Source organism: Chanos chanos, chromosome 5 (assembly GCF_902362185.1).
Source record: "Chanos chanos chromosome 5, fChaCha1.1, whole genome shotgun sequence".
Classification (NCBI taxonomy): Eukaryota; Metazoa; Chordata; class Actinopteri; order Gonorynchiformes; family Chanidae; genus Chanos; species Chanos chanos.
Window position 1 is genome coordinate 13,191,600 of NC_044499.1, and position 143,760 is coordinate 13,335,359.

At 39.8% G+C, this 143,760-nt stretch overlaps 9 protein-coding genes across 12 annotated transcripts in view; 8 read left to right on the plus strand and 1 right to left on the minus strand.

Annotated features, from left to right (window-relative positions):
- The first annotated feature begins 3,928 nt into the window (after positions 1-3,928).
- On the plus strand, positions 3,929-13,714 carry rorcb (RAR-related orphan receptor C b). Its single transcript, XM_030773888.1, has 10 exons — positions 3,929-3,942; positions 9,733-9,818; positions 10,141-10,282; positions 10,814-11,278; positions 11,409-11,530; positions 11,689-11,821; positions 12,548-12,655; positions 13,083-13,193; positions 13,309-13,421; positions 13,553-13,714. The coding sequence occupies exons 1-10, from the start codon at positions 3,936-3,938 to the stop codon at positions 13,712-13,714; spliced, it is 1,449 nt and encodes a 482-aa protein (XP_030629748.1). The 5' UTR covers positions 3,929-3,935.
- A 4,455-nt stretch (positions 13,715-18,169) lies between these two features.
- sh3gl1a (SH3-domain GRB2-like 1a) lies at positions 18,170-27,452 on the plus strand. The gene is made up of 10 exons (XM_030774201.1): positions 18,170-18,214; positions 21,676-21,744; positions 22,167-22,239; positions 22,680-22,814; positions 23,532-23,665; positions 23,973-24,135; positions 24,739-24,838; positions 25,167-25,309; positions 25,536-25,577; positions 27,262-27,452. Exons 1-10 carry the CDS (start codon positions 18,170-18,172, stop codon positions 27,450-27,452), a joined length of 1,095 nt encoding a protein of 364 aa, XP_030630061.1.
- A 3,118-nt stretch (positions 27,453-30,570) lies between these two features.
- stap2a (signal transducing adaptor family member 2a) lies at positions 30,571-36,832 on the plus strand. Its single transcript, XM_030775908.1, has 11 exons — positions 30,571-30,669; positions 32,228-32,299; positions 32,831-32,950; positions 33,253-33,309; positions 34,129-34,280; positions 34,791-34,922; positions 35,261-35,330; positions 35,681-35,783; positions 35,946-36,041; positions 36,257-36,385; positions 36,777-36,832. The coding sequence occupies exons 1-11, from the start codon at positions 30,571-30,573 to the stop codon at positions 36,830-36,832; spliced, it is 1,086 nt and encodes a 361-aa protein (XP_030631768.1).
- A 4,398-nt stretch (positions 36,833-41,230) lies between these two features.
- On the plus strand, positions 41,231-48,131 carry sema4e (semaphorin 4e). Its single transcript, XM_030774665.1, has 14 exons — positions 41,231-41,336; positions 41,724-41,869; positions 42,009-42,071; positions 42,310-42,408; positions 42,563-42,662; positions 42,923-43,033; positions 43,402-43,547; positions 45,103-45,275; positions 45,604-45,760; positions 46,050-46,272; positions 46,459-46,574; positions 46,868-47,037; positions 47,261-47,313; positions 47,512-48,131. The coding sequence occupies exons 1-14, from the start codon at positions 41,231-41,233 to the stop codon at positions 48,129-48,131; spliced, it is 2,283 nt and encodes a 760-aa protein (XP_030630525.1).
- Positions 48,132-49,584: 1,453 nt separating this feature from the next.
- Positions 49,585-55,508, minus strand: cactin. 2 transcript variants are annotated; one of them, XM_030775192.1, is made up of 10 exons: positions 55,397-55,508; positions 54,365-54,933; positions 54,058-54,153; positions 53,451-53,596; positions 53,062-53,224; positions 52,698-52,812; positions 52,258-52,450; positions 51,673-51,798; positions 51,015-51,382; positions 49,585-50,566 (listed from the first exon to the last, which is right to left on the minus strand). In XM_030775192.1, the coding sequence occupies exons 1-10, from the start codon at positions 55,500-55,502 to the stop codon at positions 50,076-50,078; spliced, it is 2,373 nt and encodes a 790-aa protein (XP_030631052.1). In that variant the 5' UTR covers positions 55,503-55,508; the 3' UTR covers positions 49,585-50,075. The 2 variants fall into 2 exon arrangements, with proteins under 2 accessions (XP_030631052.1, XP_030631051.1); XM_030775191.1 differs by having other exon boundaries at positions 51,015-51,385; positions 54,365-55,004; positions 55,210-55,508.
- Positions 55,509-56,813: 1,305 nt separating this feature from the next.
- Positions 56,814-63,490, plus strand: cdc34b (cell division cycle 34 homolog (S. cerevisiae) b). The gene is made up of 5 exons (XM_030773947.1): positions 56,814-57,510; positions 59,412-59,498; positions 60,287-60,384; positions 61,709-61,843; positions 62,318-63,490. Exons 1-5 carry the CDS (start codon positions 57,328-57,330, stop codon positions 62,529-62,531), a joined length of 717 nt encoding a protein of 238 aa, XP_030629807.1. The 5' UTR covers positions 56,814-57,327; the 3' UTR covers positions 62,532-63,490.
- A 12,320-nt stretch (positions 63,491-75,810) lies between these two features.
- LOC115813284 (C2 calcium-dependent domain-containing protein 4C) lies at positions 75,811-77,076 on the plus strand. Its single transcript, XM_030775912.1, has one exon. It carries the CDS (start codon positions 75,811-75,813, stop codon positions 77,074-77,076), a length of 1,266 nt encoding a protein of 421 aa, XP_030631772.1.
- Positions 77,077-111,446: 34,370 nt separating this feature from the next.
- gna11b (guanine nucleotide binding protein (G protein), alpha 11b (Gq class)) lies at positions 111,447-135,051 on the plus strand. Of its 2 annotated transcripts, none has more exons than XM_030773501.1 (7): positions 111,447-112,033; positions 127,136-127,320; positions 128,490-128,644; positions 130,433-130,561; positions 133,921-134,050; positions 134,385-134,538; positions 134,798-135,051. In XM_030773501.1, the coding sequence occupies exons 1-7, from the start codon at positions 111,898-111,900 to the stop codon at positions 134,986-134,988; spliced, it is 1,080 nt and encodes a 359-aa protein (XP_030629361.1). In that variant the 5' UTR covers positions 111,447-111,897; the 3' UTR covers positions 134,989-135,051. The 2 variants fall into 2 exon arrangements, with proteins under 2 accessions (XP_030629361.1, XP_030629362.1); XM_030773502.1 differs by lacking the exon at positions 130,433-130,561 and adding an exon at positions 131,142-131,270.
- A 6,338-nt stretch (positions 135,052-141,389) lies between these two features.
- Positions 141,390-143,760, plus strand: part of chico — an 11,648-nt gene continuing 9,277 nt past the window's right edge. For both annotated transcript variants that reach the window (XM_030775376.1, XM_030775377.1), the window contains exon 1: positions 141,390-142,163. In XM_030775376.1, the coding sequence (XP_030631236.1) occupies positions 142,137-142,163 (27 nt within the window). In that variant the 5' untranslated portion in view covers positions 141,390-142,136. The remainder of the gene's footprint in view (positions 142,164-143,760) is intronic.

Genomic DNA, 143,760 nt, shown 5'->3' on the forward strand with positions numbered 1-143,760 from the left:
GCCCTTCTTTCTTTGTGTCTTCTGTCTTTGTGTTTGTTTGTCTGTCTGTCTGTCTGTCTGTCTGTCTGATTGCCTGCTTGTCTACCCCCCCCCCCCCCCCCCCCCCCCCCCCCCCCCAACACCACCTCTTTCTTTCGCTTCTCTCTGCCTCCGACACTCTGTTACTGTGACCACATGTCTGTGTTTGTACAAATAAATCAGATTAATGAAAGCGTTGTTGATTGTGTCACTGAATAGCACTTCAGACAAAAGCTTGTTAAGTGCTATTGCAATAGCTCTCCGGTTGGAGTGGCCATACTCATGAGGGGCTTAAGTTTCTCTTAACCATGATATCAATGCCCGTATATAGGTCAGCCTCACATGGCATAGCACGCTGACTCACCACAGATAAACAAACGCCCCCTGTTTCCATGGTAATCCCACCTCTGCACGGCCTGTTCTTTGCATGTCTCACATGGATTTTGGCATTTGGTTTCCCTCACTGATGGAACATTTTTGCCGTAAATTTGCCACACAAATCACAAAGAAATTGCTTATGACTCCCCCCCCCCCCCCCCCCCCACAAAAGTATTTTGCTGTTGTCAGAGAGTGTATTCAGCATGTATAGAAATGGGTCAAATCTCCCCTCTTCCTATGGGTGTTACCACCTTCACTCTGTGTTTCTGTTAAGCAATCATTTTTTATGCAATAGTATTGTTCTCTGAACCAAGACAGAGAGGGAATGTATGCTTGCTGCATTGTTGAGTGTCACACTGACCTATAGTATAGGTCTATTCAACCGAGTCTGTGTTAAACGTTCTCTGTCAGGGTTCGCCTCACTTTATGAAGCCCCTGAGATATTCATGTAAAAATATTGATGATGATATCTGAACGTAGTGTCTGTCAGATGGGGTAGGTGTTGTCTGTGGACAGGATGAAGGAGTAGTCTTTGTGCTCTGTTGACCCACTGACCCAGTGATGTTGCCTATAGAGTCAGGCCAAATTGCAACCCGTGGCCAGCCAAGGATTAAAGTGCTTTTGAATGCAGAGAAAGGCAAAGGATTAAAGCAGTGGGAAAGAAGTGACAGAGGGATTATGGTCCCATGTGGGACTTGAATTCATACGTAATCCCTGCAGAGGACTGAATCTCATTCACTCTTAGATGCGAAATTGATGGAGATGATTTCGTTAATCTAAAAATAAGCCATAATTTAGTTATTCCCTTGATACCTTGCACACTTATGATGGCTGAGAATCATAGACTGTGGTTAAGAGTTCAAATTTTCAGTTAAGAAGTATATATATATAGAGAGAGAGAGAGAGATGCTCAAACTACTCAGATATTTTTAGATTCTATTCTGTGCCTTCATTTTTTAAAATATTTTTTTCAGTCAATACTCTTGTCATTTTAACACACTTCTCATTTATCTATCTGTGCAGTATCCAGGAAAAAACACTTACATCTCACTCTGTGTTTGCGTTCTCTTGCACACCCCTCCCCCCTTTAATGCATGGTCTATCTCCCGCCATTTCAGGAGCTATGGAGTTACATAAGGGTTTAAGGTCAAAGTGTCACAGTGGTTGCTATTAGTTACTGAGTATTTAGAGAAGGGGTACAGAAAAGGGAAGGAAAAGCAGAGACCATGAGAGACTAGAAATTGACTGTAACAGTTCTGGACTATAAAACCACTCTTGATCAAATGCAGAAGAGTGTGGATAAGACTGATGTAGAAATATAATATGCACCAATGAAGATGGCTTCTGTTAGTCCTTGTATGCTGATGAAGATCCCAGAGTAGTGATAACATAGTGCAAAGGCACTATTTGCCAGTTCAGATACGTTCAGTTTGCAGTTCTCTGATAATTGAATCAGTGAAGGAAAGGCTGTATCTGAGAGGGGAAAGGAGGGGGTAGCAGAAGTGTGCAGAGGCACCAAATGGGGAAGAGGATTACAGCTGTACTTGAGGTGTAAAAGTAAACACACTAAATGCAAAAAGGAATCAACACAAATAGAAAAAGGTGATTTATACATATATGAGGGATCGGACTGTTTTAGAACAGCTATACAGTAATGGGGAGAAAACATAAAATTAAGTAGAGGGATTAGGGAACACAACAGACCTAGAGAGAGAAAAAAGATACAGACAGAAAGAGACGGAGAGAGTTATAGGGACTGAAAAAAAGGGAGGGGGGAGGGGGGAGCAAGAGCACGCAGTGTGCTTCCATGTTGCTCCACTAACCTACTTACTGTAATCTCCCTTCTCCTTGTTTCATAACACTGCCTGCCAGAGAATTGCATCACCAAGCTGCATCTTCGTCATCCCAGTCATTGTGCTTTAGATAATGCATATTAATCATACACACAGCTCTCTATGAGCATGTCATAAAAATAATCACTGCTCCTGCAGAGAGACGAGAGAGAGAGAGAGAGAGAGGGAGAGAGAAAGCGAAACAGAGACAGAGACAGAGACAGAGAGAGGGAAACAATGAAAATCTGTCAGAAAAAGATTAATTTAAAGAGGCCTGTGCTGCACCAGTAAGCCTTAGTGCAGATCTCTAAATAAGTGCAGTAAATTCAGAATATTTTGTGCTGCTGCCTTGTTTCAGATTAGCGTGTCTCATCTCTCATACTTTTTGCTCTAAACTCTGAGAGTGAACACTTATAACAAAAAGAAGAAGTAAAATCTTGGCATATGGGTCAAATTTAACTATTTGTGATTTCTTTGTTAATTTAGTAGAGTAATATTGATACTAATATTGATATTAATTAGTAGATTAATAATACCTATGGTTTTATTGATCATATTCTGAAATACAGAAAGCATGTCAACACACGACTTTGGCAGGCTGGCCTTGTCATCCGGGTCGGACTAGCTTCACATTCCATTTTAAAGACCAATAGTGACGGGGGAGGCTTTGCTCCTCCTTTGAGAACAAATGAAAAGTCAGTATTAACCAGATTACACAACATTAGGGAATACCTAGGACTTACTAAAAATAGTTTATATCTATTTTTAAGCATTTAAGTGCAAAACAACTACCACCAATAAGGACATGGTAAATGTGTGCAGTTGAAGCGTTACAGGAAAAGAAAATGTTGGTTTAAAAAAAGCAGGATCTAAAAGTCCAAGTTAGGCACAATTGCTTAAGTAATTTTATAATTAGATTAAAAAGAGTTAATCCTATATGTAAACAGTGTTTTATAATTAATAACAGGGTCGAAAGTGTAGATTAATAACGGAAGTAACGCCTCACCATTGTTGAAAAGGATGCGAGGAAACGTTATTTACTTCCCAAAGAACTTGATATAGAGAGATTTTTGATCTTCATATTGAACTACTCGAAGGAAACGGATAATATTGCCGATGTACACATACAAAAATAATACATGAATTTAAGGAGAGGAAATGTGGCACAAGTGAGCGGCCAATGCTTTTCATCAAAAGTGGTTTTCCACGGGGAGTGGAATTTAAAAGACTTTTGCGCACAGAGTTATACCGTCAAAGCATCACTAAAGCTTTCGTTCCACCTTAAGAGAAAAGAGGGATGCGCGTCCCCGTGAGTACTTCGTGAAGGGCCAACACAGTGAGATCATGTGAGAGTCCACGCGTCTGAAAGTAGGTTAGCAGGGTAGACTGAGAGGTAGGCATAGCTAGTGGGAGAGTCCACGACAGGGAGGTGGAGAACTCAGACCGAGTAGTTACAGTATCGTTGCTGCGTGGCCTGCCGTCACGCACAGAAGAAATAGTTTGTCGAAAGTAAGATTTATTTTCAAGAAGTCTGCGGGAGAAATATCAGAAACTGTTTGGATATTTAATAAATATTTTTTTCGATAATGCTCCCAGTTGGAGCTGAAAGCTTATTTTTTGCTAGCTTTGATACGCTAGCTACTTAACAAGCCAACTTGGCATTTTTTTCACCTTGAGGACTTCTAAAACCCAAAGACGACAATCAAAATGAGAGGTAAGCGTCAGTGTTGAAATATTAACATCTTATTTGGTAAATAAATTCTCTTATTCGTGAATGTTTTTTCCCTTTGGAAATGTGCATACCTGTTTTTAATTATTTTAGTTTAACTAGCTTAATTTCGTCAACGGTTATCTCTAACAATTTGTATGAAATATAAAATAACACGGGTTTCTACATTAGCATCTAGACTTTTCTAAAGCTTGATTGTTACCGTAGCAGTCCAGTTATTCGAAGTGCGTAACACGCTAAATCCTTGCTGCCTTCCATTCTGAAGGGTTTAACGGTTGCTGTCCTGGAGCATTCCAGTCTTTCTCTTGCAATGAATTTCGACTCATGCCTCGCTGCGCACAGATCTACTCTACTGTTCAGCGAAGGGAAACGTTACATTGATACATTAACACTCTCAAGTGTAATCATTTGAAAGCTCAAAGTGGTTCAATACACATGACACATTTTAACAGACTGGTATTTCAGTAGAGACGCACATATATAAATTTATTCAGCTCGGTTCCGCAACGTGTGTCTGGATGGGTCCTTGGAGATTCAACACATCATCTCGGAGTGTTTGGTTACGTAATAGCGAGGGCTTGGTTAATGAATGTATTGATACTAATAATTTGGAAATAATAATTGAACCACAATTAAACACGAAGTTTTCTTTTGAAACGTTTAGCTGCAGCTGTATGTTTGTCGTGATTTTAACTGTATATGACTCAGGTTTTTATTTCATAAATGTTTTCAAAATTTGTTTTGGAGAGTCAGTATCGTATTTATTAGCAGACCTAATGTTTGTGAGGCGGCGGAAGGGTGTTAAGTAGATTTGATGCGCCTGTTTTTGGTGGATGCTGTTGTGTCGTGTGTTGGGCATATCAATTAATAGTGGGGCTCTAGATCTCGTGTGTTGTGCGTGTTGTTGTTTTCGTCAACCAGCATGGCTGGCTGTGTGAGAAGGCAGGGAGCTGGTTGTTCTACTGACCTAGTTATGTCACCGAACATTACACAGCATTGGAAAAGGGAGGATGGATGGGAGGGACCGCACAAAATGGGCGGGCTTAAAGAGATGCATGCAAATTCGTAGGGTTTACTTGCGCAGTGAAGTGCTTGCTCCTAAGACACATAGAAAGCTGTCTGACCAGAAGCTAAACTTGAACTTGAGCGTATTCTAACAACCTTCAGATACTAAACATGACGCGACATCCATTGACGCAGTATTCTTTTTATATAAGCGATATTAGTACACATTCAGTTATGCAAACTGTGACACTTCATGTTACATGATTTTCTTTTTCATCGACAAAATTAAATGAAGAATAAATTGCAGCGTGTCACTGTTTTCATTAGCACGAAAAAAAAAGTAGAAAGCCCTCTCACTATGCGGAGAGGAAGCGGCCTTGCTTACCTGATACATACATACATACATACATACATGTATACATAAACAAATAAATCCATCCACTGTAACTGAGTCATATATGTCGATAAGAGAATGTGTCATTTGAACATTCATCTTTTAGGTTGGCGCTAAGAAGAATTTACTTCTTTCTACATATGAAAACTGTAACAAAGATAGGCCTGGTCACTGGGTGTAATACAAAGATTTTCTTTTCCATACTTAGTGTTATCCCTTGGTAAACTTGGCAGGCAGGGAACCTATTAGTTACACGATCCTCTGTCATTCTGACGTTGCATGTTTGGGCATGCCACTGTGGGTTATGGAATAAACAAAGCAAATCATGATAGTCATGAAACATGATTCATCTGTCAGATAAACCGATTAACTCACTGTTGACCACACCTGTTATCATAATGTTCAGGTGACATCCATGACACAGTTTTTATTCTATATTACAGTATAAAAATGTGAAACAGTATGAAAGTCGCTTTGTTATTATTTGTGGTGGAAACTCCGAGACAGTCCGCGCAGTGTATAGAGAACTTAACTTGGGACTGTTCATTCTGAATGGAAAGGTACCAAACTGGGACTGAAGGCTGAGAGTGAATGAGTCTTTCTGTGTGTTTGGTTTTATATGGACCTTCATCCTCTTCATCCTATAGTGCAACAACGTAATTCTTCCTTATCTATGGGAAAGTCAGTCTCCTCCAAGAAAAGGGAATGTTTACTCAGCAGGGCTGAACGCACACTTCAGACAAGTTTTGATTGGAATATTCACTGTAAAAAGTAAAAAAAAAAAAACAGCAACACTTTATTGTATTTATTAATCAATGTAGTTAAGACCAAATGAAGTCAAGTATAGTTAAGACCAAGCAAGTGTATGGAAAAAGTTGCTCTTAAATTGCAACAAACCGATTATAGTTTGTTTCTTCATGATCATACAGATTATATACAGTTTGGTGACAGAAAATGACTAGACTTTGTTATTTTATCATACTGTATATGTTGGACTCGGTTTGTCCTCTCTAATACTTAATGGCTTGTAATTTCAACCAGTTACCCATCAGCTGTGACAAGAGAATTACCATCTGCATCCAAAGAATTACCAGGCAATGACATGTCATTAGCATACCATGAAATCACTGTTTTTTCCCTCTCTGATTGATGACCAGAATAGATATATTCCTTGACATCACATATAGCCCACACAGACAGGGTATAGTCTTCAGACTGCTGGAAATCTGTACTGTTGAGTGAACTGCCTCTCTCTCTCTCTCTTCCTCTCTCTCCCTCTCCCTCTCTCTCTTTCTCCCCCCCCCCCCCCCTCTCTCTCACTCTCTATCTCTGTCAAGGAGAACTCTATTATTCCTGCCAAGAGTCTTTAAATTGGATTCAGGGACACTGAGTAGCTCTTATGGGGGGGGCAGTCTAATAAATATGTATATAAACATATAAACTTGTCACGTGAAGTACACTTCACATTTTTGACCTTCGAGCTTTAGAGATGTCACGAGAATGCGTGGCAGATCAGTACAAGGGTGGGGCAAATGATAGTCTTGAAGAAGTACTCACAGGCACATTGACTTACTGACACACTGACTGTGAGATAACTGTTGTTTCTACATAACACTGTGCGTGGAACTATGGCTTACACGCTGCTACTATATGCTCTCTGAACTGTAACAAGAGAACAAGACTGTGGTTGCTCATATTAACCATTTACAGTAACCGGGAAAAAAAACACCACTTTATCTAACTATTTTTTGTTTTTGTTACAGAAAATTACCAATATTATTAGAAAACAGCAACAACAACAAAAAAACATGATCTTGTTATCTTACTTTTTGCCGTATACATGAGTCAGTAACTTTTGTGAAAGTAAGTATTGGTTAGGGTTATCAGTTGACTTTGCTCATGTGTAACTTGGCCCACATGCTGTAATCTTAGGGCTGACCCCTCAAGCCTGTCATGAAGGCAAACAAGTCCAAACATACCTCTGTACTAGACCGTGACACACTGGAGATACGGCTGAATTGTTCAGTGACAAATACAGAGAGAGGATTACATATGACAGTTCTTTTCAAGATATCACTTTTATGATAATTCTGAACGTTCATTTACTTGCACGTTTGACCTTTTCCTTAAAAAAAAGTCCTGAAAAGCCGAAACACGCTGAATAAAAGAGTCTTTGTTGTGTACGAGGTGAAAAGTGTGCAACACCAGTCACAGAGAAGCTTTGAGGGGAAAGAAGCAGTGACAGAGACAAGATAAAGAATAAAAGACAATGTTTCAGTAAACTAACTGCTATAAACTCCCCGCAGAAGACACTCCTCACCTTTTTTAACGCCCATCACAAAAATTCACAGCACAGCCAGTATGATTCAAAATGATCTTGTGATTATATAATCTTAAAATGGCGTCTGATTTAACTTTTAAAATTCAGAATATGTTATTCTTAAGTACAGGTGGTAGATCCTTTTCTTGGCAGTATGCTTGTCAAAGGTAATAATGAATGGTCTCGTATGATAAAGTAATTACTAATTAACCATATGTCCTGTATTTTCATTTAAACGGAAGTGTAATTGCTGTACTTCTTCATATACGTGTTCTTTCATTCACTTTTGCGCACGGCAGATTATATTTTCAAAAGAAAGTAGGAGCTCCACAAGTCAAACAAAACATACCTTAAGACATGGGCCTGTAGGGCTCAGGTTGTATTGCTAAATAAATGTTTCAGTAAAAAGGCAAAATGGACATGTTTAAGTATGTCCTCCTTTATGTAATTCTGCTCGGCAGGTCTGCCAAGGGATGAAATGAAAACCCTCGGTGTAAAAATAATTTTATGACCAGGTCAATGACAGAATGTATCACCCAGTGCGCTTGCGAGACAGTGGGCTCTAAATAAGTCTACGTGATGCCATGTATCCGTTGACCGCAGTAGATCTAAATATAATTCTTGAAATGTGAATAGAATCAGATACTTTTTGCATTTAAGAAATAGGAAGTTGTTTATTTTATAGATTTTCTTGATAAGGATTGCATTTATTTAACGACAAAACTTTGTTTAAAGGTGTTAAAAGTACTGAGTTATGGTTCAAAGTATATGGTTAAAATGATTTCAGACAATACAGTCCACTGTTATTCTCCTGTATAGTGCCACCTTAACACACAAAAGAAGGCCAAGCCTATTCAAATTATGCATGCTAGGTTGCCTCCCACACACCTCCCTCTTTTCAATGGGAAAGTGTGTCAGTAGGACAGCGAGTCCGCATGGGCTGACAGCCGAGTCACAGTGAGTGACATCTCATTCAGCAAGTCTTCGACACGGCTTTTCAGACTTCAGCCAATGGGCTCGCAGAGACAGGGCATGGGCGGAACTGCAGCAGTACTAGTTTGACCGCTGCTGAATGACTGTGTTTGTGGAATGCTCTCAGACAGGAGTTATATAACAGAAAACAGAGAGAAGGGAGGGGGGGCTCCGATAGGTTGACAGATTTTTCCATTGCATGCCTCAGTATGTCTTCGTCATTGCTTTCAGCTGATAGAGATGCCAGAAAAGGGAATACAAAATGGAGGACAAAAGAATCATTTCAGTTTGCTTGCCATTGCAAGTTATTAAATAAGTACAATTTTTCCATTCCAGTCTCTTGTCAACGCACCACGTAGCTGAAAGGGACATCCAGTATTTTATATTTACCAGTATCAAATAACTGCTGTTCATTTAACTATTCCAAGTCACTTTGATAAATGATTTAATTTTGAAGTCATTTTTTAATGAAGATGCTTTTATAATCTATAAGTATTATATGATCTTTGCCTTTCTCAATCACCGTTTCCATTTTTGGATGGTGTTATGGTTTGTTAAGATAGACTTTTAGTCACACCCTTTTTAAAGAGTAAGGAACACTCTTGTGTGTGTTATCTAAGAGTCTTTTTAAAGTTCCACTGAAGAGGCCTCAAGAGGGTTGAGATATACGACGCTTCACTATCAGCCCTCTGATTCGCTCACTATTTCAGTCAGTTGCCTCCTCAGGAAGGGCTAGATTCACACTTAAGGTTCCTTTTTTTATATACACAGAGTGATTGGTATTTTTGCAATATGTTCTTTAGAAGTCTTATAATAAGCCTTTATGCTCAAAGTTGAGGCTTTTACTTCAACCTTTTTTCATAACGTTGTTATGTTCAGGCTGTTTTTTGTGTGTCAGAGCATTTAACTACAGCAGAATTTTTAAGTGAACAGTGTTCCTCATTAGTTTATAATACATTAAATGTCCAATAAATAAGAATTGTTCCACTCTGTAGTTTAGTGAATATTTGTTTGGGGGGCAGACTGTATCCTGAATTGTCTTGAAAAGGATAAATATATAACTTATATTCATTTTTTTTTACAGCCCAAATTGAGGTGATACCGTGTAAGATTTGTGGAGACAAGTCTTCAGGAATCCACTATGGAGTGATAACATGTGAAGGGTGTAAGGTAAATATTACGCTTAAACTCAACCATTACAATTTCTCACAATTTTTTATTTGTTTAATTCATATTTTTTTTTATGTAATAGACTGGGTTCCTGTTTTGGTCCTGTGTTTATGTAGCTGTTCTCACTGGCTTATTATTAACATGCAGCTCTGCATTTTACGCCTCTCTCTTTTCTGCCAGCTTTCACATTGTAACTCTTTGCAGTGGCCTATAACATGATCTGGAGTCAATATAGTTGTCTCATTCACATTGTCCAGGGCCTGATCTGATTTGGTGTATCCCAGGTCACTTCTTAAAGGCTCGTTGTCTTTTTTCCTCTCAGGGTTTCTTCCGACGCAGTCAGCAGAATAACGCAATGTACTCCTGCTCGCGGCAGAGGAATTGTCTGATCGATCGCACCAATAGGAACCGCTGCCAACACTGTCGGCTGCAGAAATGTCTGGCACTTGGCATGAGTCGCGACGGTCAGTCTAATGATACACACGTCAGTCAGCTGCCAAAGGCCTGGCATAAAACAGGGTTTGCTTTAGTTGCACAATGAGGTGGAGTCTGTACAAAAAACCTGGTAGTCGTTCTTTATCTTAATCATTTTTTGGTATTGTTATCACCTGCAGTAATGCACTTTACAGGTTTGTGTTTTAAGTATTTTGTACAAGTACTTCGCTTCTCAAAGGTACTGAAGGCTGCTCTGTGAGATGCAACACTAAACAGATATAGACTGAACATGCAGTACCAAATCTTTTTGCCTGTTGATGGGAAACTAGCCTTGTCATTCACTTGCACATCAAATGTACATGCAAAAGAACGAGATCTATTATAAGCTAACATTATGTGATTACACCTCTGTGTTTATCCCAAAAGCAGAGCTCAAAAAGCATTGAGTGTAATCAACCCTCTACTATTATAGTAAATTAAGTCATACTTGGTCTCTTTTTCATGCATATTCCATATCAGCTGAAGCATTTACTCATGCACTTATTCCTTGCACGTTGTAGCGGTGAAGTTTGGCCGTATGTCCAAGAAGCAGAGGGACAGTCTGTATGCTGAGGTACAGAAGCATCAGAAATCTCAGGAGTGCCTAGGTGCCCTGGGTGGCAGCATTGCTCGAGAGGAGGCGGGCGAAGACGGTGGTCACAGTCGGTCCTACAGCAGCGGCTCCAGCGCCACCCTCAGTGACCTGGACGACATTGCCACGTTGCCTGACGGCCTGCTCTTTGACCTGCCGCTCACCCCAGAGGAGGCCAGCGAATACTGCAGCCTGGAGCTGCTGGGGGGCGGGCCAGGAGGCGGGGGCAGTGCCAGCAGCAGCTCGTCCAATCAAAGCTCACCACAGCCCAGTGCCTTGGATGTGGCAGATGGAGGGCGTGTCAAACACGAGTACCAGCTGCTGCCAGAGCTCAGTCTGCTCACACACACACTTCTGGGTTCAATGCCAGATGACTGCTCCCTGCTGGATATTGGTGAGTTGGACCTTTAACTACCAGATGTGGGTGTTGGAAGGTGTGCAAGCATGTCTGGAGATGTGTTGTGAATGATATTTGTCTTCAAATTATGTTGTCTAATATAATGTTTGTGCTTGTATTTGTTTAGAGCGGATCACGCAGAATGTGGTGAAGTCACATTTGGAGACGTGTCAGTACAGTGCAGAGGAGCTGAAGAGACTCACCTGGAATCTGTACACACCTGAAGAGACTCGCAGTTTTCAATGCAAGGTTAGTGTTCACCTTATGTCCAGTCACACTCATAGCATTCCAGTCAGCGCTACGTCATTGTTTCATTGTGTTTTCAGCATCTGTCAGCATGATGAATAAAGGGTACAGAAAGGTGATTAATCTATAGTTGTATTGACTGTGTGAATGTGTGTGTTCAGTCAGCAGAGTGGATGTGGCAGCAGTGTGCCCTTCACATCACTAATGCTATCCAGTACGTGGTGGAGTTTGCCAAGCGCATCACAGGCTTCATGGACCTGTGCCAGAACGACCAGATCATCCTCCTGAAAGCAGGTCAGTGTAGCCCTCCTATCCCCCCGCCCCTGTCGAACGGGGACTGGGCCTTCCTCACACACAGGTCACTGCGTCTTTTTGTTGTATTGGGGCTATTCAGACATTAAATCTGTTTATGGAGGAAAAGAGGGGAAAAGGAGCCCCGGAGCTCAAAACGGACTTGCTAATTTTATATGTAGGAAAACACACATGCACAGACACACGCATGCAGGTGTAGTGCTTTGATATGGACTCCTAGGACATACACATGTAAACACATACTGGGAACAGTCCCCTTTACCACTGTTTCTGTTGAAGCGTAAAAAAATTTGGTGTGTGCTAACAGTTCTCTCCTCTTGTCTTTTTGTCTCCAACTTCCTGTCTTTGTGTTCTCTCTGTGCTCAATGCTTAATGGACCCCACTCACCTATTCGACCTGGGTCTACAACAAACGGCCATTCATATCAAATATTAACCCGCCTTTCATAATAATTCATTTGAACAAATACTAATGCCATCTTTTGGACAAAAAAAAAAACACAACCTTTTTTTTTTTGGTCACTTTGTCTTTATTTGACGGTCTATTCTGATGGTATTCAAATGTATGACATTTCTTGTCCTATATTTGGAGAGAAATTATAAATTTTTGCTTGTGTGTGGGTTTTTTTTTTTTTGTACGGTGGAACATCTTGCCTCTCTCCACCCCCCACCCCCCCTCCCTTTGCTGCTCTTTCTCTTTGGTTTCCAGGATGCCTAGAGGTCCTCTTGATCCGCATGTGCCGCGCTTACAACTCTACTAACAACACCATATTCTTTGATGGCAAGTTTGCTACTGCTCAGCTCTTCAAAGCTCTAGGTGAGCATCTCTCTCTTACTCTTTCTCTCTCTCTGTCTCTTTTTTTTCTTTCATTTAAGGAGTGGAATATAAGAACTGATGAATATAAGTGCAAAGTGACAGTCTTGTTTAAGATCTTAATGGTGTAGCTGATTATATTCAAGGAGAAATTTCACCACAAAATGAACAATTCAATTGTCTAAAACGTTTCTGTTGAAATTATAGATTTGTTTGAAGTAATACATCTGCAGCAACTCCTTTAGAAAATTTTTTTTGAGAGTTGAACTGTTACAGTTAGTGTTGTTGAATTATGTGAATGGTCACCTTAACCAGGCCTGGGACCATTTAGCATGCTACTGAGGCCAGTTTTTTCTTATTTACAAGTAAAGCACTAGTCTGACGTCGTGATGGCCCTGTGACATTTTGTTGTGCTGTTCTGTGTGTGCAGGCTGTGATGACCTCGTGAACGCAGTGTTTGAATTGGCCAAGGGCCTGAGTCGGCTGCAACTGACCGAGGAGGAGATGGCCTTGTTCAGCACTGCCATCCTCCTGTCTCCAGGTAACACATGCCACACCCACACACACGTACACATGCACCCACACACATGCACGCACACACACACACGTACATATCTAAATATTCTTGACGCTCACTTTCTCTCTCTCGTATCCAGACCGACCGTGGCTGACGGACAGCCAGCAGGTACAGAAGCTCCAGGAGAAGGTTTACCTCGCGTTGCAACACAGTCTGCACATGAGTGGAGCGTCCACAGAGAAACTAGACAAGGTGAGCTCACAGAATCACTCTCAACATACACACGGAATTTCACAGGAGTATAGTCTCTGGAATTAAAAAGAATAAAATACATTCATTGTTCTTTACAAATGTTGTATATTGTTTCCCTTTCTTTCACTTAGATGGTGTCCAAACTACCACAGATGAAGTCTATTTGTCATCTCCACATCGACAAACTGGAGTTTTTCCGCCTGGTTCACCCAGAGACAGCGTACAGTTTCCCTCCTCTCTACAGGGAAGTGTTCGGTAGTGAAATCGCCTTCCCTGATTCAACAGACAGTTAGAGAGGGATGGAGCGAGAGAGAGGGTGAGAGAGGGGGGGGGGGGCGAATGAGAGAGAGAGGATGAGATTAAGAAGAAATAAAGGAGCGATGGAAATAGGCGAGAGGTGTAGGAATAGAGTTTAGGAACAACCTACAAATAACCAGCAGTCCAGTGACAATCCCACACTCAACACAGTCTCTGTCCTCTATGCCTGCCCTAGCACCATACACTGTTATATAGGGTCCAACACAACTGTTATTCTTAACTCTCCTACATTGGCATTGAGTTCAAATCTTTCAGAAGGTGCTCAGCAGCTCTTCTCTCACATCGCCAGTCTTTTTCCACCCGTGATTCTGAGTCTAAGCCGGCACAGCATTGAAAACGAGGCGCTAGCTGTCGAGGGTTGGACGTCTTTTTCTCCGCCAACCTCCCCTCACTACTGCTCTCCCTCAGACAAGTCATGAATGTATCCCGCAAGACAGTAGCACTTACTTTTTTGTGTGAGACCGAATGTACAACACTGCACTTTTGGTCCTGCGTCCTACTGTGCTTTACAGATTTTAACATCGTTCATATTTGACAATCCACCTTTTATGATTGGTGCCCAGAACTTTACCATTACGAAGGGACCAAGACCACCTATCAATGTTATATTTCTGTCAACATCCTAAAAGGCACCAGTCCTGATGCCGCTTCAATGTGCAATACAATTTAGTACTGTCTGTGTTTTTTTTTTGTTTTCGTTTTTTTCCCAAGAATTGCAACCCTAGTATATAGCAAACACAAAACATGGATAGATCAATTTTTCAAGCACTTACCGTTCAAAACATGTACACATTTCTTCAGGCACTTACTCAGACAGTGTTTGGTGCTGCTCGTGTTTTTCTTTTTTTGTTTTTTTTTTTGGTTTTGTTTTTTTTTTCTTGCAATGAGAAACCTCAGTCCCATGTGCCCTTTCCCTTGTACATGCCACTTAACAGAAAGTTAAAAAGAAATTTGTCTCATTAATTTATACTTACATATATAGATGATTATTTTAAATGCGAATGTATATAAAAGGGTATTATATGTAGAGAGAGGCAGAGAGAGAAGGCTAGAAAGAAAGACAGGCAAAGAAAGAGAGAGAGAGAGGGAGATCAGGGTTTGATGAGAATCCACCAGCTGTCTCCAAAAATTTCTACAGTATGTTCCTTGAAGCACCAAGAGATGAAGAGGAAGGCTGGGACGTGATGGCTGGTAATGGAAGGTCTCTTATGGTCCGCAGAAGCCGACGGGACTTCCCTGCTTTCCCATTTATCAGTCCTAGAACATTCTCCAGCTTTTAGGATCTCCTCTCAAAATGCTGCAGATCTGAGGAGGTTGTGTTTGGATCTCGTAGTCTTTTGACAAGAACGCACTTCAAACAGATAATATTTGTGGTCAAAGGAGGACATGTCTGAACATAACTTGATGCGAGAATTAAAGGGTCAGTATCCGGGCAGTACTGCTCCTGCTTTTTTGCAGGTACTCCTGATAAACTAACCTGATGTCATGGGACCGTATTCAAAGACATTATCTTGAATATGCTTTGGAATGACCGTCAAGTTTTCGACATGGTTTGGAGCGTTGTAAGGGAGAGATGGAAAGAACAAGAAGAACATGTGATTAGCAGTGAGCAAAATCCGACTTACAGAACATGTCACTCACTCATTGTCTTGGTCAGGCTGCCACCATTGAAAAAATGGGGCAGGTTTTCATTGTATTATTTTGTAAATTGTGGCTCCTGTCTCCTCATTTCTGTACCCACTTTCTTTCCTACTGTCCCTCTTTTGTCCTTGGTCGTAATCGTTGGTACAACTTGACAGAGTACTCAGCTACCCCCCTGAGTTTGGGCTTACTGAGCTCCTTATTACAGTCTGGCGATGGGAAGAAAAAACAAAAGAATATAGATTTATTCATTGTGATATCTCAAACTAACTGAAGATTTAATGATTAAATTCATATGCTTTAATTGGCTTCATGTCATTACTTTGACATCTGTTCTCTGAAATCTGACATTTTCTTCAAAATGTAGTTGTTTTCCGAAGGGACAATTTGAAATGTTCGGTATCTCTGATGAGCACCAATGAAATGACACAGAGCTTAAGCTCTGTTGTCCGTTTGTGAATAGTGTGAATACAATCAGCAGCACTTAATTCAGACAATCCCAACTAAGACCTTGGATGCATGCTGTATTGTAAGCATGTTGACTTGTCTAACAATGTTGTCCTTTAGAGTAAATCCCATACTGTGCATTTTTTCTTTAGCAACATGGTTTCTTTCTCTTTCTTTTTTTAATTTGAGGTTTCTTTTTTGTTTTTTTTAGTAAAATCTTGTTTTCCTTTACATATTGTAAAAAAAAAAAAAAAAAGGCAAGTATCTTTAACAAACCACTCAGGGAGATAGCTGGTCTCTGTCTCACCAGTATCCTCACTTTGCCGACTGTACAAACACCTTGCACCGAATAGGAGACCCGTATCCTTGATCACTGTGTCCTGTAGCTCTATATTTTTGTGAATGTCAATCACAAAGTGTCAAAGACCTTTCCTCTTTCTTCTAATGTTGTATTTCAGGATATTTGAGCCTAAATTGTATAAGACATAGGATATTAAACTGAAGTTAAATGAAAGAAATATTAAAGATGGATTTTATTCTTTGAAATGAATGTTGGTTTGTTGTGCTTTTATTTGCTGGTCCCTACCCAATCTGTACCATGATAGATAGATTTAAGTAATATTTTTGAAATTCCCTCTTTTCCCACTTCCCCCCAAACAGGTGGTTTTCATTTAGGAAAATGTATAACCACAGTGTGTGCATCATCCTAATTACCACATGTGCTTCTTCATAGGCTGATTTTGGAATTTCTTCCTTGTTAATGTGTTTGAGCCAATCAGAAATGTAAGGTAGGGTGGGTATAAATAGCCATATTTGGTCGAGCGGTGTTATTATTTCTTGTAGTAGTCAATAACATCACAAGAACAGCTCAGTTTATAGAAATGACAATCCGTCATCACGTTAAGAAATGAAGGTCAGTCAATCTGGAACATTTCAAGGAACTCTGGAAGTTTCTTCAAGAGCAGTCAGAAAAACCATGAAGCACTATGATGAAACCAGGTCTCATGAAGACCACCACAGCAAAGGCAGACCAAGAGTTGGTCTGCCCAGGGTAAGTTTATTAGTGTCACCATCCTTAGAAATCACCAACTAACTACAGTTCAGATTATAGCCCAAATGAATGCTTCATAAAGCATAGACATCACCTGTTCAGAGGAACCTGTGTGAATCAGGCCTTCATGGTAGCATTGCAGCAAAGAAACAACCACTGAAGAAGACAGTGCAAAACTTGTTTGGGCCAAGAAACGCAGGCAGTGGAGATTAGACCAGTGAAAATCTGTCCTTTAGTCTGATGAGTCCAAATTTGGGATTTTTGATTCCAACCACTGTATTTCTGTTAGACACAGAGAAGGTGAATGGATGGTATCTGCATGTCGGATTCTCACTGTCAAGCATGCGGGAGGGGCTGTGGTGATGTGGGGGTGCTTTGCCAGTGATACTGTTGGCGATTTATTTAGAATTGAAAGCACACTTAAGCAACGTAGCTACCACAGCATTCTGCAGCAACCCATCATCCTGGTTTGGGCCATCATTAATTTTTCAACAGGGCAATGATACAGAAAACACCTACAAGCTGTGTAAAAGCTATGTGACCCAAGGGTGGGAGTGATGGAGTGCTGCAGCAAATGACCTGGTCTCCACGGTCACCCAACCTAAACCCAGCAGATATGGTTGAATGAGCTGGACCAGAAAGTGAAGGAAAAGAAGCCAACAAGTGCCCAGCACATGTGGGAACTCCCCCAAGACTCTTGGAAAAGCATCTCAGGTGACCACCTCGTGAACCTCGTTGAGAGAATGCTAAGAACGCACAAATCTGTCATCAGGGAAAAGAGTGGCTACTTTGAAGAGTCTAAAACATAAGGATCTCTTTTTGGGTCGCTGCATAATTCCATATATGTTATTTCATAGTTCCAATGTCTTCACTGTTTTAAAATTTAGAAATAAATAAATTAAAAATAATTAAATTAAGTAAAAATACTTCGGTAAATAAATAAAATAAAATAATATGAACATGTGTTCACTATTACTGACATGACACTTACATAGACATTCACTGCAAGATGCTGTACATGTGATTGTAATGAAGTTTTCATAGAATGTATTGCCATTACTACTTCTATACCACTGCCACTAAAAGGACGGACGAGCCAATTAACTCAATAACATGACCCGGAAACGTCTCAGTGTTGTCATTGTGCTGGCACGCATTTTCTCAGTGACAGGTGAGTTTGAGCTGAGTATGTATGGTTGGGTTGAGAAACACAGACTTACTACGAGCGACCAAGTTTTAACACAACTCCTGGAGACAGTGATTGGTAAAGGAATCACACTTCAACGCCATCATGTCTGTCGCTGGTTTGAAGAAACAGTTTTACAAAGCAAGTCAGGTAAGTTAATTAACCTTCCCTTTCTATCACGCTAATATTTTTCGGGTTAGAGGATAAATGGGGTTGAAATGTTGTGGTGTTACATTCTTTCAAACCATTTACTTGTATTGACTTTCGCACCTGAACTTCATACGTTAACTTCATACATGAATTTCGTTGTCTTTCCACGTGTCGCTAGACGTTAAAAATTAAATGATAATTCTAGTTGGATAAATGTCAGTCAACCCTTATCTTGCCTTTGTTGTGTTTGACATCATAAAGCCGGTAGCTGAACTTCCATGCGGGTTTACACCACAGAGCGACAAATCCACGACCGTACACAATATTAAAATGTCCATGATATATAGTTTACTGTTATAATAGGGAAGGGTAATTGGGAAGATTTTGTTTGCGTACAGTATTCCCACATTTAAAGCTGAAATGGTCTCAGAATTTTATTACTTTTTTGTGTTTTTACAAATGACACGAATCAGGTAAATTACCTTAAACCGAAAACCGTAACTTCCTTCTTTCTGTCATGTGGGAGAGCGAGAGTAAAAAGGGTAGTGTCTAAATATCAGTCCAGATGATCTAGATCTAATCCTGTATCCAGAACCACTATAGTCTGTATGTAAACACATACCCATCTATCAGTGTCACACAGTGGTAAAAGCACTTAGGTTTACAGTTCATAGATGGTTTTGGAACGGAGCTCTTCAGATGGTTAGTATGGATATTTGCATTAAGGAAGTAGCCCTGAACCTGGGGAATTTATTTACAGTTAAAAAAAAAAAAAAAATGAAAAAGGCAGAGGTTTCAGTTGTACCTGGCCCTAGGTGCCAACCTCTGTCCATTGGCTCAGCCTGCAACTTCTTTTATTCTGCTTATTATGTCATTAATGAGTCATTCAGCTCGTGCCTGTGCCTGTGCGTGTGCATGAGTGTGTGTGACGTGTTTGCAAACTATGGATGTTTGGCTGGTTCTCACAGACAACATTTGACCATAAAGAGCCATTTAGTGGAAGAACAGAAACGCTCCAAGTACTGTTCTGAAAACATGAGTTACTGAGATGAGTCTTGTACATTCGTCAACAAAAGCCAAGTGATCCTGAAAAACCTGAAATGCCTCTGTTGCTACATATTTTGCCACTTTCAGATTTATTGTACAACTGGTGGTGGTGGTGGTGGTGGTGGTGGGGGGGGGGGGGGGGGGGGGGGGGGGGGGGTTGTAATGCTTGAGCTCATACATATAGCAACTAGCTGTTAGCAGGTCAAAAATAGGGCCGAAAATAATTTAGCGGAGAGAATGAGGGCAAAATCAATGTTTGGAATTCTACCTTTGTTTTTGTGGACTCATTATGGAAAAATACTCAGACATACCTGTTCAGCAGGCTACCTATTTACAAAGCTCCTTTGGGTGTGGAGCATTCTGCGTGTCTTGGAAATTGTGTAACAATGGAGAAGTGCAGTAGTCAGACAGGATTGACTGTATCCACCCATCAGCCAAACGGACAAACCCGGTCAACAACCCAATCTTTTTCTCACTTACTCACAATCTTGCTCTTTCTCTCTCTCTCTCTCTCTCTCATTTATTTTTTGATTTTGACCTTTGTTCAAAAACAGATTGTTGGTCATACTGTCATTAAATCATTCAGTTGAGTGTGTCTGTTTGCTAACTGCATTCTTTCCAATTTGCATCGTGTACAGTGCCCAGTCATGCTGACATTTATTGGTAATAAACCCACCCACAATCAGCTGCTTCGCTAACACTAGCACGGAGATCAGTGTGTTTATATCAGAAATGGATACCATAAATGGTTTATATACTAAATGGATACCAGAAATGGTTTATATACTAAAATGGATACCATTCCTGCAACACCTTTTCACTAATTCAGGGCACTAATTCATCTTTTTATCAGTTAGACCAGCGTGTATGATGATAATTCCATTGCTTACTTGTATTATGTTTTATCTAAGCTAACTTGTTCCCTTCCAGAGTTAACATTTTCTACACAGTGGTTAAAAGTCAAAAATAAAACATTTATAATGAATCATTTATGTCCAGATTTTTAGATGCATATTCTATATGCTAAATTATACTGCATATTTTGTCTTCAGTATTGCATATTTTGTCTTTCTTCAAGGTACACAGCAATATTTATCTAAAAAAATTTAACAGACGCACAATATTTCTTTTTATAAGTGAGGTATATTTTTAATATTCCAGCAAAGTGATCTGTTTGTTCACCGTGACCTCTGGTCTGGCAGTCAGCTCTACTGAACTAGCTTGTTAGGAGATTGTAGTGATACAATAGAACTTATGTTTTCAGTGGACCTGCACTCTGCCTTACATGGGTACTGTATTGTCACTCATTATTCATTGTTTTGTGTTGATAAATTTTTCAACGACAGTTGAAATCTCAGAGGGAGGATGATACCTATGGACCATACAGTTCTAACAGTAGCATATGCACTGATTTGTCTGGATTACCCTTTAGCTGTAAAATAGGTGACAAGCAGACAGCTTCCTGTGCACATTGAAAGCATACAGAGCTTTGTCTGTGTGAATAAGAGCAAGACATTCGAGTGTGTGTGTGTGTGTGTGTGTGTGTGTGTGTGTGTGTGTGTGTGTGTGTAAACCGCTGGAACTACTTCTGCCCTAACATTAGAGCTCAAGAAATTTAAAGAAGGCCCTTCACAGCTCTCTCTCTCCCCTTTTTTCTAGTAAGATCTGGTGCATTTTTTTTTAAATGTCACTTTTTTAAACCCTTAAGGAAGTGCCTGTTTTCATTTGATAGAGGCCTGGTGCATGCGTTTACACATGACTTCTTCTTCTGTGCTTTGAAGAAACATAGTCTATTTATATAAGCATTAGAAGAGCACAAACCTGAACTCTTTACAAAGAGAGAGACTCAAGACCACAGGAAATGACTAGAGTAGAAGATCAGCACTTTGCCATCTTATCACCATAACAGATGGGTTGTTTCTGTTACTGTGTAATGCTGAGAGAAGTTCAGCTGGACTCAGTGATAAGAATATTGGGGTGAGGATTGAGTGTGGTACTAACTAATGCTGTACATTGAGTTTTGCATATGAACTTTTCCCCTAGCACTTAATACACACACACACACACACACACACACATACTCACACACACACACACATTCATTTAATGAGGGACACAGCTGTGTGAATATGAATGTGTTTGTGTTTTTTTTTTAATTAAGAGACTGCCATCCATTATCACAGTACAGCTGTTTTCGAATGCCTTTGATAGGTCAGTTGCCTATCAGGTTTATTCTTGTGCAAGCGCAGTACATGAAGAAAGTAGACCGCATAAGTTTTGAGAAGTATTTTTCATCAAGTTAATAGAAGATCTCAGTAATTTAACAAGGATTCACCACTGTATATAATGGGGAAAATACTTTAAATGTCGTGCTTTTACATAAATGTTATAATATTTGCTCTGTGATCTTACAGTTGATGAGTGAGAAGGTGGGAGCTGCTAAAGGGACTGAACTGGATGAAGAGTTCAAAGATCTGGAAAAGGTCAGAGCGATGCTTAGTCCCTCCTGTGAATACACCATACTGAGTCTGTGCCCTGTGTGGATGACCATGAGTCATTTTGACCCCTGTATCCAATATTTTATCACACACCCAAAAGCCTCTGTCACTGTGTTGACGTGTCATTCTCAATACGTAGTACATCACCTTGTCTTTCCCAATAAACTGCAACCATTAATCAAATACCTACCTAACTGCTCAGACAATGAATAGAGTTCAGCTTCATTTTTCTCATGGTTTGTTTAAATCTGTGTCTGAACTTATTCATTATGTTATCCATGATAACCACAAAAAGTCTGCTAAACCACAAAAGATGTCTAATACCAAAACAAGCCGGCGTCCAGTCTGGCCTGTCAGTGTTTTCCTTTGACGAGTGTTCACTCACTCAGCTGTTTTAATTTTGACAGAAAGCTGATATTACAAGTAAAGCCATTGTAGATGTCCTCTCCAGAACAACAGAGTACCTCCAGCCCAACCCAGGTAAAGCACAAACGCACCAGGTTGAATAGTAACATATGGACAGCAGTAAACATCGGACCCTTTAGTTAAGCCCTTGTTTTGAGGGGTTTTTTTTTTGTCCTTTTGATGGTTTTTAGGCCTCAGGGCTTATCTGTTAATGTAGACTCCAGGGGCCTACCTGGAGTGAACTGTCAATAGCTACAGCAGCAAGATAGACAAAGAGTAGAGCATGAGATCATGTGACACTAGATCATATTTGTTCTCTGTTATAGTCAGTAGACTATAATAATATACAGGTTCAATGAGAAAATCTAGTGATGACAAACTCCACATCAATATGTCCTATGGCCCCATCCAGGTAATCAGTGCAAAATGTTTTATTCATCATAGAACTGCCATTAAGGATATTTAATTTAAAAAAGGATGTAAATAAGGAAAGTGGATGTGTGTATTGTTCTCAGCAATGCGGACAAGGATGGCCATGATGTCAAAAATAAAAGGTAATTCCAAGGGCACGGGTTACCCTCAGGCGGAGGGCATACTGGGAGAGACCATGGTCAAGTACGGGCACGAAATGGGCGAGGACGCAAACTTTGGTGAGAGACCCTTTTAACTTTTGTTGTTGTTGTTGTTGTTGTTGCTGTTGTTGTTAACTTTGTGATACACACCGTAACAAACTGCTACCCTAAAGCTTTGATTTCATAATTGTTTCAGAGCTAGGCAGAGTGGTTAGGTTGGATTTGTATGAATTTACTCTTGAACTTTTGAAACCAGTTTTCTTCCCACAGAATGTGAAACATGAGAACATACTTGAACAAGAGAGAAAGAGAATGCGAACAAGTGAAAAGAGATGGTTGTGAGAGGGCTACACAGAACCCAAATATAGCATATATATTACATTTCATAATTGCCAAAATGAATTCAACTTGATTTCAGTTTGGTTGTCAGCGAATTTGTGGCACTAGGCTCTTAATTGGCTCATTCACTCTGCCTTTCAGTTCCTGGTGCTCCTTACTGTTCTGGTGGGAATAACACATGCTTTTCACAAGGGCCTTCATAATTACATTCTCACTAGTCCTTTGATACCTTCTTCAGGCGCAGTAATTTGTAAGAATTATTCTATTCGTGGTCAGTTTACAAATACCCAAAGTATCCTCCCAAAATAAGGAATGTCCTGTCCCTCCCGTTTCAGAAAAATCAAATTGCTTCTAGGATGTTCAAGGTGTTTATATACTTTTTCGTGCCCTTATTAGGAAGACATCTGTCAAGGGTTGTAGAGTAAGGGCTGGCTTCTCCCTTGTGTTCGTCTCCAGGTGGCGCTCTTGTTGAGTACGGGGAGTCCATGAAGAGACTGGCAGAAGTGAAGGACTCTTTAGACATTGATGTCAAACAAAACTTTATTGATCCCTTTCAAACCCTTGTTGACAAGGATCTAAAAGATATACAGGTAAAGAATAAAGATGATTTTCTCACTCTTTGGTGTCTTTGGTCTTAATGTACACAACAGTTCTCAATGTTCTCAACAGTACTCAACAGAGAAAGAGAGACAAAGAAAGAATGAATGAATGAATAAATTAGGAAGCCACTGTATATAGGCTGAGTTAATTTGGTAGATGTGTGTAACTGTATCTCTGCAAACATCTTGTCTTCAGAATCAAACAATGCGCAATCCCCATTTAAAAGACAATTTCATAGAAGTAATGGCATGAAGAAATATCACAATATTCAGTTCATTACCTTTGACTCACACACAGCACCATCTGAAGAAAATGGAGAGTCGACGACTGGATTATGATTACAAGAAGAAGCGTCAGGGGAAGATCTCGGATGATGAACTGCAGCTGGCTTTGGAAAAGTTTCACGAGTCTAAAGATGCCGCAGAGAACAGCATGTGGAGTTTACTGGAGACTGACGTGAGTCCTGCCCCAATCACAGGGCTAGGGAACCCGCTCACATCTTATTACATTCAAGACTGTTCCTGAGACAGCTTGACAAAAAAAAAAAAAAAGGAATGATGAAGAATACACAACAAATATTTTTGTTGTTGTTGTTGTTGAAGCCCCTCGCTAATTAACTAACTGATCCAAAGGGCTTATTCACTTGTTAATTCACACTGGTGACGGCAATGTCCTAATGATCCCCCAAACTGTTGATGTTACCTAACGTAAATACACTTTTTCTCATTAATATTTGTTCCTGTCTTACTCTTCCTTAAATTTCTCTGGGCAGAAAGCTCCATTATTAGACATCTCTAGTGGCATGAAGAGTAGAGGATGAGAAACATTATGTAATTATAGGTGTTAATGGTGGTGAAATTACACATAAAACATGTTGCTTCCACCATCACTGCATAACAAATTATCTGTGTTGAGAATATTTGTTAGCTACCAGTATTAGCATGTGTTAGAGTCCTGCAGATGGTGTGTTTCCATGATAATACAGTGAACTCATATGCCATATGTGTGTGTTTTTGTGGGTTGGTGTGTGTGTGTGTGTGTTTGTGTGTGTGTGTGCAGTCAGAGCAGGTTGGCCAGCTCTCGGCTCTGGTGGAGTCACAGCTACAGTATCACAAACAGGCTGTTGAGATCCTGGAGGAACTGGCCCAGAAAATGAGAGAAAGGTTTGTGTCAACTCTCTCTCTCTCCTTCTGTCTTTCTCTCTCTCTCTCTCTCTCTCTCTCTCGCTCTCTCTCTCGCTCTCTCTCTCTCTCTCTCTCTCTCTCACTCTCTCTCTCTTTCACTATTTCTCTTCTTTCCTTGTCTCTAATGAAAGAAAACTGTTCATTTGGTTTTAGGACCTTGAAGAAATGTGCACATATAACAGAGTAATAGTTACAATGCTATAATAGTAATCATATACAGTAGAATGCAATGCGGTATATCTTTCATGCTCATTTCTTGTGTGTGTGTGTGTGTGTGTGTTTGTCTGTGCTCACGTCTGTGTTTCAGAGTAAATGAGGTTCAGTCCAGGCCTTCACAGCAACGTAAGCCAAAACCCAAATCCAAGCCCAGCTTTGACTATTCAGAATCAGAATATTCGGACAACAGCTATAATTCCTCTCCATATTCTCCTCCAGGGTACTCGGCCTCAGGTGAGTTCACTCCTCTCCAGTCCTTGAACCTCAGTGGACAAAAACTGTCATTCTCCTCCTTCTACAATATGAGCACTCATTCAGAGCTTTATAACACCATGGCTGTCTAAGGAACTTAAAGGACAAAAGATATACAATGGTTTTTGTCTATGGGTCTGTATATGTTTTTTTTTTTTTTTTAGTCTGGACACTCACGTGTATTTTTTGTTTCCTTCCATCAATACAGCAACCCCATCATTCAACAAATCGTCTGTGCGCCGAAACCGACGTAAGTTTCGTATGGGTTTTTTATGCGGTGTAAAAGGCTGTGGCCTAACTGATCTTTTACCAAACAGTGCTGCAACCTGTAGTCGCAAAAAGAAGCTTGATAAACCTGGTCTTTGGAGTGAAAAGTTGGTGATGAATGAACGGTCATGAACAAATGAGGTGTGAGAAATCATGATACTGAAAGAGTAGACTCATTCTCATAGACACACACACACACACACAGATATTTCTCTTTTCTGATTTTATCCTCATTTGCTTTTAAATTTTAAACGTTAATTGTCTCTTCCTGACCTGGCAGCCATGCCAGTCTAGCTGAGTGAGACTAGCACACACCTTCTTCAAAAGGTGTGAAACCAGTCACTGCATATTTTTATACTATAAACTGAGAGATTAGTAGAGACCTAACACATTTGCTGGAGACTGGTGTGTGTGTGTGTGTGTGTGTGTGTGTGTGTGTGTGTGTGTGTGTGCGCGTGCGTGTGCGCGCGTGTGTGCGCGTGTGTGTGTGACATTATCGCGTCTACGTTTGGCATCTAAGCGGTGAGAGAGAGACAGAGTGTGAGGCACATACAGATGCCTGAGGAAATGTAGCCCTAGTAGGCCAGCGTGGTGTAGCTCTGATCCAAGCTGCACACACATTTACATTTATAATAACTTTACATTCACCATGTGTGTTCCCATTCTGAAAAGAGGACAGCAGTGTATATTGAGAATTGTGTAGCTTTATGTGTGTACTGGTTCACTTCCTTTCTCAGAGTTGTACCTGACAATCAAATGCATGCTTTAGCTTGTCAGACTAGTAAAAAAAAACCGTATCCATCTAAAGTTCCTGTAAGAGAGGGTGGAAACATATTGCTTCCCTTTACTGATTTATCCCCGACCGCAGTTTCCCCAGCACTGTGCTTCATTTCACATGCACATATACAGAGGTCGTGCAGACGTCTAAGGGGAGAAAAAAAACCCCCAAAATGTGAACAACTAATGTCATTCTCCTCTGGTGTGAAGGTGTGTTATCACATGACGGTGCCGGTGCCGAGATTACACACTCGTGTTAGGTATTTTAGGTGCTACATATAGTAAAAGACACCAGGGATCAACATACTGTCACCTCACTATTACTCCGTGTAATGGCACGATAGATATGCGGTACTGTTTTATAAGCCTTGAATGTGGATCGCACAACAACACGCAAACGTTTGGTAATCGTGCTTATATTCTTTTTTTTGTTTTTTTTTTGTCTGTAAAATAAAGGGGTTATGAAACCAACTTGGATAAACAGATAGATAAACGAGTCATTTGGCAGCTTGACAGATGGGGCACTGGCCAAATGTTACATAGAGGCAGACACATCGTTCATTAGCAATTACTGATGTAGAGTAACAGATGCCTCACACAGCTGTGTTCATAAAGCTCTTTCAAGTTTCTGTGTGATTATTCATAGATTTCTAGCAGATTTATTTACACAGATGTTAATTTCATCATCTTTGGATATGACGTTATTATACAAGAACAGTAGTTGATTTGATAAAGTTTTAGGTAAGTCTCAACTTTTTCTGAACCTGGCCCTTTAACTGGTGAACTTCATTAGAAGCTTAGTGAAAACTATGGTATTTAACTCAACTTAACTCAACTTCTCTCTCTCTCTCTCTCTCTCTCTCTCTCTGTCTGTCTGTCTGTCTCCACAGAAACACAGCAGCCTCACTGTAAGGCATTGTATGACTTTGAACCAGAGAACGAGGGAGAGCTGCGTTTCAGCGAAGGTGACATCATTACCCTAATCAGTCAGGTCGATGAAAACTGGTACGAGGGAGCAGTAAACGGCCAATCAGGATACTTTCCCGTCAACTATGTAGAGGTGGTGGTGCCTTTGCCTTAGTGAACATGAATAACATAAAGGGAGGAGGGAACAGAGCTGTAGCAGCAGGGAATGACAAGAGACTACATGAGATAAGCTGAAGTCTTCACTCTCATTTTGCATTTTGTGCACTTTGCCACTTTTGTCACATGAATTTCTGAAAAGTGATGTGTGTGTGTGTGTGTGTGTGTGTGCGCGCGCATGTGCACGTGCATGCGTATGCGTATATGTTTTCACTTGGTTAAAAATGCATACTTTGCATTAGTTCTGAAAAGGTTTCTGTTGTATTGTGACAGTATAAGAATAGAGAATCCTGCTGTCGTAAGTGTGACTGTGTCAAACCACTGTAGACGTTGAAACACACAAAAAGAGGAAGATGACATGCAACTGTTTAGACTGTTCTGTGTTATGCACACCGCTTTCGGGTGAACCGCTACACCATTTGCTCTTCCTGTCTGACCATTTAATGACCTTATTTTTTTCTTGTGAGTGGTGATATAGTGACCTCTTGTGGCCAGTACATAGCACTACATCATGAACAATTTTCTTATTTTTTCCACTCAGTTGAAAGAACAACTTATGCATAATAATATAATCAACTTTGGTCTGAATTAACCATCCAGAGAATTTATAATATGCTCTCTCTGCTGCACCACTGACCACTCCGTGCCTTGCATGTCTTTTCAGACACAGCCGGACACACCTGTCTATCGATTTACCTGACAGTTTTTCTTAGCAAAGGACCTCAGCTTTAGTGAGTGGTGATTTTAGCTAGCAACTGGTGTGTAATATCACATACTTGTGTGTAAATGAGCTATTAAATGTAATCCGAGCCACAGATTATGTTTAATACCCTTTTTTATAGGGTCAGCGCTCATCATTGTAGAAATTTTAAATGTCATAATATACTTCAACCTGTAGCCTTCTACCTGTCTCAGATATAGACACTGTTTTCCCAATGTAATTGTCTTAACAGAACAAGGTTCATCTTTAGCATTTCTATTGCTGAATATTTACTACAGCCAAGAACCTTTTCTGGAGCTGCACTCTGTCTCTTTAATAAGTGAATTGATTGATAGATAATTAAAAAAAAGCAGAAAATGCAAATTCTGTTATCACCTGTGTATTTTCAGAACTGCCTCGAAGCTTCTCATATATTTGACATTCTTCAATTACCTTTAGTTAAAAAAAAAAAAAGTGGTATTCTGCTCTACTAATGGGGTAAATGGTTTCGTGCTAACCTGAAGCCACAGAGGGTCATTCTGATGGTCTTTCTACCATAAAGTCTGTACCCTGGTCTAGTGCTGAGACTACTCATAGCAGATATAAGAGAAGGGTTATAAGGGAATATAAGGTGTGAGTAATTGATTAAATAGTTATAAAACAAAATGGATGATTCCTATAAGTTCAGATCTTTTTTATTTGTTGGTTCTTGTTTTGATTCTGCCTATCAGTCCAGTTCACCCTTTAGGTTCCCTTTTGGCTGTATCTCTGAGAGAGAGCTAGTTACAATGATTCTGCCATTATGTTCAGTCTTGTTATGCAAAACAGGAAACTTGACCAAAGAGAAATGAGATTGTCATACCATGTTGTTCTGTTTCACTGTCGAGGGAATGTAATTAGATGCCAGTGTACCAAACTGTATAGCCCAACTGGATGTTGAATCAGTCTCTATTGATTTCTTTTGCTCTGAAGCCTTGCTCATAGTCTGGCCACCTCTTTCTTTAATTTCTCTGTGGTTATATTTTCTCCCCTCCTTTGTTTTCTCTCCTTGGAGAATGTGGGGGGAGACCTTAATCTCTAGTCCTGGGCCTGTTCTGTTTCTTCTCGTAGAATGCTAAGTGTATGTATTGGGTAATACCACAGGCCTACTTTTAAATGATATCTGTAGGACTCACTCATTCAAAGAAAATGTTTACCTGTCTGTTGTATTACTTCTCATGTAAAATAGTGAGTTCTGTTTAAAGTTTTGTCTGTGTTGGTTATTTAACCTGAATTAAAGAGAACCTTAGCTTTATCTTATGACTTAAATATATAGGTAAAGGGAAAACTGGGCTCTTTTTCCCCCCTGTTGTTCTTTTTGCAACCCAAACTGTCTGCCTGAGGAGGTATATTTACGTGCTTTGATGTCATTCAGTTTCACTGATTTTAATCTAGTTCATCTAAATAGCCTTAAAAATGTCCCTGCTATTTCTAAAAACAAGATAACATCGATTTCACACACTTCCCAAGAACATGAATAAACACTTAAATGTCTTCATGTCAATTTGTCATCTTAAATGGAGTTGAATTACCCATAAGTACACCCAAACTGGCCCATGGACAATACATGTTTGCTCTAAAATGAGCTCTCAGTGTGGTGGTCAAATATATTGTCCTCTTTAACAAATTTTCTTTTACTATGCAAAATCATGATGGAAAATGCCATTATTGAAAAACACTGACTTTCTATATGTGGTTTAATACCTTTTTTTTTTTTTTTGTAAATTTGTGAATTGTGTGAAATAGTATCGAACAGTTCTGACTAAATAAATATGATTAAATAAATGAAATATTTTCTTGTGATTGTTAATGTTCTCTGTCATTAAACAACTGAACCAAGAGAGCACTACATATAGTTTGATCTCATTTGAATATGAACAGAGTAGCCCTGACATATCTTGTTTAGTCTCCTACTGCCAATCTCTCTATTTTTGTACACGAGAGTCACCATGTGCCTTCAGACTTATAAAAATGATTAAATGCAACTCAGAAACCGCATGAGCTATCAGTGTTGCCATGTTTTATACTTGCCTACAACCAAATCAGAAAAAAGGAACAGCAGAAATGGCAAGGAAAAAAGCCACGGTTTATTATGTCTGTATTCACTTTAATTTAAAGTCCCTTCGCTCTCACAGTTAACGACTACATTACTAAAATGAATCGGTATTATATCCCTGGCCATAAATGCTTTCCAGGCATAATGAGAGAAAGTCTGCCCCATTTCCCTCACTGGAGCTGGGTAGGGTACAGTGTGCATGGTGGCAGAAGACTATACACGGATATCCACAGTGATTTCTCATCAGAGGAAGGCGTGTCATTTCCCCAATCACTGTAGTGCCTCTTTGTCCTGGCTGCCAGTACTGAGCTGGTTACACTCATGGCGACGGCATCAGTCAAACAGCGGACCGGATCGAGGGGACAACTACCCCCGTGCTATTACGAGGGATATCTCGAAAAAAGAGGACCGACAGAGAAGGTATTAAAATGCTTTATTTGGCTTCACATTTTCCCACGCTTCTGTCCACGACCCGCTCTGTGTAGAGGAGCGAACTGGTGTACGAGCTCAGTTCCAATTCACATGTCTGAAGTATTTATTGTATGATTGGGCGAGGTTGGGGAATCATGACAGCTGTCTTGTTGCGTCGTCTTCAGTTCTCTTATGAGTATACGGTAGTCGAACCACTGCTGAAAAATGCATGTTTGTTGCAGTGAACAACTGTTTTGGAAACATTCAGTCCACTCTCAGGGCACGCTTTTGAAACGCGATTGACAGGGTGATTACTAGTGTCAGTTACGGTAATTACAATACCTAATACAGACCGACTGTTTTTTCAGCATAAACGAACTATTTTAAGACTGCTAAAATTCGTAAACATGAGTAGTTTGGCAGACTCCATGAACACAAGGCTGACTATTAGGTCCGCAGTTGTAACGGACACACCTTATTGCGGATCGTGTATACTGTGAAATCCCAAGATTGAAATGTTACAAAAACTTCGTATTCGTTTATCTACCAGTCACTTCAATTACATTTCTATTTTTGTTTTGCTAATCGTATCGGATCCGATACACTTGCATTGTATTGTGGATTATCTGACATCTGCAGAAAGGTTGTACAGCTTTCATTCGTAAACCGACACTATAAATCCAGACAGATACTATAATGTTAGCCTATTGCAGTAGCATAATCATCATTTGTGGCTTGCTCATATTTGTATACACGTTTTCATACATATTCCTACTTTCGCTTTAAAAATGTGGATTTATTCCATCCACGTGTCAGATTAAATATTCATTTCGTTTCTGTTATCTATTGCATGTGCCGTGATTTATGATGACTGGGTGATGTGTCACATCAAACCCCAGCTGCGTATAAGGCTAAAATATAATTGGGGAAATGCCGAACAAAGAGGAGCACATAAGCATAGAAAGGAGAAAGGGTATTTGCCGGAGGACTCGAGGGTTCAGGTGCAGAGAGTAAAGGGTTTTGGCAAGGATACCGATTGTGGACAGCTGTGTATCAGGGCGCCTTGTGCTCCTTGCCCCTGGGGATTGTAAACTGCCAATGAACCAAGGATTAGGCTAGGCTATAAAGAGAATTGGGTTTCCATTAGAAACAGTATTTTGTGGTGGAATTGCTACCATTTGTTTTCTCTTCTTGATTCTATCCGTCTGAAATTCACTTTAGTTTCATCTGAAACTAAAACAGTGGTCAGTGGTGCTGCACAAGGGGACATAAATGTGTTATAAAAAAAAACCCCCATTATTATCGTCTATAGAAACTTGAATAAAAACACAGATAAAAGTGAGTAAAATTTTAACATATGGCTTTGAACGCTGTTTTACAATGCTTTCAGATTTTCAACTTTTCAAACTTTTCCAATACTTTCAGCATCTGTTAATGAGTACAGTTAGAATATTATTATGCTCAGTGACGGAGAACAAAAACATGCTCACGTGTGTTTACAAGTAAGATCTTTATCAGCAATTTATCAAAAAGATATGCATTTAATTTTCTGCCAATTTCCTTATAGGTGTGGCGGAGATTTTGGACTTGTCTGTGTGGAAACACTCTATATTTTTTCAACAATGCCAAGGACACTGAGGTAAGTGCTAGGTCTTTATAGTATATATTATATTAAGACATAGTTTTAAAGTTACCATTAAAATACTCATGTGCCATTCACTATCTCTATCAGGGGATCCACATATCCTGGGAAACCTTGAAATGAACAGACCCCTGGAATTTCAGGAAAATGCTCTAAGAAACATTTGAAGATTACTAAACATACAAAATAAAGATAGTTGTTTCTATAAAGATTTTGCTCGGCACCACAAAACGTGATCAATTTAAAACACGGCACTAAGCGTTCAGAGGTCAGCGAGGCTACGGTGGCACAAGCTGACCAGTGTGGCTCTCATATAATATTTTTATATATTAAAACGAAATAAACCACATAAACATACGGTGTGAATGTGAGGACCCGTGTACATGCACACGTGTGTGAGTATGCATGGAACGTCCTGGAAAACAATCTCTTAAAAAGCCTAGGATCCCTGTCTATATGAGGTAACTTTGCATTTTATATTTTATTGTGTTTGAATTTATGCCTATGCATATATTGACATTTGGGCAGTATGTAGAGAAGCTGGACCTGAGTGGTTTTGTGTCCCTGAGTGACGACTGCAGTCGGGACAGGAACCTGGAGGCAGCCAGGCTGAATCTACGCATGAAAGATGGAGAGATCAAACTCACTGTGAGCATAACCCACAAACACAAACATAAAATCTCCATAACTCACACCTTCAAGCTCCTAGTCCTCAATAGCTGTGGTTTAGTAGTGTTGTACTGTGATGCTACAAGGTTGTTTGAGATACACACTGGTGGATTTGATGTGGTGAGAGAGTGAGAGAGCGTGTCACGTGATGTGGTCAGGTTCAAACAAACACTGCTCTGATCCCATTCTCTACTTAGACAGAAAAAAAAATCCCCTGTTGTCACCTTTTTTGTTCAGAAAACCATCTCTCTCTCTCTCTCTCTCTCTCTCCAATGGCACAGGCTCCTAATCTGGAGTCTCGTGAGCTGTGGAAAGGCTTTCTCTACTCTGTAGTGGATGTAAGTACTGCATGAAGTCACATTTTCCATCAACAATGAAATATCTAATGTGTCGTAATGTGTGGGCGGCATGGTGGTGTGGTGGGTAGCGCTGTCACCTCACAGCAAGAAGGTCCCGCGTTCGATTCCCAGCTGGGCGGCCAGGGTCCTTTCTGTGTGGAGTTTGCATGTTCTCCCCGTGTCTGTGTTGGTTTCCTCTAGGAGCTCTGGTTTTCTTCCACAGTCCAAAGACATGCAGGTTAGGTGAATTGGAAACACTAAATTGCCCCTAGGTATGAATGTGTGTGTGAGTGTGTTTGTTGTCTGTGTGTCTGCCCAGCGCTGGGATAGGCTCCAGCTACTCCTCTCCCCCCCCCCGACCCTAATCAGGATAAGCGGCTTAGATAGTGAGTGAGTGAGAGAGTGAGTAATAATGTGTCAATAATTCCACTGAGGTCAGCAAAGGCATATTAGTTTTCAGATTTGTGATTTTTATTGCTCTCACTTTGTGTCACTCTGAGTGATAAGGAATAAATAATTTAATGAGATACAAGTAATTCACAAACTTTTTGATTAAAAATTATCCAAAAGATGCATGAGTCACATTCTTGGTCCTCCGATAAGAATTTTATTGTGAAAGGTATGTCCTTAAGATAGCTTGATAAGAAACAAACCGGGTGCAACTTTTTATGAAACTTTCCCATCAAAGCACTGGTGTCTGAAATCATAAAATGGCTTCTCCAGAAACAGTACAATCATGTAATATTATCACTGATTTTATCGGGCTGATGAAATGATAAAATTGGGATGTTTGTCGTGTCTCCTGCTCTCTTTCCTTAGCTCTCTGTTCCCAGTTCACTTGCGCTGCTCCCTGGGCAGTTACACATGCTAAAGGAAGTGGTGGATAAAGAAAAGATGAGAAGAAAAACACGTTCCCTCTCCAAAGCTCCTTCTTCTCCTCTCTCCCTCCCTCTGGTGGGGGAAATACCTGCGTGAGTGCTCTTTTCCATCTAATGGGGAAGTGTATAGCATAAATACCATAAATGTTTTGGCCTTCCAGTCAGAAATAGCTGTATCATGATTTCGTAATAACTCACAATGGCGTGAAATGTTTTGAATGTGGGACTTTTACTGTGACACTAAGTGAATATGGTTTACAGAACATTAATGTTTATACAAACTGTTGCAGTGTAAACACCACTCTCTGAAAAGCAGGGCTTGTCACAGAAAAAAGAGGAAGCCGGATGTAGATTAGGATGTTAAAGTACTGGTTAACAACACACTAGTAACAAAGTTGTAACAAAGTGTGGTACTTTTCCACCTTTGTTACGCCATACACGTAAATGAAAGTTCATGTTGAATTCCTACCATGTGTATACCTGTCTGTGTGTGTGTGTGTGTGTGTGTGTGTTTGTGTGTGTGTGTGTATGTGTGTGTGTGTGTGTGTGCGTGCGTGCGTGTGCATGCGTGCGTGTGCATGTGTGTGTGTGGTGTGGGAACAGTTGTTTTCGGCCTGTTTCACGCACTGAGGCAGAGGTCCTACTGGAGAGACATCCAGACTGTGGGAACATGCTTCTCAGACCAGGCAGAGATGGAACATCTCTGGCAGTCACTACACGCCAAGACCTGAATGGGTAAAAACTTCTCTCTCTCTCTCTCTCTCTCTCTCTCTGTCTTTCTGCTTTCCCTTTCTCTCTCTCTCCCTCCCCCTCCTGCTAAAATCTGTCTTACTTGGTCCCTGTTTTTACGCACACACAAAACAAAAGTCAATGGGAGCTGTTTTTACATACATGTTTTACCTGTAGACCTATTACACTCTCAGCTATACCATCTGTCCAAATATCTATCTATCTATCTATCTATCTATCTATCTATCTATCTATCTATCTATCTATCTATCTATCTATCTATCTATCTGTCTGTCTGTCTGTCAGTCTATTTATCTATTTTATTTTATTTCCTTGTCTTTCAGGTCGGTGTTTAGACACTATCGGGTATCTCAAAAGCCGCAGGGTGGCTATGTCATTGATGTGGAAAACCCAGTATGTACTTTTGTTTTCACTATGGACACACACACACACGAATAGACAAATACACAAACACACATACATACTCCATCGTGATACCAGTCTGAATATAGCTTAGTTTAAGTAGTTTTTAATTCTGTGGTTATAAAGGATTCCCTGATATGATCAGTTTCTGTTGTATCATTTTGTCAGTAACAGGCTTTTAAAATATATTCTTACAAAATGTCCATCCTTTCCTACAGTTAAATTGTACTGTGAACAAATTATAAGTACTTGAGATGCATCCTGTATATATATATTTTTTTTTTACTTTGATGAATACTTGCAATGCCTGCCTTACCGAAACCTCTACCCTTGTTTATTAGATTCCTTGTGCTACACTCTATGATGTCATCAATGCTTTGGTAGAGAAGACTGCTGGAACTCTACAGCCCTTTCTACTGGAGGAACCTTATGAGGAAAACATCAGTACGCCCCACTTATACACACACACACACACACTCACACACACTCACTGCTCTTAAACATCTCTACACACCTTCAAGCGCTAATCTTGCGAAGATATTCTCATACACTGAACACTGTGTTCAGTTTTCCTTTAAAACTTCTCCAATTCATTTTCCATTGCAGCATTTGTTACGTCCAATGATGAAAACGGGGAAAGGACTCTACACTGCGCTCCCTCAGGCTCTTTTGCTAGAGCACCTGCGCTCCCTCCCAAACAAGGTACAGTCTTTTCAGTCCTTACTGGAGGTAAACAGATACATACATTTACGTCTGATGAGCAAAGACCTAATGTGTATGACTGTGAATCACTGTTTGTGCGTACTGTTTTTGATTGTCCATGGTCTGCACTCACTCTGACTATCAGCATGATTCGGTATGATTCATGTTTCTCAAACTGCTCTTTATTGAATGGTTCGTTTATATTTTACTTGAAGCCACAGAGAAGAGTAGTCTGAGATCCCAGACAAAATCTCCCAGCCCTTCGCACCGCTCGTTCTCCTCCACAGACACACCATCAAGTCCAATGAGACGCCTCGTACTATGCCCCTCCCCCCTCACACAGAGTAAGTGCCTCACACACAATGCACACAGCTCTGTTATCTTCCTTACTAGATGGATTAGAAATGAAATACATTTTTGTTTGGATAGATTTGAATGTCTATAGCTCTCTCTCTCTCTCTTCCTCATTCTCTCACTTTCTCTCTCTCTCTCTCTCTCTCTCTCTCTCTCTTTCTCTGTCTGTTCCTCCCTTTCTCACACACATACACACACAGAATGTTTGTGAAAGCAGCACAAAGGGACTTCTGTTAGGGGCTAGCTAATGGGCAAAAAGGTGCCAGAGCTAAGAGAAGATTTATTCACAATGACTAGTCAGAAGTTCTCTGAAAAAAAAATGCACGCACAAACACATACACAAATAAAGTACCCTGTATTGTTCTACTGCTTCCCCAGCAGCCTTCACAGAAGAGCTTAAAATGAAGCTGGAGAAGAGACGAACCAGTCAAGAGTGACATGCTCAACCTGCTGAAGAAAACAGTGGTGCTGTGCTGCCCTCTGGCTGCATGAGCCAGATAGTCGACTGCATGGTGCTGCCACCTGGCTGCCAGTACCTGCCAGTGCCTTTTACCATATTGCAGTCTGAGGTCACCCGGTTTGTTGCCTAGAGACCTTCTCATCAACATTCTAAGCCCCTTTGACTGTGCCTGCTTCATGGCCACAGGAGATGAACTTTGCAACGCAAAACGGGGGGCAGAGTTGCACTGCCTGAATGTGGTCAAACAACTTGCCTTGGGTTTGGATACTCCAAGGTGGAAAGCGGTGCTCTGAACCCAAACGATCCAATGTCTCTGTTAACCATGTGGTAATATGAACATGCCAGCTGTCTGCTGGTATTCATCTGATAGAATCAATGAAAAACCCAAGACTTGCAAGCTCAGAAGACTGGTCCTATACTAAGTAACTGACTATGATTCAGCTGTGATTCAATAAAACTCTGAACTGTCAATTTTAACAATACTGTAAAAAAAAAAAAAATCTACAGCTCTTTCTGACAAATAGTTTCAGAGATTATGGACTGAACAGAGAATACTGTTTCACTCTTTGGTTCTGTAAAGTATCTTGTGTATTTGAATCAAACACAGAAAGGATCCTATCACTAACTCAGACCTACTGACTTTTGCAGAAAGTCAAATCTCATGGTTTTAAGATTTGTTGGGGGGAAAAAAATGTCAGTTTATGTGTTTCTGTGTGGGTGCATACATGCATACTGGTTCCACTGAGTGTCAGGCTGACCATGTCCTAGACTGTGGTTTGTTCTCTCTGCATTATGTTATGAGTGCATGTCAAATTGTTATTTTCTAAGCATCTTTGTCCCCTGTTTGTGTGAGAGTTCAGTGTTATTTATATTTCCCTATTTATTAAAATTAAACACTTTCTTTTGGATCAACATCTTCTTCTGATGCTTCTTACACAGTCCCACATGCAGTTATCACTATATTGATGATATTGAATTGTGAGTGAACATAGCATTAAAGCAATGGTTGAGACCAAACTAACACTGTGATGTTACTTATGTTTAGTTCTGTCTAATGAGATTTGAGAGAAATTTGTACTAAAAGATGGGCATAGACAATTTAGACTACTCCTGGAGTAAATTTGGCTCTTTAGCATGTAAGAAAACTAAACTGATTAGTGTATGTGTGAGTAAAAAAGATGCCAGTTATTCGTAACCATAGATGCCTCTCTAAAGCATTCCCTTCATTTTGAGAACGATTGGAGATGGACAAGTGAGCTTCAAAGAAATTAGTACTTAAAAATCGCAAACACAGTGCAAAAGTAACTTTGTGAAAGGTAATCTCGATCTACAAAGCAAAATTAAGTTTCAAAGTAGCTCTTGGTATAATAACAAGAGAGAACATTTACTTTAAAGTTCTTGCATGTCTTCGTGTTTCTGATCGTTTTTACTTGAACTGCACAGCCAATTAGAGCACAGTAATCGATAGCTGGGTTACTGTGGTTTTCCTGCGACATGGTGAGCCTGGGTTGAAACAGTCGGGCTTTCTCATGCAAGAGCAAGTTATAAAGCCTAAGAACACAAAGAAAGACAATGTAAAATATTTTGAATTTTTTGCTCCGTTGTCCTTATATTCATTTCAGTGTAAATTGTGAGTACATATAGTCTGGTAAATCAACCCTTTTATTTACTTTGCACGCCACCCACTACAGTTTCATCAAGATTTACATTTAACATCTCCCAAATGATGATTGGTCTGAAAAATAAATAAGCAAACAAATAAATAAACAAAATACACATCTATCACACTCTATTAAAACCACCGCTGCAACACTACAACACGAACATTTGTTAACAGCTGTGGAAACACAATGAAAGTAGAAACATCATAATACGTCGTTTTTATTTTTAAAACCATAACATTAGCTATCCGTTCCTTTGAATCGAAGTTTCTCAGTTCTTGACTCTTTAATATAAACAAAACTAACAACGATCTTGGGCTAAAAAAATCGAAGAGTTTACGGTTTGAGAAAGGAAGGGACAGCCTGAGTTCCGTGTTCCTGTCTCGGGATTTCTCTATAACGACATGCCCGCTTACGAAAAGTCTGTGTCTGAACGTGCTGGGTTGACCGGTCTCTCAGGGAGTGCAGTATAAAACACAGGACTGCCCCAGAGCCGTTGAGAACGGCTCTGGACTGCCCTATCTCGTTTAGTCCGCGCGGCGGGATCAGAGCAGCTGAACTCTTACAGTACAACGTACACCTTGGTTTCCACTCAGCTCCGCCTATAGGGAATATGGGATGTCAGAACAGCCCCATCTCTGCTTGCGTGAGGTTTCGTGCACCTTGGTTTTGGTTTGCATAAGGAACAGCACGGAGGCACTGAACACTGAAACAGAGAACTGAGAGTGATCTTTCGAAAAGTACGTTACTAATCCCCATTTGACGCCTCTGAAAGTTGTGGTATGTATTGTGTTTTACGTTATACTGAGACTGTGGTGAATATTTAACTGAAGGGGAATCACCAAAAAACCGAATTAAATTACTGTGTAAACCTCACAGAGTGTGTGTGCGTGTGCTTTTGCGTGTGCGTGTCCGTGTGTGTGTGTGTGTATATTAATCACTTGTCGTGGAATGAATTTTGGAGTCAGTTTCCTGGTAAGTCAGTGTGTGCACTATTTCCACTGAAAATTTCTACGCTGTAGAGTCCGTCTTGCAACCGCTATAGGAGAAAACATTATTTTCTCTATTCTACAGGACCTAAGTGCAGCGACAACAAGTCCTCTGCTCCCTCTTGAAGTCCATGGACAAACAGATGGCTATTTTGAAAGCCAATGACTCTGTAACTGCAGGGTTGTTATTGTACGTCTAACCTGAGGGAAAACTATGCTGTCTTATCTACGCTGCATTCTTTAACGTGCTTCAGCTTATCTCCTTACCTGTGTTTTCGGTGAGAAGGGCTCCAGTGAAGGGGTTGGAGTACGCCCATCCAGCTTAAAGCAGCCAAACGTTTGGAAAACTTTCTGAAACGGACTCAGGTGAGACTGGCAGACTCAGCTGTTTCATCGCTTGTTGGTTTGATATAGGCTACCCGTATTATGATTCTAATTATCGAATAAGAATATTAGATATGAGATAAACAAGCGTTACGATACTGTTTTGGAGAACAGATTTACTGTCCTGAATGTCGAAAAGAGTAACTAAGACAATGAGCATATTCAAAAGTGAGCAGTTTTGGAACACTGCCATTGTCACGGCAACAGTGACAGAAACGTATTTTCCAGGTCATTACCCCCTTTTGGTCAGTTTTCTTACCCATGAATGTGCATACTGAATGGTTGAAAAATTCATTTGAAAGTCTCCTCACTGTCACGTGTTTGTTCAGTTTTTAATGTCAGTTGCACCATTATCCTCTGTATTTTTTAAGTACTGAATACCAGTTGTACCTCTCCAGCATTGCATGACATGTACTGATGTTGAATGCATGCAAAGTACGTAAGCTCAGCTTTACGCGGTTTGAGGTTTTCCTTGGCGAGACGAAGAGGCAGTGCAAAGCCCTTCTGTTCTACATTGTGTCATAATGATCAGAAGTGACACCACTGTGTGTTTTATAAGATAAGGCCCACACATTTCACTTGCAATATGCCATCTGAACTCATCCTAAATAGCTTCAGAACAAAAGACCTGTAGCTTCATAAGCAGTCTTTCTTTTCAAACTAATGTTAGATCCCTGTTGCTGACTTTATCATGACATGTAACCTTATGCTTATTTATAACTGCTATAAAAATGATGCTATGTACATTAGGGTTTATGTGGGCCCCATATATTTTTTTCCCAAATGGATTCATTTACCATGCTGGGAATTATTTTAGTTGTCTAATGATCTTAAAGTTGTCTAATGATCTTTAAAGAAATCTCTGGTTGTCAACTGTATGAAATAAAAAAAAACTTTGTTAAGTTGTGCAGTAAAGGATGTACTTTGAGAAACTGAGTTTCTTGCATCTTGTACGAGCAAGGGGTGGAACTCTGCCTCTCTGCCTGCACCCTACGGAAAAGCTTTCTTGATCTCACATTTACATCACTATAGAGGTGGCAGAAATACTGCCATTAGGACTCCAGCTTTGACCTTCTTTTTTTTCTCTCCTCCTCTAGCTTTCTTACTCTCTCTGTCTCTCTCAGATGGCCTCACACAGATACTGGGTCTTTGAAGAGGCGGTTAGTCTGGCTGAGCTGTATATCTCAGCACAGAGTCACCCCTGAACACACCAGTGGGCAGGGATTGGTCTGCCCAGGAAACTGGCAAAGCTTTTGTCTTTTACACTGAGGCCCAAAACAGGTTGTGTGTCTGAGAGTTGGAGTGTTTCATAGTATTGTAACTGGCATTAGGGGAAGAGCCATGTCTCTCCTCATTGTCCTGTGTTTCTGTTACCTCTCGTCTCTGACACCGACGGACACCCACGGTTGTTCACTGGACTGCGTCCCCCGTAAAACGGTCCCTTACAGCAGTAAGTACTTCTCCCAAATTCTCTCTCTATCTCCAATTCTCACTATGTAAAATTTGTACATGCATCCAACATCAGTTCTGGAATTATAAGCTGATTTTCATGAACGTAAACCTGTCGTCTGCTGTAGCATGCAACTGGAATATAAATTTGCTAAATTTGCTTTGCAAATTTTTATTTCACAGTTATTATAAGTTTGGTAGTCAAACTTGTTACTGTGTGGCACCCCTTTAGAGTACTATGCCATTGTATCAGTTAACTTTTTACAAGGCTCCAGTTCACATCGGTACTATGTAGGGCTCTGCAGCTGACTCAGAGCTGCCCTGGATGTCCACTCTTCCACCATCTATTCAAAAGCATTCCCAACAACATTGTTTTTGTTGCTAGGTAACAATGGAAGGTTGTTCCGAGAGGAGGGCATATGGAACTACTCCACCATGTTACTTAGAGAGGACCTGAACGTGCTCATCCTGGGAGCACGAGAGGCTGTATTTGCCTTGGACTTAAAGGACATCACTCAGAAACTGGCAGAAGTATGTTAACAACATTTATGTGCTCTTATAGAAAAACTGCGTATTATTTCAAGATATAATCTCTGTTTTTGTAAAAGGAAATTCAACACCTGCATGATGTAGTGTATGAGCTCTGCTGACTTTATTTTTCTTTTTTCAGGTTAAGTGGGAAGTCCCAGATAAACAGCAGGATGAATGTGGATATAAAGGAAAAGATATTGAGGTCAGTTGATCAAATACATGTTAACAGTTCTTCCCATTAGATCCCTTTTTTGTTTTTTACGCTCTCCATTCAGGGTACATAAAACAGCACGGCTGTGCTTCGCTAAACTTTGAAACGTTCAGCATGTCACACCAAAGGACATCAGAATCATATGGGAATACAATGTCAAGCCTTTATTCAGCTCAGTCTAATTAAAGCTTTACCATCAGAATCATGACTCCTCTCTCTGCCCTTCCAGGTTGACTGTCAAAACTACATTAGGATCTTGCATAAGATGGAAGATGGGAAGATGTATGTCTGTGGGACACATGCTTTCAACCCCACCTGCGACCACCTGGTTAGATCTCTTTGTCATAGAAGTGTATCACGCATGCTTAGACTGTCATGCAAGAATTATTGCTCTGTATTATTCATTCAGTTCATACTGAGCAGCTGTTCTAATCACAATGAGTTTCCCATGATGATAGTTAATCTGTCAACTATCTGTTTAGACTTATGCTAATGGGACATTAACCCGTGAGGGTATAGCAGAGGATGGGAAAGGAAAATGCCCCTTTGATCCTTTCCAGAGATACGCCTCAGCATTTGTTGGTTAGTATTACAGCAGTAATTCTACTGGATACATTTGTGATTCATAAAATTTATAGAAAGTTAAATTTTCATATGAACCAAATGGGTAAGACTTTTTGCAACATGTCCAGAATCTGCCCAGTGGTTTGATAATCATTGAGGCACTCTATTTATAGCAGACAAACTGACACAGAGTTAATGGTCTTAAACACATATTAACGTTTGTAGAATTTAAACACATTTTATAGTAGAGGTAAACTGTGTCTCCTCTGTTATGACAGAAGGACACCTCTTCTCTGCCACTTCCATGAATTTCCTGGGCTCAGAGCCAGTTGTGATGCGTAGCTCTGAGGACCAAATCCGAACAGAATTCACCACTTCCTGGCTCAATGGTTGGTCGTCCACTCACAACACAACACAACACTGCACACAACTGACTGTATCCACACAACACATCAAAATACAGTCTAACACAGTACTGGAGACACCCTCATTCTTTTCATGTCAGGAGACTGCTTTAAGAGCAATTGAAAGTGTTCAACAATAAATGGCTAAAATTACCTCATCTTGTTAAAGTGCTTTCAGTTTAATAAAACCACAGTATTTTGAATTTCATCTGTACATTAACAAGCTAGTACCCACAAAATATGAACAGCTGTGAATTGTTCTAAAGCACTGAGATAATGTGTTATGAGTTCTTTTAGCTATCAGATGAACTCATTTTAAATGTCAGTGTGAAATAGTGATGGTTGTATTTCAGAGCCAACTTTCATCTACATGGACCACATTGCTGAAGGTGGAGTGGATGATGATGATGATAAAGTGTACCTGTTCTTCAGTGAGACAGCTGTGGAATATGACTTCTTCAACAGACTGGCTGTGTCTCGTGTTGCTCGTGTGTGCAAGGTAACCTACTGACAGGACAAATGAGCTCTATACTCTATAAACGCCTTGTCCCATACAATGCCCTTTCAACCATGACGGGATGTATTGATTGAATTACAATTATGTACAAAGCTAAAATCACACCTTTTCTAGCCTTTTAATTGGGGGCCAAGCAGCAGAGCTGTGTAGGCACCCATTGTGTTTCTACCTTTTCTCCATCATCTTCTTCTTCTTCTTCTTCTTCTTCTTCCTCTGGCTAGGGTGTGTATGGCACACTGATTGGGGACAGTCCCCTAACTCTTTTCACCAAGTTTCATGTCTGCGCTTCAAGTGCTGGAGGTGTGTTTATGCACCTAACCTTATGAACCAATTTCCAAAAATAACGTATCAATGGATTCCTTGGATCAAGCCAAGTTCAACGCACCCTATGCCGTCAATTTCCAGATTTTATGAGAAAGTTTTTAGAAAATTTCACAAGCCACAAATTTTGTCCAATCTTCCCCAAAATTGGCATAGATGATGTTCAGACCAGTCCTCACAAAAGTTATCTAATGGATTTTAATTTTTGAATGCGTTTGTCTGTCACAGCCAATCGATATCAGCGGCAAAGTCGCAGAAATGGATGTGAGCTCATATTTCAGCAACGCTTTGATGTATGGACACCAAACTTGGTGGACTGACTCAAAACTCTGCCCCAAGGGATTCCAGAACAAATTGCCAAATTATACCACTTTGGGGCGCTATAATAAGAAAAAACATGTTTTTGCTCATTACTTTTCATATCCTTGGTCTAAAGACATGATTTTCATTTGCAGTCATGCCTTTTTTGATCCTGAGGTCTGGACATGTTGCCATTTCCTGTTCTGCAATCGTATTCGATGGCGAAGTCGTCAAACAGGAAGCGAGGTCATATCTCGGTTAGCGACGGGGGTGCTACAACAAGCAAAATTGTGTTTTGTCTAAGAACTGTTGATGTGTTTGCCTTAAATAACTGATTCGCGTGTCTGGTGATACCGTTGGAGGTCCCAAGGCCGAGACATGGCAACTTGTCCCAAAATCGGGACAAAATCGGCAGCGAAGCCGCCAAGCAGGAACCGAGGGCATATCTCAGCAACGCTTTGATGTATCGATACCAAACGTGGTATATCGACTAAGGACTCCTTCCTGAGGATGTGCAAAACATTTGGTGTCATTTCAGCTTTGGGGGGCACTGCAATAAGCAAAAACAACGTTTTTGGATGTGTTTCTGTCAGTCACACCTAATCTTTGGTCGACTGACACAAAATTTGATATCAGTGGTTACAGCTACGTTTTAAACATGATCAGAACAAGTTGCCATGGTGACTCTGCCCTGCTGAACTGCTTGGCCCCCTCATTGCTGCTTGCAGCTATATATGTTCTGTGTTATTTCCCTTAATAACTATTTCAAAGAATCTCTTTCTGATTTTTGACTAGTTGTACCTGTCAGGTAGTTAGATGTAGTGGAAAGTAGTAGGAAACCCTAAAACTATTTCAGCTATCAAGTAAATACAGCATACACTAGACTCTTTTTTTCCTGGAATACTATTTCCCACAGGGGGATCAAGGGGGATTGCGGACATTACAGAGGAAATGGACGTCATTTATGAAGGCTCGTTTGGACTGCCCTGTTCTCAAGGCCAGCTTGCCGTTTCTTGTGCAGGATGTTTTCCGTTTGTGTGACGGACACTGGTCATCGTGTTTGTTCTATGCCGTCTTCACTTCCCAGTTGTGAGTGTAATCTCTGAATGAAACTTTTTTCTCATTAGTCCCGGTAAAATGATCTTGTTAGTCATAACGTTTGATGTCTTATTAAGTATGGTTTCTTTAGGTAGGAAACTGATGTTATAATTCTTATAAACTTATTAAAAAACAGATTGTTCCAATGTTCTTCAGTGCAAGTGTAGCAATTCATTTTAAAGACTAACTCAGAGTCGATGGAGTTAGACAGTATGTTGTGTGACACAGCACTTAAACCGCATTAACTATTTAACAACAGCACATTCACCACGGCAGCTGTTAACCATGTATATGTATTATGGTGTGACTCATTTCATAGGGAGTCATCACAACATTCAGCTGTGTGTGCGTACAGCATAAAGGACATCCAAGATGTTTTTACCAAAGGGAAGTTTAAGACTAAAGTCTCTGTACAGCCCTCTTTTGAGAAATGGGTGATGTACAATGGAGATCTGCCTGACCCTCGTCCTGGGGCTGTAAGTTATAATAGTGTTTTTACTCTTTGTTATTGCTCTTTGTATGAATGCATAGGAGTTACATGTTTGTGAGTATGTGTGTGTGTCTATATAGATAGATAGATAGATAGATAGATAGACAGACATATAGATCGACAGAAAGATAGAAAGATGGGTAAGACAGATAAATTAGGTGTTATAGGGACTGGGATGGTATATCTCACTCACTCTGATTCTCTCTCTCTCTCTCTCTCTCTCTTTCTCTCTCTCTCTCTCTCTCTCTCTCTCGCTCTCTCAATCTCACTCAAAGTGCATTAACCCTGAAGCAAGGGACAAAGGGTACAAAACATCTTTGGACCTTCCAGATAAGACCCTGCAGTTTATCAAGGACAGACCACTCATGGACCAGGCAGTTCAGCCACTGCGCAATGGTCCAGTCCTGATAAAGAATGGAGCAGCATTCACCCGCATAGTGGTGACCAATGTAACTGCCTTGGACAGAAATTGGCATATTGTAATGTTCATTGGCACAGGTACACAGACATTGGGATTGAGATGAATGTTTGGGATAAGCTTAATGTATCTGTGGATGGATTAGTGTTATTTTGAACAATTTACAATGTTCTCATCAAAACATGTGAAGTGATTAGAATGTTTGATGTTTAAGACTTGCTCGAACGTGAATAAGATGTAAAAATGTCTTTTTGTTTTTTCCTCAGAATCAGGCTCGGTGCTGAAGGCAGTTAACTATGAGGGAGAGATGTTTATAATTGAGGAAGTACAGGTTTTTCAGCCGGCAGAGCCCGTGAACATTCTACGCCTTTCAGTCACTACGGTAACACAAAGCTTTATCCAACTTTAACACAATCTTCAATGATTTGAAATACAAAATCATTGTATATTACTAATTTGTTAGTTTGTGTTGTTTTGCCACATAACTTCACCATAGCAATTATATCAAAATGAATTTCTTCCCTTCCAAAAATTCTACTTAATTTATTTTAAAAAAATCAGTTATTTTAGTCAAATCTAAAAGAGTGAAATTCAGTTCATTTCAGTTAGTGTCTGAACTCGCCAGAGCTGTGTTGTCGTAGCAGAGGAGTAGAGTGTTGTGAGATGTCTTCACAGGGTCAGCTCTACGTGGGCTCAAATTTGGGAGCCATGCAGATGCCACTAAGTGTGTGCAGTCGTTACTCCTCCTGTGTGGACTGTGTGCTTGCCAGAGACCCCTACTGTGTTTGGGACCTCACTATTAACAAATGCGCTAATTTGTTTGATAAACACAGAAATGGATCCAGGTACACTCCCCATCCTGCAGAGTTTACTTTGGTGTCAGTGAGTTTGATGGCTGAATGGATGAGAGGATGGATGGTAGTAAATTATAATTATACAGTTTCAGTTTGCTGAATGAGTCAGTGAAATTTACCCAACTGAATGAATGTGGCTGGTTGCATGGATGGATGCATGGCTGGATGGATGATAATGAATAAAATTTAGTTTAACACTTTTTCTCCTTTGTAGTGAGATCATTCAAAGTTTGATGAAAGGAGATGCCTCTCGCTGTCCACCTGCAGGTTGGTAAGACTAGATACTTAATAGAGGAACAGTTCACATCGACATCATGGAGAGATATAGTCCAGTTTATTCTGTCTGTTCTGATTTACTATGTAAATACATATACTATTTAAACCAGATTTCTCCATTTTAATTAAAATTAAGTCAGTTTGCTGGAAGACACCCTCTGAACAAGCTATGTGTTGCTACATTTGCAGAAAGTGCAAAGCCAGTAAAGACACTCTTCTTTCTGGGAAGTGATGTGAAGTTGCACTGCCCACCTGGATCAAACCTGGCACGGACAGAGTGGAAGGTGAATGAAGAGGTCCTTACAAACTCCAAAAGCAGACAGATTCACCATGACGGTCTAATGATCCTCAATGCTTCAGACACAGACGCCGGCCACTACGTCTGCCGGTCTGTGGAGAAAACATATTATTTAACACATGCCATGTATGACCTGAGCGTTCAAGGTTCTGCATCCAGACATCTGCCACAGAACCAAAGAAATTCAGGAGAACTGGTGACACTAAAGGTCTTTGTAGCCCTTCTGTCAATGATGCTGGTTGCTCTTGTGGTCTGGAACCTGTACCAAGGACACATTTCCTTGCCTGGATGCAGCAAGGTAAGACAAGACACCGGTTCTGGGCAGACTGCGTTTCCCTCTGTACTGGATCCTCTCTGTAATCAGGAGGAAAAAGTCACGGCACTGCCTGGGAACAGTAACAGCAATAATAACCATGAAGTCGATGATCTTGTGTTGTCCTATCCAGAGGAGAAGACAATCAACCATTCTCCTCTAGACATAAGATACATTGACGATGAGTCTGAGATTTAGGTTCTTCGGACACTTTGCAGTCTATTCCAGGTTCAGGATTTAATTCCGTGAACCTTTCCAGGAAGAACACATACAGGCCATGGATCAGTGTTTGGAAATGCAAAAACTGTTTACTGTTTATTGCCGTCTAATTTATCTGGACCTGACCAGACCACATTGTTTTCAGCCTAATTCATACTCCGTGGTACGTCGATGGACTTGATGTTTTAAAATATTGTATTTACAAATGACGAAAGTGGACTTTTACCTGTTTTTTATATTTGTGAGCAAACAAGGTTTTTCTCCATACATACCACACACAAATGAAGCAAATAAAAATGTAACTATTGAGTGAAAAGAGCACGAGGTGAAAATATGTTAATTGCCCAATCAGTTGCCTTAGCTGTGATGACTAACTGCAACCCTAAACTGCACTGAAATACCACGAACTTAATACTGTTGGCTGATATCGTTCTTCTCACACTTCTGCTGTCAAAACCTGTGAATCAAGAAGATCAGGCTGGCTGATTTTCCTAGTATGTCAAAGGACAAGCATGAACTTGTTTGAAAGAGGAGCAAGTTGAACAATGACTTAAAGTCAAACAATATCATGGAAAAGATCATAAAATGAGCCTGATGCTACACTCTGTGTCTGATTTTCTGTGTTATAATGTAATGTAAAAGTAATGATTTTTGATGCCTGATTTCAGTATTTTTTGTATGTTTTGACGTCTCTTCCCTACTTTTTTTTTTTTTTAAATAAAAACTAACCCTGTTGTGATATCTCAGATTGTATTGTGGTCAAAAGAGAGTCGCGCTATCCTTTACTCACATCAACTGGTGTGTTATGACCCTGAGTCAAAAGTGTGTGTTATTGTTTTTGGCCGCAGTTTTTCTAGTGTGTATTACTGTTTTGGGTGCTGCTGTTTTTCTCCCCCTGCCTGCAGGCGATGCTGCCACCCCCCCCCCCCCCCCTTCCCCGCCCCCCTTTTGTGTTTTTCCCGGTATGTTTTCTCTGTTTCTTTCAATGTGTTTAGTTGCAGGTGGCACCTGGGGATTGGTTTACAGCCTGATGGTGCTGCTTTTAAAAAGACACCGTTCCTGATGCCTGATACCTCTGCTTTTCCTAATCCAGCCTGACCGTGCTTGTTTGAAGCCATCGCTGTGTATGTTTGATATTTGTGTATATATTGTCTGGTTGATATTTTCGTTGCATATACTGTAAATAGTGCACATTATAACAGTCGGGGTAGTTGTAGTGACGCTAACACTACCACCTTTTTCTAAACAAATCACTTTTTCATTTTTGGACTGTATTCATCGTAGCACGGATCATGATTGGGAGTATGGCAAAGGGGAGTCACTTTCCTGTTCTGCTCAGTTACCCCTAGGCTGGACGTAACATGGTGTTAAAAGTAAGCAACAAAACAGCAACTTAGGAAACAACCTTTAATGAATTATGTCAAAAAGGAGATATTAAAAGGTTAACTAGAACCTAAACAAGGCTAAAGATGCCATTTATTTTCCAGCAAAAGGTTACATAGGAGTAATTAAGAGGAACAGAGGCTGAGACAGACAATATACATAAAACATGAAGAAGACTATCTATGTGGTAGAAAGATGAAATTTCTCATTCTCATCATTTCAACATCTTATTGTACAAAGCTCCCTTTCCACTATAAGACGTCTGCATCTACACAGTTCCTGTGTGGTGCCTTCAGTATACCCAGCAGGAGCCGCAAAGCAAAAACACTCTTCCATCAAGACACTGCGTGTACTGATTTTAAATTTCACAGCAGAATTACCCAAATTTTTGCCCCGTTTACAAGGATGCTATAATGCATTGGAAAGCCAAACAGTAGTAACAGGTGATCTTATCTTTTATACAAACGACACGTACAGTTTTCAGAGATGCAACGACATTTAGTCCCTCCAGTTTACACTGTCCGTGTTCAACCACGCCCTCTATCTCCTATAGCGATATCTCTTGAAGTGGAACCAGAGCTGGAAGATTCCGTTGGCAAACTGACAGCGGAAACCGTGCCGATGAGAATACTCCCATTCTCGATTTACGATCTTAAAAGCAATGTCTTCGTACGGAGGTCCGGCGTGGAAACGCAGGATCCCAAAGTCCTTGTTATCGGGACAAGGCTCCAAGAAGTATTGTGGGGTGGAACGCTTGTTGATGAGGTCCGGGTAGAAGATGTTAAATTTGTAACCCTGCACGATTTTGGGAGGCGGGTTGTCAAAGTCGTAGTGAGTCTGGTTGTACTTGTTCCACTCGAAGCCGGTGTGCACGCGGTTGAAGAAGCGAGGTTTACGTGGCCTGTATTTGTCAGCCCACAGGTACATTTTGCCAGTCAGAGGCAACTCCACGCTGAACTGAGCCTCATCTCCACCCATGCCCTCTTTAGCACGACGAACAAACGCATCCTCTGCACTCTCACTGGCATCACCTACAGAGAGAGAGAGAGAGAGAGAGAGAGAGAGATGCCTATGATGATAGATACTTTCACTTTTAGTCAATGTCTTCACACACTAAGGAGAGTGTGTGAGTAATTAACATTTCACAGAACTTAGTACAACTACAGTCTCCATGAATTAAAGACAATTGAAAAGGCTGACCTTGCTGGCACTTTTTTTCGTATGTCTTAATATGTTTAAATGTTTTTTTAAAAAAAATACAGCTGATACTGTTAAAGCTAAAAGCTCCGAAATAGGGTTAAAGTTGGGGATATGAATCTTTGACGGAGGCATGAATGTGGGTGAAAATGCACGGAAGGTCTGCATGCACAGAACCACATAGGCACACACCAAATGCACAAACCACATTCGCACAAAGACTTGGTGTGTGTGTGTGCGTGTGGTTTGTGCATTGAGTACAACAAGATAAAAAACACGCACCCGTGTCCTGTAACTGTCTGCGAGCCTGATGAAGTCGTTGCAGATCCTCCTCTTCCTCAATCGTGTGAGTGTCCAGAGGAAGCTCGGAGGGCAGGAGCAGTTTGGGGCTGTACCGGCCCGAGTCGTATTCAGCCTGGCTCTGCTGGATCAGATCTTCCTCTGTCAGGACCGCCTCCGTCGCTCCACCCTGCTCTTCCTTCTCTTCTCCCTCTTCTCCCTCTTTCTCTTTATCCCCTCCAGCAGAAGGTGATTTATCCTTCTCCTCCTCCTCTTCCTTCTCCTCGCTTTCCTCTCCTGACTCCTCCGCCTCCTGTCTCTGAAAGCTAGTTGAAGGACCTGCCTCCTCCTCCACTGCTGGCTCTGGCTCTCTCCTGTACAGAGAGAGAGAGAGAGAGAGAGAGAGGAAAAAAAACCCAGACATCAAATAAACTGACAGTGCAGGGCTACCAGTGAAAAGCAGAACTGTGGTCATGTTTCAAATAGTGGCAGCTACATCACATAGATGCTACAGGACAGTTAATCTGTCTTTTTTTGTGTGTGTGTTTTTTTTTTAAACCAATCAATATGACAACGCAAAAAACAGAAAAACAAAAGCAAACAGCAGAACCAGTCTGGGTTTTAACAGTGAGACAGTATTAAGTGAGACAGGGTAACTCACGTAGGTTCCTCAGATTCCTCAGGCTCTTCTTTAATGATGGGGAAAAGAGGTTCACTTTCCACTCCCTGCTCCTGTTTCAGTTTATACAGCTTCTGTCTCAGGACATCCTGGTGTCTCTCTCTCAGCCTGTACACACAACGTCACATTCACACAAAGTCACATTCACACACAGACACAATCACTGCTGTGAGGCCTTGGAATGTGTAATAAACATATATATGTAATCACATTTATGAAATGACTTTGACACGAACAGTGTGTAAGGATAAATTCTGTTTTGTTTGTGGTTCATTGTCAAAACTGGTTCTTGAATGAGGGCTGGTACTCCAACTCTCTTAAGTTTTTAATTAACTGGTCAACTAAACAAAAGAAAGTAAAAAGTAAAATAAATACATACATACATAAATACACAAATAAATAAAATACAAACCATCAAACCTGCGTTTAAGGCTTTCGAAGTGAAAAGATGGATTGGGAAAACTGATTGTGACAAGCTTACAAAGAACAAGCTGCATATTTCTCAAAGTAAACCGCCTCCTCGCACCGACCACGGTACAGCGGAAACGCGTCCCGTCTGGTACGAACCTTGCACGGGCCATGTAGACCCTGACCTGCTGAAGCAGGCTCTCCCAGTATCCAATGTCCAGGTTGGAGCCACCTGCTTGGATCTTGTTCTCTATGTTGATGTGTAAAGCCTGGAGCTGACTGTACGTCTTCCCCTTAAAGACCGTCTGGACGTCAGCACTCACCGACGTGTTAATGCCCTCACGACGATCCCCTAGGAAAGGCACAGACACAAGGAGTTTCAATACTGCGGACGCTATTTTCTCACGACACAAGAAACAACGTTATTATTTCTTCTTGATGTGATTTAAGTGTAAAATAAGTTTAAAATGTGAAACTACATTGAAACTGTTTAAAAAAAAAAAAAAAAAAAAAGAAAGAACACATGTCGGGTTAAAGTTTCATTTGATGAGATCTTGGAGATACCAGAGCGAGCTGGTGAATGCCTCCACTGTCCGTACCTGGTCCTCTCCCTGATGCCTCCAGCTTTCGCAGCTTGCTGATCTCGTCCTCAGTGATTGTTGTCATGTCCCTCCAAAAGTCCACATTCTTCCCTTGCTCAAGCTCCATGTACACCTGCCCATTACACACACACACACACACACACACATACACACATACACATACACATACACATTTTTGTGGTATTTAAAGGGTGGATTCAAAAAGTTTGAACGCATACCTTTTTGAAACAACACAAGCTAATTCATTACAATCAATTACAGACTGACAAACATTCAATTAAAAATGAAATGAAAGAGTCAACAATGAACGACTATGTTGTTTTGTAGAATAATTTGTTCAGTGGCCAGAACCCATTCACACCTTGATGTCCTCCAGCAGGTCATCCATGTCAGTAACAGTGAGGCCGTTGAGAAATGTGTAAGGCTCATGCATCTCCACAGCCAGGTCGTCATCCTCAGCACTGATGTATTTAGCCAACAGGTCAATGGGTTTTGCCCTGCCGTCTCTGATACGAATCTTAGACCTGCATTTTCACAGAACGCATTGCAGTGATATTTAATGAGCTCGCTTGCATTCAGCTTTGAATCGAGTGCTCTGTGTGTGGTTATGAATGAGAACACTTTCGTTTAGGTGAGTTGGTCTGTTTTCTGTTAAGTGAAAATTGGAGGCGTGTAAGCAGAACTGTGTATGTGCATGTGGTTTGTATGGGTGTAGACAACAGTGCTGTGTGCAGATGCATGTGTGTTCACCTCAGTTTTGCCTGGTGAAGATGAAAATTATCCTCTTGCTCCGCCCAGGTTTTGAAATGCTCCGCCTCTTTCTCGCGTTGTAGCATTTCCAGTTCCTGTTCACGCATAGCCTTTTCTCGCTCCCGCTCCAAACGCAACTGCTTCACCTAACATAGTAAAACACATAGTCAACACAAAGTAAACAACTCATAAACTTAGACAGACACTTCAGTCACACACACTCACAAGAAAACACAAAAGTGCCCATAGACACAATTCTAAAGCAAGCACATCAACAACACTCCATGAACCTTCAGTCTCTTTTATTCTCTCATACACTCATTAGTCCCAACTCCCTAACTGAGCATGATTTCCACTGTAATATTTCACTTGTCTAAACCTGTCTGTGTACATGCATAAATGAGGTGGCTGTCTTTATGTGGCAGAGGCTCTTTGTGGAGGTGACACTACATGTATGTGAAAATTTGTACACAAGAAAAATGACATTAATGATGCACAGACATAATCCAATCCATTAAGGTTCTTCTCTTGTACATTCTCTCTCTCTGACAGTCACAAACACTTTAACTGCAATGACAAAACGTAAATGCATTGAAAGAACATTTACCTTTTGCAGTTCTCTCCGGTTGTCTTCTTGGATGCGTTTGTTTCTCTCTTTCAATTCCTTTTCGCCCAAGTGCCCAATGCCTTTCTTCTCTAAAGCCTGAGAGACACACACACATATAGACACAACATCTTAACTACATTTAACCTTTTACATTTACAAAGTGAATATGCTGCTTTTCAGAGCTCAATACTCAGACACTATCAGATGCTCGCTGCATGATCCCACCAAAAGATCGTATAAATTAAATGTTCTTGCTGAAATGCTGGGATGCTGAAGAGAAGTCTTAAACACACTAGAAAGTTCTCACCTTCTGCCATTTGAAGGTCCCGAGCAGGTTGTTGTCTCCAAATGGGTTATCAGCATTGGTGTATCCCATATACTCTTCACTCCATCCCATCTTCTCTCTCTTCTTCCTCTCTTTTGCCTCTTTTTTAGCGAGTCGCCTGGCTCTCTTCTCCTCTGGAGTTTCCAGAGCCTTTAACATCTCCCTCTGTCTTCTCTTCTCCTCCTTTGCACTCAGCTGTTCCTGAGTCTGCTTGCTACACTTTGCATCGCTGTCGGAATCTGAGGAGACAGACGACTCAGAGGAGCCAGATGGGGAGCGTCTCCTGTGTCTGTCTCTGCTCCTCTCTCTCCTTCCTCCGCTCCTATCTCTGCTTTTGCCATTACGATCCCGCTCTTCACTTCTTCTGCTTCTCCCCCTCTCTCTACTTTTTCTCCTCTCCCTGTCTCTGTCTCTCTGTCTCTCTCTGCTATAACTTCTGCTGTTTCTCCTTTGCTTTCTTTCCCTTTCCGCACTCTCGCCATCTCTTGCTTTTCTCCTCTCAGTACTTGATCCAGATCTGGAATGTGAAAGGCTTCGGCTCCTTCTCCTTCCTTCCCTTTCATCCTTACGTTTCTTCTTTTTCTTGTGTTGTTTTTTACCTCTGTGATCATCAGAGTCACTACTGAAAGGGGAAATGAATTATGCATATTGTTATTGTTGTTTAATCCTTTATCTGAACACATGAGAGAGGCCAAGTGAAAAGACAGCACGCAACCTGACGGTTTGTACTCCGTCTGTGCGTTCTCCAAATCAACCAACCGTAGCCCCCTACACACGTTTCTACAATCAGGAAAACGTAAAACAAGTTAGACTACCCGCAACAATACCTGTTTCTGTCTTTAGATCTCTTGTGTGAACGCTGTCCTCCTCGCTTCTCCCCATCAGAGTCAGCTGAATGGTCATTATCTCTGGTTCTGTGTCGATAGGGGCCTGGGGATCCGCTACTGCTCCTTGAGCTAGCGCTATCTGACCGAGCTCCTCTGCGAGAGCTCTTTATCGGGGAACGGTTCCTACTACCTCTCTGTTCGGGGGATCTCGATCTTGATATCTTACTCTTATTTCGATCTCTATCCCGAGAACGGGACCTAGATCGAGACCTACGATTTTTCTTCGAACTCATCGCTCGTTTAACTTTTGGGTCCTACAGGTTTTTGGTCGCGTAAATAGGTAATCCACAGTTAGCCATAATTTGGTAAGTAATTTTAATGTATTTATTAAGAGTAAAAGTACTCGTGTCGAACAACTTCCCTCAGGAGAAAATAATTTTCGTTGTTTTGTACTTGTATCCATAAATCAGGTGACGATTATAAATACTTTCAAATATTTATATACAGGCAAGAGGTCTGAAGTTAGCATCTGTAAGCGCCTCTTCGGAAGGTCTTTCTTTTCTCAGTGTCGGATAATAATGACGACAAACACCAAGCCAATGGCTAAAAGAAAAAAGTCTAAAAGATGATGTGATTGGCCATTGTGATTAGGGAAGCTCTTCTCTGAACTGTGTTATGTTTCATGTCCAGCAGGGTGGGCAATAGTCCTATTTTTTTTACCAGCCCCATTTTGTGTCACTGATATGTGACAAATTTCAGCATTTACAAAAACTCCTTTTTAAAAAGTCTCTGAATGGTCTAAAAACCTGCTAAATAATTTCCCTTTTATAGCTTCATATACTGTTTAAACATTCGTGCTTTTGTATCAGTGCTATAATTATTAAATTTTAAATAAAATGCCACATGCGTTAAATTTCAGTGGATAGCAGTAAGCACCTTTTATCGTATGGCATTCTTCATTCTTCTTCAACCAGCTATACTCTCAGCTTTGTTTAGTTTAGAAAAACATATCCATTAGAATTTAAGTCTTCTGCTAACAAGCTCAAACTGAATTTTAATGTAACTCCTCTCTACGTCTAAATATTATCATGGCTTATTCTGATGGAAAGGATAATCTTTCTCTGTCTCTCCTTTTCCCTCTCTTTCATATTTTTTGTGATTCATACATTTCAAATTTATCTCTACAGTGATATTCACTGATAATCCACACGGACCTGATCTAACTAATAATGAACAACAATATCCATGTTCTGGGCCTTTGACCTCTACAGTCCACAGAACAAATCCCATAATAGTTCGACAAAGCTTTTGTTTAGGTATTGTTTTGTCAGAGTGGCAGCTCTCAAAGGCCTCCAGTGAACTAGATAACTCTTTAGAGTCAGTGATCAATCGCTGCATGATTAACTTGCTTTTGTGAAGGCAAGGGCACTGTGTATTTCTGTGAAAGCGTTCGGAAACTTTTGGTATTTAGTCGATATTGCGTTATGAAGTTCACCATTGGCCTGTTCGGAACCTCAATTCCCAGAGTGCACTGTAACTTAATTGGCCAGTAGAAGCTTAAAGACTGAGGAAAACAGCATTCTCGATACATCCAGTCGAGAGCAGTAACGTCCTAGAAGCGGTCAGTGAAGTTATTTAACAATATAATTTTTTATTAGAACCTTTTTTTGTAAAGTGGGCCGTATATATCGTTAAATATATACTAGTAATATTCACAGAGGGTATTATTTTAAGGAAAATTTAGAAGGATAAAATAACTGTTGGCTAGATTGTTGAGCTAGCTTTCGTGCTAGCAGTGCTACGAAAACAAACCGTGCTCGATTTGTTTTTTGGTGTATAATTTAGTATAGTGCTTGAGAATTTTATTTACATGGACACCAAACCGAACATTTACAATGCTAGATAGCTAAATAGAACACAATTTTTCGATTTTTACTGAAAACGACTACTTTTAAACGCTTTTAAAGACGCTAGGTACCGCTAGCTTACAGTCGATAAGCTTGTCACACAGGCAACTCCAAACAAAGGACGGTTTGTTGTAGCTAACTGTTTCAGGTAGCTGGAGCAAACAACTTTATTTCTACCAGAAGTTAGTTTGTCAACAGAACAAGACTTAAGATGGCCCAACGTAGTTCTCACGTAGCAAGTTCTCAAAAAGCCCTGATGCTTGAAATGAAAAGTCTTCAAGAAGAGCCAGTTGAAGGCTTCAAAATAACGTTGGTGGAAGAAGCAGATTTGTACAACTGGGAAGTAGCCATTTTTGGACCCCCTAATACTCTTTACGAGGGGGGTTATTTTAAGGTAAGTCCAAATTAATATTCCACATTACATCTTCTTGTTCAGTTCGAAATACTGAATTATTAATACATAGCTATTTTGTAGCACAAACCCTGGCCTATAATTAGTTATTTAGCTAGCTAGCTAACCTTCGTCGCTGTACGTTACTACAAGCCTAAATTACCTAGCTGTCTCGCTACAATTTTAATTTAGGTGTGAATAGTTCTCCAGAAGTCATTATTTTATTCGCTTATTTTTCCGTTTTGCTTTCTTCGTGAATAAAATCTTGTGTCGTTTTGTTCGGATGTAGAACTATGTGTGTGTAGCTGCAGTCACTTTGTGAGTTGTGTATCTTGATACGGTTGGCTGTTTGTTTTCTCCTTTGTTCAGTTGCCTTATTTTTCTTGGTCAGCCACGTTATGAACAAAACGATCTTGATTACAGCTAGCATTCATATACACGTTTTTGCTTTGTAAAGATTCAGAATAATTAATTCAATTTATTTGCAAGACATATTGGCTCGTCCGTAGTCCTGTTTTTATTCTAAGAAACCCGTGAGCCCAGTACAGCGAGTCCAGGAATGAAGTTTAATAATAGTGCTCGCTAGCGGGCGTACATGAAATGTTTACCACTGAACACTTTTAGCCTTTCAGTGTTTGGCACAGACTTATCTGTCGAAATAGCATAGCTAATATTCACAACCTTGTAGTGTTGTGATTAATGTCAACCCACTGTTACAAGCCATTCTAGTTCAGGCAAATGGAGCTCCCAAGAATCAAAACAAAAAGTCATTACAGCTGATTGAAAAACAATATTTCAAGACACATTCAGACTGCTTTGTGATAAGGAATGTCTGTCTTCTCACAGATATGATTATAGATTGCATCAGTAATGAAGTCTTTCAGGTGCTTTTATTAATGTATTTAATTTTCTCCCATGTTGCTACAGATTTAGATCATTATAGATGACGTTTGGAGATGTTGTTGATTGATTTTTGAACTAGGTCAGCACACAGAAAGTTCAGCCCTGGCCTTTGTTTGTTCTGGTTGTACACTCTGGGCTTGGCACATAGTGTCATGTCAGTGCCTTCGGGTGTAGCTGGATTTGAGGCTGTGTTCAGACCTGAATAGCTACAGAGCTGTGGCCCACCCTGTGGAATAGCTTGATAACTTGTCATATGCTTTAGGGCATGTCATGTAAACCTCTAAAAGCTACCTAATACCATACATTTGAGTGCACGTACGTGAGGTCTACTTAAACCAAACTGTTCTTTGCTGCACAAAAGTCAGTGTTGTAGAATGTCAGTTATAAATCGTTTTCAACGTTGTAGAATGTCTATTATAATTTGACTTGCAATTGGACACTATCCCATAAGAGAGTGTTTTATGTATTTTGGAGCGTTGGTGTGTAAGAATTCGCCTCAGACTGAGGTCACTCTGAGCTAGTATCTTGTCTTTAGTGGCAGATTAGACACTTGTTTGTTTTTAACCTACGCATTGCTTAAACGTGCTAATGCCTATTTCCTCGATCTCCTAGCTTTGTCTTGTCTTATAATCTTTTGTCCGTGCAGCACCCACGTTGTAGTCCTGCTGTAGCTACGGGCTGCCTAAATGCATTACCAATCCTATTATGAGGGGCTGTCCCCTGGCAACCTTGCTAAGGCCAAGTCAGGCAGACTTGGGCCTGTGTAATCAGCCAAGCCTTGCCTGAGCCTTAGCTGCCCATATTAAAGCTGTGCCCAGCAAAAATAGGAAATGGCTTTGTCCAAGTACCACATGGATAGTTTTGACTTGAGTATTTTCCCTTGTACCTCTCTGGGGACCTTCAGAGACCCTGTGGAGTGGTGGGGTGTGTGCCATGGATTTTGTCTTTATTTTGCTGTCTGATGATGTACTTTCTTTTTTTTTTTTTTTCTTGACTGCCAGGCTCGCATCAAGTTCCCCATCGACTACCCCTATTCCCCTCCTGCTTTCAGATTCCTCACTAAAATGTGGCACCCAAACATCTATGAGGTAAGATTATGTTTTTCCCTTACACAGTGTTGCTGTGGGTGCATAAACTCTTAGTAAAGAGACCAGTGTGTTCCAAGATGATGCAACAATGTACTAGGCCACCAAATGGTTAACCTGTTAATCTAGATTTTTTTAGGCTGGACTGTAATGTAATGCACCTCATTTTCTACTCGGGGACTTGAATGGGGTAAAACACGTACACTTTGTCAACCTCCTCCTGTCTTCCTGTGCATGTTTTTGATTTTGGACGAATATGTCAGAGTGTTTAAAACATGACTCAAAGCTACAGTAGACTGGCATATGTGATGAAGCAAAGCTCAGTATGTGTTTTTGTGGGGTGTCAGAGGGAATTGATTTATTCTTTTCCCACCTACAGGACACCTGTGGGTCAAAAAAACAAGACTGTACGATTGCACAACCCGTTGCAGTTTGCAGAGGGCAAATATGAAGCATTTTGCACGTGCACAACCTTCTAACTGTCAAAGAATGTGCATACAGTCACAAGAGGCTTGTTCAGTTTTGAGAAGGGGCCTATGTTGGACTCGCTCTTGTGTTCATCCTGAACATAATGTCACATGTTTCCCAAAAAGAATGACAATTATCGTACTGTAGTTATTGTCGCCAGCTTAGCTTCAATTCTATCCCATTTATAACAAACTTAAACCTTTTTAATAACACCTACTAGATATTGTATGAGGACTGCTACTTTAATTTACTAACGTTATCCTTGTTATTGGACTTTTCTTTGTCCCGTATAAGGTCTTGAACTTGAACACAATCTCTTTCAGAACGGAGACGTGTGTATCTCGATTCTTCATCCTCCAGTAGATGATCCACAGAGCGGAGAGCTGCCATCAGAGAGGTGGAACCCCACACAGAATGTCAGGTAAAGTACAGTGAGTGCCTGACTCTAGCCCTTAACTTTCCCTTATGAACATACTCATAAGGCTCAGGACCAGAGAGAGTCAGCCACACTTCAGCGACAGTGTTGGATTTCAATACCCAAAAGAGTAGTGACTCCAGAAATACAGACAACATTGCGTATGAATGAATTGGAGATGGAGAAATGGAGACTCAGGTGATCTACCAATAACATGTGGACCTTGTTTGTGTGTCAGAGGGGCTGTGTTTTTTCAGATCTCATGCTACGTGTGTAGTGGTGTCTGGATCCAACACCCCCCCGACTTGTGTCCACACCTCAAATATCACATCTACTGAGTTTGAGTTTATTTCTTTGGAGCACTCATTTGTACTTTATGTAGAAAATTAACAGAGGAAACCTACACGTTGACCTGTTTTAACAGACCTCAGCGTTAAGTTTATATTAAACGTTTTCAGGAGCCTGAGACTGTAGAAGCCTCCCGAAATATTTTTTGAGATCTGTTTTCACTCAGTGTGGTGTGCAGCTTTCTTAACTGTCAATCCACTGAATGCTATTTATGAATGACCAGACATGCCTCAGTCCCCAGTACAGACACAGTATCTAACCTTTTATTTTTCAGTACCTGTCGGTTCCCTTGTGTTTATGTGGCTTTATATATGCAGCGTGTGCGGTCGTAAAGGAACACATCTATAGAAATATTTACATAGATCTGAGTTAATATCATTGCTTTTTCAGTTGTTTTGCTAACTGAAATGTAGATGGATGTGTTTTCATCTGTTGCTGTCTATGATGTTACGTATCCTTTCCCTTCCTTCTGACATTCACAATAAGGGAAAAAAACACTTCTGTCTCTGTGTGTGGTAATACCTTGTTGGATTTCGATTTGGTAATGGTTATTTTGTTTGTCTGTCAGATATGTACTGTGGCTCTGCTCTAATCCTGAGCTGCTCTCAGATTTCACATGTGTTAAGCCTTAGTGGAGGCCTCATATCTTCCTAGCAGTTGACGTTAATCATGTGTGTTTGCATATTTTTTTTTTTTTTTTTAGAGAAACACCTGCTACAGCGTAGTGAAAGGTCTTTTATTTTGACCCATACCTTAAAGCAAACTTTTTACTCCGTCATCTGCAATTCATCCCAACCCTGCCTCCAGATGTTTTCAACCATCATCCCATATTTCATGTTCTTAGGCTTGTCCATGCAGATTTCAAGTTGCAATATGGTTCCAATAAGCAAGCCTAGAAGTGAGTCTTTCATAGCTAAGGATTTATAGCAGGTTTTATTGCTAATCTGAGTGTTGCTACCTTATTTTTTTTTTTTTACCACAGGACCATTCTGTTGAGTGTCATCTCTTTGCTGAACGAGCCAAACACATTCTCTCCGGCAAACGTGGATGCTTCAGTCATGTACCGCAAATGGAGAGACAGCAAAGGAAAAGATAGAGAGTATGCCGAGATCATCAGGTCAGAGGCTCAAACTGTATCACATGGTTGTTTTTCTCCTTTCTCTGACCAGACCTGATCAGTGCCGGTGTGCAGGGTCCTTACATGAATCCTGAAGCACTCCCAACTGGTTCAGACTGTGAAGAAAATAACAGCTGACACCTTATCAGCCCCTGTCACTGCCAGTCATACTGTTGTCTATTAAAACTACTGCACAAACCTTAGAGCATCATTATTTGGGTTTCTGAGTCTCTGTGATGCTTATTTCCCTATTGATACTTACACAATTTTCACCACGCTTTCTAGATTTTTTTCCTTTAAATTCTTAAACATAACCATGAATCAAAAGATCACAGAACACGTTATGCATTATAATCTTAAATGCGGGCTGTAAAACATAATGAACATTATACCAGTGTGAGATTACTTACTATCATTATGCTATAATATGGAATAGGGTGCGGTGATGTAATGGTTATGCCATGTCTCTTACAGGAAGCAGGTGCTGGCCACTAAAGCAGAGGCTGAGCGAGATGGCGTGAAGGTGCCCACCACGCTGGCCGAGTACTGCGTTCGTACACGCGCCCCACCACCCGACGAGGGCTCCGACCTCTTCTACGACGATTACTATGACGATGAGGACTTGGAGGATGAGAACGATGAGGACTGTTGCTATGATGAAGATGACTCGGGAAATGAGGAGTCATGACGTCATTATCACCACTCTTAAAAATCGACACATGCATCTAGTCCTCTTTCACTTGGATGGCTGTTTTTTTGTTTTTTTTTCTTTTCCTCTCTCCAAAAAGACTGCAAAAGACGACTTTTAGTTTTATTTGATTTTGTTTTAAATAGACAAAAAAACAGCATTCGTCTGTTTCTCTGTCTGTCTCGTGGTTGGTATTCCACCAGCATTCAAGCACACTTAAAAGTTCCTGATAACGCATTTGTCCTACCAAACTTACCTTTTTGTTTTCTTTAACTGCTTTAGACTTTTGGAATCCTTTGCTGTTGGTGTGGGGGGGGGTGATGAAGGGTTCAGACAGTTTTAGAAAGGAAAAGAGTTATTGACAAAGTGTGTAAGGTCTTTGTGTCATGCTAACATTCATCTTCAGAATGCTTTTGAGGTCTTTGCTGATCTTTCACTTGCTTCTTGTGTTGCTTAGTGCTAGTCCTTCATCTGTGATTACATCATGATCCGGAGGAGCTCAACAAGTCTGACCAGTTCGGCAATAAAACTGTTGGGACATTTATACATTAGAGGGAAAGGGGTGGCATTAATTATAAATCAGTTCACTGGCATTCAATGAAAAGATCATTCCTGCCCCCCCCCCAAAATGCCGCTTCATGAAGGGTATAGAATATGTAAAGATGAGGCTTTTTGATTGACGTTACATATTTGGGTTTGATATAGATTATCAGAGTTGGATTGCTCATTTTGGTTGTAATTTGATGAAGTACGTTTAAATATTGGGGGAAACATTTGCATTAAAATCAATAAAAGTGCTTGACCAGTCACAACTCTGCGGATGCCTGATCAGTGACTTATAATGTCACGAACTGTGATTGTTCTTTGTTTTATTGTTCTTCAGATATTTTGATAAGTGTCTGCGCAGTAAATTTGTCATTCTGATATGATGTCCTTAGATGGGGAGGGGGGGTTGGGGGGAGGCATGAAAATCAAGTGAAATCTGAGAGAAGCAGGGAATGTTTTTACTGGTCATCTGTTCTTTCTATTAGACTTTTAATTTAATCTGCGCATAGGGTTAATTGTATAGAATGTTTTTGTCTTTTTTTTTTTTTTTTTTAATCACCCATGGGTACATGCTAAATTCCTTGAAGTGGGTTGTGGGGCAATCTGTCTGACTTTGGTGACTGATCATGTGTTGGATTTGATTTTTATAAGTAACTGATAGCAGTATCAGCATCCCAATGTTGTTGTTTTTTTTTTCGTTGTTGTTGAAACAAAATCCCTCAAGTATTTAAAGGTTAGGGCTTGTATCAACAATGTTTATTGTTCCATGTATTTGAATTTGAGTTCATTTTAAAAGATTCTCAGGATAAACAAAAGGAAAAAAAAAAACGCTATGAAAACCAGCTGAACATGCATTTTGCAGGACAGCAAATCATTCATTATTCTTGTGTTTCAGAGATTGTTTGCAACCCTAACCTTGATGCTGATATGCACCCATGGATTCTTTGGCTGATTTGTCATTTTACTGACTTGTATGTATTTTTATGGTTTGTTGGCCTATTTAAAACTGAAAAATAAAGATCTTTATTAGAATATTTTGGTCCCTTGTGTTCAGCCTGGCCAACACCCCTGTGTTTCACTACTAAAAATATAATGAAGTTTGTGGATGTAATGTGTACAGATTGGTCTTAACAATTTGTGCAATTTCTACACGAGTCCCATTGGTGAAAGGATTAAGAGCCTTTTGTCCCGAAGAGGATGAGAAAACAATCTTCAGCCCTCAATTCCTCCATTTTTGACAGTATGCCTATGTTATTTTAAAGGTGAGCACCATCTCAGATGTAAATCGCTATGCTTAATTAATGTTTTGAGTCACAAGCCATGGAAATAATTACAGTAACAATCCTGCCAAGATGTTTTGGAATATATACAATTTTATTCCTCTGTGGATGAAAATTGAAATATTTAAGGTGCATAAATCACAAGTATAAAGAGAAGTCAATAGTTTACCACAACCCAGGAGTTAAAAGAACTTTTAAAACCTCAATTCTGTTTTTTTTCGAGTAGCGAATTCAGCTCAATTATAAGTCTCTTTGTCCTGTACATACTAGACTCATTATCTGAGCACTAATTTACGTGCTGTCTTTTACAAGTGAATATGTATCCACTCCACGCGTGCCTTAATTCACATATAAAGTATAATATAGAGTTTGGAGTCAATATGACAAAACACAGTTTTAGGACCATAATACAGAGGTTGACCCTCTGGTGTGAGAGCATTTCACTGCCTGACATGCTGCTGTTGAGCTAATGACTCATCTACTCTGAATTGTGGCCAAAAGCCAACCCATGTTCAACCATCTGGGGGCAGCAGAGATTCACTGAGGTGATCAGATGTAAAGACATTATGCATTCTACTGGAAAACACGAATGGCATTCTTAAATAAAACATTATTTGCAAAAAGATATATTTGTGTATATTTAAAGTTATAATCGTTTTTGGACACCAAACTTGAGGTCTTTGTACCCCTAAGGTGTAGCGTAAACAATCGTGCCATATATTTCAGCAAAAAAAATATGTAAACAATTGGGTAAATGTATTATCTCTGTGTTATTTTACATATTTCTCGTACTTCTATATCTGAGATGATCAGACCCATCTCAGCAATGAAGTAATGCTTCATGCGGCATGCACTGCCATGTGGCAAAATGAGCAATTTTACACACAACATGTTTTTCTGTTCTGCTTCAGATAACAGAATGACTTCTGCTCCCTGCTGCCCTTAAAATAACCCCAAAACTCATATATTTCCTTTACACACCTGTAAAACATGTTAACATTTAACATGGACTGTTACAGATAAGCTCTATATCTGTATTTGTATGCTTTGTATTTTTTATGTTTCTATATGTTTTAAGTTTTGTAAATCACTAAATCTGTGACACAACAAAGGTTCACAAACAAAGGTTCCTCACTTTTTCTGATCCTGTCAAGGGAACAAACCCTCTGATATCACAAAAATCTCAAAACATGTAATGATGGATTCAGAAAGCATTCCAATGTCATATTTTATGGGGGGTTTTCCAGTTTGGAAAACAGGTACTTGATCTCTTTTTGTGTATACATCAGGATCCAAAATTAAGATTAGGTATAGATTTAAAATTATTACCTCACATTTCCTCCATCTTTGACCTAAAATATTGTGCATCCTCCAGTGTATTTGACCTATTTATATTCTTTTATAATAATATCTTTTGTAATATTCTATTATTATATTTTATTGTATTTATAATGTAATGTAATTAAACTGTATTGTTTCATTTGTTTGATACCAATTAAACAATACAGTATTAGAAATACATTTAGAATTGTATTTGGTTATTGTGCCTGCGATGGACTGGCGACCTGTCCAGGGTGTGTCCCCACCTTTCACCCCATGAATGCTGGGATAGGCTCCAGCACCCCATGCGACCCTAATTAGGATGAGCGGCTTTGAAAATGAGGGAGAGTGAGTGAGTGGGTATTGGTCTATAAGCTGTTCAAGACTGACGTCATATGTACCCTGTTTTCTTGGAATCTGAAAAGTAATGCTCCTCTGATGACTAACCTAAGGTACCTAAATAATGTTCTTTTACAATATGCTGGAAAGGCATATTTCCATAGCAACCCAATTCTGATGTCGGTGGACAAACAGTTTACAATGTAATGTGAGCATTTTTTTTCAACATCATCATACTGTTTTCAGATCAGTTTACTGTTGACTAGTACAATTGAGAGAGGGTCCATTTGTACAAATTTGTTGCACCTTAGATCACATTATTTGACAGAAATATTGCTTAATCAAGATAAAGGGTCTTTGGAACATGTTATGAAAGCAATTGTATTGATTTAAACAACACTCCAGATGTAAATCTTCATATTCTCTGGGAGGATGTACAAAATGTGCATTCAGAGGTACCTGTATATCTTTTTCATCTTTCTTCCTGCATGAGTTTGAAAATTGAAAATCAGTTCATTGGAAAAAGCAATCCTAAACACAGAGACAATGTAGAAGTATCATTATGAGTCATGTACAGCTAAAGTTCTTGATTCTTTCGAGGCAGAAAATGGGGATGTATCCAATATGAGGGCTGGGTTCTTATTACTTAGAGTAAAATCACTCCATTATGAGCAATCTGATAGACCAAGTAGACTCTGTGTCTTAAGACTCAAACACTCAAAGCACAGCATCTAAAGCCATGATGACTTAACGGACATGAATGCATTTATGGGTCCTCTGAATCTCCTATCTCTATCTAGTACATAAGCAAAACCATTAGATACTCCAATTGATTTGGAGGAACTGAGAACAGCTTTTGCCTCTATGAAGAAACAAAAGTCCCCAAGATTAGATGGGATACCCCTAGAGATTCCATTGGAAACCTGGGATTTATTTGGTCTAGCATTGCTGGTTACTTCTGTACTGATCAAAGGGTAGCCCTGATCTCATAGTGGCTGAAGAGTGCTAAGGGCCCTTTTGATTGTGGGAGTGACAGGCTCTTGGCATTGTTAAATGCTGACATTAAAATAAATGCAAAGGCTCTTTTTAAGAGGTAGGATTCGTTTCTCTCTCTCCCTCTCTCTCTCTCTCCCAGATCTGATACATCAGGATCAGACAGACTTCAATAAAGGCCGACTAACCTCAGATAATGTCAGGCGCCTGTTGCAAGTAATTGATGCTAGCAGAGATAAGAAAAATCCGAGTGCAGTGCTCATTCTGGATGTGATGAAAGCTTTTGATTGACTGCTTTAGTGGACCGCGCTGAGACAATTTGGCTTTGGGGCTTACTTTATCCACATAGTCCAAACTTTCTATAGCAACCCAACAGCATGTCGAGGCCCCCTTGATCTCATCTATATGCAATAAGAAAGTCCATACATTATATGCCGTTGTATGCTGATGACATCATCCTTCTCCTTTCAGATACCAATAATTCCATACCTCAGGCCTTATAAACTGAGGCAAGGTCTATCTTAATGCCTCTTAATGTTCTTTCTGGTAAACTCAACCTTCCAAGCTCTACACTCACACAGCCTCAGACCTCTGCCTTTGGTTATTTGGGAGTTATCCTCCTTACTCTTAGCCTTATTCTGAAATGTAACTTCATTAACATGCTGGATAAGCTCAAGGGGGACTTGGACAGATGGTCTCCCTCACAGATTTCACTCAGTGTTGAGAATGAAAATTTTTCCTCGGGTCAGTTTTCTGCATTCAACAATATCCCTCTCCTCTCCACCAAATTTCTTTACAAATATTGACAATATATGTACCATTTTTCTATGAAACAAAAAAAAAAAAGGTCCAGAATATGCCTAGCAAGTCTGTGGTACATTAAATCATCTGGCGGCCTAGATTTTTGTAGTTTTAAGCTTAGCTTTTGGGCCCGCCAACTGAGATCTGACAAAACATGGTTTGACCCATCCCGTAAAATACCTTGGTGATCCATAGAGCATGAATTCTTTTCTCTTAGAATTCTTGCACGATTTGCCATTTATGGGTACTAAGCAGTGAATTTCTCTACTCAGGCTTGGACATATCATTACTTGCTCCCTCAAAGTGTGGACACAGTCCTATAAGTATTTGGATATAATATGAAATTCCATAGATCCTCAGCTATGTGGCTTAATAACTGCCCTTTTTTACCCCTTGGTCTGACAAGAATGTCCATACTCTGAATGGAACCCTTAGATCAGGTGGTTTTATGCTCTTTTAAGGACTTGTGTAAGTCCCTGATACATCCTACTTCTTACACCTTAAGGTATGTTTGGTTCTCTGGGCATATGGGATCTCTTGTTTGAACATCTGCAGAATTTTACCTCAACCCAGGGGATGGTCTCTTATTTGTCACTTAATTATTATGTTTGAAGGTCCTATTAAAGGTTCTATTTCACCTTATAACGGGGAACTTGGTGTACTTGGTGTTGATCTAGACTGGGATATTACATGGTATAATATTTTCACCTCATCTAAAAATTTGTCTCTTCAGTCAATATGTTTCAAGTCACAGGGTTTATATAACACCACACCTTCCTTATTCGATGAAACTGTCCATGATGAAAACTGTAATAGATGCAATACAGGTTCTGTTGGGGATCATATTCATATGAATTGGCAATGCCCACACATTATGGCTCTCTGGAATTAAGCAGTTGAAAGATGATTTTTCTAAAGGCTGATATCCCTTCATGTGCAGGTTTACTTTTATTAGGAGATGATTCAAACATAAACCTTAACCTACAGCAAAAAAAAAAAGTTATTAATGGCAGCCCTTACAGCTTTTTAAGAAGTCCTTTTTGAAAGGTTGGTTTCAATCAGATATTCAGTTACCATTGATTTGGCATCACTACCTTTTAGATATTGTTATTCTGGAGTGTGTCAGCCCAGACTTCATAAGGAAAAAGCGGCAGCAATTTACAACTGGACTGAAGCTACGGCTTTTGTTGAAGACTTTACAAGGAAAAGCAATCATTACATACTTTATAATACATAATAATCCAAGTATTTCCTACTGTTATGTATTAAATCCTTCATAAAGAATATTACACATTTTTCTATTATTATGTATGATATTAACATACATCACTTTATGTACTTGCAAGTGATTCTATTGTAATGTACCACCCCCAAATATTCTGCTGTGTGTTTTATTGTGAAAAACCAATAAAATGTTATTAACAACAAAAAAAAGAAATATTGTTTAATAAGACCTTGCTACACTGTAACCATAACTCAGTGGTAAACTCAATGGTAAAAATTCAATGGTAAACACGGGGGTAATGGAGATAATTATATAGTGATCAAATAACTGTTGAGTTACTGGTCATCGTAATGCAATTGAGATGAGCAGATAAAATAGTCAGTGTAAAAGAATGTATGTTGCTGAATTATTCCTCTCTTTGGAGTGTTGTTTTATAGAGTCTTTGAGAACACAAGCAAAAGATCATGGCATTCGTCAGTGTGGATACACCCCACTTGTCTCTGGAGTAATAAGGTTTTTGTTCAGTGAAGATTACTCTCTAATGCAAGTGAACTCTACCTCTGACCTGCAACCTTTTCTCTTGGCTCAGAGAAAACTTTGTAATACCTGAGTGACCTACACAATGGCTGAAGGTGGCAAAGGTTACCCTAGCGTATGGGCGTGTGTGTGTGACATGTTTGCACAGAGGAATTATCTGGATGGGTCCTGCTTCCCTGGCCTGATTGTTTGGACCATGAAGGTCTGCCTTGGCCTGCCTGGACTCTCACCCGCGAGGAGACGAGTGGGAGAGGCAGGAGGGAGGAGAAAAATAACTTGTTGCCAAATGTCAGAAGAATGTGTAGCCTGCGTCACCATGGGAACCATCTGGCAAGAGATAACAACAGGGGAGGGGTGTATGCAGTGAAATATTTTTTTTCCTGTCTTTCTTTCTTTTTTTCTTTCTTTTTCTTTCTTTCCTTTTTCTTATTTTCTTCGTTTCTTTTTCCCCACCAATCCTCTTTCACACCGTACTAAATTTTTCACATTTTCTATTGGGTGTGGTGCTGGAGAGCCATAGAGAGTGCCTTACAAAAGAATACCCATCACTTTTGTGTGGAGGTAATGGCTGGACAACCACTGTTAGGTCCTTTTTGTGTGTGTGTGCGTGTGTGTGTGTGTAGCCCATCTTGACTCTGCCACTGGCAGACAGACACACAGCACGTCTCAGATCCCTTTAGCTTCCTTTCTTTTGTGTGCCCTCCTCTTTTACCCCAACCAATCACGTAACATCAAACGGTTGGAGTAGGGTATTTTGACAACCATATTGCGAACAATAACCAAAAAAAAAAAAAAGTGAGTAAGTGTAAGTAGGAGCAATCACTACTACATGTTTTCACACGAACTCCTTGAGCTGAATCAAGTTTGGCTTAGAATGAATGAGACAGGTTTCTGAACAGGTGAAGCTGCTCCTGTTGATTGTGTCTATCACCATCTCTACACATATGAATTAGCCCAAGGGCAGTTAGAGTCAGCTCACTGCACGGAAGAGCTGGGAGTCAGAGAGCAGCAATGTGTACACGGATCATTACTTTACTTTCCATCAGGGTTGGTCTCTCGCCATGAAGGGCTTTTAAGCATGCAGCCAACACTCAAGCCCTGCTCACTCACACCTGAGTCACCTCATCAAAGTCCTCATGATCATCTGATAAACACAATCAGGCAGCTTAGATTAAGGTTGGAACACAGTCCTTCATGCAGGTAAATCACCAGGCTTACGCAATGAGACACTCTCTCACAGACCACGGAAGAATGTTGTATAGATTCACGTTTGAAGGCTAGGGCCATTTTCAGTGTTGCTTTCAGCTTTAACCTTTCAATCAGTGCCACAATTACCATCTAGAAATTTGGAGAACACTTGAGCCCACTGATTTCTCTAGATGAAGAGTTAGGTGCTGACATGTGCTGACTATTAGTATTGGAATCATGAACCCTATGGGCAGGAACCAGTTTTAAGCTTTGTTGCTTTACCAATATCTTATACTGCCAGTCTCTAACTGTCCTTTCTCCAACATCAACAGCTAAGACATCGATTAAAGCGGTAAAAAAAAGACAAAATGTATACAAATGATATTTTCTTTGCTTCCCTTGCATTTTCCTTGGCCCACTGGACAGACATCAGAGAACTAGACTCAAAAGGTCTTAAGAAGATCTATTTACCATTTGAGACAAGTATTGACTTATTCATGTTTAAAGTTTTGCATGAGCACAAATTTTGTTGCATCTCTGCTTAGAGTCCTTCTCAAGCAATATGTGGTCTGAGGTCTGATGGTCTGATACTGTGATGCTGACCACTAAAACAGCTATCCTTTATGGAGGTCAACTGTTTCAATCTCCTCATTTTGCAGCTATAAAGGGAAGGCAGTGGGCAGGAATCTGGGAAGACCAGGATCATGATCAAACCTCACTCGAGAAATACTGGGAGTCCAGATTCTTCTGGGGATAGCTATTCTCTCATTGATCAAACTTCAAAGGGTTCGAACAATTATTTGGTTCCATTGATCAGTTCTGCCATTCCTGTTCTATAGCTTGTTATCCTGAAACCCTAGGCATTAGTTGATCCCATTATGATCACCCACCGTATAGTCTTTTTTTTGAAATGCTGACCATTGCATTCACTGCTGAATCCTTAGTAGCCAATAAGAGGCACATGGGAAATGACTGTACGGCTATAACATCACCGACTCTTCCCACTGAGGTCTTCCAGCCAGATGCTCTGCCAGATTGTTCAATGTGGTGACTCACCTTAGTTTTATTCCACAACTGAATCTGATGCTAATAATTATACCCTGTCAGTCATTACACAATGACTGATCCATGAGTCTAAGCACTTTGTTGAAATTACCTATTTTGGCAAATAAAGTCCCGCTCAAATACAGTTATACATACAAGCAACAAAATTTGGACAGCAACCCAAAAAATGTCATGACTTTTTTGAGTTGTTAAGTTAGTGCTTGCGCATATGTGTAATGGCTTTAATCTGAAGTGTCGTCTGGCCCCTATGGCTCTGTGGTAACCAGGGAAATTAGAACAGATGTGCTTATCAGGCCGCACAAACTGCAGTAATGCTGCACTCCTCTCTAGGCAATTAGTTAATTGCGTTTTAATGTTAAGCCCAGGCAGCACTCTCTTTGGTTGGGTTAATGTGATGATGAGAGAGTAAAAGAGGAAGAGAGAGGGAGAGAGAGAGGGGGAGAGAGGGAGAGAGAGAGAGAGAGAGAGAGTCATAAGCCAGATAGCCTACCTGGGGAAAATAATAAACATAATTATCTTGTCTTGAATTGTGATAGAAATAAACGAGACCAAATCAGTTAACTCAAAGACATTTCTTATGTCATTTTAAAGAGGAAACTGATTTAATGTCCTCATATTCTCTAACATTCCTCTTGGGTTGACTATTGGCTCATTTCCGTTTTTAATTGTTTATTTACCTCCTTTTTTGAAAAATATTTAACTCCACAGACTGATGGTTGTGAAAATATGGGCCAATTGCTTTCTCAGCATGTGTTAAGCTGTTTTTAAATCGAGAGTTCATAGATAGGCTTACTAATGCTGCAATATTTTACTCGGTTTAGGCTGCAAGCTCCCGCTCGTGCTCACAATGTTATATTTTCCCATTGGCCAAACCATTACTGTCTTTGACGGCCATGCACGTGCTTATTATCCATTGCCCCGAAACGCTCGCACTTTTCTTTTATTAAATGCCCTCTTTCTCCGCACTTAGATTACTTTTTCAGGACTTTGTCGCTTTTTAAAGTGTAATTAGTTTACATTGCCCAGGCAAAGTTACCAGGGAAACCGACTTGCAGATCGGTGAAAAGCGAATCAAATGCAATTATTCAAACGAGTGCATTTTTTTTCTTCTCATGATGTCAATTTTCTACCTGCACACTGGCACGTCTCTGTTACCATACAGGCTGTGACGAAATCCCAATGCTCTAACTGAACTACCGCACACCGGGAGCAAAGAGGGGTGTTCAAAATGTGTCTTTCGTTCAGCTGAAAGCATTTTGAGCGTTGCACCACCATGTACTTAACCGTAACAGGTTCATTATGCTTTAGCATACATTCTACACAAACCATACACCATTGTTCCAAGGAAAAGTTCGCTAAAGGTCGTCGTTTGATCGTGATTATGCTAGTTGTAGAAAACGCTATTGTAGACTTTGTCCCAAAATCTTCCGTTATGTCCTGTTGGGTTTATATGTGGTGATGGAGACTGCCATGTCGTGTGGTTTACATCAAGATAGGATGGTGAAAACCCTATCAGTTTAGTATGAACACAAGCAATGAAAATGGCTTTAGAGTTATTATCGTGAAACTTGCCCTAGGACGAATTGAGAGAATCATTCATGAATGAACCATGTCAGGAAAAGTATCTTGACAGAGAACCTTTCACTGTGGGAAATAAGCATAAGGGCCTGGGTTCTTCTGGCGTGCGCCATTAGTGCATTTGTTCATTTGCTGAGAGAAGTATACTTCATCTGACATTATCTTTTCCCCACGGCTCAGTACAGCACTGTACAACATGTGCTCTTTTCGCCACTTCACCCAGAGACGTGCATTTGTAGGCTGCACACAGTGCTGACATTCTCGATGCAAACATAATTTTGATTAAACTGCATAGTCACACCTGGGGTTAAATTTTTTGCCACTTAATAGCAGATTGCTCTCTTGTTTCGTTTTGCCCTCACAGCCGATGTGCTGACATAATGGTCGAGGACTATGTGCTTTTAACCACAGCCACGCCAGCATCACCTTAGTCACTGTTCCTTATGAAACAGAAGAAAGTTGAATTTTTCGTCTCTGAAAACATGATTCAATCATCATCACGGTTATTTCAAAGTCACTGAGAACACCATTAGCCATAGTAAACCAAAAACGGGCGATTAAACCTGCTCACCATATTTACAAATGAACGTTAACTGCTCCATTCACTCAAAATAACACCTATGCGGAGTCAGCTTCTTTCAGTATAATTAGTACTCCCGTATACTTAAGTGTAGTCTTCATTTTAATTTTGTTTTTTAATGATATGTGCTTTGTCTCGTCTTTACGCGTACTTCTGAATTTTAATATGGCACTGCGCTGCAGCTTCTGCGAACTTCGCCACATCTCACAGGTTGTACCATGCGTCTGAATGAAATGAGGATGGAGCGTTTCAGGCAGACACGAGCTACCTTGTTTCGATCAGGGGCATAATTATACGAATTGCTCGTAATTCTAGGGAAGAGCGTGGAGTCTAAGCGCCCTCCCATTGGCTGACTTAAGTAAACACCGGGAGCGGGAGCTGTAATATAAGCGTGAATAGGAACACTATTCGCTATTGTGCATCTGTCCTGGAGTATCAGTTTAAACAGCGAAGAGACGGGATACAGTTTCTGGAGTGAGAGAACAGAGGTACATGTGATATTCGGCAATTGTGTCTTTCAGGCGCAGCTACATTTCAGCACCAAAGTAAGTTTCACGCGCTATTCAACAGGTGCTTACGGTTTACGGAGGGTGCAGGGCGACCCTAATATGTAAGAAGTTGGACATGAGGATATGTGGTGCTTTAACAGACATAGCCTACATGTGATTTGCAACATACATAACACAAATAGGCTATGTTATGAAAATCATAGAATTAGGTTGTAACGTATTGCCAACAACGGTAAAGTGTATAACACGGACAGTATGGTAGGTTTACCTTTGAAAAGTTTTTTTTTTTTATCTCGCATTTAAACTTAAGTAAGTGTTTAGAAAACAAGCGAATCCAAAAATAAGCTATTATTTAATAAGGAATACACTTTCAGTCGTTTTATCAGAAGCGCTCTACAAATGGATGACAATTGTATCGGCAATATCTCACATGATTAACAGTAATAATCATTATTGTTAGCATCGAGTATTTTTTGGGCACGGTTTGTAAACAGCGTTAATGTTCTGACATGCTCGTTTTACAAAAGTGACTGTAGGATTTTAGAATACAAGGATGAAAACTGCTGTATACAAAAGAAAAAGGTTCGGCGCTAAAGTCTGCCAAATATTATTTCATCGGTCAAATGCAAACACTTTCATTTGACAGACTGCGCATTATAATTCTAATATAAACAATGGTTTGACAAATACAATAATAACTTGAGGTATCAAGGGGTTTTTTTTCTGTAGAACGGCTTTTGACAGTTGTGAAAAATGAAGTTATCCTCCAGAATAAGATCAGAGAGATTAGAAGTTATCGAGGAAAGAAAACACATTTAGTCTAAGTGGTGTTGACATATCTGTTCAAGTGTTTGTATGCATGCTGAGTGTGCAGGGGAGTAATAAGACGCTTTAAAAGGAAAAAAAAAAAACAGCAATTTTTCCCACTGCAGTTAATGATTAAACGTGATGTTTTAGGCTTTTCCAACGCATCACGTTTTCAGAAAAAAAAACAAAACAGAGTGCAATCATATCCAGTTTGCCAATTGGGAATATGACAATCTGTATTTTAGCTTCAGTGCACAACAGCTCGTCATTGAATTTACACTAATGATCCACAAAGTCATTGAGATATTTCAGCATATTGCGTCATGACAAAACAAAACTCTGCTGCATTCAGGATGGATCCATTTTGGATGTGTAATGTCAACTGTCTCTCATTACCGATCGTGAGAAAGAGACACCTCAGAAGTTGACATGACTCAAAAATGTCCTCTTCCTTGTGTGTGCATACAGAACTTGACTCCACTCATCTCAATTACTGACATCCTGCAGAGAGATGTGGCTCCTGGAGAAGATCCGTGGCTCTGTGGAAGGTAACGTTCATCGACAGGGAGATTCCTCTGCAGACAAGCAGAGCAAAGCCCCCACCTACTGCAATGTCCTAACCCCTGACAAGATACCAGATTTCTTTATTCCCCCCAAACTGGTATGCTGTCCCCCAGAGGCCGAGACACCAGAAATCAAGCCAAAGAATGGCCTACACTCTTCCACCTCAGAGCAGATCATCTGTAACAAGACCCCTCAGGGTAGTCCGCGAAGCCCCAGACTCATCAGCAAGCTGGCCGGCGACACCAAGAACCTCCTGAAGGCCGCTAACCGCCACATCATCCAGATCGAGAGTGCCGACGATCTCACAGCGGGAGACGTGGGTGACCTCAACACAAACGCCGACCCCCAGTCTCAGACCGCCATGTCACTGCCTTACGTGCCGAAAGCTCAAACGTCGTACGGTTTCGCCACGCTGATGGAGAGCCCGCACACGCGCCGCAAAGAATCCCTCTTCCACAGCGATCCAACCAGCCCTCTCACCTCACCCAATGCCCAGCGCAGGTCTCAGAGTAACCGCCTCAACCCCAGCGACTACAACATATCTCATTCGAACCCATACCGTTACTTCAGCGGGGGGGAGAGTGACACCTGCTCATCAGCCGAGTCTTCTCCCTTCAGTTCTCCTCTACTCTCCCGATCCGCGTCTCTCCTCAAGATGTTCACCCATGAGACCCAGGCTAAAGTATCCAAGGCCAAGCGAACATTTGCGCGTCACAGCTCCCTCTCCACAGATGAGTGCAGCTCCGTAGAGACCAGTCCCAACATCACGCGACGTTTCCGCTGCCCCCCCTCCCCAGCGTTTGGTGGGCGTAAAGCAGGCCCCATGGATCGCCTGACTCAGCACACAGTCAATCTGCACAAAGGCGGTACGTTGCGCCTCTGTACGGATTATGACACGGACGCCGCCCGGCTTCGTGTCAGGGTGTTGGCTGCTGAGGACCTCTATGATAAACAGTTTGACATTAAGAGCATCAACTGCTGTGTGGCTCTATACCTGAATCCGGGCAAGCAGCAGAAACAGAGGAGCACCATCATCAAGAACAGCCGAAACCCCGTGTTCAACGAGGACTTCTTTTTTGACTCGCTGCCCGCTGTGCAGGTGAAGACCATGGCGATTAAGATGAAGGTTGTGAACAAAGGCACAAGTCTGAAGAGAGACACACTGCTTGGGGAGAGGGAAGTTCCTCTGAGGGAGCTGCTTTCTGGGTTCTAGAAGAGTCCATCAATAAGACACATTCTCTCAGCTTGCTGTGGGTGTTAATGATGAAGTATGCTTCGACCAGAAAAGATTGAATGGTATTCAGTTCTTTCTTCATTTTTTTGTCAGTATTACATCCTTGCCTGCTGCCCCTGTTCAACCTCCTAACAGTCAGAAACAGTGTTTGTTTGAGTGAGAAAGGAGAGAAGGAGAAAAAGAAAGAGATTTTGTTGGGAGCTTTTGTACATATGGAATGTTAGCATGTTTATGAAGTATGACTTGTTAGTGTATTACACTGTGAGAGACTGTTTCACCCTCTGAAAGATGGTTATCTCAGTTCCAGTACGCATTGTGTTTCACTGTGGGTATCCCACCTCCAGGAAACAGCTGATTGTATATGTGACAAAGGCTCTGATAGCACAAATGTATTCATACTAAGAAACATATTAAGTCCCATGAAGTCTCATGCAAATGCATGTTTTAACCTTGGTTCCAACCACCAAACCAGAGGTAGTGACATTGAATTATCTTACTATATGAATGTGTTTAAATATTACCACAGATATCTTTTCAGTGAGGTATGAGACATTATCTCACTGACTAAACTGAACTGTGATTTGTTATTACCAGTGTTTTTGATTGAAGGACACTTGTTGTTGAATGTGTTTATTTGCTAATTTCTGACTATTTTATCTGTGAAATTTTTTGGGATGGATACACCCCCAGCCTTATCAGTGACAAGCTGCTCATTGAAACACAGAGGAGAAATGGGTAACTTATAATTACTGAATAGATTATGGGATACTGTAAGTACTGTGCCATCTATACACTTTGTACGTTAATGTTTAAGTGGCAAGCATTTTTCTACTTGGGTATTTGCACAGTGGCATGGTTATGTTAGAATTTTGTGTAGGTGTGCACTACTGAGACTTGACTGCATGGCTTTAATATTTATATCATGTTTTCAAGTGCAGGCTTCTGCCAGATGGTCAGTGTTACGTGGAGAGACTCTAAATCTAATGTTTAATTTTGTTGTAGTCATGTATTTCTGTTTTATTTTGCCCTCAAGGCCAACAAATGAAAAAACAACAACAACAACAACAACAAAAAAAAGCCATGTAAATTCAAGTCTTCAGATTCCGTATCATTATACAGAAGGATGTAAAGGACCTAAAAGCTATTCCTACTTGTAGGCTCTGTCATCACTTGTTCAACTCAAAGTGACTCTTGCTTGAGGTTTGAGTGCACTTTAATCAAATTATGTATAACTTAATGTCTTAGAAGTGTGTCATTAGTATGGAGTATGGAGGATAAAATCTGACTCTTGACTTGAAGCCTCAGCTTCCGTCTGGTATATTTCTGTTCATTGCTTTATTTTCCAAACACACAGGAGGTGTGGTGTCTTCGCCGTACCCCCCTCCCCCCTTACCCCCCTCAATGTTATATTATCTCACATAACATAGGTGGTGATTGTTGAGAAAAGAGCATTTAACATTGCTTGGAATGAGTGCCAGTTTGAGTTATTTTACACCTTTACATTAACACAGTTCAATATTTTAAGGCAAGGAGCTAAAATAGAATTCTCTTTGACTTGTTTCCTGGAAATGAACAAATGCACGTCTGCAAGCACAGTGTGGTGCATAAGGGTTTCATTTGGAGTGCATGACTTACTGTTGTGCTGGAACTCACTCTGGTGATAAAATCTGGGATGGAAGAGCAAATCAATCAAAGAATAAGTGCAAATGAAAACGAAAATGGAAATTCAAACTGACATTTTTCATCTTATCACCAATGTATCTATCATTTAGAGTGCAATATGTTCCATTGGCTGTGAAAGCTGAGTTTCAAGATGCTTAGCATCCTTAGATAGAAAGAAACAGGAAAATGTGAGTTGAAGATCCGATCAAACTTTGCAAACTCAGCTATCTCAGGGAGTGAAATCCATGAAACCTCCATCTATAGGAATATTTTTTGGACAATGCCAATAAGATGGAAAATGTATAGGCCAGTCTAGTACTCCACAACATTCTGAGCTATGTTATAACTTGTGCAAAGCATTTTAATTTAATAATGTTCCAGAGGAAGTAGCTCAAAATGACACTCTTTCCAAATTATGAAATTATTTCCATATATTCTTCAAACCCTTCCTTAGAAGGATACACAACTCAGTCATCTTCTGTAGTGTTGAGTGAGACTAATGAATATAGATTTTTCAGATCCACTGGTGTACATCTGTCAGTTGCCTTCCTCAGTTAAATCCACACATTTTCTATCAAGGATTAGATCTGAAGACTAGGATGGCCATTTCAAAACAGCCTTTTTTGTGGTTGATGTGAAATTATTTTGCTGTAAGATTTTATTGCTAGGATTTTGGCCAGAATATTATGATACTTGCTGGAGTTTGTGATACCATTCATCTTAACAAAACCCTCCGGATCAGTAGAATCAAAAAAGTCCTTTAAGCTTAAGAATCCACCGTCATATATCACAAAATTTCCTCCCAAGCCAACTACTGAGCAGCATATGATGGCTCATGTTGTGTTTGTAGCCTCACCTGGGTAGGTTTAGCCATATTCTGGTTGTTACCTGTCCACAGATAGTGATATCTTCTGCTTATTGCTATTTGATAATAATAAGACTATCACTGTCAACTTGTGAGAGGCAACAACTAACCTCCCTCGTCTTGAAATTTTTGGTGATGTGACAGGGAAGTAGTGGTAAAGGGATAACTGTGATATCCTAGTAACACGACATATATATACACACATGTATTTTACACACCTTTGAAAGAGGAGGCCATGAACTGAAAAGATCAGAGGTATTGGATTTTAAGGCAGATTTATTTTCTTAAAATGCTTTCAAAACCAGTAATTATAAGTAATTCTGTTGGCTGTTGACTTTTCTGTAGGCTGGCTTTGTGCAATGATTTTTTTTCAGAGAATATTTGATCGATATTGAAACATGAAGTTGTTCCATCTTTGTGTATCAATTGTTAATTACCAGTCCTTTGTGTTCACCTGCATCATCTTTTCCATGAAAGATTTTCCACTTGGACCTCAGGGCCAGCAGATATTATCATTCAGTTTTAGGTACATACATGCTATTTATTTTGTGGGGGTCTAGAGTTATGTTTATTAGGTTCTGATTAACATACTTGTTGCACTAACGTTGGCAAAAATGTTGTTACTTAAACTTCATGTTCCTCATTTTTTTTTTATAGTATTGTTGTCTGCAATCAAATATTTTTTCTGTCTTTTCCACTCAACAAAGATGTACAAAAAGCTACAACAGTTGTTTTCAAGATAAGGTTCTTGCAGAACAGGAACCAGTTAAACACCAGCAACAAATTAGGTGGATCATTTAAATGATATGTGAACACTCTCCTAAGCAGCATCTCAGCATATGGATTCATTGATTAGGAAATTTCTATATCTATTTTCAGTGCTATTATAAGCAGCCCAACTACAGGTGTAAGATTTCCCATTAGTTCCACATCAGGAGTAGAAACTCCTATTCCTCTTCAAATGGGGATGTAATTATGCGAGAGGAAAGACTTTTGATTGGCAGAGATCTCTCAAATTAAAAACTCCACACTGGAGAGGAAGTAAAGGATTCAATATGGGGGTGACAGATTGATATTCATTTCAATATCCACATTTCTGTAGATGAGATTAAAATGTCTGCACTCTTGTTCAGACAAGTAATGAAAAATGAAGTGCCTATCCATTGTACTTGATTCCAGTCTTCTCCCGGTGTAATTTATAAAGGACATAGTGTATATCCTTCTAAATCTCTATATATGCATTCTCTATAATATTCATTTGAAAACTGGAAATGGACTATCTTCAGTATAATATGTCATGTTGTCATGTATTCTTGTGTGGGTGTTTCTATATTTTCACAGTTTGAAGGTAGATATCCTGGTTTTGAATGGATGTATTGTTGTCAAGGCATTTTCTTGTTCAGATTCCAACAGTCATTCCTCTTTGATGCCCTTTGAAAATGCTCAACTACGTTTCAATTCAGTTTAACACTGATTTTACGATCTACTGAAACATGGTATTGAATGATCCATTTCTGCACCCTCAGTCTACTCAATAAAGTTGTGCAGTTTGCCTGGTTTTTCCAGCTGTCTTTTTTTTTTTTAAACTAGATTCATTTAGTGATGGAAATGTAGCAGGTTATTAGTCCTCCGATCACTTTAGTCATGATTTTGTCATGAATCATTTGGTTACAGGAGCTGTAACATTCCATTGCTCAAAGAAAATAAAAATGTATTTTTTGTGGCGTTGCCTAACTTTTTTGTTTGTGCTCAATTATAAAAAAAAGATCATGTGATTTATACTAATTATCATTTGTATGGCCAACATATACATCTTTGCAACACTGTTAATGGAATTCTATGATGTACCAGGCAATTACATTTAAACTGAACATGTTAGAATAGCAGATGTTACACTGTTCCCAACAGACATAGGTTTTGGGCTAAAGGGAACACTTTGTGGGCGCGACTAAAACAGATGCAGATCAAATAAGCTCCACAAAGCTCAGTGTTACATGGCACAAACATAGCCGCTGTTTTAATTTGTGATTATAAGTGGGCAAGTAATTGCTCATGAGAAAAATCTTAACCTGAATTATCTCTTACCAAAATATCACCATTCTCATTTATTGATTTTCAGTTTTCAGATGTAGTAACACGTTTGTTATTGCCTGTCATATATCAATATGGCAAGTAACATATATTGAGACAAATCACACAAATGATCTCGAGGTTATGCAAAGTACTTGCTAAGTAAATTTCTTTTGGCTCATCAGTTATCAACAATAGGCCACGAATCAAGCATACATAAATTTATTTTCAATACCCGTGGAGACGTGTTGATGTGTCAGATGTCAGAGCCCCTGGCTACGCTCCTTCAGATCCCACGTCCTTGGCTTCAGTCCTTGGCTTCAAGAGCTTTCTGGACACTCACGCATCTGTTGCTTTCCTTGTTTTTCTCCTTCTGTAAATAAAAAATTGGCAAAAAGAACTAATTGTCATTTTTGCAATATGTGTTTGTTGTAACAGTATTCCAACTCCCTGCGACAGAGGCACAACCTCTGCATGGCTTACTGTTACTGTGGGCAAGCAGATCATCTATTAGTCATTAGAGAGGTGAATGCAATCATATATGTTTGGAAACTTGATATATAGACACAACACAGTAGCTTAACTGAAAAATACATTTGGTAAAGACTTTTTTTTTTTTTAAATTTGACACTAAAACATGCTTCTGTCGAAAGGACAAAAATGCACATATATGCATGTTCTAATGTGTATTTGTGCCTCCATCCAAAAATGTTGATTTGTGTTTGTGTGTGTTCAAATATTTATGCCTTGTTATGTGTTCTAATGTTTTATGAAATTCTCTAAAAGAGAAGCATATGATACTTTCACTTTTCATTAGCTGTCTCTGAATGTCTCTTTTTTTGTTGTGTTGGCTTTGTAAATTTTTTTTGCCAATTTTAAATTGTATGTCATTGCTGACATTTATAAGGATCAAATTTCTGATAGCATGTAGCAGGATGAATCCCTCAACTACTAGTGATTTTACCTGATATAAGTTTCCTGTGAAATATTTGTGTGACGCAGAAATGTCCAAGATTCCCTAATGCTTTCAGAGTAGGCTTTCCTGGTAGAGGGTTAAGTGGCCTTCACACACATTATTAAAAAAAATTAATTTGAATGAAGATACTGAATTGGACTGAAGGGTACTGCTATGCTTTAAGAGGAACGCAGTTCTTCTGTGTGAAATTAGGGCCCCTGAGTGCTATGTGCACTTCAGAGCAATAATGGCAGAACTGATGAATACCAATCTCAACTTGTAGGTCAGCATGTCAATAGCCAATCAAGATACATTAGGTTATAGTGCAGATGTAAATTATTCCTTTCTAGTCAACAAGCTAGAAATCACTGTGGTGGGCTGTTGAATAATAACAACTGCATGGTATACAACAAAGTAATCTATAGGTGATATTAGCCATGGTAAAACAGTTATCAGTAACGCATTGTCTACAATGCAGTTCAGCCAGGGCAAACTTCAAAATAAAATAACAACCCATGTTCTGGAATGGCTGCAGAATTGATTGCGGGAGTTACCAAGGTAACCAAAGCAACAATTTATAGCACAGTTTGGAGTCCAGTTGGTAAGATCTGCATGCGCTTTATATATAATACAGCCAGTGACTCTAGCCTTTTTGTCTGATGTTTGTTATTTCAATATGAATAAAGCCTGACTGAGCACAGTTAGTATTTCCTGAGGCAGTCAACAATCACATGGATTCAACCAAATGTAATTTTAAGTAGTTAAAAAAAAAAAAAAAAAGAAAGAAACCATGGCAAAATAAATAAATAAGAATAGTATGGAATAGAATAATAAGTCTCTATATTAGCAGCCGTATTCTTAGTTTGTTGTATTGGTTGTTCCCTGTTGTGCCACCAGCATAATGTATTTTAAACAGCTGTGATTCGATATGGAGAGAGAGCTGTGACAGGTAGTGTTCTCTGACCCAGTAAAACATCAGCAAAACATCATATAAGGTAATGATCGCTTCCTGTTAAAAATAGGCTGTGGTTAAAAGGCAAGGGTGAAAGGTTTCGGTGGAGGATTGAGGAGCAAGGCAGATATGAGCTTGTGTGGGTTGGAAACATAAGTAATGATTCTAGTTTGGGAAAAGAAAGCTCAAACTTTTGTGATTTTAAATGAGAGGGCAGAAAAAGCGGAATATTTCAAGGTCATGAGGAGAACTGGTTCCTCTCTTCTTGCTCTCTGCTGCAGCTAGTTTGGTTCAGTCTGTTTTTGAGGAACTTAGGCAACCATGGACTAGGAGCAGATGGTTGAGCTGGTTTGGAGACAAGAGAGCAGAGTGAGTCAATAGACAAGGAGAGAGATGCATTTAGAGTAGGGCAGCCATTTCGGCAAATTTATGTCAGCATGACTCAATGTAAAGGAATGAGGAAAGAAAGGTGGTGGAGAGTTGAAGGAGAGAGGGTGTAGAGTCTTCTCCTGAGAGTTACAGTTAATGTGCCAAGCAGTAGGTTGGAGGAAAGTGGGAGGAGACACGCATGAAGATTGGGCTGTGTGAGATCAGAGATCATGCAGCTTCTAGTGAACTGCAGACCTCCGTTGCTTGGCATGGGATTTGACTGATACAAGTTTGACCTTGAAGACGTGTAGGATGACCCTGAAGAACTAGCAATAAATCTTACTGGATAGTGCAATCACGCTGCACGACTGTCAAGAGCTCAGTAAAATTCTCGCCAAGGTTGGGGGCTGATTTTCATAGACCAGAGCATTAGTTAAGGATATTGACTGTCTGTGAAAACTTTTTTTTTTTTTTAACAGAGGATATGAAATAGAAAACTTGTATCTTCTGGCAGATCTTCAACTAACAAGCTAACAAACTGAAAAAAAGCTTGGCTTGATCTTTCAAGAAATACTCGTCCCTGGTGCTAATTAACATTCACTCGTACTAATTAAAAATAGGTGACATAAATGGCTAATTGGCTTTAAAACTGGAGAGGAGTTATATAATTTATATACTTCTCACTTGATTAACAATTGGAATCAATGTAATATCACTGAGTATGAAGGCTCTTAAAAATCACACTTAAATTAAATTTTAAAAAACAAATATTACAGAATGTAAAAAAGGAGTATTGCTGTGACCTTTGAATAATGTGGGCTAGCGTTCTGTAAGTACCTGCACCGCAAAACCTGAGCCCGCACTTTGCTTCACATGAAAGAATGGCGTTTTTCTAAAAGTAGCTGTTTCTTGAAACAGCACCACAAATATCTCTTTATGTGCCTTAGCAAGTAGAGGCAACCTGTGCGATATGGTCAGTCCTGTCTGATTGGGTGTCCCTTCCCTCCCAGCAGCCTTTAAGAGCACAGATGAAAGGACGCTTGGTGAGTTTTTGATGATTGCATGGCACGGAAAATAAAGGGTTCAAAATATAACCGCGCACAAATCATGTAATCAACATTAACAGCATTCTAACAATTCAAAGGGAAAGGGGTGGAACTATTTATTCAACTGCTATTTATACAAGATCAAAAAAAGAAGAAGAAAGAAAAGGAAAAAGAAACAAACAAGGAATAAATAACAGAAACATCAAAATAAAAGGAAACACCAACATAAAGTATTAGTCCACCAACAAGCTGCCAGAGCTGCTTCAGTGCAAATTGTATGGATGTCTGGACCTGTATTGTAAAACCACTTTTGCACTAAAAAGTGGGGTTTTTTGGTTGTTTGCTTTTTTTTTGTGATGGTGATAGAATATGCTGTCTCAGACACCACTCTAGAATCACCCATGGTGTTCACTTAGGTTACAGTCTAAGGGGCTGATGCCAACCATGCTAAGAAAATCCATCTAATCACATAACAGTGCTGCCAGAATCATCTACCATGGGAAATCAAGCACTCAGACCAGTGGGTTAGTAAATGGCACACATGCACTTGTCCACTTAGACAGAACACCTTGTAAGATAACTCATCTGACAACATAACTATTTGACTCTGCTCGGTAGACCACTGCTTATGTTCCTCTCAACACTTTACACGCAAACATGCATGTATACACTGTAAAAGGTCCAACTTGGTGATTACTGGACAGTCCAAGCTAATACAGTTATTTCAGCTTGTGTGTGTGCGCATTTCATACTTTTCATTACGCACTACACTGATTTTTTTTTTTATTCTCTGTTTGTAATATCTCAGGCAAACTCGGCAACATTTAAGAGTTTTAATAGCTGGCTCATAGTCACTTTAATCTAAGCACGTGCACATGGAGGAAAGACTGAGAGTGCTGGAACGGTTCACGCCACACGCATGCACGTTTTTTCTTGAGGGGGTTTCTATAACAATGCTCTGTTCATATCTTAGATCAATATTTGCAGTTAGCCGATGCAGACTTGCTCTTCTTCTTTCTCTCTCCCTTCTTTCTTCTTCTTTCTCTTTTGTTTTTACCGTGCACTTCAAACTACTGCCTCTTTATTTAGGCATTCCCTTTATGTTTGCAGGTACCTGTGTATTTGTCACGTCCCTTTAAGGTTTGGCAAAGAATGAAATAAATTGGATGGCTTATTAGACACCCCGTTTTGAGTTTCGGCTTATATTTCTGACTTGTTTATCATGTGTGCCACATGTACATATTACTCAAAATGGTTCGTCTGTGAGAATAAAGTGATTGTGATGAAGGTAAAAATGTGGCTCCTCTGGTCTTAAGATACCACCCAGCCAGTCAGCAATCTATAAATACAGTATCTCTTTTGACTTGCTGCCATAGCAACATGCAAAACTAGTTGCCAACTGTTTTATTTCAATTTGCGTATACTGAACACACTAAATTGGCATCTTTTGAAGACATAGTTACTCAGTAACACAAACCTCACTGTGAAAAACAGAGTAGAAATTTTTGTAAAGTGCCCTTTCATCTCTCAAAAAGAAGTTCGAAGATGAAAAAAGAAGGAATCGATGGGAAACGAACACGGCTAAACAACATATATTAGAGCTTCAAAGTCTCAAATTTTTCTTTGCACACTGTTTCACTTTTAAAGGCTGGGGTCTACGTATCTCATCCTCTCTCTGGTGGACTATACATATCCTTTTAAGAGAAGCTTTGCAACATTTTAACAGAACAGTTTAAAATGGATTTTTTCGTGAGGAATGACCATCCTTCTACAATTTGTAAGCTTCGTTGTGATTCATTGCAGAAACCTGTGGTAAACTAAACTCCACATGAATAACGACTGACTTTCAGATTTGAGAGCAACATACTTAATGTTGACGAATTGTAGTTGCTTGTTTATGAAGAATACACAGGTGGCATCCTGAGGTATTATTCGATTCCTCCCAAACCCCCTGGATATATATTTAACATCACCACTGAAACGAGCAGTTAAAACAGTATTGTATGGTTCTTACACTATTCTATCGTAAGTAGAACATTGAATTATTGAAATATTATGCATAAATGATCTCATTCTTTTAATTATTGGCCAAAAGTTTGTTCCCAAGGTGCTGAGCTGTAAAGGTTTTTCAAAGTGGATGTTTTTTTTTTCCTAAAATGTAAGATAAAGGTATTGAAACCACAGTGACGTGCCAAATGGATTAAAAGAAGCGATAAGACTTGCTCAGAGACAGCTAACACGTTAATTTCGCAGAGGGCTGAATAATGGCAGGAATAACTAAATCATGTTTTGGGCTGAATAATACAATTTCTGTTGGTCTTGTTTTTCCACTTAGCTCTATCGACTTTCAATCTCTCATCTCTTCATCAGACGCTAGGTGCAACTAAGGTACAATTCACAGCTTTGAAACCCCACCGTCTCTTGTGACAAATGACTGCACTTATCACAAAGTTTGGAAAATGAATAGCGTCTCGTTGCCCGAGGCCCGTAACACCTTGGAGAAAACAAAAGGGTTGATTTTTGCAGCAGCAGCGGCTTGCCCCGACTAAGAGTGTTTGATTTAAAAGATCAGTCCACTCGTATAACGGAGAGATTCCCTCTGAATGTATATAGGAAGGGATTCCTCGGCGTTGTCATGGTTACGACCAGAAGCAAACACCTGTGAATAAGCATGAAGTACTGGTGCTGCTCTGACAGGAAATGCTTTAATTAGAGGCAGTGCAGGAGAGCAATGAGGACAAAGCGCTGCATTACTTCAACCCTTAATTAGCACTCTAGATCTATCAAATCCCTGGGAATTAGCTTGCAGCTGGAGGTTCCTGGTGCCTTCCAGAGAGTAGTAATTGTAATTGTACTCCATAGATATTAAAACACATGAAAACATGTTTTTTTCACTACTGCAGTGGTAGGTATGAATTTCCACCTCTGTTCTTCAGTATAACAAACTTTCAGAGGTATAAACACTCGCCAGTTTGACACATGCTGGAATCGGTTGTACCACATACACATATCAACGCTTAACGTCCCCACAGTAAAGAGTGCTATCACGGAATGATAATATAATATTATCACTTCTTTTGAGCCTAGCGCCAACAGTTAACCAGGAACATTCGACTCTTGTTATTTGATCGGCTTGAGGAAAATATGATAGAAACACACTATTTCTAATTCCACAGTGAAACTATAAATGAACAATCAGTGTCTCAGTGGAACCTGTAAGCCCACTCAGCTGTGATGATTGTTTGAAAGGTGTCCTGTGGGTATGATGCGGTGTTTCACAGAAGCACATTAAAATGTTCTCTCTCTCACTTTCCTCAATTAGGGTCTGCACACAAGCTATACACATTGTTGATGACAAACCCAGACAGCCGATGAGTCAAGCTCTGACAAACACATGTCCACATTTGAAGCTTGTTTTTCTTTTTTTCTTTTTTTTTTTTTTTCTCTGAAAACACTCAAAGTCCGTAAATGGCGTGCGTCACTTGTACTGTACCATGACAAGAATCATGCGGAGGCAAGGTACAGAAACGACTAATTCTTTCCCCAAAACTAATTTATTCCCCCAGAATGAATACCTCACAACCCTGTTTGTTTGTTTTTCTTTTTCATCAATTAGGCTCAGTGATGTTCCTGAGACCTCTGCACCAGCGTCCCCTTGACACGCTAACTACTACAGCAGTTAATACTGCATGTCATTTCCATGTAAGAGCCAGCAGAATCTCCAAAGTTGTTTGTGTTGTTGAGTTGTTTTTCAGTGTTGCTGAGTTATTTGCCAGTCTCATTTCATCAGCCATGTAAAATTGCCACCAGATGCTTGATTGTATTATGTACATTTGTTAATTTACGAACAACAAAGCATGACAGCTAATGACTTCCCAGAATCATTCAGTAGTGCTGCTTTAGGACAATACTAATCACAACTCAGCCAGTTTCTCTTTATGTTATCCTCTGTATGGTTTCTATTGTGTTTAGCGATGTTCATTTTCTTTCCTTCTAATCAACCCCCCAGGTTTCCTGCACCAAGTTGACAAAATGTGTTCCTTTGAGTGCCTTGAGAATGATAAGAAGAACAAAGGCACAGGACAGTGGTTGCTTTGAATGTTTTGGTAATGTCTCTCACGCATGGTGCCCAATCCATGGTGTGTCCTTGGCTCCAAATCTACTGGTGTTCGAGACGCGGTTTCAGCCTGTTCTCTGTTGTATATCCACAGGTTACTGGAATCACTAAATGTTTCATTATATGTCATTAACAAATCTGCTTTTAAAATTGAATTATGAAGAAGTTTGAGGGAGTCCAAAGATTTCTGCTGCTGAGGCGTTATTCTGCCGCGTATAACTTGCATCTCACATTGTTCTGAGGTTATGTATGTTCAGTATACCTAGCCTCAGAACACAGCGAGATGGAAGCTACACATGAAAGAAGGATGGCTCAGCAGTAGTTTTTGTTTTGTTTTGTTTTTTAAATATTTTTTTGACATTTGATTACTGTCACAGAATTTTCATACTCCCATTCTGTAGTTCATAAATTTACATTGATGAATGAAGATCCAGTTGACTGATTACTCTTACGCTCAACTTATTAATGACAGAATTGTGGCAAATGTTGTCTTCCTCTTAGCAATATGACTTTGCAGCAAGGTTTAGGGGGAATGATGCAAGTGTTTGGTTATAGTCTTGTTTTGTTCTTCTTCTTTTATTTATTTCTTTATTTTTTGCATGAAAGTTTATTGAATTAGCTCGTGAATGTAACTCCCTGCATAAAGGGTGTGTGTACTGAGAGTTTGCTTCCAGGCATTCATGAGCTGTTTGGGTTTTGAATTTTGCTGCATGAGATCACTAGCCTCATAACTGTACCCCGTGTGCTCTGGTGCAGTAACAGCGGGTGCTCTGAAATCTCTCCTCTGATTCGTTCTGCACGGTTTTTTGTACCTGCCCGACCCTGCCCTGCCTAATATACCATGGTTTGCTTTTCAACAGTCATAACACCACAGAGAGATGTCATTACATAATTTATAGCCTGTGAAGTACAATAGTGTTTTGTCCCTGTTTCATCTGTTCCTCTGTTTCTTAATGCTCAGCAATATGTCATATTTTACACAACCTGTTTTAGAATAAATATTATCACTAACTGCACACTTATTAATGAAATATGAAATAGAGAAAGAATTGACATCTACCCCTTTACATAATGCTGATAAATTTGAGTCATTATGCCTGAATAACACTGAATGCACTTAGTCACCCCATCTGCCTGTGATTCAGCATCTGTTTTTATGTCTAAAACATTTCATAAATATGCCTCTATTTATGGAAGGCATTATTCCATTTCCCACAGATACGGGATTTATAGAACATTCTCGCGTATTGAAACGAAAAAACGAAAATGAGAGTAAAAAACATGATAAAAGAAAAATTGTATGTCATACATTTGTGATAAAGGACATTAAACGTTCTGTTTCTCATTCAGATTTTTTTGGAATTATTGAACAAAATAAGTCAGCCTCATTAATTGGTGATTTAAAATAATATTCTGCCGAGATCGGAGGGAGCAAAAAAACAGAGAGAGAGAGAGAGAGAGAGAGAGAGAGAGAGAGAGACGTGTTGAAATGAGACGTCAGGTTTTGAAAAAGCAATATGAGGGAAAGCACCACCTGTCAGTGCGGTCACTGCTTGTATATTATTTACTCTATGAATCATGAGTTGAATCACATCTGCGCGTAATTCAAAGGATTTCATACTAACATATGAATTCATTCATATGGAAGTCATCCAGATGATTGTTATCGCCATCATCCTTTCTCCCAATATAAACCCCTCTCTCATCTATTAAACCACAGGTATGCTATTTTTTTTTTTGCCCACTATCTCATTATATATGTATTTGTATGCATCTCAAAAGGAGGCTTGGATGTTTTCTTGTCGGCACCGCAGGAAAAGGAAACAAGTGGCTTGACTTTAATTTATGTTTTTCTCGTCACATTGTCATCAAGTCAAATTGACGTACTTGATTGAGTTTCCACTTCTAGACATCTCACAAGCCTGCTCCAGTCTCTCTCATGCTCCCCTTGCTTTCTGACAGTTCCTTTGATGCAGTCGCCTGTCTGACAAGTAATGGCACCATATTGAGAGCATAGAGACAAGATTTGTCATCATCATAATTTCTCTTTTATGTTCCCCCAGGCAGCCACGCATGGCACGGTTTAATAATGATTCTGCGGAGCACAAGATGAACTGTGTGAATTGTTTCTCAGAAACAGACATTTATTTATTAAAGGCGTTCAGATACTGGCTGCATGCATGTTGGGAGCAGAATACATTTAGTCAAAATTGTGCACTGAAAAAAAGCAAAAAAAAAAACAACAGAATTTCAAAAATTAGGTTCAACTGTTCAACTGTCAAAATAGAGTTTTCATTGATCGGTGGATAAATTAGTTTCTGGGTTTTACTGATAACTTACTGGAACGAAACCTCAACTTTGTCATCAGTTTCAGACCTCTGAAAATAACCTAATTTAGAAATCAATAGTCTCATTGACTCGGTGTTTAATCAGTTAATCAACCAACAAAGTGCCTGATTGCATGCTGAAGGATTATTGACCAATTTTGGGTGAGTCTAATTGTATTTGTCAGTGTATAAAAGCCCTGTGTACTGTCATTATTCATAGGTTATGGCCTGACCTTTCTCAACAAAAGGGCTACATTTTCTACATCTTCAGTTCAGTCAGAAGCTTCCAAGTAATGAGTCACTTGGAAGGCCCTGGTTTAGATTGTTAGTCTAGATTTTATCCCTGTCAATGAACACTGAAATGTGCAGTTCCCATGACATCCAACCCTTTTGTGGACTTGGATGATCTAAATTTGAGAGAGGTTTTTGGAAAGGAGGTCATATTTGAGTAGTATTTGTGTTGAGGGTCTGAATGATAAGACAAGGCAGGGAAGCTATTCTTAAATTATACCAACAGAAAATGTGAGGGAAGTGCTTTCTGACATGTTTGAATGAATTGGCTCGCTTGTCTTCTGTCTGAAACTTCTCCACTTGTCCTTCACAAAAACATTTCTTTCTTTCAGATCTGTTTCTCTCAGTTTCAGTGTGTTTCCTTTTCTCATTGTCACTCTTACTCCTCTACATGTTCTCTCTGTCTCTCTCTCTTTTTCTACCTTACTCTATCTCCCTCTATCCTCCTTTCATCAACACAGAGGTCAAGGGCTCACAGGGGAACTCCCACTTTCCTCTCAGTGCTCTGTCAAATACTGATAAGCTGGACAGTGTGTGTGTGTGTGTGTGTCTGTGTGTGAGTGTGCGTGTGCACGTGTGTGCGTGTGTGAGTGTGTGTGTGTGTGTGTGTGTGTGCGTGTGCGTGTGCGTGTGCGTGTGCGTGAGTGTGTGCGTGAGAGTGTGTGTGTGTGTGTGTGTGTGTGTGTGTGTGTGTGTGAGTGTGTGTGTGTGTGTGTGTGTGTGTGCGTGTGTGAGTGTGTGTGTGTGTGCGTGCGTGTGTGAGTGTGTGTGTGTGAGTATGTGTGTGTGTGAGTGCGTGTGTGTGTGTGTGTGCGTGTGTGAGTGTGTGTGTGTGTGCGTGCGTGTGTGAGTGTGTGTGTGTGAGTATGTGTGTGTGTGAGTGCGTGTGTGTGTGTGTGTGCGTGTGTGAGTGTGTGCACGCGTGCAGTGCATGCCACAGAACTGCACTGTCAGTTGCGAGGCTCCAGGGGGAAATTTGATGTGTTTTCCAGGTTCAATGGGGTGCAGTAATTACATTCACCATCAAGAGGCTCCTCACCCTGTTACCCTGCTGCTAAACCATCAGAGATCTGAAATGGACCGTGGTGCAGCACTCTTTTGAGACTGATATCCACTGAACATAATTATACAATATCTATTGACAGAAATGCCAGTGAAATACTATGTAGAACTTTCTGGAAGAGGAGCGAATAGAATTGAAAGTAAGCTTGAGGAGGAATGACGTGGTTAATCAAAGATGTGAAATGACATGAGAACTCGCTGAGCTGCATGGTCGACGTCGGCCCCATTCAGCTTTTCAAAAGAACGTTTGGTAAGTGTGCTATTATTAGAGGAGCTAGTGTGAGTCATTTCAGTGCTGTAGGACACTGGTGTTTATGGATGATTGGCGATATTTATAGAAGTCCATCAGGGCCAATCATTCAGGGGTCATTATGACTTCAGATGGAGTGTGTTGAACACGGTGCATTCAGTCCCCCTCCATCACGTTTGAAAATCAACACTAATCGCACAGATCTTTTTTTTTTTTTTTTTTTTTACACTTTTTACTTAAAAAAAAAATCCATTTGTTTATTTCTTTCTTCTTTTATATTTTTGCATTCCCCCCCTTTGTTCACTTGTTTCCTTACCCTTTTTTTGTAAGAAGAAAAAAAAGTTCTTTTTGTTTCAACTCATCTCCTTTTACATTCTCCTAAATTATCAAACAATTACGTTTCTCTGAACATTTGACCAATAAATCTTACTTTAGATATTTTTTTTATTAGTGATGTGGAGACACTAATTTGGTAATCAAACAACAACCACAACAACAACCACAACAACTTGACTCACAGAAAAGTGTCTTTCATGCAGACTTCAACATACTTTGCTACTGACAATACAAAATAAATAATAATAAAAAAACATGTTTTGTGCTATGGGAGCCCTTTTGATCACATGTTTTTTGATTCAGTGGTTCACACAGAGATTACACCTCAAGTTTCAAGTTTCAAGTTTCAAGTTTTATTGTCATTTACTAGATAACAATGTAGACATCATTATCAGCAATGAAATTCTTGAGCTCGGGGCCAGCTCAACTTGCGAAGTGTAACAGTTAAATAACAATAAGAACAATAAGGTAGGTAGTATAGGGGTACTATAAGGGGGTATATATATATATATATATATATATATATATATATATATATATATATATATATATATATATATATATATATACATACACATGAGAATAAATAGAATGTACAGTGTTGAGAATATAAATATAAGAGACATGGAGTAGGTGATAGAGTGTGTAGAGTGTGTGCACCTGAACCCATTTCCATACCCTAATCCTGATCTTAACCTTATTTTGGTCTAGCCTCAATGAAGAACTAACACAGGAGTTAACATATAGGGGGAAAAGTCTGCCTGGATTGTATTAACCTGGTATTTATCATTGAGTAGAGATTTTGCATTGCCCTCCACAATGGCTTTAAGTGGCTTTGTCAGTACCTCCTTAGCCTCCACTTCTGTAAAATATATTTGCCTTCATTCACTGACACAGCTGTGCTCCTGTAACATTAGTTTAAGTGAAAATATGACCTGCATTTTGGACCACTCATAGAGTCTGCATTCATATCTTGGTGAAGTATAAAGGCTTTTTATTCATGAAATTCCTCCCTCACACTATCTGCTTATACAAACTAATGTACATTTCTGCCCAGATAACGTGTTCGCATCTTTCGCCATATGACAGGCAGAGCAACACAGACTAAAATACATCTTTCTAATGTTAGTTTACAAAATTGGATCCTTTTGTGAATGAAAATGGGTATTTAACTGATAAATGAAAATCTCAAGGTCAAACCCTGATTAAATTGTGATGTGGGAAATATTTTACGTTAACAAAAACATTAACACAGAAGTTCTTTGTTGCTGCATATGATACACACAAAATATATTTGTTTTGATATCTGAATCTGTTTTGTATTTTGTTTTGACAGCGGCAAAATTAGAATGAACCAGGTCTAATTGCTGCTTCAATAGTGAGCAAACACTCATTTCTCATCTCACGTCATTCATTGTTTATTGATAACTGTCTTTGTTTTACACTAAAAAAAACTTCTGCATGGTTAAGGTTTCAGCCTTAGTTTAGGGGTGAGTGTACATTACATGAATACATTATCATTTATTAATCTTAAACAGGTCAGATTATGGAAATAATCATGTAGAAATGCTCTTAATGAGGCAATTATAAGTGGCCAACAAATGCACACTTTAATAAAGTAATCAGTTCATAGCCATACAGATATACGCGTGATTCAATAACAGATATGTATACATTTTCCATTTAGACATGTCATTATCCTAGCGCCTGTCCGAGAGGTTGTGGAGTGGGCAGATTGTTCTAGGTCGTGTTGTTTGTGTTCAATATCATGAGGATGTTAATGATGACCACACATGCACCTGAGACTGTCGGTGCAATGAGGCATGAAGACAAACATACGGACGCCAACCTCAACCCTGGAGTGCCATCTTAGCACTAATAATGTAATCATTTACAGCATCAACAAACCACACCAAGAATCTCTGCTCACTGAATTTCTCCTGTTTTACATCTCCATCTTACCGTTTTTTGTTCTGTCTTCTGACTGAATAAGCAGTGGTTTCAATACAATAGTTTTAATATAGACATTAGAGTATTACATTGCATATATGAATACAGTTTCATATTTGTGATGCATTTCTGAGTCGTTCTATTATTTATATAATATGTACCTGAACAGACGTGATTTTGTATTCGTTTATGTGAGACAGTGTGCATGCATGCATGCAGTGACACATGCAATGACACATGTGTTTTCATTTTACTGTGGATACAAAATGGTTACCATACTGTGTGACACAGGTTCCCTCCTGTGCAGTAATGGTTGCTTTCTTTGTTGACAATCATAGCTGAAGTTGGTGGGTTTGTACAGCTCTTTTCTCCATGCTAGTGGGCCCTCTGAATTCAGGGCAGGGATTCTCCTGTCATTTAAAGACACACACACGCATGCACACACACACACGCACACACACGGGTACATACAGACAGCTCCTCACGCTTCACTGAATCTCCACCTGAAAGGAGGGCAAGAGACAATCAAACGTGTCTTCCATAACAGACAGCTTGTGAAGTCTGAGAGAGAGAGAGAGAGAGAGAGAGAGGGAGAGAGAAAGAGAGAGAAAGGGAGAGAGAGAGAGAGAGAGAGAGAGAGAGAGAGAGAGAGAGAAGCAATAACTGAGAAAAGAGATTAGGAAAAAGTTATAATTGTGAGGAGAATGTCAAATACAGGACATAAATGCGGGGCTACATCAGATGGAATATGGGCGACGGATTATGAGGCTGTGGCAGACTGCAGAACCTTCGATGTTTGTACAATAATAATAAATGACTAATTCTCTTAGACACACAAACACAAAATCAAACATTTACAGCGTGCCATAGCTTCTATACAAGATCATAACTATTCAAAAAATCGTGTGGCTAAATCCGTCTGGTAAGGCATCTGGTATGTCCAGCAGCTCTCGTGATCTGAAATAGAGTTTTGATTAAAGTCAAAGCCCTATTACATGTCAAGATGATTATTCAGCTGAAGGAGGACATTCTTTCTTCAAGGCGTTAATTACCTGAGACGGCGACAATTGGGCGGAACATCTGTCTTTGGTTTTTTATTTTTAGATTTGATCTTATCACTGCTAATATAATTTCCCAACCTTTACAAACCTCTGTTATATGAAAACTTGGCAACATAAGGCAAACTTCCATTATTTGGAGGATTGGCAACATAAGGCAAACTCAAAGCCATTGTGGGCTGGTGTGCTTTTTCATTTAAATGTGTCATTAATCATGCTTGGTAAATGAATGATTCGGAATTGTCTTTGTGTTTCTTTTTTTTGTATTGTTTTGTTTCATACATCACAAGAGCTGGGAGGATGTTTTGTATTTTAACCATATGATCCATTCTTGTTCATTAATGTGTTTTGTTGGGGTTTTTTTTGTTGTTGTTGCTTTTTTTTTTTTAAAGCATGTCCATGGTGATGTCAGTTGAATGAGGAAAAAAAAAAAGAAAGGATAAGAAAGAAGACAAACCGCAAGAAGGAGAGATACAACATCAGTGTGAAAAACACTCCTATTATCTGAGTAATTAGAGAGTTACACCCCCACACACTCCACGACTGACTGGTCACCAGAGCCAAAGAGGTGGTGAGAAAAAGAGTGGAGGAGAAAGAGAGAAAAAAAGAGAGAGGAGAGAGAGAAAGAGAGAAAGAGTCTCACTGTTCACAGTAACTCTTTGCCCTGTCGGTTCTGACAAGCCTGATCCTGTTCCTGTCGTCTGTGAGGTAACCATGTGAGAGCCCTGCCAGCATTCACTTTCTCTGTCCTTTTGTAAGACAGCAATGAAAGATATTTTCTCTTTGAGGAACAGAATCTAAAAAAGTCTGGGGGCCGTCTTTTAAGAGGGTGTTCATAAATGTTTGTTAATCTAAGCTCATGGAAAACTGCTGCGTGTTTGGTTGTAAACTGTCACTCTACAACGTACATCTTGTACTTGCTCAAGTAGGCTCTGTCTTTTGAGCAGGAGCCGAAACAGGAGGTTTCAAACAATCTATTAAAAGGGGGAGTGGCACACAGGCATGGAAGTTTCTGACAGCGCCGTGACGCTCATGTGATGAAAGGGAATCTATTCAGGTTATCAGGCATGAGAAAGAAGAACAAAAAGTGCTTTCAATCTGATTTGCATTACATTCTTACATCAACTCGTGTTATGTCGTGCATTATTAGAAGAGCTTGAATAAGCTGCCAAAGAATGCCTCTCTCAGAGGACATAAAATGAATCTTATGTCCCAAACACATTCCAGTGCCCCTGTTGATTAGTGACTGTATTTACTGGTGTCTTGTTATCATGAAGGCAGATGGGGTTTCTAAGATACTCCTCAGTAACATACTTGTTGTCATGCTAATCACGCTGTGAAAAAATAGACCAGGGAAGCAGTAGGATAAGGATGATGTGGTCCTCCCACACATATCTCACATATTGTTCTCTCTCTCTCTCTATCTCTCTCTCTCTCTCACTCTCTCTCTCTCCCTTTCACTCACTCTTTTTACCTCCTTCACTCACACTTGCAATTCTTCAGGATTAACATATTTCACTTATTGTTTTCTCTCTCTCTCTCTCTCTCTCTCTCTCTCTCTCTCTCTCTCTCTCTCTCTCCCTGACGCGCACTCACACTCACACACACATCACATTCACGCACTTAATCACAAATCATATCAATGTAGCGCTTTTGAAAATACTTTGTTTAATTTACATGACAAATCAGAGGTATTATTTGATGTGAAAGTACATGTTACCTGAGCCTCAACAGAGAACACATGTGTTGATGAATGATACAAACTGTAACAGAAGAGGTTTTAGTGCAGATTATGATGCAGGTTTTATGAAAGTACTAACATAAACTGCAGTAAAAGCAACATTTTGTACGGACCACAGAACCTTTGCATCCATAGGTGCGGATCGGAACATTACCGCAGGTCCTGAGAAAATTCCGGAGACTCATTACGGCCTGTATGAGTGCAACAAACAAACAAACAAACAAAAAACCACATACAATCCACTTATACTGAACAGGGAAAATGGTTCATTCCAGAAATACCCAATAGTTCTTTGACCACTAAAAGTCTTTTTCTTTATGTGAATCACAGTCAAACAAACCTAACACTTAAAATCAATTTCAATACTCTGAACTCATTAGCAGGACAACAAGTGATATTGATGCGGTAATGGGATATCCTGCTGGTCCTTAGCTGTCACAACCTGCACCGCCATTTTGGACTTTTAGTTGGATATGTCTTTGTGCTCCCGTTCTGTGTCTGTCTCCGCCCCTCACCTGTACCTGTTTGTCTCATTATTAACCTTGTTTAGTTTTAACCAATCCTGTGTTGCCCTGTTCAGTTCTCCTTCTATTTAAGTCCTAGTGTTTGCCTTGTACTTTGTCTATCGTTGTTTGTGTATTTTGCGCACTGTCATGCTGCACCTTTTTGTTATCGGCTTTTGTTATTTGTTTGCACTGTATTATGGTCTTCATTTTAAGTAAAGCCTTCCGTTTTTTCACCTTCAACCATCGTGTCTTTGCACTTGGGTCCTGCACCACACCACCAGCCGTGACATTAGCACTGTTAACACAAACATCATCCAATGACTGTTGACACAAATATCAGTAAATGCTAGAGTTTGATTAAAAATATTGAGTCTTCCAATTGCTCATCCACAGCTCTCAGAGTTACATTCAACCACCATAAAGACAAAAAATGTTGCAATAACCATTGATAACTATCACTCTTTCCTACCACAGGAAATGACAAACCTTTGGTTGTGTGTCTCATGATCCTTGGTGTAACTGTTTGAGCTATGATGAGTCAAAGTATAAAAATCCATTAACGTCACTGTTCTGTTTATTTCTGCTAGAACCACACTGTGGCAAGTGCATGGGACCAACACCACACAACAAATAACAATATTTTTTATGTGTTTTGTTTTAAGATGATATTTCAGACCATTTTCTTGTATGTCATGAAACTCAAATTAAAGTTGTGAGCTAGACATCCCCATTACATACAAATATTTACTTGTGATTTAGGAACGTGTCGGACACAGTGGTTTCCATCAGCAATTTTTCATTGTTGGCAAAACAGTCATTGAACTAAGCCGCTTTAAATCAATACAGTTCATTCATACATACTTCAAAAGGCCTCAATATTGATAGGACAGTCTCTGACCATTTTATTTTTTGCTTTTTTTTTTAATTTTACTATATTGGAAGACTATTTATGTCATTTATATATGCCTTTCCTCAAGATCCTCAGAATGCTGATATTTTTCTTCTTGAATTTTTTTGTGTGCATTTGCTGAATGTATTTACATTTCAGAACCAGCACTTGTGTTTTAAAAATACATTTGCTGTCTTGTGTCAAATGTTTGTTTGTTTTTTTTTTGTTTTTTTTAAATCACAGGTGCAGAACTCTCCAAAAATGCTTTCAAACAATCAAGAAACACTGTAGTATAATTTGTTCCTTCAACCTCTTGCTTTCTTCAATTTATGTTCCCCTCTCATGTTTTTTTTTTTAAATTCAGGAGGGTGTAATATTAGGTAATGTGTTCCTATTTCACTTGTGTGACATCTTGCAGACATTTCCCCTGTATTGCCCCTCTGCAAGGTAAGCGGATAATGTCAAAGGGCTTTTTTTCTCACGACAGATTAATACCCTCTGCAACGAGAATTATGATTTGAAGCGTTTTATTGAACACAATCAGGCTCAGTAACGGCTGTCACCCTCAGCGTATCATTATCTAACTCTCTCTGACTCTCCGTTCATTTCTCCTCATTCCAAAGAGTACAAAGCCAAGCCATTTTAATGAGATATCTGTAACGTTCAAATACACGGGGCAATCGTCGACTCGTTCGTTCTTTCTTCAAAATGCTAAATCCTCATAATTCTAGATATTTTTTTGTTTTGTTTTGCTTTCATCAATGAAATTCAAAAACCGAATGAATTTGATCTGATGTCTCATTAACACAGGAGTTTAAAGGCGCGGGAGGTGAAAATTAATCACATTCCGTCCTGAGTTTTCTTTTGTCTCAAAGTTTCCGCTACTGCTACGGCTTTCCTCCACGCTCTGTTGACTGTTTTTCAGAGGTGCTTTGTGGAGGATGTCTCATCTACTACTCATTATAACTGTTTATTTTGTGAGGTTATGTGTCTGGGTTGTTTTTTATTTTCCGTGCTGTTACATACATTTCATTTTCTCCTTTTATTACTCACGCAAGTCTTATTTACACTACAACATTTCAACTAAGTCATCATGGTTAATGTTCCCAAGACCAACAAAGTATTTCATATATGCAGCAGATCACATTAGATGTGGTGCTTGAACATATTTTCTCCTAGAAATGGCTGAATATTGATGAGACTATTTATTCGTCTTTCAGCGGAGTTTATAACCTCATCTGTACAGCCACAGTATGTATGGTACATCTATATTAATCTATGCCACATATGGCAACGCTGACCTTGTCAGCATCGACGTAATACAAGATGTCACAGTGCATCACTTGCATCTGTGCACAAATCCCACTTGTCTAATTCTTCCAGACATTGTACGGATAGATGATGTGCCATGGTGATGGCATTTATCTTTGCCATCTACCTTGCGCCCTTTGTAAACACTGTTTATGTTTCTGTTCTATACAAGAATCTTTTAATAATGTCAAAATGATTTACAGTGCTGTGCTGATTTCAGCCTTGCATTGTTACTATTCATGACTGGCTGCTACATCCTCATGTGGTAAAAGTACAGTTTTCTGCCTGTGAAGATTTTGACTCTCAGTGTAGATATTCTTTCATGACTCCGACATGACAAGAAACAGATATTTAGCCTTGATATCTGATATTCAGCTAGAAAGTAAGTACGAAGTGGTACTAGTGCACAGTGGAGTCGGGGTACTGGCAGTCATCCATGTCCCGCCGTGACAATTACCCTAAATCATTCCTTTACCCCCACTGAAATGAATGTTTTCTTACACTTAATTGTACCTTTCATCATTCTTGCATTAAAATGGAAAACAGAACAGTCTTATAAGACATTTGTAGGGGGTTTGGTATGATGTTAGGAGATACAGTATTTAAGCTGATATTTGCCTATATCTGGATACTCTAAGGCTTAGTAACGTCATTTTCTTCAAATATCTTTGTAAAGATCACATAAACCTGCTGCTAGAAAAGTCAGTCTGTTGCTAAGGCTGTTCATTGTCTATGTTTCTGCTTTTTGCTTTATTGGTGTCTCTACAGTAAGCGGTGTGAAGCTGGACCCACACTGAGTGACAACACACAGCAGGGGGGTTTGTTACAGAGTTTCAACCACTCTCTAATTGGCCACAGTTTGCATGTGGTGTGTATGGGTCTTAATAAAGCAAAATGCACACCATGATATCAGATACGCAGGCTAAAAGCAAAGAATGGATGACAGGTTGTTAACATCAGATCATTGCAGTTAAAAACCAAACAGGAATGCATATTTTTAAAAGAGAGAGAGAGAGAGAGAGAGACGGAGACAGAGACAGAGACAGAGAGAGAGAGAGAACATTGATTTGATCTCTTTGCTAATGCTACTTATTTGTTTGCCTGCTGTGTTACCTGCAGAGTTATATATTCAATAATACCTGTATTTTCCATTGCCACTTGATGACTGATCTCAAGGGACACCTGGGTAAGGGGTACGAATAAGCCTCCATGAACCCTTCCAACACCACTACCACAAGCTGACCAATTTCACAAGCAATTTGCTGCTCAGGTTTAAATTCATATATTTTAAGAATTCCTTGCCTTGAGACTTAATGGCCTGTTCTTAGCTCTGATGAAAGATGTCCCTGGAAATCGTACACCCACCGAAACCCAGTCAGACAGAGCTGTTCTAAAGCCAGCACCCCCCCCCCCCTTCCCCCCCAAGAGCACCTTCATGCAAAATGGCTTTTACTTTTTGCTAAAAGAAAAAAAAAATCCACATTCCAACGAAATGTTGCGTTATTAAAACGCAAGACTGACAGGGAAAAAGAGATGCTGTTTCTCTCCCTACTGGAGACTTTAATAACCTTCTTCAGGATGTGATTTCAGTGGAAATTTGTAAATTGCTTATTTTTGAAACTGCAGAGATACAGACATGTTTAATCACTCATCGGCTATTTTGGCTCTGTTTCACGTAGTCAAAACAGAAAACAACAGATCCACAGAGCTCTGTGCGCCTCTTTGATTTTTGCATCTTTTTGAAAATAACTGTGGTTAACAAACCGTCGACGCGACAACGTCATCACGACTAACAGTTTTAATGAAGACCAAGCCAGCATGAGTTTCAATAAAATGATGTCTTTTTGATGAACGTGTTCAAAAAACGCCTTTAAACTCTTGTACTTGACACAGGCTCCTCAGCTGTGGTAGTGTCTTAATAGCACTACACAGATGTCGTTACCCTTTTACACTTGTCTGTATTTTAGCTGCAAGAATAAAAGATACTGTGGACATCATAAAACACTAAAACTATATACAGTCCTTGGAGTGGTTTTTGATCGTAGTTTTGTGTACTGAGAGGTGTTGATTTAAGTGTGTTCTTCGTGCTCTTTTTTAAGTTGCTTTGGACAAAAGCGTCTGCCGGATGACAAAAAGTAAAAGAAATCTGCCTTTTTTTTTTTTTTAATTTATGGTCAATTGACAGATTGATAATGAATGTGCAAAGCAGGTATGAACATACATGTTGTACATGATTAAAACCTTTCCAGTGTGTCCCACTGGTCCTTTAGGAGCCCTGTTAGTAATACCATCTTAATGATCAGGTCTGTCTTCTATCCGCACACACACACACACACACACACACTGGAATCAATCCCTCTAAATGTCACACCACAAAGGGAATGGCATTAGTTAAAACATAGGAACTTAGCAATCACAAAAATAAAAGACCATGATCAATAATCCCTTCCCTCTACATTCTTTTCAGTCAATGCAGCATTGAGTATGAGATGGTTGTCTGCATTCCTGACAGCGGGTATTTCCTCTATCCAGTGCTGAAGTCAATTACGCAAACAAAAGAAGCTCCAAACTGCAGCTTAGGTACTTTGATTCACTGAGCACTCAACACACTGTATTTGTGTGTGTGTGTGTGTGTGTGTGTTTATTTCCATTCACCATTGCATGACACAATTTAGAAGAAAAATTACATTATAGACTGAGCTCGTTTCCAGATTATTCTACACAGCAAATTTTCCTGCTCAGTGTATCGTCATTCAACAGGGAGAAAGAACCTGTATTACATCTCACATCGATTTGTACCACTGATTAAAATTTTATGGGTATACTGATGTTCAAGTATTTTCTTATGAGTTAAATTTGTCTCAGTGTTTACTTTACTAGCAGCTGCCTCTGTATTGAGACTGGCTACCTTCAAAACAGTGTTGCATTGGTGGACACTGTTGAAATTGTTTGAAGGTTTTGTCTTCACAATGTCTTCTTTTTTTTGTCTTCTTCTTTTTTCTTTTTTTTTTGCAAGAAACTGAAAAAAACAGAGGCACAAAGACTTGTGAGGGAGCGTTTGAGAGATGGGGCATTTGAGCAACGATGGAGTTTGTTTCATTTTCTAAGGTGATACTTCATACACTCAAGATCTGACATGTTGTAACACAGCACATCTGATGAAGACAGATTGCACTGAAGTGGTTCCTTCTATACTAGTCTTTCTCATATATAGCTACAGGGTTGTTCTAATTCAGTAAATTCTCCTGGGGGGAGGAGGGGGGGGGGGACGTCACCCCTGTGGAGGAAACCCTGTGGTGTGCTGTCCCCCAGGGAACCCTACAGAAGGGAATGTGAACAGAATGATGATAAAGGCAAAATAAAATATTAGGTCTACTTTTGATGTGTATAAATGCAGTGCAAGATGTTCTGATTCATATTTGTACCATGTGAAAAAGGCAACATGCTCTTATTAATGGAAAACATATGTTGCTGTTAATTATTAGAATTTTTATGAACAATTCATTCTCATTCTCTTTCTCTCTCTCTCTCTCTCTCTCTCTCTCTCTCCTTGCTCTCTCTTACTTCCTGTAGATAAAAGGTTTTTTATTTTTGTGTTTACTCCCCAATTATGCTGTTTCTATTTAAAGGGACGGTCTACTTCTGCAGGTGCTTCATTTAATCATCTTTGCCACAGCAATAATGATCAGTGATTCATTCACTTTGATACAGGTTTATGTGCTCTCCTCTGCACTTTTCATGAGACTGGTTTGTGTAGATCAGCTAACAAATATGCCAATAATGTTAAAGTCACCTCAAAAACCCATGTAAATTCATTTCATATACATCACGAAGACCTGTCATTAGCTGTGCCTTTCATTTTACAACACCTACTTACCATTTGATATCTCTTTTCACCTTTTCCAACAACCAGAACTCTTCATGGTGATCACAATTTGAACAGTTGTTCATTCAACAGACGCTCTTATCCAGAGGGATTTTTTAAAAGGAGCTAATTACATCACCGTGAAGTATTGAACATTATCACGAAAAAGTGCCAGCAGAAATTCCCGAAGATTGCCACTTCTTCTTCTTCTTTTTTTTTTTTTAAATAATGATAATAAAGTAAGTAAGACAGTAGTTTGAGATAATCTGGGTTAAGGAACAACCTGAAGAGATGAGTTTTCAGATCATTCTACCATTTTGGATCAAGAAGTGAGAAGAGATGCCCTTGAGGAGTCGGACACGAGAACACACACTGTGAACACTCACATGTCCAGATCAAGGCGTATGGGGGTCATGTTGCTGGTTCACAAAGACAAACCACAGTTTTCAGATTAGCTGGTACTGTTCGGTTAATGACATCAACAGAAGTCTTCACCAGAGAGAGAAGACGAGGATGAGAGACGAGGCGGTGTTTTGAAAAAATTGAAAGGAGTTTCCTTTGGTTAGATGCAGAGGTCTTGAGTGTTGAAATGTAAAATTTACATTTGGCTGTAGAGACTGTAGAGAAGAATGCTAGACATCCAATCACACATACTTTCAAGTTTTATCCTACGTCATACGTTTTATCCTACGAGATCCTGCTTGCATGGAGATGACTAATTTATACAAATGGAGAGCATAAACATCTGTATGTTTTTTTTTTAATCAGTTTCTCTGTAGCTTACATGAGACCTCAAATCCTGATAAAACATCTTGCAAATCCATGAAAATGACATTTGTTGCTTTCCATATTATAACTATCGCTCCACAATTCAATATGCTTTCATGTTACATAGTCTTTATACTTGCACAAACATTCCTGATTTCAATAGAAATCACCAGGCACTTACTCACTTTCTTAATTAGACCCATGGTTCATAATTAGAAAGGGTGGGTAGTTTTGTCGGATGCCCAATACCAAACAGGAGGAAGTTTTAATGAATGGTTTAGTTTACAGGATGGACAAATAACAAAGACAACCTGATGTTTGCCAGTACAGAGTGAATCAGTGTTCTGTTACCGAGAAAAAAAACAAAACATAAGCAGGTCAAAATGGATTTACTAATATCCTTTTCTCTTTTCTGTTTATAGTGAAAGCTTAGCTTTGATTGCTGTTTTGTTACAAATGCACATTTAGTATAAGAGCAGAATGAACCCTTCAATTAAGAGGAGAGAAGAAAATGAACAAAAGAGTATAAAGGCCAATCACCCAACACAGTTCAACACATTTTCATTAGATGTCATTACCATCTTTTCACAGACAAGATGTTGGACAACCTTTTTCGTTTAACTAACTCTCTCTCTCTCTCTCTCTCTCTCTCTTTCTCTCTCTCTCTCCATCTCTCTCTCGCTCTCTTTCTCTCTCTCTGTTCTGACATTATATAAACAGGGCCAGAGACCTCAGAGCAAAAACTGTGAGCTGCCGGTTCTGCCACTGAATCTGTGTATGAAACACTGTGTGCTCTCATCATACAGATCAACCAGCTGCAGATGGAACATCCTCTCATTTCAGTGCATGTCAGTGGGGTTGTGTTGATATCTTTAACAGGTACCCCCACACACCTGTGTAAGATGGTAGAGTAGACCAGAGGCAGGGTGATGTTAAATACCTATACTGCCGAAGAGGCAGGCGAGGCACTGCGGTGTTTGGAGGCTGGCACTGCGATAGCCAGCACTGGTGGAACTGTAAGAGCCTAGCCCTCCCACTGTGTAGTCAGATGGTGAAAGAAACTTCTGCTTTCCCCCACGGAACTTGCCAGGCACTGTGCTAATCTGAGTATATATTGTTGCTATGGGTAACAGAGACTAGGCAGACCTCTGATGTGCATAAAGTGCCTTTGCTACTCCCAGCCCAGACCTGACTTAAAAGCACATAAACCCGTGTTCAGTCAACCACAATCAGAGGCAAAAAAAACGCCCCAAAAGCCAGGTCTACCGCTTTGTATGTTCTCCCACTTTGTGTTACAAAATGACTTTGTGTGTGTGTTTGTGTGTGTGTGTGTGTGTGTGTGTGTGTGTGTGTGTGTGTGTCTGTGTTTATAAAGACGTATTTTGAGAAAAACATGAGAGAATATTATTCTCAGCTGTAAGAAATGCTGAGGAAGATATGTACTTGCAATCAGCCTAATATTATGAGACAAACGCAAAAAGCAGCAGGGGTCCGAACCTCCAGGATCCGATCTGAGTGAAGCCCGATCCAGGACAACAATGTGCCTTAACCTATAATTTGCCTGCATGTCATTACCCGAACCACCTCTGCTGGAATCACAATCATTTTCCATACAGTTCACATCATGAGAGAATAACACACCTCATCTGAGCTGCGAGCATGCAGGAAGCAGTGTGTCGGAGGGAACATTTTAAGCCATGTGTTTCCTAATGAGCAGACTTTGCCTGTAGTGATCCTGTGGGTAGCAGGGGCATCAGAGCCTGGTGGCTCCCATCCATGTGTCACACCAATCACCCCTCTCCCACTGTCAATTACCAAAGTCTGTTTTTCACAGTTTGACTGTACTGACTCACAGCTATGGAAACTGCATATTGCATACACCAGAAAGAGAGAGTGAGAGAGAGAGGGAGAGAGAGAGAGAAGAACAGCTAAATAACTGTGTTTTTAATCGGGCATCATACAGAAACATTATAATGTGGTAATGCTAAACATCATGGCTTTGACTAAACACTTTGGGGGGTTTAAACTCCCTTTGGATGCTTATCATTTAGTTTCATAAAGTGAAACAGCACAGGTTCGAACTAAGACCCAGATTAAGATGTTATTGATTTTAAACCATTCTGTACAATTTTTGTCAGTCTTAGATGTTTAAATTTAGTCTAACCTCCCTAACTGTTAAAACTGTTCTCAGTTTCATGGCCTGCCTATTACCATTGGTGGGAGTTTCACAAAAGTGTAAGGGATTTATTTTAAGGTGAACTAGGAGAGTTTTTTTTTAATAGTAAATTATTAGTATTTATTTTTTCTTATTAAAGTTACTTAGTTAATTACTCCAGTCAACTTGTTGATGTTTTTATCTGTTGATTTGTACAGTGCAGCTGATAAAGAGTGAAGTTTTAGTAAGAGTGAAAAATCATGATAGTCACAGAGTGCCCTCTGCAGTATTGAAAAATCACAACATGAACATTTATGTCATGTTTTGACATCAGCATGACTTATATCCATAACAAAGCTCTCGTGTTGAGTGCAGAAACACTTCAAAATGTCAAATAATGTGAGCTGTCTTCTGTTAAACAGAGAAGTTTTGTAATATGCGTTATATTTACAGAATTGTATGAACGTATTCTTTTGATTATCGATTAATAAATGAATAACCATTAAATTGATGACATTACTTATTATCAAGCTCAGACGAACCCCTTGCAAAATCACCAGTGCATTATTTTGCAAGCAACTGTTGCATTTGTTTTAAACTGATACAGCATGACTTGTGTGTAACATTTCCTAATTGTGGTTCAGATGGGGAAAAAGGAAATTGTGTTACTGCTATTTCTAAACTGCTCGCGGTATTGTTCCTGAAACAGAAAGTTTTTGTCAGAACACAAAACAATAAAATGACAGCTCTGTGAAAGTCTAGCATATTTTAATGGTGAGTTTAACGCGTTTTCATAATGATGTCCCCAGCTTTCACCAACAAAACAGTATGATCAACCACATTCCAGGCACAACAAAAGATCTTCTCATCCGTTATTATTTCATCATGGATAAAAAGATCTTAATTTTTCAGTCTGTGTCCAAAATGCCAACCAGCAAGTCCTTCCTCTTGAGGCAAGCAGATATAGGGCCAAAAAGCACTCTAATGACAGCATTTGCCATCAAAGGCACTTTTTCATTTATGGTTATGATAAAGACATCTTGTCAAATATGTTGAGATGGCCATGGACAAACAAAACATTTGGTACTACAAAATGGCTCTTGCTTTATAGTAATAGCATTTTTATACAGACTTCAAAATGTTTATATGTATGTGTGTGTGTATATCTATATCTATATCTATATCTATATCTATATCTGTATATATATATATATATATATATATACACACACATATATATATACAGTCAAATCTCTTTTAGACCTGAAATGTTTGTAAAATGTTTTTATAATTAAAAATCATCAAGTCTTAAATCTATCTGAATTCTGACAATAGGGTTTTGATTAACAACAGTGTGTCACCATCCCAGACAGCGGTGTATATTGATAGCAACTTGGTTTGTATGTGATACTTTATTCCATATATAACATGACATACTGCATAAACATTTGAAAATAATAGGCAGATCTGTCAATGTTAGGTTTGACATTTCTTGCACCTTTAATATCACTCAGCCACAACATATAGCCTGAATGTTTATGAAATGCAACTTGTCATAAAAACTGCACCTACTACTTTTACAAGTGTGCTCCCCCTTAAGGACAGACATCTTGGGATACTTGTTGATGTATATGTGTGTGTGTGTGTGTGTGTGTGTGTGTGTAAAAGTTCCTTCACAGTTTTTTTTTTAGAACTAAGATGTTCTGATTGCCTGTACATATGCTGTTTGTATTGTTTTAGGCAGTAATGATGAGAGGAATAAAATCAACAAACTACGTACTTATAATTTACTATGATATACTCTTTTCTTTTTGGAATGACTTTTTTTGTACTCTCTCATAATGATGCCCATTGCAGTCAGAAGCATATAATCTGGATTGTGATGTTTTGTTGGTGCTGTTTTTGGATTTGTATCTTGTGACCAAGAAAGTTTCCCCTCCACAAATTAACCAGGAATATTTATTAGTCATTTTGCACATGATATAAAGGGTTTTGTAGAGTATGACAATTTTGCACAGTTTCAAGAACCTCAGACATGGTTTCCACTTTAGAAAAACTGTCATAGAGGTGTTGAGATTCATGTGTCGATAGCCCCACTTAGTGGACAAATATAAAAATCTCTGTGATGCTCAATCACAAACTGCTTCTCCACAGGACAAGCATTTCCCCCTAAAGTACTTACTTATAATACTATTTAAATAAGTATGTGTCACCATACATTGTGTGCTATATAATTTTAAAGACTTTTAATATTTTTTTAAATCTATTTCACAAGGTATTTGAGATGAGGTAACAACCATTTAATAAAGACTGAAAACATCTTAGTCTTTGTTATGTATCTGCCATTAATGAATGAAAAAATTAGGTCATCAGTAAGGTACTCTGTTTGCTTTAACGACCAATTCCAGTATGTAGATAGGTTGAAAAATAGACTGATTAAATGAATACATGTTACTAGCTACTATGTGCTATATAATCTTGAAGACTCTTGAATTTAATTGTACAAGGTATTTGCGACAATGCAACAACCATCTAATAAAGACTAAATAATAACAGAGATACTATGCGAGTCTGTTCTATGTGAGTATCTGTCATTAAATAATGAGCATTTTATGAAGTCAGTATGACACTTATTTGCGTTGTGTCGACATGTGTAAGATGGAATGAATGAATGAATGAATATCTCATTTTCAACTCCACTTCAAGTCTTGGGTTTCTCCGTTTTACTGGATTTGATCACCTCTCTAAAGTCAGCTTTTTCAACAGACATGCGATACATACATAGTCCACAGGGTGTCAGTAGAGATCTGCATTTTGTAATGGTTCCTGTGGTATACTATATGGTAACTGTTGTGCAAGGCGAAATTAGACTGAATATTATGGCTGTGTGACACATTAATGTAAACACCTACACACACACGCACACACACACAGTACTAACTTACTGTATTTTCTAGTAGTAACAAAGTGCTTTTCTGCACTTTGCTGTCTAAATTACATTACTGGAACAGAAAACAAATTGTTTCGCTTTACTCTGTTTTAATTAGGCGTTTTAATAAAGACTCAACGACTGTCTTTCGTCTCAGGCATTGTGTCCTAATTACCATTAACAAAATATAATGTAATTGTAATGAAATAATCGGATATCGTTTATGTTCACATCCGAAACGAATCTTATGATTTAATGCTCAAACTTTGTTTTTGTTGTTGGTGTTCTCTCTGTGTACTCTTGGCACGCCCTAACTGTACCGCGGAGTTTGATCCGAGTGGTTTAAACGTTCTTGTCGACCAAACTTGACAGTTTCTCAAATCCGCCTCCGGACCAAAAATAGTGCCCGCCCCTCTTTTTCATATTAGTCACTTACAGACTAGCGCAAGCCTCTAACCAAAAAAGAAAGAAAGAACGAAGAGCAAACGAAAAAGAAAAAAATCCCCCCGTCACTCACCATGGTTGCTTAGTATCACCGACATCAAACTAGACTGAGCTGTAGCTACCTTCTGCTGTTGGTGCGGCCGCTGTCATCTGCAAAAAGTGGCAGAATCCATTCCAAAGGGAGCCTTTTTAAAAAATAATTTGTCTGTTGGCATCATTTGATCAGTTGCTCAGTCTACGAAGTGAGTGAATTATATTCGACTTTAATTTTGTGTGCGGTCATTTTTATATAATCTAATTAACCAATGGCTCAATATACTTATTAGTTAAGCGTGTCGTTTGGCAAGACTCGTCTCAGGAACATCCTGTATGTCCAATTCCAAGGAGCACGAGCATCTGTCCTGCATTTGAGGGGTGGACAGGAGCGAAAAGGTGGCTACCTACGGATGTCGCGACTGTCAAGTCTGTCCCGTTTTCACCGGGACCCGTGTTGGTGAACACTCGAGACTGCAAACCACGGAGCTGGGGGAGTGTCATTGGAATGAGAGGATAGCTTGCCCTGGATTTCAATCATTTGAGAGATAAGGCTTTCGGACCACGCACCTAACGAAGGGATAAGGCCTCCTCTTCCACTGCCGCCTCCGCGCCTACGCAGCCCCCTCATCCCCTATTTCCACCGTGATTCGCTAGGATCCACACGCGGGTGAAGACAGATACCTTTCGGCGAGGGGACTACTTGAGAGCGAGGCCCCCAGCCCCCTCCCCCACTCCCTCTCAACCCCCTCAATTCATCTCTTACCCGAACGAGGATTGGGATTTCAGCGACCATACGAAGATAGCGTGTATAGTCCCGAAAAGGCCGGGCTCTGAAAACCAGGGGGGATGACTTTAGAATCTATGATGGCTTGTTGCCTAAGCGAAGAGGCGAAGGAGTCGAAACGAATCAACGCCGAGATCGATAAGCAACTACGCCGAGACAAGCGAGACGCCCGAAGAGAACTGAAATTGCTCCTTCTTGGTAAGTTGTCATCTATTAATAGTTATCTAAGTAGCATGTTTTGTCTTGATTAATCAAAGGTAATTGTATAATGGGGAGTTGGTTACACCAAGTCGATGGATATAACGTTTTGTAGCTAGTAAGCTAACGTTGATTGCCAGCTTTTTTCTCCGCTACTTTGCTAGCTCAACAGCTGTGGCCAGATTCATAGCTAGCCAGCAAGCTAGCTGAATAGCCACTGTGCTATGCACTCAGCTGGCGTTTATGGGCCGGCAAATAGAGTGGGCCGCGAAATTAAATGATTGAAAAAATCTCAGCAAATGTTGAAGCAATGCAGTTTTTTAGCAACAGGGTTAAATTTATATTGTAAAGTGGTAATTTTGGTTTGCCACCTCAACTAGTGTCTAGAGTGGTTAATGATGCAGACTACGGTTCAGGAAGCTAAGGCTCACTGGATTGCCTGAATAATATTTGCAGTCGACATCTCACAACACATCAGCTCTTGTCAACGTTTGCGGATTCTCTGTATCTCTAAATGATCTAACGTAAAGGCCTGTGTAAGCTTGCGTATCAAGTTGGACACACCAAAGAAAACGGGAATGTTTGAAGTAGAGGTCTGTGTAATGTGTTTCATCAAGAAGGAAAGTCGTGGATCATACAAATGGTGTAATCCATTCAAACCCGAGTAAGTTGCTGTAGGAGATAAAACAGTCGGAGCCCTCGTGTAATTTAAGCACTATTTGCAATCATGGTACAATGACATTTACAAACGAGGAGCTAATATTTTATGCGGTTTGAGGAAAAAAATCTAATAATTTACCATACCAGGGTAATATGGGGCTTATAAACCATGGGAAACCCCTCCAGTAAATGTTAGTTTCGTTTCTGCAATTAAAAATACTTAAACACGCCTTTCATCGCGTGCAGGGCAATTTCATTATTACATCCTCAGCGATAATCCTTAAATGTATCACATCCATATCCCCTATTGATAGATAACAGCACAATAATAAGGATCTGTCTTTGATTTTCAGCGCACATTGATGGTTCCAAAGTGTTTGAGTTTTTGTCCAACAGCACTGTTCAAACAGAGGTTACTACAGCTTCTCATTCACAGTTTTTCTTTTTTTTTTTTTTTTGCTTAGACACGCTATCTTAAAATGGTCATCGGCTGTAGTCCATTGTTATTTTAGAGCAATGGAGACAGGAGCGTCCTGCACACCAAGAAAGTGGTCAAGGACAAGGAAAGACTCTGTTATCAAACCCTGAAGTTTGGTCATGAGTGCTGCAGAATGTGTCCACTGCATGACTCAGTTAGTTTGCAAGCAGTGATAGCTGACACACACACTCTTCATTCATTTCCTATTACTCAGGGCCTCTTCCGCACTGTGCCACAAAACCTTGGAGATAGAGGGCTTATTGCTCATAAAAAAAGATTATAAACAAGGAAACAGTTGTGAGGGTTGGCAACACAGATGTGAAAACATTGAGATGAAATGGTGACCTACATGCCAGTTTTGTTTTGTGAGTGATTTGTACATTTCATAACAGGAGTAAAATACTTAATTGGTACATGATCTAATTAAGTCAGCAGACTTGAATCTTGCGTACAGAATTAACCAAATTTGTGCGTCTTTAAGAAGACAGTTCTTAAACTTTGCTGAGGTGGATTGGGTGCTGAGTTAAGCTTTGGCTTTAATTGCTCATCTTTTGATTTTCACACAGTTTTCCAGACACAGATTAAGCCTAGATCCAGACTAATTTTCCCTTGTTATTCTCCACTGAAAGCGTTTAGTTGAGGCCATGGACTCTGGAAATTGATCCTGAAAGCTCAGGTTTGTCTAAAATACTGAACTAGTCAAACACCCTTTAGCTAAAGAGGTCCTGTCCAGTTGCAAACAGTTGAGACAACAGTATTTTAATTCTGAGGTAGGGACACACAGGTTTTCAAAGTACTCTGTAGCTCAGAACTGGAGTTTGACCTTAGCAGCACTGAAAGTGTTAATAATCCAAAGTTAAAACTTGTCCTTTCCCCAGAAGTGCACCTGAGAAGAACTGAAACGTGAGCCTGCTGGTAGTCAATCATCCTATTAATGGTCAATCCTAAATGAGTTAAAACTGTCAGTTTAACCCTGGATAAGTCTCCTCAAGTCTGGATTAGCTAAGTCCTTAATAGGCTTTATGAAACAAGTCTTCAGTACAGATCCACAACTGCAGATGGATTGACCAGTGGCATTTGACCCACACAGAATGGCAGGAGACCGCAAGGGACCTGAATCTGTCTGTTAGTTTCAGTTTCACGTTGAACTGTGTAGTAATGAAAACTGTAGATTGCCTAAATGTTTCAATATATCCTTCAAACATTTGTAACATTTTACTTTTGTCAAACAGGAAACCCCCAGACCCTATTACTTGTATATCATCTCCTCATGTTGGTAATCATGATAAATTATTCATGTGTGTATATTGAGAGAAACCACATGCATGTCCAATGTTGTGCCTTTCCATGCAGGCTCTTATTTCCTGGTTTGCAAATTTTTCAGACTTCAGACGTGAGAACTTTATTGGCAAGAGTAAGCTTGGTAACCAAGGAGTGCCTGAACATCCAACGTGCTTCTATGGCCGAGTTTTAAAGATTCAGAGTGGGGACATCTTCTCACCATTTTCTTTGTGTTTTTGGAAAACTATAAACAGGTCAAAGTAGCAACGATTCCTCAATCGTCCAGAAGCTTACCTGAACACCATTTGTGCTTATTTTACTTCAGATAATTCAGCAAATTGGTAGATCTTTTGTTACTGTTTACCCAGAAGACATCACATGTTCGAACAAGTGGTGAAAGTTAGGAATGATGCTGATGATCCAGTCTTTTATTTGTAAAGCTTGTATCCTCCACTACCAATGCTTAGACCTGGTTAGACCTGGACCTGGACCTTGACAATGGAGTTTTAACAGTGACCCAAAGAAGAGGGTTAGTGGGGCCACTTTCTGGATGGCTTAGTTTGGCAGCAGGGTCTCGTGTGGCTGCCAAGACTATTCTTTTTTGCTGCTTGCCTGACTGCACCCTTGGCTCTACGCCCCAACCACTCTGCCTGGGCACAGAGACCTAGTAGTGCCCCACAGGCCTTATCAGGCTATGGATGAACCCAGCTCAATGGACCTTACCATTGACTGTACTTGGTCAAAACAGTCCAATCTGTGTGTTTCTTCACGAAATGCCTTTTTGAACAGGCTGTGTTTTCAGTGGAGCCCTACTCATCCTAACCTCCTCCAAATCAGTCAGATGCCATATACCATGGTAAAAGAGTGTTAGGGATTTGGCATTGATTTTTGGAACTGGATCCAGTTCTCCCAGCTGACTTTCAGAAGTCCGTAAAACTGAAATGAACCAAGGAGCAACCTTTCTTCCAACAACATCACCATAAACATGCTTTTGTCAGTAATAATGAGTCATTGAGTTATCCCATATATTATTGCGTTTTGTCACACAAGCAAATTCTTGGCTTTACTTCAGTGTTTTTTGTTTTTTTTTTTATTGCTGAATGTCCAGTCAGGCCGGGAAGGGGAAGTTAAGACTGTGCTAGGCCTCCCAATGGACAGTATCCACAATAAATTAGATACCATTGGTTTAACAACCACAGATAGGGAGGGCTTGGCATTGAAATCCACTTTCACTTTCAGCCCTGACATGGCAAACATACGGCTTTCCACATTCAGTAGAAGAGCCTCAAAACCGTCTGTAGGCGAAGCACAAACAGGAACTGTGGACTTTGGACTTTCATTCATGAGGTCACAAAATGCACATAGTATGTGTGTGTGTGTGCGTGCGTGCGTGTGTGTGTGCGTGTCTCACTTTTGTGCTCAGTTGTCTCCTGATGTTTGATTGTTTTTGATTGCGATTCGCCGACGCGCGGCTTAATTGCGGTGTTCAGTGTTGACTGAGCCACAGCATTGGCCTTCTCTCATCCACTTTGATCAAATAAGGCAATGTCGTCACGACCGTGCTCCTGTGACGGGCTGCTTTGACAGTCTGTTTAGCCAATTAGTGGAGGGCAGGTAACGTGTCACACTGTCAGTGCCTCCAACAAAAAAAAAGAAAGAAAGAAAAGAAAAAGAGAAATTGTGATAAACCTGTCCAAAATTCACCTGTCTTCACTCTTTAGGTCAAATCAGCCCTCTTCCTAGAGCTGTAACCCATTCAGACTCACTCTCTTTTTTTTCTCAGCCTTAACTGAGCCCACTAGAACTGCATACTCTTCGAGACACACTGATGAGCTGAGTTGGATTGGTTTGAGAACGCTTAGAGCAAAACGCTGCTCACCCAGTGGGTCTTTCTAAGGGCCCTAACCTTTCTAAAGAGGCCCAGTGTCATTCTAGTTTCCACTGAGCTCACATTGACTAGAAAAGTGGTCCTATTAATACTGTGGGTACTTGCTTTGCTAATGAGTTGGATTTTTAATTGAGCGTGTGTCCCCTGCCACATGTTCTTACGTAATCACCCCCAATCCTGCGTGACCTGTAGAGGGCGCTATTGCCTGGCAGGGCCGAGATGCCAAATGGGGTCAGGTAGCCTCAGAGGGCCGCGAGAGGAGACGCGGGCCAGGACGACATGTCCCACATTTTTGCTCTACAGTTCCTCAGACAGCCTGGAGGAAACATGACCTGCGCTAGCGTTGTTTCCTCTCCATCTCTCAGTGCCCTCCTCATGTTCTTATTTTGTTTTGTTGTTGTTGTTATTGTTGTTGGACATGCGTTGGCAATGGTGTTTGGCTCTCAAATATGGTTAAGTGTGAGTTTGAACTTGACCCATAATCATTGATGGATACGCATACAGGTGGGTTGTAGTGTGTTCATGATGAGGAGAAGTCTCACCAGAGAATTGTCTTCAATTCTGAAGACAGTGACTGTTGACCTATTTTTCTTACTTTTTCTCGCTTACTAACACAGTCATACACACACACACGGGCCCAGTCATTTTTTGTTCTCCTTGCTAGAGTGTTTCAAGGTGCTTGAATGACCTGGGTTGGGTCACAGTCCCCCTTGCGACAGTATAAATAGAACAGGAGAACAGGTGCCACTCTCTGGCCTGACAGAAGAGACCTGATGGAATGGGTCTCTTTTCCATCTCTCTTTCTCTCCCTCTTTCTTTGCCTGCCTTGTCTGTTTTGTTATTAGTGATTTTCTCAGTGTCTCAGGTGGTCTGTCAGCGGAGTCTAATGATGGTCATAATAGCATGGATGTTCTAGGGACATATTTACTCCTGGAAAGTCTGTTGGTAACAGTTGTACAACATGACTTTTCAGTTAAGAGTGGAAGGTAAAAAAAAAAAAAAAAAGCAAAATTGGATTATGCCCCGTTTGGTAACTCTGATGCTAATTTGACACTGAACGCCTCAAATGGCCTTTCTTGTCAGCCATGTTGCGCGCCTCCGTTCTGGTTTTTTTTTTTGTTTCCTTCCCCTATCCTCAACGCATTTAACAGATCAATTTTCTTGCAAAGTAGGCCATACAAAAGCTAGTCAGCTGTGGAAAAGGCTTTTAGCGCGTACGTATCGGACTGAAGCCTAGACTGCAGATCACTTCAGAGTTTCTCTTTTTTTTTTTTTTTTTAAATGGAGATGACAGCGCTTCTGAGTTAGGTCAGCGCTTCTGCTGGTTCCATTGGTGGAGTGTGTTTTATTTCATGCTAGAATACACCTACTCGGATCTCCTTCTCCGCAGGTGCCCTTTGTAGGCATTTTCAAACATACAGTGCCGTTTATAGAGCTTTTTTTAAAAAAAAAAGCCAAAGCACATTCATTGTATACTTTATTCTTGTCTCTTAATTTGCCTTGGCTGAAGTAAAGATTAGCCTAGTATTTTCTAGATTTTTTGTGTTACCCTTCTCAGAATCTACTTAATAGTTATTGGCATAGCCTCTACAGTATTTCCTGTTTTTGTTGTGGCAAACTGTGACACGACTTTACATTGGGAACCATTTCACCCAGTCACTCACAACAGATCTTTATTAATTGGATTTTTGTTGATGTAGATGAATTTTAACCTTTCTGTGAACTTGGCAATGCATTAATAATGCATTTTTCTAAGACATCACCATTAACAATGAACTAAAATTGGATGAAATTTTAGGGGGGTGGAGGGCACCAACGGGAAAGCTATCGGTCTTTTATTAAAATACTCAATGTCTGAATATTTTCATTTTCTTAGTTAAATCAGAACTATTTTTCTTGGGTCATAGCTCTTTCCATTAATATTAATGGGAGTCAGCTCAGAAAACCCTTACATATCCATATTTCTGCTCTGCTGTCGTTTATGGACTAAAGTAACGCTGACACTGGAGTGACCTATTGCTCAGAAAACAATGGGAAAATATTTCAGTTTTCAGCACTGAAATAGAGAGGGCTGTAAGTGTCTTTATATAACTCTGTACCAGCTTAAAATGGGTCAAACTCCTTTGTGACTGTAGCCTGTTTCAAATTTTTGAAATGACACTGGCACAGATATATCAAATGTAACTCCCTTATGATAGACATGCATTATATGCTTTGCACGCTTTGGGGAAGTTGAGATAGTCTGATATGAATAGGCTCCTGTATTAGAGTCAGACGAGCACAGAGGGCCCTAACGAGGCCCTCAGCCTTTTCATTTATCCACTTGTCCGTTCAAAAGTGTTTGTCTAATTGCAGATTGGGGCTTCCAAAAGTGTACTGAAACAGAAGTCATTGTTGAGAGTAATCTGGTGTCACAGCGTACTGAAAAACAATGCCTGTAGAGTAATTGTAAAGCGAGCGACGAAACCCGTCGGTTTGGAAAGCCTCTTATTCAACGTCTCTTGGAAAAATCTAAAAATTGGTGTATATGTGTGGAATTAGCTTTTTTTTTTGTCTCATAACATTACCAAAAAAAAAAAAAAAAGTCCATCTTGCTGTGTGGAGGGTACAGACGTCCGCAGTGCACTAGAAGCGGTTGTCCTTGGTCGTAGAGCGTGATTAGGTAGGTCAGAAGGAGTTGGCGTTTGGCTACTCAGTGGAGGTAACATATACTGCCCCTTGGCAAACATGGCACCTCACAGCCACAGTCCGTTGGCAGTTGGTATGGTGCATTGTTTGCCCAAAGCGTCTTAAAAATCTGGCTCCGCTCCCCCGCTTTTCACGTACGTACAAGCATGTGTGAGTGTGTGAGATGCTTGCGTGTTGGCAGAGATTTTTGGTACGAAGCGAGTGTGTTTTCTTCCACAGATGAAGGAAAAAGAAACACTCCAGGCTTAGCCGCATTAGCCCTGAAATCTTATGTAAGTTCAGTGACTGCTGCACATAGCACCAGCGCCCTGGGCGTTCTGAACCGCTTCAGATCCACGCTCTCCAAATGCCAGCAAGACAGAGGAGGATGCAAAAATATTTTAGAAACAAGCTCCTATCACTGAGCCGTACAGTTTGGGCCGGAGCTCCAATGTGTCTCCAAGGAGAATTATTGAAGTTAAGACTAAGGCTTGCTTCTTTGTTACTTATTTAACTGGTGAAGGCTATTTATGTGACTTGTATGGCTCTGTTAAGTTTAGTACAAGGCTAGGGGACATTTTAACACATTTGATGTTTTTATTATGTCTTTGGGTGGTGTTTCGGGTTCCCTTTTGATAAAAAGCATGTTTGTCGACAACCAGCGTGTTAAAAATAAATAAAGTAGTCAAAGTTATGTAGCCTTATTTTATTGCATGTATTCAACCTTCCTTTTGACGTGCACTTACTGTATACTGCCAGCAGTCCATGTATAAGGTCATGTAAATTAGCGGTTAGGGTTAAGCTGATTGTGAACTCAAGCAGTTTCGTGTGGTTAGACCACAACGCAAATATGTGCCACAGAATTTGCATGCTTTTCTCAACCTGCCTGTACATAACACACAAGTTTCACTCCAGACAGCCATAGATTTCTGAGATTTTCTGCCTATTCAGTTTATTAATCTGCCTCTTACAATGAATTATGCACAACTTGAGGAGAGGTGCACAGTAAAACCATCAATGTTAAATTTGCTCCTACACTGTTAAACTGGATCCAGTTGAAAAGTAAGAAGTTTAACTGCACAGGAATGAATTTAATACTGCTGATTTTTACTGTGTGTTTTACAGTCATTCAGGTGATTGTAAGATGGTTCTGATGGGTCCAGTAATCCCTCAGTAGAAGAGTGGAAATGACTAGGCAGTACAGAGCCTTAGGCTTAAAGGGGAGCTCTACCCCAAACAGCGAAGACTTAATTAATCACCAGACAGCGGGATATACAGTTATAAGAGGAGGTTCACAGCTTTTCACTGAAATAAAGTTCTCCCCATAATCTGACAGTTAAGAAAAGAAAAGAAGTACTTATGAATGGGAGGTTGAGTTCAGGTTCTTTCTTTTACAACAGTATTGACTATATATCATTATTAGCTAGTGGAGAGTGGCTCGATTACCAACGCTTGACATTCATGTTAAAGTGTTACAATTCCAACAGTTGGCAGCAGTAATAGAAAACAATAGAAATATAAGGTCATTGTGTTTGGTCATTCATACTCACTGTTAGAATCTTGAAACAGAGATTCTGCAGCCGGGGAGCTGGTTTAGACCCCACTGGAAGACTTGTTTGAAGGTAAGAAGATAATTGCAGGGGAAATAAAAAATTGGTGGACCTTTTAGTCTACACTGAAATTCTCTCAACAGCATGTAAGAAGCCCACCGTTGACCGCAACCTTCGACTGTAACCATTTTTGGGACACCATCCACCTGTAATAAAGACAATAAAAATATCACTTAAAGACATAAAAGAAATGATTGTCCTTCCTGCCTTATGCAGTAAACATTGTAAACAACTTTTAGGTCGAGCTCATCGTCTGGTTCTCTTTTATGGTCTGTGACCCAATTCCAGCTATGTCCTTATTGGACGGAGAGATTTTATGATATTATAGAGACATTATCTAGTTTTATCTAATTAGTTTGATTTTGGGAGGGACATGTTTGACCTACGTCATTGGGAACACCCTTATACTGTATTGCAGATTTCATTAACTTAGATCTTTATGAGGTTGTAAGCTATCTCAACAGTTTTTATTTCATGAATGTAACATATGTGTGTTTTTATTGGGGTTTTTTTTTTTTTCCCCTCGTGTGTATTAAGCATCCCCTTGTATGACTGCAGTAAGGTTGGGAATGTAAGTGCTCTTATTTTATCCATGGGCACTGGGTTGATGTGCTCAGTTGTAGGGGTTTTAGGACCGTCGCTACGGCAACAGCACAGATTTGCGCTCCATCCGCCCACATGGTATTCAGTGTGTGTGTGTGTGTGTGTGTCTGTGCAGGCTGCTCTGTGCTGTAGCCCCCTTTTCCGATGGCACGGCTGCACCGACGCAGACCGCGCTGCAACAGGACTTGAGGGACGACGATAGCCTAGATTAGAACAGTTTTTGGCACTTGTCTTGCAATGGAGGCCACTCGTGCTGAGCTGTAGCCTAAGGTGATACAATATCCTACATTTTCGTAGGGCCACAACTGTGCTTCACTTTTGGTTTTTTTTTTTTTTTTTTTTTTTTTTTTTTTTTCCTTTTCCCTGCTCCTTGGTAATGTAGTGATGAATACAACTGATCTTTGGGTGAAAAGGAATTGTCGGTATTCCCACCCTGTATCAGAGAGGGAAGCTGCTAACCAGTTTCACAAGAACCATAAAATTAAATAATAAAGATTCAAGAGAGAGACCTCTTGGCCAAGACAAGACTGGCGGAGAAAATTAGGCAAAATTTTAACCCCGAAGTGTTTTAGGATCGCATGCGGATGCTTTTCCTTTTCCTTTTCAAATTCAAGCTCTCACTGACGGGTAGCACCTGAGAGTGATGTTATGCGTTCTCATATTTTCATGTACATATTCTCAAATAATGACTAATATTTTTCTCAGGATGGGAGAGAGAGCATTTCCTTTGGTGACTGTGGAGTAACTATATGTCAGAAGGGCTGTTGAGCTCTGAGCATACGATGAAAGTCATTGTAAACTTTTCCCTCTGGGTGTTTTCCCCAAATGTCTTGAAGGTCACATATGCGCAAAGCTCTGTACCCCAACATGTGTTCATGCATCACTGCGAGCTATTTCTGGTCTAAAACGGCCAAGACGCGCTCTCAACCTCCTCCTCTTTCTCCGTTTCTCTCTGACGCTGTGTTTTGCTGGCAGATATCTGGACTGACTACAGACATACCTAAACTCACTATCCCCTCCATCTTGCATTGGGAGCAATTTCTCGCCAGTTATTTGTGGAAACAAAGTTGTTGATGTCCAGGTGGAACACAAGCCGTGCGCTGTATAGGGTCGTCCCTTGTTTCTAGGTCATTTTAAAAAATAGACTGAAGAAATATTCAAGTTATGAATATCCTAAATTCTGGAAGAAGAGGGACGTTAACTATATAGAGATTTATTTAGAGCTAGACAGAGTGATTTTAGGGGGGGGGGGGGTGCGAGCAAAGGCAAATTCTATCTGTTGCACAAAGCAGATGGAGGAAGTCCAATCAGTGAATATGGAGGGAAGAGCAGGGGAGGGGAGGCAGGGCTAATCTTGTGACAGGTCACGCGAAATAAATCAGACTTTCAAATAATTCTATTCCTTTTTACTCTGCTCGTCGGGAGAGAGTTAAATGTTTCTTGACGGAGGACAAAGACAAGCAGCCTCAGAGGTTTGTGCTGCCTTAAGGGCAATTAGGTCATTATCGAGGACTCAGCTATATACTGAGCCTCTTGACTGCATCTTACTCAGTGAAGACACTGCTACTGTTGACTTTCTCATCACCCTGCACTATAGAGACAGAGGATATGGCTTATATATGTGTGTGGACACACACACACACACACACACACACATATATGACAGGGTTTTGGTTTCTTTACTAAACAAACACAACCCAGTGAACAACAGGTTGCTTCCCAAGCCATGCCATTTCACAATCTTTCATAAAATGCTTCAAAGAGTAAGGTTTTACATTTGATGCATGTATATCCAAGCATTTTGCTGTTAACGATTTTTATGATCGTTTCCAAATTTTGTTTATTGTCTGCAGAAGATGGGACGTTGGTAAAAAGCTTATATCGCATGGGAACTTTTATCTTAGAAACACGTTGAAATAAATAAACGATATAAGTCTAATTCTTTCTAGTGCTGTAATTCTTTCTAGCTGAACATGAGAAAATAAGCACGCACACACACACACACACACACATGGGCCCGTGTGAAAACAGACTTCATTCTGAGTCGTCAGCATTTGCAGCCTCTTGCTCTGCATGGCTTTGATCAAAATCTGCGGTTCACTGCCACTGGCCCTGAGAGTCTGAATAGATCGCAAAGGTTTATGTAAATGCTGTTTTACTGAGGAAACCAAATTTATGACATGTAACTTCCACGTCACCGGCCTCCAGGGCTGAAGCGATTGTTGACATGACGGATTGAAAGTAGAGTGTCAGGTGAATTGAAGTTAAACAAGCGGAATGCTTTTGATTATTACCCTCTACAACTAATAAAGAAGCAAATGACAAATGACATTTTCTGTAGTCGATCCTATAGAATTTATCACAATATAGATTTAAATGATAGAACAGAATAATTTAAATGAATTATAGAACAGCTTTTCATATGTTCAATTCATGTGATACTGACTGATAGTATCATGAACAATGATATAATCATCCAGCCCTACATATGAGTTCTCTTCAATATTCAGTGGTCTCTCTTAGGAAACTGACAAATTAGTTTTTAAAATATTCAAGTCAGTGGTGTAAAGACACAATTACCAAGTATGTAATATGGTCAGCAGTTTGTTTGGGCTTGTGAAATCTGACAGTATATAGATGAAATGTTTATTTCAGTGTAAGGTAAGTTTTCTACAACTGTCCTCTAAACTCAACATTTAGTTCATCTGCAAACGACAGCCAAATTTTTATGGTATTGTAAATTTGTATTTGCAGTCCTTCCTAAAACAAACAAAAAAGACTTGTTACCATGGCTACCAAAATATTGCCACTTTGAACCTTGAATGCGTTTAAGTTTTTACCTTACTTTGTAAATATTTGTGAGTTTCTCTTTTTCTAACATACACTGCATTAATATCAATACCCATGTGATGGCAGCTGACAGGGGTTTAACTCTTTGTAGAACCTGCAGCTCTTGCCAAATCAAGTCTTAATAACAAAGAAGATGGATTTCTTGTAGTTCAAGGGTAAGACAAGCTAGTATGTGGGGAAAAAAAATGACTCATTCACTGTCTACATGACCGTATGTAGTTGATTGGAATTTTCCATTCTCTGGTGGGATGGCTGATGTTGGCTTCTGATTTTGTTTAAACCATGAAACCCTACTTTAAATGCAAGTGTCCAAGTGTCTTAAAGTCACACGCGTATACCCAAACCTGACGTACGAGTCGGGACACTTGTCACCATTTGCATCTTTTGGTTAAGGACACGGTTAAGGCTGATTGCGAATCCTTGTTCTTTGTTCATTTTCAAAGTCCGTCTTTGTCCTGAGCCCAACACAGTTTCATCTCTAGGAATCGGTTGCAACACTCGTACTGGGGCATTTCCGTCCAGAGTTAACAGGGAGAGAAAGGAAGGCATTCAGAACTTCTCACAACAACTCCATGATTTTCTTAGAAGTAGACCCAGTTTGTAATACGTAAAGTAGCGAGGGGGGGCGGGGGGGACTTTGATCTGTGGACTGGGGTTGTCTTTTCTGTGAACTTAAAGAACTTTGCAATGTGTTAAAAAAAAAGGAAAGAAAGAAAGAGAAAACCTAGGAAACAGTGAGCTGTTTAAAAAAAAAAACACAAAAAAAAAACCCTCAAGACTCCGTCATGTGGTGCTGTTGATATAGTGAGTGCTTTCTTCTCTGCTTTGGAGTAACTGTCAATGTCCATTTGGTCAAACATTTGAAATTGTGGAATGCTAAATTGTATGCTCGTTAACTGATTTTAGTAGAACGTACAGTACTTTCAATGTGTCAGGCTGAGTCAGCCTCCTGTTTTGGTCATTTAGTCTCTTCCTTTGGTTTAGACAAGGTGAGTTTCAGGTGAGTGCAGGTAAGTTTCTTTTTTTTGTTTTGTTTTGTTTTTTTGTCTTTTTGCCCCTGCCACAACTTTATTATTGTCAATGACAGTTTGACCACTTAGTTAGTGTTATTTTTTCTTACTGGTGCTCACAATATATAATGATCTGTCCCCCATGGAACATAAACCTCAGAACCTTGAAGTGCTGAGTCAGTCAGGTTGCCTTTTAAAGTGAGAAATCACTTTTTATGTAAAGATAAGAGTGTTTTTTGAGTTAATGTTTCACATTTAAAACTGAATGAAGCATTGATACTGTGCTCTCATATCAACATAATCGTTTTTTGCTCCTATTTGAATCGTACATGGTTCATTTTTATTCAACTGTAATCTTTTTCTTTTGTGGTTGAGAAGGGGATTTACAACACCCATGAACTTATCCAGAAACTCCTCCTTCTCCTTGATATGTGGGTTTAAACGTCTAAACATGCAGAATAAATATCCTAGCTCTCCCTTAGGTGGCAGGTGAAAAGGAAGTATCAAATTTTGTTTGCTATTAAACTAACCAAAAAAAAAAAAAATTGTTTGATCGGGAACAGTTTCAGTCACACGCTTCACGCACGGCATGTGAATAGCAGTTTGCCAAACCACACAGCGTCATATTTGGCCAGTATCTCCCATTGTCCTGTTTTCCCTACCAAAGATAATCTGCTTTGCCATTTTTTTTTTTTTTTGCCTCCGCTCTCTCCTCACGCACGTTTCGGGCGTCGCTCTATCGTCCGTCGTTTTTCCGTCGTGTTGGTAGAGGTGAGAGCTGAGTAAAGCCCTCGTTTTTAGCGGTCTTTACAATCTCGCCGCAAATTCAGATTATAGTTCGCATGCATTTGCCCGGTAGAGGTACAGAACGAGAGAGAGAGGGAGAGTGTGAGCGTAAGGGTACATCCTCTGATTTGCATTGAGGTTTCTGTGTTTCCTGTGATAATGCTAAAAGCTCATTTGGTGATGGATGTGGTTTTGCTAACAAGCTTACAAGTGCTGTTAACATCCGGCAACTGCGGCCACAATTGTATCTCTCTCACTCTCTGATCTTGCGTATGTGCCAAAGAATACAGCTTGCGATGATGAGCCTATGAGTCTATGTGTTATGTGAAATTTTCTTAGTCCTTTCATGTGATGGTCTGATACTTTTTTATTTTTAAAAGCATTTTAACATGACTTAATATGAAACCCTCAGTTTAAGAACCTGGTGTATGGGACTGGACAGGTAACAGATTCTAACTGGCTTCACACTGGACTCACACCAGAGGTATAAACTGTTGGTGTGAAAGATTTCTTATCCGGAGAGAAATGAATTTTATTTTTACAGGGAATATGGTAATGTCATTAAAAAGGTTAGCTTAGTGTACACACTGTTCTAACCTTTTCATTGCAAAGAGCATAAAAAAAACACACTGTAGGTGTATGATTACCTACCAAGGACTGACTGAGTTTATAAGTGTATGAACGTGAAAACATCTCTAATAACAGCTACATGTATTGAAATCGTGTCTGAAAGTGACACCATCATTTCTACACGACTGTGATTCCAATCCTGTTTGCCATTGCTGTTGTTTTGCATTTGCTTGCAAATGCTTACGGACTTTGAAAAAGTAGCTCATAAACGTCTTGGAATGCGGCTCCAGAACATGATGCCAAACACACTCCTACATTCCTTTCTTTTGACTGCTGGACTATCTCTGGGGAAAACACCATGCATATAGGTGCAAGGATCTGAGAACAGTTATCTTTTGACGCTCTCGTGGTTTTCTACTGTGCTTTTGACTACCGCAGTCCAACCCTCCCCATCCGCCTGGATCCGAGATTCAGCCCCCTCCTGGCCTTCCTCTCTCCATCTTTGTCAACGCAGCTCATCAGATAAGCGACTGAGGTGATAGTCGTAGCTTGGCGGGGAGCCATTTCGTCTTTTGGGCCGGTCACGTGTTAAGGATGTGTGTGTGTTTGTCAGTGTCCGTGTGCGAGCGTTGCTTGCTTCGCAGCCGGCTTACCCTTGACCTTTGCCCCCCCCCCCCCCCCCCCCCCCCGTCTGCGCAGGTACCGGAGAGAGCGGTAAGAGCACGTTCATCAAACAGATGCGCATCATCCACGGTACAGGCTACACAGACGAGGACAAGCGCAGCTTCACCAAGCTGGTCTACCAGAACATCTTCACCTCCATGCAGGCCATGATTCGAGCCACAGAAACGCTCAAAATCGGCTTCAAGTACGAGCAAAACAAGGTGAGACGCAAGTGATTAGAAATTATATATGGTAGAGCGCTGCAGCTCGTGCTCCAAGTTGAGGAGGAACAAGTATTTTTTTTTTTGGTCATTTTTGTAAATTTATGGAATTGAGAATGACAGTCTCCTTTGTGAATGTCTTTACACACTTGTTCTTGAATGTTAAAATTGGTTATAGATATATTCAGGGATGTGGAGTCGGTACACACAACCTTCGACTCCGACTCCAACTCCAACTCCTCAATTTATGGTACCTCCTACTCCAACTCCTCTATTTGTAATTAGACTAATTATGTTTCCTACACTGACTGAAAGCACACCACATACAAGGCATTTCATCACTGCCAACGTGAATCATCAGGCTAGTTTTCAGCAGCCTAACCTGTTAAAGTTTGGGTTTTTGGGTTTTGGCTATAGCTATGCCGTTGTTGCTTTTTTATATCATTTATTAGAGAAGTTACAAACATTGAGTAATATTAAACATAAAACTTACAAAAGTAAAAAAGGAGGCAGTATTATTATCAAAAGGTGATAAAGTAAAAGGATAATAAAGAAATAAACCATAAAAAATATTATAAAATCAAGTGAAACAATCAGGAACGTCTTTCTTTACCAGTTAAAAAATCTGAAGTATGTCCTACTACAAAGATTTCAAAGTTAAAGCTAAAAAAAATGCAACACTTAAAGGGACTTAACAAATGACCATTTTAAAAGAAATAAACTCATTTAGGCACTGAACCCTCCTTTTCCAGGTTAAAGCATTGTCTGAATATGAAACACACAGGCCTAGCCTAGGCCCAAAAGTTGAACATTATTTTGGGGTTGTCTTATCTAATGAATATAGGCCTAAACCTATATTACACCTCTAACTTTTTGGGGGTCAACTTATACGCTGAATCGACATAGAAACGCCAGCATATATGGTCCATTTGGTCTGAGTCAGTACATTTTTACCGACTCCGACTCCAGTAACCCAGTAATTGCTTCTGACTCCACAGCACTGGATATATTGCAGTGCAGTGTCATTATGATTCATCTTGGGAACAGATATGTATGTAGGTGCTGTGCAGGCTGATAGAGAAGCAGCATTCACAGTAGTGAAACAGGAATCAGTGTTAACGCCTTGTCATTGTAATGTTAACGTCTTACCTTTTGTGTTGTGTTTGTAGTCCAACGCCATGCTGGTGAAGGAGGTGGACATAGAGAAGGTGACATCCTTTGACCAGCCCTACATTAATGCCATTAAACAGCTGTGGACTGATCCAGGCATTCAGGAGGCCTACGACCGCCGGCGCGAGTACCAGCTCTCTGACTCCACCAAATAGTAAGTGTACGCTATGTTTACCCCGTCTCCATGTGAGTGACGTGGGTATGTCCGAGAGATTTAGTAAAAAGCATATCCAATCGCTTGTCATGATGTGATGTGCGTGTTTGTGTATGAAAATGCACTATATCAGTCTTTGGTTCATTTGTGTGAGTGGGTGAGTTTATGTATATATGTATGTGTGCGTGTGTGTGTATATATTAGAGAAACTAATGTTGGATTCATGCAGGATATGTAGATACTTGACTGATTTGATAGCCTACCCAGTAATATTTAATGCTGAATGACACTTGCTCTAAAAGAGGACACGGGTTCATGTTAACCTCAGTTAGCCTTCATAAACACCATAACAGTCCCATAGATGGCAAGGTAAAAAAAAACAAAAAACACACACACACGCACACACAGAGATGAGGGAAAAAAAGATCTTAACCAGACATCGTGAAACAACCCGTTCAAGACTAAAGCCAGCTGTTGATTTTCTAAGGAACCGAGAGAGGTGAAGAAATTCTGTATTCTCAAAGAGAAGTGAGTAATAGGAGAAATGTTACTTTCACAAGGGTGAAGTGTGGAGCAGCAAGCTTAGGAAAAAAAAAACGTCCAGGCAAGAAATTACTGATGCTGTCACTCCGTTCTAAAACGGAAAGTCAAGTCTTGGCTGATGTCACAGAAAAAGGGTGTCATCTGAGAGCTGAAACAACAAACACATCGGTGTGAATAGACGTGGCATGCCAGTCAAGATATTATATGTGGTCTCTACATTATGTGGTGTTAATCCTTTCAGGACATCTACTGTAAAAACGTTCAATACTTAAGACATTTCTTTTGTATACAGACCTTTACATAGACCTGAGCACTTGCAGATTTTTTTCACTCAGAACAAATTATTGCTTAGACAGCACTGCTAAATATTGATGTATTTCTTCAATTTTACCATCAAATCTATACGTACACACTAATCCACTATGCAGTCGTTCCACCAAAATTCAAAGGATTCTCGAACGTCACTTGAGTCGGACTAAATAGTGACCCCTGGCTGTAGAATGTTGTTTTGCAGGTAAACCTTTTCATAACTGTGCCTCAAAGCTTCACATGACACAATTAACTAAGATCAGGCAGTGTAGTATGCAGATAGTGCAGAAACCTCTCTTTTTACTCTAGAATCTTCTGCATGCAACCCGAGACTCAGTAGTAAAAATGTTTTCGCAGGCTGATGAGGTAAGTTAGACATGTAAGACTCACAGAGTCCCTGGGGTTTGAGTGACTCGTGTCAAAGTGCATTTGTTCTCTCAGACTGTTTGGAGCCTGCTGTATCGACCAAGACCTCATTCAATTAATAAAGATAAAGCAGCCGCAGTGCGGAGTACAGCGAGGGAGTAAACACACACACACACACACACACACATACACACACACACACACACACACACACATGCCTGACTCTGAAGAGAACTCTGTGATGTAACTCATTGGATTTGGCTGCAAGTAGAACTCACAGACAAGTTCAGGACATTCTGTGATAGAAATGAATTTTGAAAAAGATGGCACGCAGTAAAATAATATTTCATCTTGCTCAAGGAAGTTTAATAAACCGAATCTGCTCCTCACATGGTTCTAAAAATGTGTTTATCAGTACAGTTTTAGTATTACTATAACAAGCAATCCCAGATACATACATTGAAATATGAACAGCTTTGTGGTTTCATTCTGGTAAAATGCGTGTATGTTTTTGAGAGAGTGTGTGTGACAGTGCATTTGTCCATATTCATCTTACCCTTCACCCCACAGTTACCTTAACGATTTAGAGCGTATAACTGCGGCAGGATATATCCCCACGCAACAGGATGTTCTGCGGGTTCGAGTGCCCACTACTGGCATCATTGAGTACCCATTTGATCTGGAGAATATAATCTTCAGGTACCAGTATGCCACGGAGTGTCTCACTGCTGCTGCTGCTGTCCACAACCACTCTGAGCGCTGCCACACAGACACCCCCCCCCCCAAACAGCACCTTTCTCTGAGACCAATACCGATACACACCGGGAGAGGCAGGAGAGCAGCTCTGACTATTAGAACAGGCTGTGTCACATGCCAGGTCAAGCAGTCTTGACTGATGCATCTCCAGTGTGATTTTGGATGAATGTTTTTAGATCTCAATTTTTTTTTTTTTTTTTTTTTACAATGCACCATAGCAACCCACTAAAATAGAGCTTTTCAGATGAGAAACTGCGCGTGTTCGGTCTCAGAGAGCTGCTGCTGACTGGGGGTCTTGTCAAACTCTTGGAGGGGGAAGAGTCGGAGACTTTTTTTGTGGTGGTTTGGTACTAACACACCCGTGCTCCTCTCAGATGAAACGCGTCGTCTTGTGAGGCCTGCAAAACACTGGGCCAATCCACTTTTGCTTTGGAAGGTGGAAGGCGTGGTTTTTATGCTTTAACTTCTACCAAGCTTTATCGTTTTGTTGTTGTATCTTCTCTCTGTCTCTTTCTCCCTGTAGCTATCTATCTGATCTGGATCGCATCGCTGACCCTGCCTATTTGCCAACCCAGCAAGATGTGCTTAGGGTTCGAATCCCTACCACAGGGATTATTGAGTACCCTTTCGACTTGCAAAGCATCATTTTCAGGTAGAAGACACCAAACAGTTGCTCAACTCAACAGTACTGTTTTTTTTTTCTTTTTGCAGTCGTACTTTTTGTAACTTTCACGCCTTTAAAAATTTTATTTTATTTGACTTATTTACTAATTTATGTATTTTTCCTTTTTTTTTGGCTAAGACTTAAATCACGCTCGGGTGGTATTAATCAGTCCTCCCAATAAGTCCCCAAAAAGTCACTTAACATAAAAGGAAAGACAAAGTCATTTCATACATCAACCAAATTGTCTTTACGAGGTTGTCCATCTGTTTTCTTTTTTCTTTGTCACTTTCATTTTCCTGGTCAGCAGTGACTTTTTGGCTTATGTCCTCTCAAACAAGTATGGATGGTTAGATAATACTAACTTAGAGGAAGGCCTGTCAGAATTGTGCATAGTTTTTGAGGCTAATCGTGGTAACGGCATATGCCCCGAAAGTGCCGCGTCAGTAAATTCGGACGCAAACTTAGCACGACAAGTTTTTTTTTTTTCTTTTTTTAATCTCCCTTTCCCATATTGATTCAGCAAACAATCGCCACCAGCCATCATTTTAATTTCGGCATATTTATCCTTCCTCTTTGCTTCTCTGAGACTCTCTTGGGGTCTTCCCAGAGGAACACAACCGAGAGTGCTCAATTTGTGTCGCCGCGGCCGCCTCTTTCTCTCTCTCTCTCTTTCTCTTGGCGCTGAAGTTGGGTAGCGAGGGGAAAGCGTGGCGGCTCGTCCTACATTATATAGAGCCCATCTTTGTAAGTAGGTCACCCAGCCCCTGGCTGCAGGAAATGAGGACGACCCATGTGAAGGAGCTTTATTTTAGGCAGGCGCTCCTAGAGGGCCTCATTTATCAAAGACCCCTCTGTGGGCTGCTGGCGCGAGCCATGCACCTCCAAGCTTGTTCTCTGCAGCATGGGGGCGCTCTCTTCCCCCGAAACGCCAACCTTTCAGTCCTGTCCTCAGGCTGTACGGACCAGCTCTGGCCTCAGAAACCTGTCTGTCTGTCTGCCCGTCTATCTTTCTGTCTCTCTCGCTCTTACTTTAATTTATAAGTCTGTATCCAAGTGAACATTCATTTGTTCCTTGTGCATGCAAAGCCTTCTCAGGTTCGTAGCCAGTGAGGTAACTGTTCCTCTGTGTTTATAGAGGCACCAGTGAGTGTGCAATAGTGCCACTACCCTTGCTGTTCTGCTCAGCCACTGGTTAGCAGTCAGAGACATAAACACCGACAGACCACGTGTGGTACCTAATCTGGTTGGAGTTTTATCTGCTCAAATAGTGGTCAGAATGTTGTGGTTATGAGAGAAGCGAGTTCGTTGAAAGGTCAGTTCTCTCTAGATATCAACCACTCGGAATTACTGCCTCCCTCTGTCAGTTCGAAACCCCAAACTTCAAAATTTCTTTCAGATGTTGTCCATCCTTTTAGTACTTAAATATGGTGAAGCTGCCTACACAACTGTCCTTGTCTTTATAGCAGTCAGTCGAAATAGTCCTGAGTGCTTAAGAGAATGCAGATATGAGCTTGTGGAACAGGGCCTCAGCACACCAGTGTCTGGATAAAGACACAGTAGAACTCTGGGCTCAGATTGGACTCGTTCTCTAGATTCTAATCAGACATATTGACTTAGACATTATAGCGTTGATTGACCTGTTAACTCTGTATGGACCAACCTCTGTGGGACCAAGAAGAGGCGCTGCCTCTGTCTCATTTCCTTCACGCTCGTTCATCTCTATCATTGTCTCTCTCTGTCTCGATACTTCCTCCCTCTCTCTCTCTCTCACTCTCTCTCTCTCTCTCTCTGTTTGTCCTCCTTTCATTCTCTCATACCCCCCCTCCCTCCTCCTCCTCCTCCTCCTCTGCTAGTGCTGCACTTTAAAGGGAGCACTTATTGGCTTGGCTGTTGCTTTGAGAGGGGATCTGGGCGCTGTACACATTTGCGGTTTTATTGATGACTTGCACAGGCTGCACTTCACTCTCTGGCACCTCTTAACATCCCCATCAAGAGACCCCCCCCCCCACCTCTACAAGTTTGCTTTTTGGGGATTTTTTCATATCGTATTAACCCGTGCACAAGAAGCAGTCTCTGTCTGGTGAAGCCTGCAGTTGAAACACTGCTTTTGGGATGTAGTGATGAGACTTTCACATTAAAAGTCATTACACCAGTTTCTTTATTATATTGAAACAGGTCATATTTTTTTTTTAGTTGAATTAAAATAGGAACTCTCAGAGACTGCTTCTTTTATTTCGGTTCACTGGGAAAGCCAATAAGGACAAATCTTATCGACTGAAATTACTAATACTATATATAATCAACATGATTTACTTTAATCAAGGGTCACTGTATAGCGATCAGCTCACAGTGAACAGATCATCCATCATAAGATTTTGTCCTACTTTTATTTTTATCTGATAGTAAAACAGTGGCAGATTTTCTTCATCTTCTTCTTCTTCTTTTGTTTATTTTTTATCGGTGACTTTGTTTTAAGTTCATTTGAATGGAAGACTTGAAGGCATTCTCTCATATCTCCACATTGTCTGCTCTCTCTCTCTCTCTTTCTCACACACACACACATACACCAAAACTCTCCCCCCTTCTCCTCTACCTCTTCCCTCTCATGCCCCCCCCCCCTCCCCAACACTCACTCCAGGATGGTTGATGTGGGGGGGCAGCGGTCTGAGCGCAGGAAGTGGATCCATTGCTTTGAGAACGTGACCTCAATCATGTTCCTTGTGGCACTGAGTGAATATGACCAGGTTCTGGTCGAATCTGACAATGAGGTGAGAGTCTTATTTATTGTATATGTCATTTAACCATGGAGTACATTTCTTAATTAGTCAGGATCCTTTTAGTCATGAGAAGTGAGCAGAAGGTAAGGTAAAGTGTTTCTCACCGAGTGTCTTTCTTGACGAGCATAAATGTTCCATCATGGCGTAATGGTACAGGTTATCTTTTGTCACGTCATCGTTAGAATTATAAACTGATTAACGCTTCCTTATCAAGGAGTGTGAGTGTCTACTCCGTTCATGCCGTCAGTTGAAATTCAGCTTAAGAATTTCTCGTCGAGTCAGTTCATTCACCAGTTTCATTCGTTCATTTTGTTCCCCTCTCCAGAATCGTATGGAGGAGAGCAAGGCCCTGTTCAGGACGATAATCACATATCCCTGGTTCCAGAACTCCTCCGTCATCCTCTTCCTCAACAAGAAGGATCTGCTGGAAGAAAAGATTACTTTCTCTCACCTGGTGGACTACTTCCCAGAGTTCGACGGTAAGGTCGACCCTGCATCATTTAAGTGCATTTCACGTTGTTTACGCTACGTTCATCTGAATACGTTTATGCACTTTTTTTTCTTTTTTTTTTAAAAGGGGGTCCTTCTTGTATGGATAAGTATATCCTTATGATCTCGTTGATGCTGAACTAGCCAGAAAAATGATATTTTGAATTAGCCGTTGAATATTTCACGCGAGAAAGCGGCAGTTGCTAATATCTCACATAGGCAGCGTGTGTCATTTTTCATGCGACGCAGGTCCTCAGAGAGATGCCCAGGCTGCACGGGAATTCATCCTGAAGATGTTTGTGGACCTGAACCCAGACAGCGACAAGATCATCTACTCACACTTCACATGCGCCACCGACACAGAGAACATCCGTTTTGTGTTTGCGGCCGTGAAGGACACCATCCTGCAGCTTAATCTGAAGGAGTATAATCTGGTGTGAGGGCCAGAGGAGGCCACCTTAACTTGCACACATAGCACAGAGCAGGCACCCACCCTGTGTGCACACACACACACCTTCACACACATGCATTACAAATGTGCACGCACACACATACACACATGCATACATACATACATGCATATATATACACAGACATAGATATACACTCACGGTCCTCCCTACTCCAACTCTTCCTGGGTTTTTTTGTTTTTTGGGTTTTTTTTTTTTTCCTTTTCTTTGTTTTTTTTTCCTCCATCCAACCGTCTGATGGTCGGGCAAACATCATCAGCTCTCTGGCCATCTCTTGTTTTGCCAAAGCCTGTCCACTGTCTTTCATTGGCAGCTTACGTCAAAAGCCTGTTTCCTTTCTCCTAAGTTTGAATGTTTCAAATTGGAGGAAAGGTTTTAGGCTGTGACTCATCCATCTGAACTTCATCTGTTTTAAAAGACTTTTTTTTTTTTTCGTCCAGAATCTTTTTTTTTTTTTTGTAAGCAGACGTGGCAAAGTGGGGGGGGGGGTGGGGGTTGACTTGTGGAAAGGTTTTGTTTTGCGGACTAAACAGATGAGCGACACACTGGAGAGGAAACTGGAAGTGCTGTTCTCTCCTCACTCTTCTCCACTTCCATCCCATTTTGTTTCTTTTTACAGGGTGTTTGAATCTCTGCCTGGATGCGTGGAAAACGCGGTGTTAACAGCTTGGCAAAAAAAAAAAAGAAAAGAGAGAAAGAAAGAGAGAGAGAATTCTCGACGTATTTACACACTTCTACACGTACACACGGACTCCTGCTGTGGTGCCAGATGCTCAGAGCGGATCCACTCGATCCCATTTGATTTCAGTGGATCCCGATAGTGGTGGGGTGGGGTGGGGGGGGGGCCTCCTCTGAGCTCCCAGAGATCAATATCTCACTGAGGCTAAGTCTTCAACTCGTATTGATGAATGTAATCTTCAAGTGAGTGTTGCAATTAAACAAAAGAAATGGAGAGAAATGAAAGATAAAAATGATAAATACATCAATACAAAGCCCCAGAGGGAGGGATGATGCAAATGAAAAATAAATATGTATATTGCTAAGATGATTATTTAAAAAAAACAAAAAAAACAAAAACAAACTTTTTATTGATAAGTAGAGCTGCCATTTCTGCTATCAGTTAAATTATAACAGCAATCGAATTAAAACGGATAAGAAGAAACAAAATAATATTCAAAGGTGCAAAGCAGACATTGATAAATAGAAGATAGTACTCATGTGATAGGCGTCGTTTTACATATTTTTCATGTTTTAACTTAAGATGGTTGCAAGGCTTCCCTCCCTATCACTTTTTTTTTTTTTAATCTTTAAATGACTGCTTCCTCCTTTCCAATTGAATTTTACAGTATCAGTTGTGAGTGTAACAATGATCTGTTGGTAGTTTGGGCACTAGATTCTGTCAGGCTTCGTGTGTGAGAGTATAGACATTTAACATAAAATGGATATTCATTAACCCAGTGGAGATCCAGCCACGAGGCCCTGACTTTGAAGACATTGTAGATATACAGTGACCCAGGCATATACAATCTTTAATTGTTTACTTTTTTTTTTTTCAATTACAGTGACATCATGTATTTGTTTGTAATGATCTGATCTATGGAGGCAGTGAATGGTTCATTTTGCTTTTTTGGGTGGGGTTCAGTCCCAGGACGGAAAGTAATTTTCGAGTAAGTGTTTAGTTCTGGGGTGGAAGGTAACGTTTGGGTAAGGATTTGGTTCTGGGGTGGACAGTCGTTTTTTGGGTAAGGGTTGGGTTTAGGATGGCGGACTGTTTCGATACAGGGGGTGTTAGGGAAGCATTAATGCGCTGAAGTTAGTTGATTGTGTATATTTATATTTGTAAATACGTATACACATTAATGCTCATGTACAAAAAAATGTCTGTGGTACACAATCTTTGGCAAAAAAAAAAAGAAGAAAAAAAAATCCACTTTTCGTAGCTGTGTATGGTTTTCATGGTTTTCTTATGAATTACAATATCACTTATACTGTGATTCTCTTTGTTTTGTTCACTATAACTATTTCAGAAGATATACAAGTAGTTGTACTTATGGTGCAGAGGACAAAAGCAGTCATGAGCAATAGCTGGTCATTACCTAGAGCAGAAAATCCAAAAGCAATTTGTTGACATCACAGGGAAACTTTTGAAAATTGCTCCAATGTTCCGTACAGGGGAACACTACAGTACAGCACCTACTACAGTGTGAATGTTATTATTCTGATGACAATGAGATACAAAAATGATTTTTAAAAAGAGTAATTAAATAAAGAACGTTTTATTTATCTAATTTATGGACCAGATTTGAAGTTGTTGATAATTTGACTGCTATTTTTTCCTCTTTAATATTGAAGTGCTTCTGTCTCAGAAAAAAAAAAAAAAGAAGAATGAGATGGGGAGACTTGAGTCTAAACTGCTGTAAAAACTTCTGTTAGGACAAAAAAGATCAATTTTTTTTTTTTTTTTACACTATTTTATTTTGACGTTTTCCAGATTTAATTGTTGCCATTATATTTTGTGTGATATTGTGTAGTATCCACATCTGCCCCAGAGTTCCAAAAGTCCTGTTTTTTTTGTTTGTTTGTTTGTTTGTTTTGTTTGGGTTTTTTGGGTGGTTTCTTTTTGGTCAGGTTATTCAGAATATTTAGGTGCAGTGTTTTGTAAGGATAAACATAGGAAATGTACCATATGAAAATAGATGGCTTCTATCAGTGATTTGAAAACTTGTTTGCTCCGTATGTGGAAGTAGAAAGTTCACGAAAACAATGTTTTTAAATTTTCTTTTTCTCAAATAACAGATTTTTTTTTTTCCTTTGCTGTGTAAGTGATGTGCAGATAGGACAAACAGTGTGTTTGCAGTTAAAACCTTTTACACAGGTGACCTTTCATTCATTTTCATCAAGGGCTAACAAAATGCATAAAATCTCTTCTAAAGAAAACAGTCAAAGGCTGATGTGAACAAAGAGTCACAGTTAAAAAAGTGCAATTTGGAAGAGGTTTCAGAAAAACAAGCAAGAGAGAGAGAGAGAGAGAGAGTCTGAGGTAGTGCCCAAAAAAGTGCTAATATAAACTACTGGCTCTGAATTGAACAGTCTAGAGATACAACACACATACTATGAAATTTACTTTTTTATATACATTTTTATGTAAGCTTTTTATACTTTGCTTAAAATCCACTACTACCATAGCACACTAATACAGTTTATTTCAGATCTGTGAATCATTGTTAGTACATAATAGTTCATTTCACTAGCCATACTCTAAAGGTTGAAGAACTATTCTAAAAGGTACTTGGATACATGATTTCACATTAATGCAAGTTTTCTTTTATGCGGTTTTTCTTCTGTGCTGGGATCTTTGTAAGCCATTGTTTTTGATTTTTAAATTTCACATTGTTTCTTTGAAGCAGGCACTCATATGAAACCCAAAATCAGAATTTTGATTTGTTTTTTAGATTAGCGTAATGACCTTGTAATTTCTTATAAGAGAAACCTTGCTAAATGACTCTTCTGTTGATCTAACAGAGGACACCTTGCCTTTGTCTGGTCTTTTATTAGGAAAAAAAAACCCATTCAATGCATGACTGCATTGTTTATGAGCATTGTTGAAGGCAAGTCCCACCTTGCGGGTATCATACACTGAATTTGCTTTGTATGTAACAGCCTTTTTTTTCTTTTTCTTTTTTTTTTTTTGCTCTAATCATAAATCTTAATATGAACTGAAAAGGTCTTTGAATAATTACTCATGTGTTTGTATGGGCCAATCTAAAAGTTTGATGGTTATCAACTACAGCACAAGTGCAACACTTCCCGAATGCTCCCAAACGGAAGCACCGTTTGGACGTAACTTGATTTTCTGATGCCACAAACTACTACTCTGAAGTCCTTTCAGGAGGACTTTTTTTTTTTTCGTCTGAACTAAACAAACAAATCAGTATTTACATCTGGAATTTCAGTCTTTTATTTGTGCATATCACTTTGCCATTGTTACAGAGCAGTCCAAAGGCATCTGGTTTCTGTTGCTTTGGTTCCTAAGGTAAACTCTCAGTCGACGTTGCCTAAAGAACTTCTACCTCTGCTAACAGTGGGACATTTTGGGCATTCAGGCACCAGTAGATATATAATAAGCACACTCCATCCACCCAGACGGTTTACAGCGTAGTGGAAGCAGAAGGCAGCAGGAGCAGACAATGTTTAAAAAAAAAAAAAGGGGGGGGGGGGGGTTTGATGATGCTTTAAAAAAAAAAAGATAATTCCTTTACCTTTATCGAATTAGTTTCCTTTTCAGTACTTTACTAAATTTGATTCATAGTGTTTTTGATGTTGCTGTACTCCTCTGTCATTGAATGCCATATCTCATTAAAAAAAAAAAAAAAGCCAAATTCTACAGACCCCTCTTCCACATAAATTATAGGCTGAAAACTTAAGCACTGTATGTTGTAACGTTTACATCTAGTCCCACTGAAAGTAGTCATAGTAACCCTAAAGTATTCTACAATGGATAGGCAAATCATATCGGCATTGAATGTGTGCTGCCAGTTTGTACTTGTTTTATTGCATTCAATATCGAATTTATTAGTATTTTAAGGGATATCACAACAATTAAGGAGACTGTTGTATTCATTTCACACTGAATGTGATGTGATCTATGAAGGTAAACTGGGGGTCTTTTGCTCCTGTAACACCCCCCCCCCCCCCCAAAAAAAGACATTACATTACATTAACCCTAAGTGTTGACACATTGCTTTTTTTTTTTTTTTTGCAAAATTAATTTTTCAGTATGAACGTGCTTACAATGACCTTGGTGAAGTGTTATGGTACATAGCCCTGTTCCATATGTGGGATATGTGTAATAGACAGCTGCCCTGAGTGGGGAAACCAGGGCTTCTGTCAGGATCATCAGTGTCTGTTAAATTGATATGCTGGTACTGTAAGATGCAGCTGTAACATGATGATGAGTGATGGACTGGACAGTTATGTTTCAGACCTAATTGAAAGAAGTGCATTTTGAGACATTGAAGCTTTTTTTTCCATTACTATACATTACCTAAACACTATTGTATTTAGGACCACAATGATTTTTTGTTCTTTTTTTTTCTTTTTTTTTAATGTGTAGTTGTTGTATTATTTTTTTTTCTTCTCCTTTTAATTTTGTAAGTATACCAAATGTAAATGATGTATTATATTGAGTGTGCCAATGCCCTCTTTGGAGACAGACTCTTTACAAGTGCCAATTGTTGTCCAAATCATCAAAGGACCCATGTATTTCGCGGTCCCATTTTTAAAAAAAAAAAACGAGAGAAACACTAAAATGAGAGAGACTAAATTACTTTATTCTGTATTTAAGATTTAAGAAAACTGCTGTTTTTTTTTTTTTCTTTCTTTCTTTTTTTTTCTTTTCTTTTTTTTTTTTTGGAATAAGTAGTGGTTTTAAATGCATGTGCTCTTTGTCTGGGTGGGAGGGCTGGGCTCAGAATATATAAATATATTAAACCCTCCAGTCAGGGTTCATATTGGATATTGACATAACATTCTCGCCATGTTTTTGGTTCTTTTTATCTGTATTTGTTTCATTTCAACCACTGTTGCCTGAACCTCATTCAAACATGAAAATGAATTTCATAACCGCCTTCTGAAAAATAAACAAAAAAAAAATATATAAAGTATCTGTTTTAAATTTAAATAAATTTGTTCCTATACTTGCTGATGGCCTAGTTTTTGGTTGTCTCCACCTTCTTTCTATTTTTCATATTGGGTTTTAAAAGAAACATATTGGTTAAATCAATAAAATGTACTTGGACAGACTAATTGAATTCAATAATGTGAATCATCCTTATTTTATATTCACTCAAAAACTTTCACTCAAAAATTGCTTAACTTAAGCGGTCTCTTAAATTATCTGACCAGTTTTCTAGGACTAACTATTTAGACCGGTACAATATCCTCCTGATGAACAGGCTAATATATATATATATATGTTAAACTTGATATTGGGTTCTCTGTTTCCAAAAGGGGGCAGTGTGGGCTTGTTAAATAGATGTTTATCCACCTCACAACATTATTCGTCATTAAGAAAGGAAGACGCGAGGGATGAAAGAAAATCACATGTCAGTCCCCAATTGGTTTAGCGCTTTAGATGATCTTAGCTAAGACATTGTCATAATGTTTTTTATGTAAAGATTTTCATTCTCATTTACATATGAATATGAAACCAGCGCTTGTTGGATGTTTCGTCGAATACTGCTGTAGTATGAAGGGAGGAGTTAGACGGGATTGGGCAGGAACAAAAGGACAGTTCCGCACACCTTCCACCGGGGGCACATTAAACAGCAACACTTCCGCAAACTGTAATTTTATACATTTGACATCCAAAATGGGCCTTCTGAGCACCACCTCGATCCCACATCACTTGGGCCGCCCGTTCCTCGATGTCTCTTACATTTTATAGCGGAACGGAAAGACATGGTTGTTTCAGCCCAAGCTTGTATTTGACTGTTGGGGAACCGCTCAGTGTTTGGAAACAAGCAATTACAAAAGGACGGATTCAACCAAAGGTTTACTAAGTTAGCGGAAGTGTAACAATTGAATTATCTTGCAGACCAAATAAAAACAGGATTTTTTGCACACGATTTGGTGCGATAACTAAAACCAGTTTGTTAGCCGCAGAATCTTAGCAGGAGAACTAGCTTGCTGGATAATTGTTTCTTGACGTTGATAAAACAACCCTTGAACATTTCTCTATATTTAACGGCAGAATGTTGTTATTATCTCCGTTACAGCGTGTTATGATTTCTAGAAATCTGTGATTTTTGTCGGGCAAAACAGCTAGCTGGAATTGTTTTCAGCAGCTATACAGGTAACAGCGGAGGGCTGACAAACGTTCCCTTATACTTGTGGCGATAGCTAACCAGCTAAGGCTAGATCTTGAATAAACCAGTTTAAGAGAGGCTGGTGTAGGTAAAAGAACATTAATGCTACACTGTCAAACAATTTAGAGGAAAGGAACTGAGCAGCAATCAAACGTTATTTGACAGCATTCCGGTTGGCGACGAAACAAAGAAGATTTCAGTCTAAAAAATATTTGATTTCAGTCGCTGAAGGCAGCGCAGGAAGAAATTGACATGATGTTTCCACAATCCAGACACTCGGTAAGTGTAATGTTTTTCAATATAGCGACACAGAACCCTTACATCTGAGGAAGTTATATGCTATCTGTATGAATCATTTCAGGGATTGCGCGTGAAATATTGTGGCCCCATGCCACCTGGCATGTTTACGTATGCATTTTATCTGCCAGCTGTTCATGTGAATACATTTCTTTGTATAATGATTATACACAATGGTTGGGGACTTTCCTGAGAATCACTTCACTTAAATTTGAAATCAAAACATTTTGGTGTTGTTCAATTGGTTGCTACAATTACGTTTAGCTCCTATGCACAATTACGTTGACTAATAATTCTGAAAAGTAGCTTCTACAGTGGTTTATGTTTGGGTGGCAATCTAAACATATAAACCAATAAGTTAATGTTAGGCAGCCGAACACAGGTTGGCTTGTTGGTGGTTATGCTTCGTATAAACAAAAGGTAAGCTTATACCCTCTCTGTGATGAGCTTTGCTGAAGATCATTGGATTGGATTGGCTAATTGACATCCAGCTGACCACTCGTCGAGTCCAGGTCCGTGAGATCTTTGTTTTTAATGCTGATGAAATGAATGGAATGAAATGAAATGATACAAGGGTTTTTTTTTTAAGAACAGTTAGGGTTTCTATTACATGAGATGTCTCTTGCAGGCTATGGGCAATTTAGATGAACTCCTTTCCCCAGACATAATTTTTGATTGCTCTGAATTACATTTTATTCCCTCATGTGGAAGACAAACATTCCTCCAAACACAAAACAGGTTTGAAGGGGGTTGGAGGGTGGGGGGGTGTTCTTCTCTCTTCTAAGAATAAAGTTCCGTTTGTGCTCTTGTCTTAAATGATATGTCAAAGCACGCTGTATCTTAGATCCTCCATTTTTTTTATCAAAAATCCCCTGATGTAGCTTTACTTGGTAGTTAAAGTTCACAGATAGTTTGCTTGCTTTCATATGTCATGTCTTTTGGGGAGTCCACTAAGTAGTTGACTGAGCTTCCCATGGTAGTATGGGTAGCTGTCTGTTGTCATGATAAGTTAGATACAACATTCAATGAATGGGCGGCTGTACATTGACATATCCACAGCCAAGCCCTTCTTCACGTTTCATCTGTAATTCATCTAGGAGTTTTACTGTGACTTAGAGGTTTGCTGTCATGGCCACAGAAATGATTTTTCCTTTTTAGAGCTCAGGTACTCAGACACAGGTACATTCATAAACTTCTACCGCTACAGTTATACCTTGTAATAACGCCATGATTTGGTCTTAAACGTTAAAAACAGCTGGTGCAAAACTGGTTTAAATCTCGGATTAACTGTAGGATCTTCAGTTGGGTCCTCAGTCTGGGATTGGTGCTAACAGCTGGGTCTTTGATTGAATCTTGAAGATTTTGTTCTCTTTGACAGACTAACTCCAAATTTGTTCTGTTGAATGATATGAAGTTCTGTTGAGTTGAGATGGAGTTTTGTAATGGTGAGGTAGGGGTCTCTGTGAAGTAGCAATACTCCTTCATTGTGATCTTGTAACTGCAGAGAGAAGGATCCTGAGTCGCACCAGCTGCATGACCAGTCTGATAATCATATAGTCATTTCATATCAGATTAGAAC

Coding starts and splice junctions, on each gene's coding strand:
- gna11b (XM_030773501.1), top strand. CDS start 111,898: ATGACTTTAGAATCTATGATGGCTTGTTGCCTAAGCGAAGAGGCGAAG. Junction 127,321..128,489: donor TCAAGTACGAGCAAAACAAG/GTGAGACGCAAG, acceptor TTGTGTTTGTAG/TCCAACGCCATGCTGGTGAA. Junction 134,539..134,797: donor CTACTTCCCAGAGTTCGACG/GTAAGGTCGACC, acceptor CATGCGACGCAG/GTCCTCAGAGAGATGCCCAG.
- stap2a (XM_030775908.1), top strand. CDS start 30,571: ATGGCGACGGCATCAGTCAAACAGCGGACCGGATCGAGGGGACAACTA. Junction 33,310..34,128: donor TTCTCTACTCTGTAGTGGAT/GTAAGTACTGCA, acceptor CTCTTTCCTTAG/CTCTCTGTTCCCAGTTCACT. Junction 34,281..34,790: donor CTGGTGGGGGAAATACCTGC/GTGAGTGCTCTT, acceptor GTGTGGGAACAG/TTGTTTTCGGCCTGTTTCAC.
- rorcb (XM_030773888.1), top strand. Junction 11,279..11,408: donor CTGCTCCCTGCTGGATATTG/GTGAGTTGGACC, acceptor GTATTTGTTTAG/AGCGGATCACGCAGAATGTG. Junction 13,422..13,552: donor CCACAGAGAAACTAGACAAG/GTGAGCTCACAG, acceptor TCTTTCACTTAG/ATGGTGTCCAAACTACCACA.
- cactin (XM_030775191.1), bottom strand. CDS start 55,502: ATGAGTTCGAAGAAAAATCGTAGGTCTCGATCTAGGTCCCGTTCTCGG. Junction 52,451..52,697: donor GGCATCAGGGAGAGGACCAG/GTACGGACAGTG, acceptor TGCCTTTCCTAG/GGGATCGTCGTGAGGGCATT. Junction 51,386..51,672: donor GAGGAATCTGAGGAACCTAC/GTGAGTTACCCT, acceptor CTCTCTGTACAG/GAGAGAGCCAGAGCCAGCAG.
- LOC115813284 (XM_030775912.1), top strand. CDS start 75,811: ATGTGGCTCCTGGAGAAGATCCGTGGCTCTGTGGAAGGTAACGTTCAT.
- cdc34b (XM_030773947.1), top strand. CDS start 57,328: ATGGCCCAACGTAGTTCTCACGTAGCAAGTTCTCAAAAAGCCCTGATG. Junction 60,385..61,708: donor AACCCCACACAGAATGTCAG/GTAAAGTACAGT, acceptor TTTTTACCACAG/GACCATTCTGTTGAGTGTCA. Junction 61,844..62,317: donor GAGTATGCCGAGATCATCAG/GTCAGAGGCTCA, acceptor TGTCTCTTACAG/GAAGCAGGTGCTGGCCACTA.
- sema4e (XM_030774665.1), top strand. CDS start 41,231: ATGTCTCTCCTCATTGTCCTGTGTTTCTGTTACCTCTCGTCTCTGACA. Junction 43,548..45,102: donor GTGTTGCTCGTGTGTGCAAG/GTAACCTACTGA, acceptor TATTTCCCACAG/GGGGATCAAGGGGGATTGCG. Junction 46,575..46,867: donor TACGCCTTTCAGTCACTACG/GTAACACAAAGC, acceptor ATGTCTTCACAG/GGTCAGCTCTACGTGGGCTC.
- sh3gl1a (XM_030774201.1), top strand. CDS start 18,170: ATGTCTGTCGCTGGTTTGAAGAAACAGTTTTACAAAGCAAGTCAG. Junction 21,745..22,166: donor AGTTCAAAGATCTGGAAAAG/GTCAGAGCGATG, acceptor TAATTTTGACAG/AAAGCTGATATTACAAGTAA. Junction 25,310..25,535: donor TCCAGGGTACTCGGCCTCAG/GTGAGTTCACTC, acceptor CCATCAATACAG/CAACCCCATCATTCAACAAA.